This window comes from Emys orbicularis, chromosome 15 (assembly GCF_028017835.1).
Source record: "Emys orbicularis isolate rEmyOrb1 chromosome 15, rEmyOrb1.hap1, whole genome shotgun sequence".
NCBI lineage: Eukaryota > Metazoa > Chordata > Testudines > Emydidae > Emys > Emys orbicularis.
In genome coordinates, this window is record NC_088697.1 from 28,764,687 (window position 1) to 28,908,865 (window position 144,179).

The following is a 144,179-nucleotide window of genomic DNA, read 5'->3' on the forward strand; positions in this document are numbered from 1 at the left end:
ATCAAAATTTGTAAAAATTAAAAGTTTATCTGAAACGTGTAAAAAAATATTGGCTGTCATGAGTCAAGTATTGTACCTGAAAGCACAAGTGTAAGGTAAGTATATAATTTTAGGAACAGGAAATCTAATTCAATATGCCTGCCTTTTTTTGTTTGTTTTTTATCTCAGTTACTTTTTATGTCTTGCCTAGCTAGGATATAAGTTCATAAGAACAGGGGCTGGCTCTTGCTATGTGTTCATATACCACCTAGCTGGTTGAGGCCTTCAGTTGCTATAATAAATAAATAAATAATATTAACTGTCCCAATTTTCATTATATTCCCCCCAAGTCCACTCAATCTACAGAAGAAAATTTACCGTACTGTAGACATCTGAATTCTTGTTTACTCTTCCTTTCAATCTCCTTCCTTCATAATGTCCTTCCTAAACTCCTGAACAATTCTGGTCCTGCCTAAATCTCTGATGTCACTTTCTCCTACTCTCCACCTCATTGCCAATGGTCTTCTCAAACTAATCTCCTAAATGCCCAATTTGTATCCTTGACCCAGGCCTCCTGAATGCTTGGAATTTTCTCCCTTTCCTTGAGCACATGGTACACAGCAGGTTAGACAGGCAGAAAACCATTCTAAGTTGTGGGACATTACTGAAATACCCTATGCCTTTGAGCAGGGAATTTTCTTTGCTAGCCCTGAGGTTCCCTTGGATAAGTGTTTGGCTAAATGGTTCTGACCCTGGCTGTGGAAACCAAATGGTGCCAACCGAAGTGGCTTGTGCAGTTCCTAGAAAGCTTTATACACAGCCTCTTTGTTCATTTTGCATGCTGGAAGTTGCTTTCACAACTGGTTGTACATTATAACACTCCCAGTAAATTTAAATTAAAGCTGTTACTGATATGGTGTTGGGTCCAACAGAGAATGTACATCTCACTCCCTACACTAAATATCTCTAACAATACTTCTTTGTGGGACCAAACTTACTGGTGATATTTGAGATTACAGCATTAGGCTGTTCATATAAAATATCATGTACCTGCTGGAGTGGGGAGAGGTGGAAGCCATAAGGGGCTAAATGCACAAAGTTACATAGGTGCCCACCAGCGTCTTTAGGTGCCTTAGTCCAACACTTAGGTGCCACTGACACTCTCAAAACCCACCGCTCAACTGCTGCCTAACCCTGTAGGTGTCTAAAGTCCCCATTGCACCTAAGTTTCCACAGGTAGGCATATGCAAAACCACCTGAGTTCTGATGCCGCCCCTCACTAATAAGCTATGCAGAACCCTCAGGTCACATTTACCGGAAAAGACAGCCTGGGGGAAGCAGGTCTGAAATTTTTCAGATTCAGGCAGGCATGTGTCTCCAGGATACCCAATCAGCCAGTGATTAGGCCCTTACTTGGGATATGGGAAATCCAAGTTCAAATCCTTCCTCTGCATATTTTTAGTGCAGGACTCAAAGCCAAGTCTCTTACATGCTATGTGAGTGTCCTAACCTCTTGGGTATTCTGGGTCAGTCTCTTTCTCTCTCTTTCCTCTTTTTATAAATACGGAATTCAATATTTATTGGAGCCGGGACTTCAACTGGACTCTCTCCTACATCAGTGCCCTACTCAACAGGCAATAGAACCACACACTCCCTTTCTCTCTCTCTCTCTCTCTCTCTGGCCAATTAATAGTTAATTATTTAATGCAAAGTGGAACAGCTCCAGTGGCAGAGACTGGGAGAGCCCCACCCTGGAACACCCAATGGACTGGTGGTTAAAACACTCATGGGGGATGCGTAAGACCCACATTCAAGTCCCTGCTCCAAATCAGGCAGAATAGGGATTTTAATTCAGATTGAGTCTGGCCATTACTATAGCCTCTCTTTATAAACACTGAATCTCTCCACCTTCAAAGTTCTTTACAAATATTATCAAATTAATTCTGAATATCCCATGAAGTTGGAATTATTATCCCTATTGTACAGAAATGGAGGTAGAGAGAAGTGAAGTGACTTCCCCTAGGCCACGGAGGAGTCAATGTCAGGACTGGAATTAAAATACAGGAGTTCCTGGTATATAATTCTGTGATCAATCAGTGGTGTTGGAACAATTTGTATAGTGGGGGTGCTGCAAGCCATTGAACAAAACTGTAAACCCTGTATATGATGGAAACCACTTCAAGCTGGGGGGGGGGGCTGCCGCACCTCCAGCACTCCTATGCTCAATCCACTAGACCATGTCTCTTTCTGTTCAGGTTTTACCTATTTGTAATCTACCTGCAATATAATTCTATTGATCAACCACCAGGCCATGGGTTAGGGCACCCATCTGGGAAGTGGAAGACCCCAGGTACAGTCCCCCTGTTCAAGTCTCTCTTTTGTTATTTATTCACAGTGGAACAACTTCAACAGGAGAGATGGGGGGAACCCCACATTAGAATATCTGAGAAGTCAGTGGTTAGTGCACTCTCCTGAGAGGAGAGAAACACGTGTTCAAATCCTTTCTCCCCTTCGGGTAGAGAGGGGCACCAAGCGCATGCCTGGGGCGGCAAGCCGCGAGGGGCGGCCTGCCGGTCGCTGTGGGGGCGGCAGTCGGGAGCCTTCGGCGGCATGCCTGCGGGAGGTCCGCTGGTCCCGCGGCTTTGGCGGCAATTCGGCGGCGGGTACACCGAAGCCGCGGGGCCGGCGGACCTCCCGCAGGCATGCCACCAAATCCGCGTTACTAGCTGGACCTCCCACAGGCGCGCCGCCGAAAGCCGCCTGACTGCCGTGCTTGGGGTGGCAAAATACATAGAGCCACTCCTGTCAACCACAATTATTTGGCTCCCCCTTCTCGCACAGAAATCTTTTTGTAAATATACTGGCACTGGGGAAATCTGAGAGTCAGCAATCACTTTGTTTTGTTAATCTTTCTTGAGTTACAAACTTGTGGAGCCATATTTCTATATAACATTGAGGTTACCTGGCAAACAGACAAGTAAGATAGACACTGGTCTGGCGTGTGGCTTTGAGCAAAACACTTTACCTGACTGTTCCTCAGTTTTCTCATCTGTAAAATGAGGATAATCATACATGCCTCTTTTGTAAAGAGCTTGGAGTTTAATGGATGAAAAGCAGTGTTGTATAAGAACTAGGTACTATTGTTATCAACACAAAAGGCTAGATCCTCAGATGCTGTAAATGCAGTTACTCAGATTTACATCATTTGGGAATCTGGCCCAAAGCCCGAGCTGAGGATTCCTCCAACAACATGAGGTGGAGAGGCAAGGCATTCCAGCAATCCTTGCCCAGCAGGACAGCTCCTGGGGATCCAGCCTCACTGGTGCAGATTAGAGGAGCTGTGAGGTTACTGTAATTTGTGCTAGGACCAAACTGGCACCCAGCTGGTTTAGGATTTCAGATAGCGAAAAGGAGATATAATGCCACTTCTGCGTCCCCATCCCTAAGGTGTTGTGAACTCAGCTAAGGCACACTTAAGGACTGAATCCCATCTGTGTGTGCTTGATACACAGGGTATCATTAAACAATTACAGGGTATCATTAAATAATTACTTTACAACCCATACGCAATGGGGACCTCATCCTGAAAGAAATCTTTCCTGAACCAGGAGCAAAGGAAGCCTTCTACAAGTGGGGGTTGGGGGAGCCCACAGGTACCTGAACCATGGTCCCGTCCCCACACCACCCCTTCCCACCAGCCCCTGCCCTCCTGCCACCCATTCCCTCTGAGGCCCCGCTCCCAGGCTGCCCCTTCTCACCGAGCCCCCATCCTCACACTGCCCCTTCCCCCAAAGCCCCACTCCCACGCCACCTCTTCCCCCAGGACCCCGCCCCCGCTCGCTCCTCTCCACCCCCTTCCTCTGTCGCTCACCCTTACAGCCAGTAAAAAGTGGGAGGGCATAGCCCCCTGGTTCCCCCATTCCAGCATCCCTGTCCTGAACCGCCTCTTCCGGCCTTCAAACAACCCCCCAAACCTCACCAACTTCATCATCAGAAGCAAGCTCCCCACAGACCAGGACACAACAACTCAAAGCAGCACCAGACACTACCAGAACAACAGATCCAAAACCTGTGGACATGTCTCTTCTGCTACAATGATCGATATTCCCCACAACACACCTTTCAAGATCAATGCATTCTACACATGCCTATCACGTGTGATGTACCTCATCCACTGCAGTAAATGCCCCAATAACAGCTATGTGGGTGGAACCAGGCACTTACTACACTCTCGAATGAACTCACACAGAAAAATGATAAAAGACAAAAATACCATATCATACGTGTGGGTGAATACTTTTCACTAAATGATCATTCAATATCTGACCTCCTAATGCATGTCCTCAAAGGAAACCTGCAGAACACTTTCAAAAGTCAAACCTCGGAGCTTAAATTCATAACTTTGCTAGAACTAAATATCATAAAAGACACTGGATTTATGGCTTATTTCAACAATCTGTAACCCACTAACTCCCCCCCCCCTTTTGTCCTATGACGGCCGAGGTGTTAGCGAGTCACTTCATCTTGAATGGTCCCTTACAATATATGTTAACCAGTTATGCTAAACAATCTGTTCCACCTTGTATATGGCTGTGACACTCTGTGTACCTTTCTGAGACCCGAAGGAAAGCTCTGTGTAGCTCAAAAGCTTGTCTCTTTCACCAGCAGAAGCTGGTCCAATAAAATATATTACGTCACCCACCTTGTCTCTCTACTTGACATAAAGATATGTTGTTCCCTCCCCCCTCCCGCAAATAATTGAGTTGTAGGGACTGATTTCTGATTGGCTAAAGCACAAGTAAACAATTTAGCGTCACAAGTTCAGTTTGGTCTTTCCTCACCTTTATCTGTGGACGCTCTTGCTAGAATGTTTAACAGCTACTGAGGCTTGATGGGCTTGTTCTACATTTCACCCCCTTGGTATGCACTTGCAGTACTGGAGATAGATACACAACTTCAAATATCTTCCCTGGAGAAATAAAGATGGATTTTAGTTCCCGCACTGGACAGTTCTGTCAAAAACTTGAGGAATGTTATTAGCCACATGTAACATTTTATTTTCATAGATCAACCATGACAGCATGCCACTGCTTATGAAAAAAAAAGTTTAAAAAGAATATCTATCTCAGGGTTTCATACCACCACCCATCGTCACAGTATCTGACTGCCTTCAATGTAAAATCAATAGCAATAGCAAAGTCCCTAGTGGACTTCATAGACCCTCTGGCACTTCTCTCTTTATGGAATCATAACTCTGAGTGGGTAGAGTTTCTTTGTGGTTCCCCCCCACCCCCACCAAGGGGTTTATGGGAGCAAGGGGGTGTCAGTGTTTGCTCCTTTTTTCAGGATTAAATGTCACACATGTAAGGCTGCTTTTTATGTAACTTTAGAAAAAAGTATAAATAAAAAGTGTTAATAAAACTATTTAAATTTAGGGCCAGATTTATTTGTTCTTTGCACAGTTTAAACCTTTGGGCAAACTAACTGAATTCCTGGGAAACCATTTTTCCCTCCCATATTCTTTTAAAATCAACAAATCATTGTTTAATTTTTCTTTTTTATGTTTGGAAAAAACGTATTTTTCAGTTTTGTATTTTCACCGCTTCCTGCTCAATCCCACTGAGCACTTCTTAGGAAAAGTCACTTCTTCTTCAGCTGCTGCAGTAGTTTGTTAGAAAGAGGGTGTGGTATTTTCATGCTGTGACGTCTTTCAAGCCATGCCTGACTATAAAGGAGGCAGGGAGGTAATAAGCCATGCAGCACTCAAAAGTAGTTTCCACAGACTGCAGGGATTTGAAGACTGATTTTATTCTATATCTTCCTTTTAAAGAGAATAAGGAAATTGGATTCAGCTAGCAGTGGCTAATTGCATTGGGGAATAACCGTGTTCAAATTCTCAATGTAAAACTTGGATTTACAGATTTCCTTAAAATCAAGTAAGCATTTTTTCACATGTATGGTGGAAATGATGCAAAAAATCAGAATGAGTCCTGAAATACCCACCAATCAAAACATCAGTGAAAGTGAAATCGGTGATTATAGCACGGGCCAAGGATCTCCTTTGCCTGGGGAAACTGCCAGCCCCAAAAGTTATTCTCAACAGAGCCCATCTTTGCCAGCTTCTGGATTAACAGAATTTAATGTTGTGAGTCCTAAGAGCTGTCATATTCCCCCAGTAAAAACCCAGGAGATGTCTGCTCTCACTGGTAAGATTAAAATTTTGTTCACATACTTTCAACTATTTTGTACAACAATACTGCATCTCTTTGCAAAGCAATACAGTAACTTGTTGTAAGAACTGTGCATTTTAGGTACACGCAGTAATAATGTCAAATGGAGAAAAATGATCAGTTTATGTAGTTAGCTTCTTTTTGGTTTTGATGTGGTTTATTCCTAAAGGCAAAAGTTCTTCAATGTCTTGCAGATTGCTGTAGTAATATTCCATGATTTGTTTACCTATAACATTTTACTGCTCATTTATTTATTTTTTTTAATTATGTTTGGTTCTGCATGTAATAGTAATGTATGACTTGGTGAATAATTATAGAATTGTATATGAATATGTATAATACATTATTGCCTTTACTGAATGCTTCAGTTGCAAGAATGCACCTGGGCAGGTAACTTGATGCATCATCCAGCATTTTTATTATTTAGTAGCTTGAAAGAGAACAATAAAATTAACATCAACTTTGAACTTCGATAGTACTTTCATCCAGGCTGTCAAAGTGCTTTACAAAAGTAATTAATTGAGCCTTAAAAGATCTGCCAGAAGCAGGTATTAATCCCTCTTCTAGAGCCGTTTGAATAGTAAACAACTGACTTGTGAGGTCATATTATTCATGGGTATTCTGTCACCTGCTAAGCATTCAGAAATTCCAAAGGATTCACAAGTTTTAGCAAAAATGACAAGTCATCCCAAAGCGCCTATCATAAGTGCAATTTTTGTTACATGTTTCCTGCTGAAAATATTTCAACCTCCTAAACAGGGAACAAAAACAGGACCACATGAACAGTAGCCAATTCCCAGGCCACTCCCCATCCCCTGTAGTCTCTGATGTGGTAGCATGTCAAGGGTAGAAAGGGGCGTAGTCAGAGCTTACTGAACTCTGGCTATTCTCAGCTGGAAGCAATAGCCAGCCAGAGTAGAACAGTGATTATTGGGTACAGCTGAAAATCTAGTCCATGGGATAAATTTAGCAGTGCAACATGCATCTGATGAAGTGGGTTCTAGCCCACGAAAGCTTATCCCCAAATAAATTTGTTAGTCTCTAAGGTGCCACAAGGACTTCTCGTTGTTTTTGCTGATACAGACTAACATGGCTACCACTCTGAAACCTCAGGTTTTATTTATCTGTGTATGACTGCTATCACCACAGGATCTGATCACCCGAGTCACATATATCCCTGTCATTCTAGGCCACCATGGTCTTGGTGTTTAATCATAATCGCGTCTCCTCTTTTGCTTTAGCTCCACATGCACCACAATGAGGTGCTCTAGGAGATGCAGTAGCTCACCACTGCCTCAGTGAGCATCACCTCTGTCAAAGTCTCAGCTTTCAGCAGCCCATGCAGTGAGTCTTGACACATGAGGGTCCTCCTGAACCTAGGCCTCCTGAACCTAGGCTTTCTTTGTGGCCCTGTGTTCTCTTTCGATTGGCCCACAACCCAAAAGGACAATGGACCCTGCACATCAGTAAATTTTTGTCATGATAAAAGACTTATAAAATTTGATACTTTTAAGGTTTTTCTAAATGCTGGAAAAATCAGTGTTGCTGAAGGGGGGAGGAGTCATGCAACGCCTCTGCCTCTGCTTGCGTCTATCTCTGCTGTTGCTGTCACGGTTGTCTCGGTTGCTGCCTCTGCCTCTAGTTACGATGCTGTGTTCTGAGGTTCTGCCACTTAGCCCAGGTCTTAGTGATTGCAGGTCTTAGTGATTTCACTGGGTAGTGGGGGCACGCGCTGCTGCTGCAATTCATTTTCCCTGTATTCACGATTAAAGTGAACTTTAATCTGAAGCAGCCAAAACTGATCACTTTGGCAAAGCAAGTCTGTCTGCTGATCACCTAGGCAAAGTAGATTTGTCTATGCCAGGGATCGGCAACTTTTGGGGGAAAGATCTCAGGAGCAGACTATATTGGCATAGACCAGGGATTGGCAACATTTGGCCCGCAGCCCGCCAGGGAAAGCCGCTGGCAGGCCGGGCCGGTTTGTTTACCTGCAGCGTCTGCAGGTTCGGCTAATCACAGCTCCCACCGGCCGTGGTTCGCCGCTCCAGGCCAATGGGGGCTGCGGGAAACGGCGGCCAGCACATCCCTCGGCCCGTGCCGCTTCCCGCAGCCCCCATTGGCCTGGGACGGGGAACCATGGCCAGTGGGAGCTGCGATCGGCCGAACCTGCAGACGCTGCAGGTAAACAAACCGGCCCGGCCCACCAGCGGCTTTCCCTGAACCAGAGAACATATAGCTCAGAGTGGGAATTTTCCCCAACTAACAAACCACCTGAAATTATGCACATCCCCTCAGGGCAAAACTACCTCCTACTCTCCCTATCACACATTGGCTTGTAGAATTTATCTTGTGGCAATTTCTTTTTCAAGTACCTTATTTTGATTTTTTCCAGACTCTACGCTTAGCACTTTCCCCCCTCAGAAGCAGTATGTTGGCGTGCGGGTGAAAATGCCAGTGCGGGAGCTGCTGAGAAAAGTCCGGCTTTCCAAAGGGATGGCCCCCAGTGACATAAAGGTAAGAATCTCCTTGAGTTTGAAGAAGTCACCACATATAAAAGTGTAACATGATGGCAAAGTAGGTTACATGTTCTCTCTCTGTGGCTACTGTGCATATGATACCAGCACGGTGCTGCTGCCATCCAATGGAATTACTCCTTTAAGTGAAGTGGTAGAGGTCTGCAATCTGGTGCTGTACATCCCAAATTCAGACATTACTGAGGGACTAGAGTGGAGATTTTTTCAAGAGCAGGGTAGCAAGGATCTTTCTCGTCCAAAAGAAATCACAGTTTCCATGCACTGCAAAAAAATGTATCAGCTAAAAGTTGTTTGTATCAGAATTATTTTGCTCAGGCCACATACTGTGCACTAGTTAAATTTTTCTAGTAAATGTTACCATCTCAAAATATATTAATTTTTGTTTGCTTGCTTGTTTCCTTAGGAAGCACAATCAATAAAGGCAACTACAACTAAAGGATCTTCTGGAACAACAGGTAAAGAACCCCCTTGGGGGAATGCAAACTCCTCTTCCTATAGATTGATGCCTCTCACAAGCACATGTACACAAAGAACTGGGTCACAAGACTCTCAGACACTTCCACTGGCTGCCTACTGTTTTAAGGATATAGGGCCAGATTCTCCGCTGGTATAAACTGGCATAACTATTTTGTTTTGACAGAGCTATGCTGAGATGATGCTGTTGAGGCTGTCCCCTTATATATTTCAAAGTTGTACCCTTTTAAAAAAACAAACAAACAAAAACCCTCTGTAGACTTAGACCCAGCCAGTTTTATGGAGCTTTTCTGTCCTTCTGCTCCCTCCACACATCTAGCAAAAGCTTCCTCAATGTCCCTTAAAGCACACACTGATCCACCCTCATAGTACGTCTATGCTAACACAAATACACATTAATACGTGCACCTTCATGTACTCCAAAGCCCTTGTCAGAACCAGCTTTGTTTCTTAAATTTTTCATGGTTGCACCAGCAACACTGCAGCTCTAGCAGGGCTGCAAAGCTGAGAAACATGCTGCTATAAGAGGGGTGGGCAAACTTTTTGGCCACATCTGCGTATGGAAATTGTATGGTGGGCCATGAATGCTCATGAAATTGAGGGGTTGAGGTTCGGGAGGGGTTGAGGGGCCTGGCTGGGGGGGCGGGCTCTGGGGTGGGGCCAGAAATTAGGAGTTCAGGGTGCGGGAGGGGGCTTCGGGCTGGACAGGGGGCTGGGATGCGGGAGGGGGATCAGGGCTAGGGCAGGGGGTTGGGGCGTGGAGCAGGGCTCTGGGGTGCAGGATCCAGGAGGCGCTTACCTCAAGCAGCTCCCGGAAGCCGCAGCATGTTCCCCTACGGCTCCTATGCGGAGGCGCGGCACCAGCCAGGCGACTCTGCACGCTGCCCCGTCTGCAGGCGCCGCCCCTGCAGATCCCATTGGCCACAGTTCCCGACCAATGGGAGCTGCAGAGCCAGCACTTTGGGCGGGGGGAGTGTGCAGAGCCCCCTGGCTGCCCCTATGCGTAGGAGCCAGAGGGGGGACATGCTGCTGCTTCCAGGAGCCACCACGCGCATGGAGTGGGGCAAGCCCCTGACCCTGCTCCCCAGCTGGAGCATCGGCGCGGGGCAAGCCCCCAACCCCGCTCCCTGGAGGGAGCTCAAGGGCCAGATTAAAAGGTCTGATGGGCCAGACACGGCCTGCGGGCTGTAGTTTGCCCACCTCTGTGCTATAAACAAGGCTTGAGGCATTTTCACCATATACTTCCTCTCACCCATGTATCCTCTGGGGAGAAATATTGGAGTGAATATTATTTGCATTTTTTTAAACTCAAATGTTTTTGTTTTTGTTTCCAATAGCAAGAAGAAAAGCTCGCCCTTATACAGAAAACCCGTTCAGACAGGTATGCATGACACCTTTTGCTTCAGGCAAATCACACCTTTCTGACTTTCCAGGCAAATCACATGTTACAGTTCTGAGGCAGAACAGAACACCTGATGACTGAATTTTGTTTTTCTTCTTGGTGTTTTAGAAAAAGCAAAGTTCTGAGAAAGCACTAAAAGGCTTGGAGGACCTTGATATCCTGGTTGAGGTACTGGAGGAAGACCTGAACAAGAGCCACGCTAAGCTAGAGTCTCTGAGCCCTCTGCCAGCTTGCTGCTGGCACAGCTTTTCCCCTGATATCCAGGCCTCTTGGTGGGAAGCTAACGGCAGCAAACAACCAGCTGGCAGCCTGCTGGAAAGGAGCCAGAACCTGACCAAATTACAGCTGTGTTGCCCATTTGCTGATTGCAACCCACTACTGTGTGGACAGGAGGAGAATTCTTATTTATCCGATTATAAAAAAATGCAACACCCGGACTCCCTGGAAATATCATTTCTGAGTAAAAGCGAGGAACGGAACAGCTGGCAGATGCAGGATGCTTTTATCAATCCCCAGAGGCATTTCCCAGGGCCTTCTGCACAGGACAAACCTTTCTGCTATAATCCACCAGGACAGCATCCAGAGGAGTTCTTGGAAGTTGATGCAACCTCCCGGGACTATGTGGGACATTTGAAGTCAACCTCTGTTTCTTTCGAACAGCAGGACCTTTCTGCCCTCTCTTTCTTCCAGTTCCAACTATACTGGGAGGAGAGTCTCTTGAGAAATATCCCAGTGGACAAGTTGCTTGCACCTGATGAAAACGGGAACAGGTCTGTGACTGTTATATAGATATATAATATATCACTTTCTCTTTTCTGAAACCTTATTGACAAAGGGGAGTTGATCCAATTCCAGCCACTGGTGTTGTGCAAACCTTTAGGTTTGGTCTACACCTAAAACGTAGATTGACCTAGCTTTGTTGGTCAGGATGTGAAAAATTCACTCCCTTAAGAGATATAGTTGAGCCAAACTAAGTCGCGGTATAGACACCACTCTTGCCTGTTGAGAGGGTAGATGTACCACAGCAGTGGAAAAACACCATCCGTTGCTGTAGCAAGCATCTACACTACAGCAATGTAGCTGCAGCTGACCCGCAGTGTCACTTGTAGCATAGACAAAGCCTGAGTGAAGGCAGTGCAAACTGTAATTTGGATCAGTGCAGTTGGACCTGGTTTTAGGTAGGGACAAGTTCTACCAGTGCGGATAGCAACTTTGCCTGTCCACACTAGAGGTTTGCACTGGTGTATTTAGCCCACTTTCTGGCCACTGACAACTGAAATCAGGACAGCATCCCAGTATAAATAAGGCCAAGGTCTGAAGTGCTAGAAGAAAATGTAATCAAAGGCATCTGTTCTGAAACAATTACTTTATGCTCCTGAGAAACTGATTTGCAATAATAAAACTCCTTAACATTGTTTATCAGTCTGCAAACAGTCTATGAATAATTGCTATTTTTAGTAGCTGGCAATAAAAATGGGTGAGGAGATTAGCAACGTATGTATGTTTTGATGTAGTGTGCAGGCAGCAGACTTCCAAAGAATTGGGAGTGCCTGCTTCACTGGAACTGACTTGAAGACAACAAGGTTATTGATCCCATTTCACTAGAATAAACTGTGTTTAAAGAGCAAATATTTGTTTACCCAGACAAACAATCCCTCCCCCACCCCACCCCACCCCAAAAAACCCCAACCACTTGATTTCCTTCACAGCTCAGCCAGTTTAAGGAAGCTGATATAAAACAGAAGTGGCCTTTCTTAAAACTGGCCTAGTCTCAGCAGGGATGAGACGTCTTGATTGTCTTTAAAATGCAATCAAAGGGATCCAAACACAATCTCATTTTACAGGATTGCAACATTATATGAAACGAAATGTAATAAGTGGACCAAGTGCTATGCCGAAGAGTGATCCTGAATACAGCAATAAATGATAGAAATAAATAAAATAAAATGATTGGGTATGCCAATAACCATATGCATGTACTAGGATCTATTTGTTCTACACAAAGGCTAAGTTTACACGGTGAGCTAGGGGTGTGATTCCCAGCTTGCTTCTGCAGGGGGGTGAATTTCACCTAAAAAGAGAAACATTGTTTTGCAGCTGGAGTTAGAAGTTATTTTTCGGTTTTGGTCAGGAGGGTTTCTACATTTCCCCACTTGTACCATACCAGAGAACTAGTGTTGCCAATTCTCCAGGATTGTCCTGGAGTCTCCAGGAATTAAAGATTAATCTTTCATTAAAGATTATGTTGTGTGATGAAACTTCCAGGAATACGTCCAACCACAACTGGCAACCCTACAGAGAACCCTGGTAAGGGAGGATGGGGAAATGGGGTGTATACACAATCCCTGGCAGGATGGATGTTGCGGGGGGGTCTCTGAAATACAGAGAGATGAGAGACAGGTGCACGGGGAGTTTGTGGGGTGAAATGGAGGGATGCAACTAGCCCGTGGTATGTGCAGTGATCTCAGCCTACAGACCTACAAAGTGTGTGTGCCCTCCCTCACCCCCTCAGCTAATAGAGAGTAAAGAATAAATGACTGAAATACCGAACTGTCCCCAAAGTTTTTGATGCCTTATTCTACACACTGAAAAAAATGGTTCCTTTTGCTTTAAGATACCACCCCTGTGGTTATTTTAGAAACCTTGCCCACATTTGCTGAATGTTCTAATGCATTACAAACCTTGTCCTATTCCAGGCTCCTGCACAAGGCTGTCACTCAAGGAAGGAGAGCACTGGCGTATGCACTTGCACAGAGATTTGCATCTCTAAACAAAATTGATGAGAAGGATGCAGCAAAACGGGTATGACACTAACTGGAAAAAAAATCGGGCACATCTCTAGTACATTAAAGGATCTCTAAGCATTTTCCAAACATTGATTTTAAACTCCTAACACCCCAGTCAGCCAGGTATTACTACTGTCATTTTACAGATGGGGAAACTGAGGTGCAGGGAGGTGAAATGATTTGCAGAAGATCACACAGCAAGTCAGTGGCTGAGCTAGGAATAGAACCCAGGAGTCCTGACACCACGCCCCTCCACCAGTAGACCACACTTCCTTCCCAGAACCAGGAATAGACCCTAGAAGTCCTGACTCCCAATGTTTTCCCCAGCTGCTAATCCATGCTGCTTAAAGACTTTTCATTTTTTCCACTGTAAATTCTCTCTCTCTCTCTCTCTCTCTCTTATCATTAGACAGCATTACATCTAGCTGCTGAAAAGAACCAGCACCTGATGGTCAATGATTTGATTTCTCTGGGAGCCAATGTCAATGAACAGGACAGTTTAGGGAAAACACCACTCCATCTGTGTGCAGAGAACGGGTACTTAAGAGTTTTGGATGTAAGTAGAGCTTTAGTTAGAGATACAGTGTAATTACAGAGACAAAGAGTCCTGTGGCACCTTATAGACTAACAGACGTATTGGAGCATGAGCTTTTGTGGGTGAATACCCACTTCGTCAGACGCATGTAATTACACTATCATATGCACTGGATTTTTCTGCCTGCATTTTGCAGGAGACGCATGCATATTATGCCATGCAAAATGTGAGACGACTCTCTATATATGAGAAACCATGCCACCGGACATGAACTGGGGTCACTATTGTTATTGTTTTATTGTACTGTAGCAGTGCCCAGAGGCCACCAACAATATTTACAATCTCTGCATCCTCCTCCTTTCAGGTTCTGAAAAAATGTAAAGAAGGCGGCATGCATGTGGAAGTGGATCTAACTGACCATTATGGTAAGAGATGCCATTTTAACTACAATGAAGCCTACTGTGGACTTCTCTAAGGTTCCAAATTCTGGCTTTACTCTAGGCTAAGTAATTTTAAACCCCAGAAATTAGGTCGGAAATATCAAGTTGGCAATATTTGCCAGCCACACCCTGCTGGGAAGGGCTGAATTCTTCCAGCTCACTGAGGCTGGTGCTTTGCTATGCCACCGGGATATAAAAAAGGTAGAAGTGGTTCTCTACAGGTAGAAGCCCCAGGGTGAGGGCTGAGCAGTCCTGAGGGAAGACCCCCCCTGGGAATAGCTAAGCCTGGGAAGAAAGCTTGAGTTGAACATTATCTAATTGTTGGTGTTTTTGTTGAAACCACAATACCCAATCATTTGGATTTAGTCCCCAGCAAGTGACTGATGTCATTGTGGTTCTTCCTATTCAGGTTTAACACCATTACACTGTGCAGTTCTTGCTCACACTGCATTAGTGAGGGAGTCTCAAAAAGTCATCAACCACAGTGACATGCGGAAGTTTCTGCAACTGCGCAAAGATAAAATTCTTGAGGGAATTAATTGTTTATTACAAATGGGAGCAAACCCTGGGCTGCAGGTGAGTGTCACTCTCCGGGTAAATGACTTGTTTACTTGTTTTTGTGGGTGGGTGGGTGGGCGAGTTTCATTTCCCTCCCTTAATTTTAGATTCCTTTTTTCATAGAAACCAAAATCGTGTCAAACTGCAACTCACTTTCTAAAAATCCAGGAAAATAAGGAGATGATGTGTTTCGTCCAATCTCATGGCCCCAAAAGGGAGGACTTTCTTCAGGAGGTAATTCGGTTAATTTGGTGAAAAGATAATTGCAGAGGATATATAGAGTTAATATCCAATAAAGAAAACACCATATATATATAAACACAATGGCTGAGGTTCTGGCTGTGCATGTAGGTGGCCCAACCAAAAAAGGTACAGTTCAGGGGTAGGGGCACTATGGTGGCTTTAATCTACTTTTGTACCCTCCGTATTCTGGGTTGTTGTAGGGGCTACTCTAATTTACAGCATTCCCCCTCCCCACCAGGACTCCAATGGGGTGCACCACTGGCTGCAGCAGAGTCTCCATCCCCACTCCTGGCCCACACTCTACACCTGGGCTTTTGAGGGGGCCAGCACAGGGAAGCTGCACCAGGATAATTCTATCCTGCTGACTTTCATGACCCCCTAAGCTGCCATAACGCACAGTTATCTATAAGAGCTTAATGCAGACAAGGTATTATTTTGTTAATATTTATTCTAACCCATGCCAATGAAATATCAGCACCCCCCAAAACCTACACGACAAAAATAGAAAATATTTGAAATGATCTTCTGAGTCTTAGTGCATCTTGTAAAAGTTTTGCCTGACTCTTCGGTTGTAAGTGCCTTGGGGCAGGAACCAAGTCTCCAACCCTGCAAATACTTACTCAGGTGCTTAACCGTCCGCAGAATTGCATCCAACGGTGAAATCCTACCCCACTGAAGCCAATAGGAGTTTTGCCATTAACTTCAGCAGGGCCAGAATTTCACCCTAAGTCTATCTGTATCTTGCCAAGGGCAGAGCAACAAACCATCAGTACTTAAGAAATAATAATAATCCTGTATCCCTCTCAGTCCCTTTCTGACCTTTTCATTGACTGAATATGCCTCATAAGAGCCTCTAGTCTGCAAAGGTTTCTGGAAAGCTAGCAAGGCAATTAAGATAATAGTGTGAAGCCAATACAAGTGATTATTCATTGTACGTGTATATATAACAGTAAATGTGCCTCCTTAATATTTGTGTTCTTTAGGAGATAGATGTGCGGGGGGGGGGGAGCAATAAAAATAATTTCAACCCAGATTTTAATGGAGTCCTTTATCACTAAATTAAGAGACTGAACTTGCCATCTTCTGTCCCCTGGGGTTAGAATAGAGTAAGGAATCTGGCCCCTGCATGTCAGGACCTGAATGTATCCATAGGGAGGAAATGAGGTCATGGTGATGAGTGAAAATGCTTGACTGTTTTGGATGCTTCATTTGTACAGGACTGTGGCTTACTGAACGTACTGAGTGGCGGGACCCTTCCATATTTACAAGAAATGTCTGAGCTTCTTTCCTCTTCATCTTCAAATGTCTTTGGCCATGTCCTTAAAGGTAAATTGTGATGAAGGCAACTGTGCTGCATAGTTAAGGGCATCCTAACTGAATAGCTATAGTGTAGAAGCTGCTTACATAGGGTTGCCAGGTGTCCGGTTTTCGACCAGAACACCTGGTCAAAAAGGGACCCTCGTGTCTCCGGTCAGCACCGCTGACTGGGCCATTAGAAGTCTGGTGGGTGGTGCACCAGGACTAAGGCAAGCGCCTTGCCTGCTCTGGCTCTGCGTGGCTCCTGGAAGCAGCTGGCATGTCCGGCTCCTAGGTGCAGGGGCAATCAGGGAAGTTCTGTGTGCTGCCCCCGCCCCCAGCGCCAGCACCATAGCTCCCATTGGCTGGGAACCGCGACCAATGGGAGCTATGGGGGCGGTGCCTGCGGGCGCGGCAGCCACGCACCGCACAGAGCTGCCTGGCCGCACCTACATCTAGGGGCTGCTTCTGGGAGCAGCGTGGAGCCAGGGCAGGCAGGGAGCCTGCCTTAGCCCCGCTGCGCCACCGACCGGGAGCCGCCTGAGGTAAGTGCCACCCGTCTGGAGCCCAAACCCCCTGCCCCAGATAGGAACCCCCTCCCGCACCCAAACTCCCTCCCAGAGCCCACACCCCCTCCCACACCATAACCCCCTACCCCAGACCTGAGCCCCCCTCCGGAGCCCGCACCCCACACCCACTCCCTCACCCCTACCGCTACCCCAGCCTTAAGCCCCCACACCCAAATTCCCTCTCTGAACTCACATCCCTCACCCCCTCCCACATGCCAAACCCCTTGGCCCCAGCCCAGACCCCCTCCTGCACCCCAAGCCCCTCATCCCTGGCCCCACCCCAGAGCCCATACCCCCAGCTGGAGCCCTCACCCCAACCCTCTGCCCCAACCCAGTGAAAGTGAGTGAGGGTGGGGGAGAGCGAGCGAGCAACGGAGGGAGGGGGGCTGGAGTGAGTGGGGCCGGGGCCTCAGAGACAGGGTGGGGCCTCAGGGAAGGGTGGGGCAGTGGCGAGGCATGGGTGTTTGGTTTTGTGCAATTAGAAAGTTGGCAACCCTATACTCACCTGTAGAATAGTATCTCCCCCCACCCGCCCCGGATCCCTACTTACGGCTCTGTAACCCTCATTCCTGTTCCTGTTTGATCATTTGTTGTCCGCTGAACGTAGTTGAACCCTGGGCTTAGTGGTTTCTCCCCTTAGGCTGGGGGAGGGGCCTTCAGTAGGGTTACCATTCGTCCGGATTCCCCCGGACATGTCCGGCTTTTTGAGCTAAAAATAGCGTCCGGGGGGAATTTGTAAATGTCCGGACTCCCCCCCCCCCCCCCCCCTCCATGCAGAGCGCGCTCGGCTAACAGGGCAGCCGGCCGGATGGTGCCACTTACATGGGGCTCCGACAGCCAGAGAGAGCCCCTCCTCCTCTCCCCTGCGGCAGAGATCACTCCCTCCCTGCATTTGCAGATCGCCTCCGGCAGTCTGGAGCTCCTCCCCCGCTCCTCCTCCCCTGCTGCCCAGCGTGCGGGGACGAACGGCTCAGGTCGTTCCTGAGCAAGTTCACAGAGACGTTAGGCGAAGGCCAACAACAAGGGGGCCAGAGGGTTGGAGAAGGGACAGGGAAGTTCTGGAGGGGGCAGTCAAGAGACGGGGGGGGGGGGTCGGGAGTTCGGGGGGGCTTTCTGAGGGGGGTGTGGATAAGGTTTTGGGCAGTCAGGGTACAGGTAGGGGGTAGGGTCCTGGGGGGCAGTTAGGGGGGGGTCTTAGGAGGGGGCAGTTAGGGGATAAGGAACAGGGAGGCTTAGGTAGGGGGTGGGGTTCTGGAGGGCAGTTAGGAGCAGGGGTCCCAGGAGGGGGCAGTCAGGGGACAAGGAGCGAGGGGGGGGTTGGGAGTTCTGGGGGGGGCTGTCAGGGGACAGGAGTGGGGAGAGGGATCGGAGCAGTCAATGGGACAGGGAGCAGAGGGGTTTAGATGGGTCGGGAGTTCGGGGGGGGCGCTGTCAGGGGGTGGGGAGTGGTTGGATGGGGCGTGGGAGTCCCAAGGGTCTGTCTGGGGGTGGGGGTCTGGATAAGGGTTGGGGCAGTCAGGGTACAGGTGGGGGTAGGGTCCTAGGGGGCCAGTTAGGATGGGGGGACGGTCTCAGGAGGGGGCAGTCAGGGGACAAGAGGCAGGGAGGCTTAGGTAGGGGGTGGAGTCCTGGGGGGCAGTTAGGGGCAGGGGTCCCAGGAGGGGGCAGTCAGGGGACAAGGAGCGGGGGGGAGGGTTGGGGGTTCTGAGGGGGGTGGGAGGGGCAGGGGCGGGGCTAGGGCAGGACGGGGGCGGGGCTCCTCCCGTCCTCTTTTTTGCTTGCTGAAATATGGTAACCCTAGCCTTCAGCTGTGGGTGGGCTTGCACTCACCCACCTTCCTGGAACTTGAGTAAGTTTAGGATAGTATCATATGGCTTGATCCAGAGCCAATGTAGTCAAGGAGAAAAATACCTGATTTCAAAAGACTTTGGATCAGGCCCAGAGTTCTGCACTGCACTGAAATCACCTTTGCCTGCAGAGACAAGCAGAAAAAAAATGTAGAATAACTAAAACAAGACAGCTACTATTGAACTGAATGCTTCGTTTGTTTGTTTGCCTTCTAGGAATGTGCCAGTAGGTTCATTATTCCCATCTCATCCTCCGCAGCTGTTGCTGAGGAACAGCCAGAAAACAGACAGTAAAAGTCTTCTGAATTTGTTAAAACTTGAGCTGCTGATGAAAACGCCCCCCGAGAGCCCAGAATTGGACTAATCGAAATTAGAGAGGAAAATACTCAAAAGAAGTTTTCAAACTCGGGCATCTAACGTTAGGAGCCTTAAATACGTGGCCTAGTTTTCAAAAGCGCTGAGCACTCACAGCTCCCTGTGAAGCTAGTTCAAGTTGTGGGAGCTCAGAATCCTGAAAATTGAGCCATTACAATATAGGTGTCTAATTTTGAAAATGTTGACCATAGATCTCTGGAGTCCAACCCCCTAAGTGCCAGTACAAGATTATTCCCTACCATATGAGTTGAATTTTCAGAGATGCTAAGCACCTGCAGTGGCATGTAAAGGCAATGGGAACTCCAAAGATGGGGTTATCACAGATTTTTAAGGCACGCACTGAAAAAAATTCTTACAACTGACTATGTGTTTTCAACTAAGGACAAGTTTTTTAAAGATACAATCAGAGTTTATAACTGTAGAAGATTGTATATGTAAGTAGTCTGGAATAGTAAAACTGAAATTTTAAAACCATTAATCAATTTTTGTACGATCAACAGAAGAAAAATTTCTTCCATATAACTTTAGATATTTACTCACAATATTCGATGTCATCTTTATACCAAGTAACTTTTCAATTTAAAAAAAATCAAAACTGTTATCACAGAATAATTGGGGATCTGTTAGGAAATTTTAGAGACTTAGTAACTACTTCCCGAAAACCTCAATACCTGTCTCCAGATTTAGTCTCACTTTATTGTAAACTCTGATTGTGAATTAGCTGGTTTCTATGAAACTTCCTTGTTTGCTACATATGGAGCAATATATAACACATAAAAGGATTGATCCTCTGCAATCAATTCATATATCCCTCTGTCTTTGAAATAAATGGGAGAGATTTTATTCATGTGTAAACATTGTAGAATCAGGGTTACAGGTAACAAGTACTTACGAATGTGATCTATTTTCCCCCTATGTGAATTATGTCTTTGCATTTTGCTTTTAATAAAGGGTCTCCTTCCTCTCATTGAATATTTTTGAGTATTAAGCTCTGAGAGCTACTGTTCAATGGATGATGGATCAGGCCCTAAACTTCTTACCTTTTAATCAGCTAAACAATGTTCTTATATCAAGATTTTTTATATTCAGGTTGTATTTTCCCCCAGAGTGAGGAACAGAGTCTGAATAAGAATTATAACTGCATATATTTAAAATAAATTATTCTATATTATATTGTATGTTGAATATTCACTTCCTGATTTCCATATATCTCCTCAGTGTGGGATATCGAATGAGGTCTTTCTTTCAGAGTTTTACCCAAAATAGAACTATTTTCCTTAATTTGGTTTCTTTTCTATTATATTTCATCCATCTTTACTACTGTTTGCACTTTAGCTTGGATGAAGGATGTCAGGAGTCATTCCTAGGCTTAGGGACAGAGAACCTGAACCTACCAGCAGAATTAGGCTTTTCTAGGGATTTGCAATATTTTGGAAATTTTAGTTTGTTTTTTAAAAGAAAAGATCATGGTGAATGTTTCAGAGACCACTATATACAATAAATCATCTTGATTTTCTTATACCACATGCATGATAGAACTCAGGAATATTGTATCACTTTATTAAACTGAGAAATAAGAATTAAGGACTAGATCTAGCCCCCACCGAAGTCAATGGAAAGACTTTCATTGATTTTAATGGCCTTTAAATCCTGGAATACAACTAAAAAAGTACAAATGAGGCAGCATAATAATAGAGATTTTAACTTGTATTAGTGATCCTTTGTACTGGAGTCAAATCAGTTGTGGACTTCACAGATAAAAGTGTAAAGAGTACAGAAGCAAGATATACAATAAGAACATAGTACTGTCCTTATTTCCATGGGATCTGTGTATGTGAGGGCAGAACTTGAACCTTGAACTTTTGATTTGTATCACTTATTAAATATTATGCTCAAAACTGAATTAACCATTGTAAAATATATAATTTACAGGCTGTATTTTAATGAAGACTCAGTGAGAACTTTGTCTAATATGCAATGAATTATATTCCACTATTTCTCACTGTCAATAAATGCTGATAATTTCACACTCATGTATTTACTGTGTTACCTATTGGTATCAGTGTTGTATTACATTATAAAGTAAAAGATAGTTAGAAACTTGGAAATAAGAGCATCTTATGCACTAACAATCTGCTTAAATTCATCATTATTAAAAGGGGGTAATACCACCATTACCAAAAGTGAAGAGAGAGATTCTTAAACCAGATTTTGGTCTGAATAGAGTCTTGGTTTTTAGACAGTCACTCTAGCAAGGAATCTGTTTGGAACCTTTAAACATTCCTATACCAACTCTGCAAATAGTGTAGTTCTTATTTACAATATGTGAAATTCAAGCTATAAAACTGATCTTAATGTGCTCCTTTTATTCATTCCTCACATTTACATGAGAACTTCCTAAAGAACTGGAACATAGAAATAGGAAAGATGTTCTTTTAAAAAAGATTTTTTTCCCCTCTCCCTTGTCTCACCCACTTAAATGTATTTTATAATCATGTCTAAAAATTTCTAGCTTCAGATCAGAAACTAATCTGTGATTCAGGGAACCAGAGACTTCACTAATGCAAGAGTTCATAGAGGGAGAGGCTGTTTTAACGATCAATCACATAAAATATTTCAGGCCAAAGGGGGCATTCCTGGGAAAGAAGGCGGCTTAAAATAGGAATTGTCTTTCATAAAAATATATTGCACTTCTATAACTTTTATCTAATTATCTCTACACTTCACAAACATTTATAAAGCCTCATACCAATCCTATTGGGTAAAATATGAGATATAAAGGGCTCACTTTTTCTACCACTGAAATGCAACCCTGTCTGTGTAGAACATGGTAGATCTTTAACACCAGCACAGAACACAGTAGTTTGATGGGAAGTGAAGAACACAGTATCTAACTCGGGAATTTGGGGAGGCAGTACATAACTACCAATATTGCAATTTGGCCAAGACACTTACGTTAACTCCCTGATTCATACAGAAGTTGAGTTTAGGATCTTTAATGACCACAGTTGTTCCGACTCAACATTTCTCTTTTACATCTCTTTGGAAAAAACTCCCTGACCCCATGCTTGGTACAGATTCATTACTGATTCAGAGGGAAGGCTGCTGCTTACTGAATCATCAACACTATTACCTGTTGCGCCCCCCGAGTGTTCCTTGTAGATCTTCTCTCCAAGAACTGTCCCAGCGCAGCCCTGCTTAGCTTAGGAAAGGTAACAGGATCACATCAAAAGGTGCTATAGTCTTTCCAAACTTAACTAAATAGCCTCTCCCATGACTTTGTAATGAAGAAATAAGATGGGTTTGCAATATAGGTTCAGGTCTTAAAGCGCAAAATCAACCAAACTATTAAATGCAAAAAACCGCCATCTTCAGGCAACATACAAGTCCAACCAGCACACGGTATTACTTTAAGACATAAAGTGCAGGGGCCTGGCATTTGAATGCAAAAGTCAATCTGCAGCACAGAAAGAGACAAAACAAGCACCTGGATCAGATGTAATGCTTTAAATGCCTTTTGGGGAATTTTTGCATCAGGAGAGAGGACGTTCATTATGAAACTGTTGCAGACATGCTATGACTTGAAGAAGAGTCGGGTGAACTGCTGCATTCAGTGCAGAGGATTTATCTACCTACAGAACAGCACTGTTACATACTGGACATATTTGGATTCAGAGGTTAGGACTGGGACAAAAAGACTGGCAGTGTAAACAAAAGACAGGTTGAATATGATCCCCTTTGACTTACAGAACCTTATAGTAATTTGAGTCAGTTCAAAGCTGTCTCCTTTCACAGAGATTTTGTATTTAATATTAGTTTGTCTCCTGTAAGAACAATGTCCTGAGGTTGTCTATCCTTCCACACTGTGGGAACTGTAGGCAAGAGGTCTGCTGGGTTTCCAGAGGAAGGAAACCTCCCCTTCCAACCTAGGGTGACCAGATAGCAAGTGTGGGGGGAAAAAGGACGGGGTGGGGGGCAATATGCGCCTATATAAGACTAAGCCCCAAATATTGGGACTGTCCCTATAAAATAAGGACATCTGGTCACCCTATTCTAAGGACACGGAGCAGCAGTGAAGCCACTTCACATAGTCACAGATGTAATAACCCTTGCAGATACAATACTTCCCTCCCTAGCAGTGCTAGAGTGCAGATATCTGCAAAGTAGCTTCCTTGGCACACACGGATGTCGTTCCAGTAATCTTCAGAAAATATTATTAACATATGCATATAGTGCCATCTGTTTTCATAACACCTTGCAAAAAGAGATAAGGCACATTCTTGGCTCCCCAAACAGCTTGCAGTCTACCTATGACTACTAGACAAATACTCACCAGTTATGGGGTAATGGTTCAGGAGAGGGTGGCTGAGGGGATTACGGAGGATGAGAAGAATGGAGGGATTTCATGGGGGAGTGAGAGGGTGCTTGGCAAACAAGAGAGACATTATTCCAGGCGTTAGGTTCAGCATGATGGAACATGCAATATGGCGAGTGGAACCAAGAAATGTCAGAGAAGAGATTCTGACCCACATTCTCAGCAGCATGCAGTTCTGTTCAGCAACAAAGAAGCCCCACCTGTGGTCCCCTGATTTTAGAATCAGTTTTACGCCAGTTGCAGCCCAGAGGAAAGCAGCCTGAGAGGTGCTTTCATCTACAGTGGCTGCTTCTGCCCCGCACCAAGGAACTGCCCACCAAGGAACTGTGCTCTGGCAGACCCCTTTCCCACATGCTATGCCAAGGGCTGCAGGCATGGTGGTGTAGAACCTGGCTATACCAGTACTATGCCTGCTGGGGAATCCCGCACTGGGGAGATCTGGCAGCTTTCTGGCCCCCTTGTAATACCAGCATGGTGAAAGGGGGACTGTTCTCAGCAGAGAATCCAGATCCCTTTCTCCTTTCATCCCAAGAAATATACTAAAAGGAATATGTCCTGGAGACCATGCATTGTAATGTATACAGAACAGTTGGTGTACAAGCACTATATGACAAGTGACCAGTGCCAAAACAAACAGCATCTCCCTGATGCAACCAACTTCAGTTTAAAAATACCATATCCTAAATAAACAACAGCAAAGCAAAAGCCAATGGTATGGTGTTTTTTAAAACAATTTCCTGACTAGCACAGAGGATTTACTTTTTCATATCACAGGCAAGTCAGGAAAGAGGAGAATTTACATTAAGTTAGAAAACCTTCTGCATCATGGGAAGTCATGTAAATGATAATAAAAACCTCTCCCTGCCACTTCTAGAATAACAGGTAGCAGCTGTCTTTCAGGAGGAAAAGTCTACCCATGGATTTCTGTGAGAAGACAGCCTTAGCATAAGCTCCCCGTTCCCTCCTTTTCCACCCCAGATCTAGCTGCACTAGATGAGGGCAGATGGGCTCATCTGCATGGAGAGTAAGAGAAGACAAGGTTCTGAGCCAGGGAAGAGGCTAATGTCTTGGCTAATACAGATTCTGTTGGAGCTGTCAGACAATATTTGTTTTCTGCTTTGTTTGTTATTCAGGAAACTTGGAAACAAAATGATTCAATTCAAGCAAAGTGTGTTTCTGTAGCTGCGTGGAAGGGGCGGGATGAAATGCACTGAGAATGGAACTGGCTGGCAGGCGGCATTTGGGCTGAAATTCTAATTTCCTGAGTAAAGCTGAGATCTTTGAGTGGGGGAACCATGCAAATGTTGGGAGGAAAGACTCTTCCACCCAGAACAGAGAGCAAGCCCCTTAGCTTGTAGGAGTGGCTATAATATGATGTGCCCTACCACAAACCCACACACACAGTGTTGTGATACAGTGCTTCCACACAGTTCATAGATCCACTGGCCATTCCCCCCCTTCCTCCTAAATCTCCCACAAGCTCTCCTCCAAGCACTCCTGAGGAGATAGACACTGCACAGCTTGGTTCCATGGCACTCAAGGGCCTGCAAGATTCAGTCCTAAATGCATCAGTTCAGGTCTGAGATCCTGGTCTTTGTGACTGGACAATAGGATTCAACACACAAATGTGAACTAGTTGTCTTTGTTACTAGCAGCTTATCAGTGCATTTCAGCAATTTATGTACCACAACCTCGGGCTGAGCATTTTCCCGCCTTTTTTATTTTTTTTTTAACCCACTTGCTGAGCTCTATCTCAAAGGGGGCAGTGGTAAGCAGTGGGTCTATCTGGAAGAGATCTGGGAGCAGTTGCTGAAGAAAAGTGAGGGTGTTTTTACCTTCTAAACTCTCTGTGATGCCTGAAATATGAAGATTATTTCTTCTTGCCCTGGCTTCCAAGTCATCCAATTTCTCCCCATTGTCATCTCTGGGGCAGACATTTCCCCCTTTCTCTCCTTTGTTTCAATGGCCGTTCTCTGGGGCTCATCTTCTGAGTCAGCCGTTTGGGATGTGATGTCTGAGATATCATCTCTCAGGGGAGGAGGGTCTGTGAAAATGTTGTCCAATTTCTCTACCAGGAAGGCCCTTTGGCATTGCTCTAGGCCTTGCTGCACTGTCACGTCGAGGAGTCTGTTTTGGGGGGTCAAATCCAGCCTCTCTTTATGCCTTTGTTTGTCATTCATATCCAACTGTGATGATCCCGTAAGTCTCCAAGGAGCTTTAATTTTTAATTTTTGAAAGCTGGAATGCAATGAGGTATACAAAATAACCACCACATTTGACGTGACGAGAGCGAAGAATGGGAACCAAAATGCCATTGTCTCCTGGTTACTATATGACCTCACCCAAACATTCACTAGTGACAGAGATCTAAGCACAGAAAAGTCTGCCTTATCAATTAATACAAAGTTTAGTGGCAGGTTTTGAATTTTAGGTGCCATTCATTATGAATATGTATATTTTATGGAACCAGCCAGCAAGGCCACCCAGAGGATTCAGGGGACCTGGGGGCAAAGAAAAAAGTTGCAATATTATAGAATACTATATTCTTGTGGGGGCCCCTCCAGGGCCACGGGCCTGGGGCAAATTGCCCCACTTGCCCCCACCCCTCTGGGCAGCCCTGCCAGCCAGTACCCATTGCTGCTCACTAATCGCCTGAGTGTGAGCCCTTCCACTCACTGGTGAACAGTTGCTCACATGAGTAACTGGACACCAGTGGGAGTAAGCAGTTTACAACCTGACCTTAACAAACCACACACATTTTGGGAGCATTAAAATAGTGAGACTAAACCACAGTTTTTACACTGCATTAAATAAAATTACATGGAAACTGAGAGTTAAATCTGCCACAGCTCCCTTAACCTAGCCTGTTTATTTCTACCTATTACATCACAAGGGCTGAGGTTATACCTCCTGTGCAGATCTCTCAGGCCTTTATGTAATACTTTACTAGAAGTGAGGGCATAAACGAATTTTTATACCTTTCTACAGTCTGTGGTAAAGTCCCATTTTAATCAAGCAAGAAATACCTGGCTATGAGTTGTTTTGCTCACATGCTAGTAAGACACTCGAAAACTCAGATCTTGAGATGAACAGTAATTAGACCCGTGCATGCTAAGGGCTTTGCGAGTACTTTGGCAACCGATGAGGAATCATTTTCTAATGCCTGCAGGTGTACGTGTTTGAGTCACAGGTAATGTGACCTTTCCATTTCGCTGGAATCATTACGCACCCATAAAGGCATTTCCGCCATGATCGAATGCCAGATAATCAGCTTCTCTGGAACCCTGCAATTCTTAGAATTCTCAGCCAGACATGTTGTCGCCTATAATAAAATACACACACACAGTTAAAGTCCATCTCAAGTATATTTACATAAACTATACAATATGTCTGATGTTGGACTTTAACTTCCCATGTATATGAACTGTTATACTGAGAAGAATTTCTCCCTAGTTTGCTAATATTATCAGATGCACTTTAGCACAGAAACTCAATGGCAAAACAATGTACTGCGTATTATAATGACAATCATGTATCCATAATGAATTAATCACAAAGTATATTGGGGTTTGTTCGGGCCAGATTTTGACTAGGACTACATACCCAGTAAGAACTCTCTTTACACCTCTACATGAGCTAACCAGACATTGGGTCCAACACACAGAAGTAAAGGGGGCTATGCACCTGCTTACTTCTTTTTCAGAGTAGGTGGGTAGTGAGTACATGGAATGTTGACTCCACCTCCCCCAATGCCATGGCCAGCACAGCTGAGCCAGAGAAGGGGAGGGAATAGTAATTTACTGCTGCCATAGGCCAATAACAGATAACTTCCATCCTGAGGAGGGGAGGAGGAAGGATTGTGATTCTCAGAGTCATTATGCCTTCCAGTGCTACTCTTTAGTGATGCAACTTATACGCCATCCTTGGCTCAGGGCTGTGCATTGTGTCACAATCAAGCCCTTAAACTGGTCAGCTTTTGAAATATGTAAGCTTCTCCTAAACATTCCCTCAGTGAACTTGTGCAATGCAAACAGAGCAGCATCTAGCATTAATTGGCCTCCTTTACAAGAGCCAGAGGCTCTTGTAAACATTATCTGGAAAATAACATTTACATGGGAAAGTAATAATGTATGTCAACATGGCTCAGAGATAGGTCTGCATATGTGCCTCTGGGAGAAGGTTTTACCCTACCTGGAGCTATGTGAACAAATTCTCTCCTTTCTTTAACAACCCTAATTAACCTTTTATACAGGAAACTAGACCAACCTGCTTGAACTGCCCTATTAACCATAACCCATTACAAACATGCTGACATCTCACTCAGTTTGTTATGCAGAAAATAATGTAATTAGAATTACAAATTATTTTTGAACAATAATTCCCAGAAATGCAATAAGAATATAGCAGAAATCATCTTTGTTTAGTTTTCACTCACATCACTACGTTACAGACACACTTCATCCTTCAGTAGCCTTAGGGCTTGTCTACACACACAAGTTCTACTGTTTTCATTGTACCACTATAGTTAAAGAGGTCCTACCCCCTCTAATATGGTCACAGAAATCAGTATAATGGTGTTTTATATTAGTAAAGTCATATCCATAAAGGGAGGGGAATAAGCTACACCAGTATACGGTATTTTTATATTAATACAATTGTGTCTATGTTAAAGGTTGTCCCTAATATAACTATTTTGGTTAACAAAAACCAACACACTCTAACTGAAATAGTTACACTAGAGCAACAACTGGATTAAGAACAGGTCTTAATTATCAGTTCCACAGTGGACTAGAGTGGGGTGGTCCCATAAGAGGTATTTGCTCTACCACTTAAGAGATACATTGAGCAGGCTTAAAAATGTAATTAGTTACTTGGTTCTCTCCTTTTTACAATAACATATTGCATTTAATTGTCTGTTCCCCTATGCCATCCACTTTCCTACATTCGTTTAAAAAGAAGAGGGAACACTGGAACTTGAGCTCCCTGGTTGCATTGGATGCTCTCTCTCATTTTATTTCTGTAAAGAGTAAAGTCAAGAAAAATAATGATTAGAAAGAAATCTACCTTTATCTCTGTCACTGGGAGAACTGCATGCAGTGTTGTTGTAGCTATGTTGGTCCCAGGATATTAGACAGACAAAGTGAGTGAGGTAGTATCTTTCATTGAACCAACGTCTGTTTGTGTGAGATACAAGCTTTTGAGCTTACACAACGCTCTTCTTCAGGTCTGGGAGAGCTCTCCCTTCAAGAGCAATTTAAGTTCTAGCTGTTTTCATTGGAGCTCAATAAGGGGAGGATACTGACAGGTTCTCAAAGGGGAAAGAGATGGGGTGAAAGTTTTGGACTGCTGATTTTTTTAAAATGTTGGTTACCCTAGAAGAGGTAGAAGAGAATAAAGGGGGTAAAAAACAAGGGTGATGTCATGGTAGGGGTCTACTACAGATCACCTAACCAGGAAGAAGAGGTGGATGAGGCTTTTTTTAAACAACTAACAAAATCATCCAAAGCACAGGACTTGGTGGCGATGGGGGACTTCAACTACTCAGACATTTGTTGGGAAAATAATTCATCAGGGCACAGATTATCCAACAAGTTCTTGGAATGTATTGGAGACAATTTTTTATTTCAGAAGGTAGAGAAAGCTACTAGGAGAGAGGCTGTTCTAGATTTGATTTTGACAAATAGGGAGGAACTGGTTGAGAATTTGAAAGTGGAAGGCAACTTAGGTGAAAGTGACCATGAAATGGTAGAGTTCATGATTCTAAGGAATGGTAGGAAGGAGAACAGCAAAATAAAGACAATGGATTTCAAGAAGGCAGACTTTAGCAAACTCAGGGAGTTGGTAAGTAAGATCCCATGGGAAGCAAGTCTAAGGGGAAAAACAATTGAAGACAGTTGGCAGTTTTTCAAAGAGACATTATTAAGGGCACAAGAGGAAACTATCCCACTGCATAGGAAAGATAGGAAGTGTGACTGGTTCAGTCACAGAGACCCCCTTGGGACTGTCACCTGATGTGCTGAGATTACCTCTGAGCCCATTTTCTCTGCCAGTTTGGGCCTCCTGAACCCTGTCTTGTTGAGCCAGATACGCTAATCTGCTGCAACACAGATCCAGGTTCTGACCCACATCCCCAAAGCTGCAGACTTAATTGAAAACGACTTAGCAAGTGCTCCTGTCTCTAGCACCCAGACACCCAGCTCCCAATGGGATCCAAACCCCAAATAAATCTGTTTTACTCTGTATAAAGCTTATACAGGGTAAACTTATAAATTGTCCGTCCACTATAACACTGATAGAGAGATATGCACAGCTGTTTGTTCCCTGAGGTATTAATTACTTACTCTGGGTTAATTAATAAGCAAAAAGTGATTTTATTAAGTATAAAAAGTAGGATTTAAGTGGTTCCAAGTAATAACAGACAAAATAAAGTAAGTTACCAAGCAAAATAAAACAAAACACGCAAGTCTAAGCCTAATACAATAGGAAACTGAATACAGTTAAATCTCACCCCCAGAGATGTCCCAATAAGCTTCTTTCACAGATTAGACTCCTTCCTAGTCTGGGCCCAATCCTTTTCAGACCAACGTTGTGGTTTATGATCTCGGTTCAGCAATCACTCACACCCCCGTAGTTACAATCCTTTGTTCCAGTTTCTTCAGGCATCTCTTTGGGGTGGAGAGGCCCTCTCTAGAGCCAGCTGAAGATAAAATGGAAAGGCTTCCAGGGCTTTTTATATTCTCTCTCTTGTGGGAAGAAACCGCTTTGTTCTTCTGTGCAAAATCACAGCAACAAGATGGATTTTTTAGCCACCTGGGCAAGTCACATGTCCATGAATGATTCAGCTTTTTGGAGGCCTACACCATTGTTTACATATAAGTTTGACCGTTCCCAGGAAAGCTCAGATTTGGATTGCATCTCCCAAAGTCCACTGTCAGTTAAGTGTTTCTTGACTGGGCACTTACTCAGAATAGTCTTTTCTCAAGACAAGTACATAGCCAATATTCATAACTTCAAATACAAAAATGATACACACATACAGACAGCATAATCATAACTAGCAAATTACACAGACACCTTACTTTACCTCCTTTGTACAAGATTTGGTGCAACTATAGGACCTTGGTTGCAATAATGATCTATACAGTCACAGTTCATGTCAATAACATCACAGGAAGTATTGCAAGAGACCACCCTGGCTTAACCAGGAGATCTTCAATGATCTAAAAATCAAAAAAGAGTCCTACAAAAAGTGGAAACTAGGTCAAATTACAAAGGATGAATATAAAAAAATAACACAAGTATGTAGGGACAAAATTAGAAAGGCCAAGGCACAAAATGAGATCAAAATAGCTAGAGACATAAAGGATAACAAGAAAACAGTCTACAAATACATTAGAAGCAAGAGGAAGACCAAGGACAGGGTAGGGTCTGTTACTCAATGGGGTGGGGGGGGAGAACAGTGACAGATAATGTGGAAATGATAGAGGTGCTTAACGACTTCTTTGTTTTGGTTTTCACCAAGAAGGTTGGTGGTGACTGAACGTCTAACATAGTGAAGGCCAGTGAAAATGAGGCAGGATCAGAGGCTAAAATAGGGAAAGAACAAGTTAAAAATTACTTAGACAAGTTAGATATCTTCAAGTCACCAGGGCCAGATGAAATGCATCCTAGAATACTCAAGGAGCTGACCGAGGAGCTATCTGAGCCATTGGCAATTATCTTTGAAAAGTCATGGAAGACGGTAGAGATTCTAGAAGACTGGAAAAGAGCAAATATAATGCCAATCTATAAAAAGGGAAATAAGGGCAACCCAGGGAATTACAAACCAGTCAGCTTAACTTCTGTAGCCGGAAAGATAATGGAGCAAATAATTAACCAATCAATTTGCAAAGATCTAGAAGATAATAAGCTGATGAATAACAGTCATCATGGATTTGTCAAGGACAAATCATGTCAAAACAACCTGATAGCTTTCTTTGACAGGGTAACAAGCCTTGTGGATGGGGGGAAGCAGTAGACATGGTATATCTTGACTTTAGTGAAGCGTTTAATACTGTCTCACATGACCTTCTCATAAACAAACTAGGGAAATGCAACCTAGATGCAGCTATTATGAAGTGGGTGCATAGCTGGTTGGAAAACCATTCCCAGAGAGTCATTATCAGTGGTTCACAGTCATGCTGGAAAGACATAACGAGTAGGGTCCTGCAGGGATCAGTTCTGGGTCCAGTTCTGTTCAATATCTTCATCAATGATTTAGATAATGGCATAGAGAGTACACTTATAAAGTTTGTGGGCCATACCACGCTGGGAGGGGTCACAAGTCCTTTGGAGGATAGGATAAAAATTCAAAATCTGGACAAACTGGAGAAATGGTTGTGATGTTATTGACATGAACTGTGACTGTATAGATCATTGTTGCAACCAAGGTCCTATAGTTGCACCAAATCTTGTACAAAGGAGGTCAGGTAAGGTGTTTATGGAAAGGTTGTAATTTGCTGGTTATGATTATTCTGTCTGTATGTGTGTATCATTTTTGTATTTGGCTATGACTTGTATCTCAATGTGTTTGATTCTAAATAGCATCAGTGAAGCATTTGGTCAGCTTCTTGAGAAAGGACTATTCTGAGTAAGTGCCCAATCAAGAAACACTTAACTGACAATGGACTTTGGGAGATGCCAATCCACATCTGAGCTTTCCTGGGAACACTCAAATCAACATGTAAACAACATGTGAACAATGGCGTTTGCTTATTAATTAACACAGAGTAAGTAATTAATACCTGAGGGAGCAAACAGCTGTGCATATCTCGCTATCAGTGTTATAGAGGGCGGACAATTTATGAGTTTACCCTGCCTGTATAAGCTCAGGGCCGGCTCCAGGCACCAGCCCACCAAGCTTGCGCTTGGGGCGGCACCTGGAGGGGGGTGGCGCGGCGCTCCGGCCGCCGGGGAGAGCGGGGCCACGGCCGGGTTCGTCGCCCTCCCCCCGGCGCTCTGGCTGCCCTCCCCCCCCGGCGCCCTCCCCCCGGCCGCCGGGGGGAGAGCGGCGAGTCCCAGCCGGGGCTCACCGCCCCCTCGCCGCCCTGCCCCCTGCGCTCTGGCCGCCGGGGGGAGAGGGGAGCCCCGGCCGGGGCTCGCCGCCCTCCTCCCAGGGCTCTGGCCGCCCTCCCCCCCCCCCCCCCCGCGGGGGGGGGGGGGGGGCGGCCGGAGGCTTTTTTGCCTGGGGCGGCAAAAAAGCCAGAGCCGGCCCTGTATAAGCTTTATACAGAGTAAAATGGATTCATTTGGGGTTTAGGCTCCCAGAAAGACTGAATACTGGGTGCTGGGAAAGAAGTGAGGTTCTTACCCACGAAAGCTTATGCTCCCAATACTTCTGTTAGTCTTAAAGGTGCCACAGGACCAGGGCCGGCTCCAGGCACCAGGCAACCAAGCTGGTGCTTGGGGCGGCACCTGGAGGGGGGAGGCGCGGCGCTCTGGCCGCCGGGGGGAGAGCCGAGCCCCAGCCGGGGCTCGCCGCCCTCTCGCCGCCCTGCCCCCGGCGCTCTGGCCGGCGGGGGGAGAGCCGAGCCCCAGCCGGGGCTCGCCGCCCTGCCCCCGCCGGGGCTTGCCGCCCTCCCCCCCCGGCGCCCTGCCCCCGGCCCCCGGGGGGAGAGCGGAGCCCCCGCCGGGGCTCGCCACCCTCGCCCCGGGGCTCCGGCCGCCGGGGGGGGGGGGGGGGGGGGGCGGCCGGAGGCTTTTTTGCCTGGGGCGGCAAAAAAGCCAGAGCCGGCCCTGCACAGGACCCTCTGTTGCTTTTTACAGATTCAGACTAACACGGCTTCCCCTCTGATTCCTGTTAACTGAGAAACTCCTGTGCACTGCAGGGAGGCATGGCCCAACCTCTTGGTCTGGGCTGTAGCTGACTGGAGTGTCTAATTCAGCAATATGGGAGTGGAGGGAAGCCTTCTCTGACAGGGGGGTTTGCTTTCAGTGGTATCCCAGCACATCTAGTGACAGTCTTGAGGGAGTTTCTGTGATCAAACCCGTCACAATGGTCTGAAGTAAATAGGATGAAATTCAATAAGGACAAATGCAAAGTACTCCACTTAGGAAGGAACAATCAATCAGTTGCACACATACAAAATGGGAAATGACTGCCTAGGAAGGAGTACTGCGGAAAGGGATCTGGGGATCATAGTGGATCACAAGCTAAATATGAATCAACACGGTAACACTGTTGCAAAAAAAGCGAACATCATTCTGGGATGTAGTAGCAGGAGTGTTACAAGCAAGACACAAGAAGTAATTTTTCCACTCTACTCCGCACTGATTAGGCCTCAACTAGAATATTGTGTCCAGTTCTGGGTGCCACATTTCAGGAACAATGTGGACAAATTGGAAAAAAATCCAGAGAAGAACAACAAACAATGATTAAAGGTCTAGAAAACATGAGTTAGGAGGGAAGATTGAAAAAAATTGGGTTTGTTTAGTCTGGAGAAGAGAAGACTGAAAGGGGACATGATAACAGTTTTCAAGTACATAAAAGGTTGTTACAAGGAGGAGGGAGAAGAATTGTTCTTAACCTCTGAGGATAGGACAAGAAGCAATGGGCTTAAATTGCAGCAAGGGAGGTTTAGGTTGGACATTAGGGAAAAAATCCCATCAGGGTGGTTAAGCACTGGAATAAATTTCCTAGGGAGGTTGTGGAATCTCCATTGTTGGAGATATTTCAGAGCAGGTTAGACAAACACCTGTCAGGGATGGTCTAGATAATACTTAGTCCTGCCATGAGTGCAGGGGACAGGATTAGATGACCTCTCGAGGTCCTTTCCAGTCCTATGATTCTTTGAATTTGTGGTTTAGCTGGAGTACTTTACCCAGTCAGCAAGTAGAAACTGAGGCAGTGGCTGCTCTCAATACTAGGCAAGTAAGCCACTGCAACAATCCCAAAGACCCATCACCCTGTTCTCTCTCTCCCTGAATATTGGGGTATCTCTAGTTGGTCTTTGGGTAGGAATCAGAAGGCCCACAGGGGAGTGGGAGGGGAAGGAAAGGAGCCAGGGACCTCCTGGGAGATCATGGGAGAGAAAAGGAGTCCCAAGAGTTTGGGATAAGAGTCTGAGCTTTTTGATGCTTCTGTGAACAAAACAAATGTAGTGTTGCTTGTTCTTATGACTTTTAATCACAAGTCTCACAATATGTGATGTTTTATTTCAATTTCCGGCTCCTGGAATTTTGTGATGATGTGAGACTCTCAGCTTGCATTTTAAAAAGTGAGTTTCTAGCACTCATGGTTTCAGAGGAAAGCTTGAAAATGTGACCCCAGGGCACTCTAAACACTCAAAAACCATAAAAAGAACCCCAATTTCAAAACCAAACCAAACAATACAAATAAAAAATGTGATTTCTAAGCCAATCTCATGATTCTGGGGAGCATGACTCCTGATTTTTGAACATTTGGGGTTGTCAACGCTGCAAATGTGTATCTTGAGGGTTTGGCGATTTGGTACGTGTGGTTTGTTTGTTTGTTTGTTTTGCAATCAAGATTAATATATCAGGTTTGATCTCCAGCACACTAGAAACAATAAGGGAAGAAAGCTAAATGACAGCTGCTGCTCTAAGACCAAAGCACTCCCTCCTGGTATAAAAATTCCTATTTAGTTTCTTTGTTCCCCTCCCCCTTAGTATTATCAAGAGAACTTGGACATAAAACAATTGACTAAAAACAACCAGAAGAGCTCCCTAAAACAGCATTAGCCTCCACCCTTAGAACATTATCCATCTCCACTGCGGTCTGAGCTTTCCCTCCTCCCATTAAAGTATTTTCTTTCCAGCATTCCCAACAGAAGCAAGGGAAGTGACCGATTGGCACACACCACAGCCCCTTGTGTCACTTCTGGAGAAATGAGACATTGTATGTTTTTTTAGTAACAGTGAGTAGTAACCTAGCACCAATTGTGGATAGCTTTTCCACAATTAAGTCTTATCTCATCAGTTCAGGCCCATAGCCACAGGTATTGATATTTGCTGCAGAGACCAAAAGGAGATATAATTATGAAAGAGTTACTGTATAAGCCACTATCCTGAATTATTCCATGTTCTTCATTATAAAACCAAATCTATCCCGGATTCTCAGGGTCTGTTCATCTGATGCTATATGCATTATGTTTGCAGATGCTGCTGCCATACCTATGATTTGGAGGCCCATCCAGCACTAGGAGAGAAAAAAATCTCTAATGCTATAACCAACTTCCACTCTTCTATTATTTAAAATCGTGCTAACGAGGACAGTCTTCCATTTAAGGCACCCAGCTAAGATGCAGAAAATCTGAGTTCAGTTATCTCTACCACAGACTTCTTGTGCGACCCTGGGCTAGTTATTTGTCCCCAATCCTACAAACATGTGCATAACTTTATACACTTGATTAGCCCCTTCACCAATAGGAGTATGTGTGTGTGTAAAGTTACATGCACACTCATATTTGTGGACTGGGACTTTGATCTCTTTGTACCTCAGATCCTCATGTATATAATGGGAATAATAATACTTCCCTTTTCTTTCTTCTCTGCTGAAGCCTTGTCTTGCTTTGCCAATATAGCTATACTGGTGTAAGTATACTAGAAGAGCCCCCAGAGTAGACACAGATTATGCAGAAAGAAGAAGTTTTCCTGTCAGCATAATACCACCACCTTCCTGAATGTTAAAAATGCATGCCTTATTATTTAATCCACATTAAATTCAGACCTTCAGTTAATTTGGATTAATTTTCCCAAGTGTTCCCATGTAGACAAGCCCTAAATTACTTTTGAAAATGGGACTTAGGCATTTTTGAAAATGTTACTGTAGGCCCAGGTGCTCAAATATATGTAGCACCTAACTCCCACTGAAAGTGCCTATATACCTTTGAGGATCTGGGCCTTAGTGCCTAAGTTATTTTGGTAATAGGACTTTAGAATAAAATTGACTTTGGCACATATGGGTATAAATCTTATTGAAAGTCAATGGCAGTTAGGTGCTCAGGTGCTTTTGAAAATCCCAATAGGTGCTTATCTGCATCTTTAGGAGCATAAATACCTTTGAAAATCTGGCCCATAGACCCTTTTGAAAATGTTACCCTTAGATTTGTCATGGCCTAGGTGAAGAGAATCCATAATCTAGTTCTGCTTGTTGCAATAAACAACAGAAATAAAACATAAGGATGAACCATCCAAATTATTTTTGTTTGCTTTTGTTTTGACAATGTTTAAAGCAATTAAATTATCACTAATTATAGTAAGTATGCAGCCACTTCAATCTTTAGTTGATTGTGGCACAGATGATCTTTTACCAGTCTATACAAGAAGCAATACTGCCACCTGTTGTGGAAACCTACTAACAGGATGAAAATCCAGTTTTTGCTGGGCAATTCGTCCTGCAAAACTTTCCATGTTGCTGTTTAAAAAGTGTAAAAGGATGCAAAAAGGCAAAGCATTGGGAGACAGGCCTCTGGTATTGTGTTCAAATCTATGCCAATGATTTTGGATGATTCACCTAGCCAAGGTGGAGGGGGAAGAGAGAGAAAGTAAGGTCATAATAATGAATTGTTGGTGTAAACTATGTAGCCTGCCTCAAAACCAAAACATAAAGTTCATCTCACACTTAAATTTATGGTAGCTTATTTTTAATTCAGACTTATTTAGAGTGGGGATTCATAGATTAAGAGGAAGAGGGACAGTTATGATCATCCCCAAAAAGCTCAGGTTCTAGTCACAAAGTTCAGCAACTAGGAATGAGATCCTTGGATCAGAATGGTGAGGAATTGCAGATAAAAACAGCTAAGCGTTTCTCCCCAGCCCAGTATTCATATCTCACTTGCTAGCTGTTTGCATTGGACAGGATCCTGCTTCTGTTATATGACCCTGAGGGAAACACAATAAGATCAGGTATCTTTCATGGATGTTTTATATTAATACGTTCATGTGTCTTAAGTTTCGCTCCCTATAAAATATTCAATGGCTGAAGTGAAAGCCTTCCAGAGTGTATGCATGTTAGTAACCAAGGTTTAAAGAACTGATCATTTCTCTGCTCTGTGCCACAGAAAGATGGCCTGTCTCATCTTTATTTTATCCATGTTCCTGAGCTTGTCTTGCTGTGCTGGGGATTTGCAACTTCTTCAAAACAATGAGAATTGTGGAAATGGAATCTACTGTACAAGAAGAGAACAGAATCAGTCAGTCTGTCCAGCAGGTATTTTGAAATAGGCTAATATCCATTTGCTAGAAACTATTTAAATGTTCTCACAATCTTGTTTCTTAAATTTTTAAAAAATATCCTTCAAAAGAGTGAAATTCTTCTGACATAGCGTCTGATCTTTATCACTATGATTAGATAACAGACAGAATCCGTGATTGGCTGGAAGGCTTAGCACGACTACTGCAAGAATAAGTAAAGCTTTCTACATTGTATTGAGTATTTCTGATCTCATTGGAGGGGGGGATCAAGCAACTTTCTGTTGTGTGGGGGAATCACAGATCTTCGACTTATCCATATGTTTGTGAGAGTGAAGCTTTTAAGATATTACAAGAGCATATATTGTTCCCTGGCCTTTTATAGGACCACATGGTAGTTGTAAATTTATGTAGCCAATGGATTCAATGGAGCTGACAATTTATACCAGCTGAGGATCTGCCCCATTGTGTAGGTTGTTTCTAGTCCTGCAAGTAAATACTTTTAAATGAAATAAATATTTTTAGATTTTCTTGGCTTCTTCAAAATGCTCTTTCACATCTAACTTGTGCATTGGGAGTGCAGGACAATGGGGTTTTTATTTTGCTGAATGCTATGGGAATTTTTGGGTAATAACTAGTTTCGAGGAGTGGTAGTGTGAGCTGTGACCTGAGGGATAACTAGGCGTAAATGATAAATGTGTAGCATCCTGTCTTTTCTGTAATAACAGCATTTGCCAATGAGAAGATTTTCATACTGCATTGCAATATAAAGTTGTTAACACTCTAAAATGCAATGGGCAAGCATTTTTAATTGAAGAATTGGGATATGCTTAATTGCATCAAAAATTAGAACAATAGTGTAATTACAATACATTTATACTGTAGCTACACTGTAATTCATGTACCTATATTATGAAATTTTACTCTCTGCTTTTTTCCAAAGGTTTTTTCTGTCCTGAAGGAAGCATTCTACCAGTCCCATGCCCAGCTGGCACCTTCCGTTCTGCAGAAGGAACTCGGACTTCACACCGTTGCCTGAACTGCCCCGTGAATTTCTTTAATCCCACACCAGGCCAAGTGGCATGTCTTCCATGTGGCTCAGAAGCTGTACAACCCAAGGAGGGTCAAGAAACATGTGTCTGCCATGGGGAAGGCCGTGTGTTTCAGGTATAGGACCAGCTCCTTCCGATTGTAAAAGAACAATTTAAAGTGGAAGTATTGAAATTTAGTTTTATTTCTAATAAAAGATTCCACTATTTTCTTAAATAACTAAATTATTATTATTTATTATTACTTATTATTTGAATGGGTCTTGCAAGTGATGCAGCAAGTCAGAGACTGAAGCCCCCATGTACCCTCAAATAATGAAAAGACAGACCCGGCCCACAAAAAGCCTATACTTAATAAAAACAGTTTGGGTTTCAATTTTATTTCCAAATAACCTATTGTGACCAAATCACACTGAGAATTTTGACCACACCATAAATAATCACACTAACACTTTAAGAAATGCGTTATTTTAAAACAAGATAAAGGGTTTTTGTTTTGTTTTTGTTACTTTGAGCTCTAGAACTTTAGTACTCATGAAAGTGAGAAAATGGCAGAACTGGCTAGATCCAAACATTGGTCAGACACTGTACAAACTTCTAGACAAAGGTCTGCCAAAGCATTTCAGGACCGCTGTGGTTTTAGTCCTGAGTGCTCACACAGACCTATCAATGTAATTCAATCCTGCCCATAGTACCATCTATTATTTCAGCCTTGGGCTCTCACATTACCCTGCCAATATACCTAGTATGTACTATTGAACAAAATAATTCTCCTTCTTTACTGGGCTGTACTCTTCAATCCTAAATCTGACTGTTCATATACAGGCCTCTTGTCTCCCTGTTCACATTCTGGAACTCTGCATTGTTTTGAGTTTCTCTTGGTTGCATCGTTCTGTCTCCTCTGATGGACGGTAAAGAGCATGTATTTGAAAGCCGAAGGTTCCGTTTACATCTGTCCAATAAAGTGAGATCCTGATGTCAGTAGTTTGTGGAAGCAGTTTTGCCTGGAAGACCACAGATGCTGAATAAATCTCTTTCTGCTTACAGCTCAGTGATGCTCACTGTCCGTGTGCTCCAGGTTATAAGACTTTAGTAGATGGGAGGAGACACTGTGTTAGACAAGTGTATGACATTTGTAGAGATGCAACGTCCCGAAACCAGGAGGGACAGTGCTTGACTAAGAAAGAATGGATGCATTACTGTACAAATAAGGTACTGTGTTTTTGATATTAGCTATATTCTGGAACCAGGCATAACTTTCTGACTACTCCTGCATTGCATAGACTGTATATGAACAAAGAGTGTCACTGGAGTTTTCACAACATGCTCTGAATTCCTGCATGGTGCTCCTGTCCTACCTGAAATAAGAAGTTCAGGTTTTTTCAGCATGACAAAACAACTGCCCAATTTCCTTCTGCATTTTTCTGTTTTTCCCAAGAGGTCCTGATTAGAGTCCCAACATTCAGATTGTTTTCACTCTTTTATGGCAGAATTTCTTCTTTGTTCACTTCTCTGCAGGTTTGTGCCCGTCCTGAAGACTATCAAGGCTATGACAAGGTTCTTGGCCTCTGCGTTTGTCGAGCAGACAATCTGAACAGCGTGTGTAACTCTCAGTGTAGAAGACAACAAAGAGACATTCTGCAGTTTGTCTGTAAAGGGAAAAATGCTCAACTTTCTCTCACTTACAGAAATGGGAGCCTGGTAAATGTGCTGCTCTTGTCACTTTTCCAGTGCATCTATTTATATTAACTTTTTAATATACAGTCAGCCTTATAATTGAAGATCATCCTCCTTTTTTTTTTTTTTAAGGAGTGATGTCTTAAAGTGTAGGAACAAAACAAAAATAAATTCTGCTTTAGATGTCTGATGTGTTTTTGCATCTGGTCTTGTATTGCAGCTGTAGCTTGTAGGTGAAATTCATGTCACCCAAACATATAAACTTTTCAGTATTTGGATATTTTGAACAGTATGATGGGAGGGCCTGTAGGTCTCCATTTCCAATCTATGCAGACGGCCAATTTGGCAAGGAGGTATGCTGGCACTGAGAGACATAATTGTCTTTGTCCATATGGGTCTGGCCAGGTTGAAGACTTAGCATGCTTGTAACCTGTACTGTCACTTGAGAAACAAATGGTTCTCTCTCTTCCTGGGCCTGGTGCCTTTTACCACATCACCTTCAGAAATTAGAATACTTGCTACATAGTGAAAATATTTCAATTGTATTGGCTGTCACCCTATTTGCCTGGTAGGCCATAAAAGTGAGAAAAAAGTATGTGAGAAGGAGGCTACCTTTGATTTAAATTAAATGAGGTAGTTCTAATTTTTCTAAATCTAATTTTCATATATCATTTTAGGGGTGGTGATTTTAAAGAGGTAACTGATTTTAGGGAAGGGTTAATTTTGTTTCTTTAATTTGTGTGTTTAAAATTTGTATCTGTTATTTGGATTTGTGTCAATTGCAGTTTGTAATTATTTATTGTATTATGAGGAATGGCCTATGGCTAAGAAATTATATTAGTAAACCTCAAACTTCAACTTTTATTTTCAGATTGCCATTTTCTTGGAACAATTAAAGGCAGTTCTACAAGTGTTGCATTTCCCTGCTAAGAACCCCTGCCCTATAGAGCACAGCACGTCTTCCTATCCTGTATACATGGTGAAAACAAGCGGTAAGGAAGGGGATGACAGATTTCACAATATTATATGGGTAATGAATAGCCTTTATAAATGTAATGTTGACATCCCTGGGTGGGTTGTTGGCAGCAGGGATTGAACCTGAGACCGCTGGATCTTGATGTACAAGTGTGTACTGCCTGAGCTAAAAGACCAATCTCTGTGAGCCAAGGCTGTAGCTGGCAGGTCACTCTCTAGGGGTATGTTTACACTGCACATTAATCCCAGGCTCTGACTCGGGATTGAGCCCAAGCCCTTCTTCCATCCACACAGAAATCTGTCCAACTTGGGTCAACAAGCACTCAAGACCTGGGTCTGAGGCCTCTGCTAGGGGGGTGGGTCAGAACCTAAATCCCACTGAGGCTCAGGTACAACCCCTGTCATTTTTCAGTGTGGATACAGGTCAAGCCAGTGACCCGAGTCAGAAGGTCAGCATAGTGCAGTATGGACACATTAGCATGGCTGTGAGACCTGAGTCCAGCAATTATAAACCCAGTTTTACAATGCAGTGTGGATGCTCAAGGATGGGGTTAGACGCACCAAGTCTACAAGCCCAGGTCCCACAGCCGTTAGGGTGTACTGTAGACATACCCCCAGTGGCCTGACCACTACTAGAGTTGGACAGAGCACCACACCGAGTGGACATGGCAAACAACAAGGTACTCATCAAAATACCTTTTAAAGAGCCTTAATGGATTATTTCCTAGAATGGAGATCTCAGAATCAAAAGTTTAATTCAAAGTGTCAGCACTCTAGATGAAACTCACCCCTGTGCAGAGATCCCACCTATGCACTTGTTAAATGCCATGTAAGACCAGACATTTTTTAAGCCTTCTGCTTCCCTAAAGTGTGATACGCACAGTATGAAGAACACTAGGTTTACATGTCAGAGGATCCCTTTCACAGACCCTTTGTAGAGATTCTGCTTGGGGATGATTATGCCTCATGTTTTAATGTGCATTTAGCAAGTAGATTTAAATGTACATATACATGTATATTTTCCCATTACTCTGGAATAATAACTGTGCGCCAAATGCATTATTTGTGTAACCAAATGAAGCTCCATTAGCATGAATAGAATTGTGCCCATTTACACAGGTGGTGCATTTGACCATCTGGGCCAGATCCTCAATTGGTGTAAATTAGCATAGCTCCATTGACTTCAGTTGAGTTGCATCAATTACCACCTGAAGATCTGGCCCTGTAGTGCCAAAGAGAACCTGAAGCACATGGATATTGCACATGCGTTTTAGAGCACAGGCCCCGAATGAAATTACAGAGCCAAAAAGGGCCCAGTGCATGCTGGATACAGTTCTATTTCAGTTTTTCTAAGCTTGATTTTTGAGGTGAGATTAATTGATCCTCTCCAGAGCGGGAGGAAATGGGGGTTCTGGTATGATAAAAATGGGGGTGACTGATGCTTTTGTATCATTGCAGGAAAAGGGTTTTTGGGTGTGTACAATCCTGACCCTGAACTGCTGCACAATCTCATTGTGCCAAACAACATTTCATCTCCTGACAAAAGTGTACCAGTGTCAGCAGCAGCTCCAGGTGAGGCTATGCAGCAAGGCTGCAAAAAGTAGTTTCTGTAAGATTTGCCTTTGGTTACCAACATTAATTCCCTGCTATCCTGAACTGTGTCTGCAGTGAACAATTAATAGTTATATTGAAAGCGTACAGACCTTTTCCTCCTCCACCTCATCATATCCCCTGAGAGATTCCCTCATTCTAAGCCTGATCGAAAGCTTATTAAAGTCAACAGAAAGAATTCAATTGACTTAAGTGGGCTCTGAATCAGACCCTGTCTCCACTAGGGTATTGCCAAGCAGTTGTCCAGGGTCAAATATCACCACATGCAGAATGTCCACAGCTTTGTTCCCTACAGTAAATCTGTGCCTTCCTTCTCTCTCACTTTAACTGTTACTATGTCAAGTAACTTCTTTACTGGTTCCACAGGCCCCTTGCAAAATTGATATAGGAGTCTCTGGCTCATACATCCTAAGGTCCTAGTGATCCTGTTGGCAAAATGATTCTCTATATGAGTTGGAACTATTATTATTTTCAACATCCTTGCAAGAGGGGTGCCCACAGTCAGTTTTACTCATGCTTACCCATCCTCAAATCTATGGATGAGCCAATTGCAGTAAAATGCAAGAGTGTAGTTTCGTTACACAGTGAAATGCTATAAGAGCTGGAAATCATGCAGCTAATGCCCCACCTTTAGAAGAGCAATTTAAAAAAGGATGAAAGGACAGTGCACAGTTTCACAAAGTCAGTTAAGAGCCAGAGTGGGAATCAACATTTATCTGCCACCCTGACTGTAAATTTTGTTTATTCTGGAAACAAGATTTAGCTCTATAAAGTTTAATTGTAAAATAAGCAGGAAATACCATATCCTGAGGCCATTATGTATACAGACAGCCATGAAGAGTAAGATCCTAGCCCACTGAGATCTCTGTTTTCACAGGAAAGACTGGCAAGGAAGATCCTCAATTTTATTGGGCTCAAAGCCAGAGGCCTTCAAACTCTACATTGCAAATCACGTTTACAGGCATCTTAAATCCCACTACATGCATCAATGGTAACGTTACCATCATCTTCATTGTTTCCAAAGAACATTATCCAGTGTATGATGTGTAAGTAAACATTCTAAACCCAATAGAAGTTTGCTAATCCACATTTATCTAATCCATAGAAAACATGGTTGGCATTTCCACATCTCTCAACACAGATTTAAGAGCAGAAAACTAAGCAGACGGGAGTGGAATCAATTATTATTAAATCTGCATTATTTTTTACAAAACTGGCTGCAGAATATATACTGGTACTTAAGGAAAGAGCTTCACAAATAATTAAAACTGAAGTGCAATTATCATAATAAGTGACCAAAGTGCATTTTGTGATGCCATCTCTTTGCTTTTTAATTGTTGTGTTTGTTCACTTCACTCCTGTGCAACAGGTCAACACAAGTTTTATGCACCACTTAAGTCCCATTTCAGCCCTGCTTTGGCTTTGTGCTGGCCCTCTGCACAGGGGTGAATTTCATCCTTATTCACTGTCACAGTGTTACATGACTCACCATCTCAGAGTGTCCCCTCACAGCCAGACTTGGGATTGCAGCCGTCTGCCCCTCAGTTTTACCACAACAATCTTGCTGCAGTTACTCGGCCCTCTGGCTAAGCCATAAAGAGAATTCCACCCCATCCAAGTTATGCAAGTCCAAAACAAACAAAACACAAAGTCTTTACCCCACTCTCCAACAGGCCCCAGCTCATCCTTCCAAAGGGGTGTCTATCTTCTCTCTGATTCACACACTCTTCTGCCCTCCCTCTGGGTTCAGCTTTCACCCTTCCCAGGCTCCTGACTTTCTCTCCACTCAATCCTTCCTGGGCTCCTGTTGGAGCCACTCTCAGGCCTTCCTACCTGGAGTCTTCCACAGGCCTATGTCTGCTTTGTGCTCTCCACTTCAGCCAGCACAGGTGTAGCAGGGCAGGGCTAATGGACCAGAGCCGACCAGCCCAAAGCCTTCTGGCCTTAAAGAGGCAGGCTGGCCTGTTCCACATGGGTACAAGGCAAACTGCACTGTAGACTCCTTTTAGTTCCTCTCAACTGCACCCCTAAGATGACAGGCCTGGTGCCCTGCACCTCACTCTGGGAGGGACCACATGGTCCAGCCACTCTTAGATTGGATCTCTGCGCTGCAGCCCCCTGGTTCCCAATCATGTTAACGGTATAGGACAAACCCAGCTTAGGCACCTCTACAAGCTTTCCTTTGGGAGCCTGTGACAGTACAAGTTCACAGTGACACAGACAGTATCTTCAAAACAAAACATTCCCTAAAGGTACAAAGCATATAGAGCAAAGGATAAAACAAAAAAAGGCTGATATGCCTGGGTCTGACTTAAACCTTAAATTTTCCTTGACAGCTTTTGGAAGTACCACTCAATCCCACTAACTCCATCTCTGGCAGGGAGAAGCAGACGGCACTCTTGCCAGCTTTTCACTGTCACAACCTGGACAGCCTCTACTAACTCACCCCAAAATCCCTTCTCTTTGAGATTTAGGATCCTCTTTGATCCCAGGCGTTAGCCTTATGAAGAGTAAACCATTCTAGCCTGCATGGAGACAGACAGATAGTTTCTTTCCACTGATGGTCCAAACCTTATCTTTGTCATTGTTTCATTTCCTGTGGGTTTCCCCCTTTCCTCCTTTGATTCAATTCTTTCTGGCATTCAGGCAGATCATTTGAGGAGCATATGATATTTGTTAAAAGTATGATATATAACTCCCTCATTCTTTACACATACCTATTCATGGGATTGAGCCATTTGCAAGGGGTTTCCCAGTCATTATTGTGCATTAGCAAGTTTCTGCTGTAATTATGCACATTATTTGCAGAGTATTTTACAAACAGATGATGTAAAGAGCCAACTTTTGTTTCTGCTCCTAGAAACAACTTGTACAACACAAATAATGAATTTGACTGGGGAGGATTCCGTAGCCTGGCAGAGGAAATCAAACTGGCCTCCACCAACATCCTCCTCTTCCTGTACCAATTCGAGCTTCCTGGCACCTATGTCCTTGGGCTCAGTAGTAACCAGCACAAAAAAATGGTTTGTTTCGAGGAATTCTATTTTTGCTTTTATGATGCTATTTTCAGTGGAGTGTCTCAAGTTCCAGACAATGGTTTGGTATCAGGAAACTTCAGAATGATAATGAGTGTCTGTATTTTATGTACATTTTGTTGAGTTGGTACCATGTGTGTTGGGGTGTGTGGACATGTCTGAGTACAGTGGCTTGTGAATGAGTATGTTCATGTAGTACATTTGAGTGTAAAGAGGTGGGGGGGGGGGAAAGGGGTCAGTGAAGATCTGGCCCTCTGTTTAAAATACAAACCTACTATTTGTGTTCAGATGGATAGACCCAAAGTTGCATATGTCTGACCTGCTCTTTTTACACGTATGCTCATTCCATGAAGTATATTAGAGTCATGCCGTATGGTGGACAGTGTTATGAAGATGGGCCATTCTTCCCAACAACTCCCAGGCATGTCATACAAGTGGGCATTGCAAGAATCCCAAACCTTCTTCTGAAACCTGACTGGCCAGCTATTATTGGATTAATAACAGGGCTTCTCATTTTCCTTATTACCTGCCTGTTGCTGATTGTAAGTAAAAATGATATAATACCTCTTTTCACTGCACCACTTCCAGATTTTGGAATTAGGATTAAACTACATGTTGTACACACATTTTGAAATTCATCCCTGCGCAAAGGTCCCGCACAGCCCTATGCACCGCTGATGCCCTAATGGAAGGGCTTAAGTAGTATTTAAGAGCTACATAGAAAGGTGAATTTCACCTATGCTTCTTAGTTCAATAAACCAAGACCTAGATGCTACGATGACTGGCACTATCAATATAGCAGAGAGATAGATAAAAAGTGTATAATATTGAGAGTTCCAGGGGTTATAAATCATGCCCATGGTCCCAGAAGATATATGTGATTCAGCCACTACTCTAATGCTCATTCTCTGTTACAAGGATTGTGTTAAATTGGGAACAATCATGTGATCCAGCCACAGCAGGGGGAGAAACAGGAAGAATTTTTTTACCAGTGGCTCCCTTTTCTCCAGTTCATCATCCAGAGGATGGCAGGAGTCAGTGGGTTTTTAGATATTTCTTTGTGAATGACATGATTGTTTCACAAATGAGAGACCCACACCTTAATCTTAGCATATTAGGCAGTGGAGGGATAGCTCAGTGGTTTGAGCATTGGCCTGCTAAACCCAGGGTTATGAGTTCAATCCTGAAGGGGGCCATTTAGGGATCTGGGGCAACAAAATCAGTACTTGGTCTTGCTAGTGAAGGCAAGGAGCTGGACTTAATGGTTTTTCAGGGTCCCTTCCAGCTCTCTGAGATAAGTGTATCTCCATATATAACTACTGTCTTTAATGTCTAAAGGTTTGTCTTTAATGAATCAGCCTTTCAATTGCCAGTGAACATGGACCCAAATTCTGGGCTCCTTAGGGCAAAACTCCCAGTGACAGCAACAAATACAGGATCAGGACCACAATAAAAAAACCAAACAGTGATACAGTCTTTTAGATTGTAAGTTCTTCAGAGCAGGGATATTCTATATGCTCATAGTTCCTAACACAGTAGTGTCCTCATCCTGATTGGGGCCTGTTGCTGCTACTAATAAATAAATAAATAATTGATAATGATGGAAAAGCAGAGATGATTTATTAATTCATATGTCAGCAAACTCGAACGGCTGATGACTGCAATTCCTGCCTCTTGACTCATGTGGTATCTATTAAGACTAATCATTTGTTGGGTTTAGAACAGATCATGTGAATGCTTTAGATTAGAATGTGGGGCCAGATATTCAGCTGGTGTAAGTCAGCATAACTTCTTTGACTTCAGTGGACCTATGCTGATTTACACCATCTAAGGATCTGGTCCTGCATGTGATGATGCATCCTGTTGTTTGAATGAACAACAGTATAAAAATAGTAATATGTAATAGTCAGAGTAACCTGTTCACTCAGTTTCACTGTGTTTTGTAGCTTCTTTGTCAAGACTTGGGTTGGTCCAAAGAAGGAACTACCTGCCCTCTGTTTCGAAGGCTGCAGCTGAAATATAATCTTGACAAATATTCCTCCAAAGGATCCACAGTGATTTCAGTTAAAAAATGTCATCCCAGGTTGAAGAATAAAGACAGCTTGGATAAAAACTATGGAAACTCTGATGAGACAGAAGGTCAGATAATTAAAAAAAAAGTACATAATAAACAGTTATTCAGGCAAAGAGCTGAATCTAATTTATTTGACATATTCATGACAGAATCCTATTTCTAATTATGTACATTGGCTCATATATTCCGACTTGCCTCCTCTCCTCCTCTGAATTACTATAGATCACTGGAGATAGATTTTGTGGTCATTCAATTTTCTATTTCAGATCCTCTTTAAAAAGTAATAATACTTTCATTTCAGCTTTCTTCCTAGAAACAGGTGAAATCTGGGAGTCTGAAGAACAGATAAACCTGGATTCATTCAATACTAATGTCTTCTTTGAAATTCTGCTCACGCAGTCACTGTCAGTCACAGCCAAACTGAGCCAATTTAAAGAAGAGGTAACTGGTTTATTTGTTTTTTATCATACTCACATGTGTGTACAGATGATCCTAGCAACCATGTACAGTATTATCTGTAGTATTACTGCTATGTAAGGCATGTACTTCATTCCAAATTCTTCTATACCATGAAGCCATTAATATGTATACACATCATTCATACAAGCTGTATTTAAAAAGCATAGGCCAGCGTTTAGGAGATTTGCCTAGGAGTCAGGTAATCTCAGTTCTATTCCCAGTTGTGCTACTGAGGTGACATGTGATCTTGGACAAGTCACTTCACTTCTCTGCCTCAATTTCCATTGGAAAAAGAGGGGTAGTGATGTCTTATCTTTCTTTGTAACAAGGGTTAAGAGCCATAGATAAAATTTAGGAGAATTAAAACGATACATTGGTGTGGACGGACAGCTAATGCAGTTAGTGCAGCTAATGTGGCCTTAACATCAAAATGAACCATATGTGTTATGTTACTCCAGTTTTATACCAATGTAACACAGCTGAAATCAGTGGAGTTAATGAGATGATGATTCAGGCCACTGATCTGCAGCGTATGACAGCATGCAACTGTATGGATTAAGGACAGCAGGGGGAGCTAGTATTACAGTCTGTGTTATAGTGTAGCATGAGAGAATTGTATAAGACAAATGTTTGCATGCTACTGTATCTGTAGATATATTTTAATGCACATGGTTCATTTTGATTTTAAGGCCACATTAGCTGCACTAAAGAGTGGGGAATACTAAAATGTTTACTAAATAGTATGATATTTAGTAAAATGATCTTGTGAGAAGAAAGGCACATAAAGAGGGTACACACTGAAAAACACTTCTTGCCCCAAATTACCTACATGCCTAAGACAGCCCTGAGAACTCCTTTGCTCTGACATCATTTCCTGAAGGTGGTCCTGCCAGGAATGGCATCATAGTGTCAGCCACTCAGCATTTCTAATACTGCAACATCCGTCTAAGGACGACTATTTCATGAAGATTACTTTCAGGAATTTTATCCAAAGTATGGTGAGGCCCTGACTATTATTATTTATTTGTACTGAAGTAGCACGTAGGAGTCCCACTCATGCACCAGGACACCATTGTGCTAGACACTTTACAAACACAGAACAAAAAGACAGTTCCTGCCCCAAACAGCTTACAATCTCCCCAAACCAGGTAGCAAAATTATTGCCTTACTGTACAATTATTGTGGAGAGGGTTTTGTATAGGAAGCAAGGATTTCCAATCAAGGTGAAGTCATCTAGTATTGGTATTTTTAAAGAAAAATCAGATGCCTGTATGGAATATAATCATTCAAAGATGTATTTGTTTTGTGCTAGAAATTCAGTGGCCTTTGGGCATTAAGAAGGGTCCAGAACAACAGCTACACCCTCATTTGTTTATTTTTCATCTTGTTTTCTTCTCAGCTGAAAATCTTGTATCACAAACTTATGACCGAAATAGCTTCACTCAGAGAGCTTTGGATAATGAGGCTGTGTATCCCAGAGAAGGCAGAATCTTATGACAGCATAATGATGGGGAACTATATGAAAGCAAAATATCAGGTAGAACTCAGTTTTTCTTCGATTTGTTTATACATAGACATAGAAACTGAAAACGTCAACTTGGCTACATGTATTTTCATAATATTAGACACGGTCATGTGGATTATTTCATTTCTGTTGTTGTGTAATGGCATCATATTTTCATAAGCTACCGTGCAAATAATATTTCTGCAAAGTATGTGACTGATATACTAGAACATTTGAAAACTCTAAAATTGTTGGAACAATTCAATGTTAATACAGAGACATATTTCTGAAGGTTACTCACTTTTCTGGTGTGTTTCCTTTTTTTTTTTTGTTACTTAGTGTCTGATGCTACTCTCTCCCCACTTGTGGAAGACCATATCTTCTCCCTTGCAGTGACCAAGGGTTCAGTTTTGGAAATGTCATCCATGTGTGTATATATATATATATATATGTATGTATATTTTGTTGCAGCTTCCTCTTCCATCTTGTTCACAGATAGTGTGTTTGGCTGTATTCTTCTGAAAAACCTGTGAAGGAAATGTAACGATTTTGCAGTTTATAAATAGAAACACCCACACTCATACACACACAGAGAAACACATATATGTACAAACATATAGTTCAAAGGTAGAGAAGCAAAATGAACTTGATCCCTTAAGTTCTAGCTGGCAGGTATGGACCAATATTTTGAATCACTAGACCATTCAAGTGAGGACACATGAAAGGCACTTACCCTCCAGGTAATTATTACCCAACCTACTGGAGCTATTGGCCTTTGAGCGCCCAAGTGGGGGCAGATACCTTAAAATTGACTCTTTTTCCTCCAGTTGTTACCTTTTTAGTAAAGTACAGAGCCGCTGCAGTCTCAGTTCATGTCTTGAGAAACAGGTGTCTGCATTTTATGTTACAATTAGTCAGAAGAGGAGATGCTGCACAGAAAGCAGCTGGCTGCTGAATATGATGACATTGTGAATAAACAACTTCACTTATTACACCATGATTTGAAATGCCAAGAGGAGCATTGTGTCCTGTTCAAGTCTGCCCTGAGAGAGGCAGTGAGATTGGCGGAAGTACTGACAGAGAAGATGGCTTGTGGAGGGAACAGAGCCATGTGGTCTAAACCAGACTACCAACGGTAAGTAATTTGCTTTAGAACTCTGCATTAAAGTGTTGTTGTTTTTAGACAGACAACGCAGTTGTATAGTACTGAGTCAGTGGGTTGGTTTGTAACCAGCACCAGCATGGGTTTGAAAGTATTGAAACCACAAGGTTATTGAAATCATGTTCATGGAAAGCAGAGCTAGGAAAACTCAAGGAAAAGGAGAGCTGGAGATATTCAGAAGAGCCCAGTTAGACCTTAAGGTCCAAAATTATTCTGGTTCCTTTTCATGCTTCCTAATGAATTGTTCCCATCTGCCACGTCACCTCAGCTTCCAAAGAACTGTCCTGTCAGGCCAGCCTTCCCAGAACACCAGGTAACAATGGTCTGAGTAGCCTGGTCCCAGTGTCAGAATCAGCATGGGAGTATTAATGAAATGATTTTAAAAGCAGGGAAGATAAAAAGCATATGTTTCCTCAGTCCTTAAAATCCTTTTTGTGATGGTGTTGATGTTCAGAGATGGATTATGTGCCTGCTGCGGGATTTTCCTGAAATGGATGCCATTCTGCCTTTTAACAGTTTTACCTTATATTCAGATTACTGACATCCATCTTTATCTTGTGAGTTTCAGGTTATTAGCCCAGATAGATGCTGCAAGCAACAGAATGTCAAGTGCAGTAATAAAGGAGAGTCACAGACTCAAGGCATGGGGTGTGCTGGGAGATGGAACAGGAGCTCACCTCATTATCAAAGATAAAACCAGGCTCCTCACCAAGGAGGAGCTACTGGGTAACTACAAACTCTGGCAACTAGTTAGTGTATGTTCAAAGAGAGCTATTATCACTTTAACTGTTCAAATATGCAGATGTAACCCACTGGTTCAGTGCCCTCTTCTAGTGGCTGGTCCATATAATAGGACAACAGCCTACCACTGCTGCTGGCTAATGCAGTTGCTCAGGTAGCAAAAAAGAGGATTTGTTGTGTTGTTATGCAAGTGTGACCATCTATGGAATTTCTTCAGATAAACATTTCTGATAACTGCCACATTTTCATTGTTCTTCCTTAGGCTTTTGATAAACACACTGAGAGGTGTCTGTGTATAACCGTATGTCCTTTGTTAGTGATTCTATATCAGTGGAGAGGGAAAGGAACTATTTTGTAGCTGAGATGAGTTAATTTGTTCCTGTTGGAATGTTTGTTTGTTTTTAATGTTGCTGGGTGTGTTTTGTTTTTGAAAAATAAATTAAATATTATGATGCCTAGAGATCTAGTATAGGCATTTTTTTGCTATTATTTAAATCTTCTGAAATAAAATTAAAACATAAAATCTACCTTGGACATTTCCATGTATACTGCAGATTAGGGCAACATGAATCTGTGTGCTGAAATCTGAGATTGTTAGCCACGCTCATATGGTTGCATAAGTCCTGTTAGCCTCATGGGAGTCATGCATAGATATTGAGGAGAGAAAAGAATAAGGATTGGGAACACTGTAACTCTCTTCCCATACAGAAGAAGTTGATAGGAAGATCTGTCTGTAAGCCTTTACTCTCCTTCCTGACTCTCTCTGACCTACATGTGATCTCTGATCACAGACAAACTATCACAAAGAAATAGCCATAGATTTCTGATTGAGCCTAAAATTGGAATCCAACTGTAGACATACAGATTTGGAATTTCAGAAACCTAGGGTTTAATGGAGGATCTGATGGTGTTTTTCATTTGCTTTTCTCATCTGTCACTTATTGCTCTCAGACTCGGATGGCTGTGTGAGGGCACCTGACACCCTCTACATGGATCCTATAACTGGACTCTTAACTCCCAACCCAGACTGTGTCATGCTGTTAGTCAATCACTGCCCCAAGCCTGTGTCTAGGGATCAGTTCCTGCACCCCGAGACTGGAAAAGTGCTCCCTGTGGCTGGTAATGTTGGATATGATCCAGTCAGCTCTAAACTGATCTCTGCTGTTGACTCTGCTTCAGGTATGGGACACATGGGGATAATTAATATATCCACTTGCCTACGTGGGGAATGCATCTGTGGGAGCGATTTTAGTAAAGCCTAATATACTTATCTATATTTTTCTTATAACAAAAACCTTACATGCAGATTGGCCTATGACCACCTCATTGCCTGCTTGGCACTAGGAGATTTTGTTCATCTTGAATTGGGCCTTGCCATGGACTGGATTTAGTGAGCACGCCAGGCTTATATAAAGCAAATGTTTAAATATTTCCTGTTTCTGATTATTATTTTTTCTCTCCTTTCTGTTCATTAAATTGTACAAAATATTATATGCTAAAGAACTTCTCATGTTAAGTAAGTGGCAAAAGCAGGAATTAAGTTGGAAAAGTATGTCAACCAAAGAAAGGGAATTCACTCTCTTCATTTAATTCTTCATATGAAGAAAGAGAAAGTTTATAAAAATGATCATCCTTTGAAATCCCCAATATGCCTCTGTTCCCAGCTCTAATGCAGAGAATTGTATTAGCGTGGGGATTAATTCCCTTATCCATTGAAGAATAAAATAGTTTGTAACTGTCAAATCTCTTCTGTTTCAATATTTAGGTGAGCTTTGTAAGTCTGAACTACCCATATTCCCCTATGTTCCGTATCCTATCTCTCCAAGGACTGGCTTACCACTGAAGACTAAACTTCCTAGCTTACAACCTGACAGAGTGTTTAAACTGGGAGGACTCATGCTAGATCCAGCTACAGAAATAGAAGTCCCAGTGCTAGGAGTTACAATCCATCCCCAAACAGGACAAAAACTGTCCTTGGGTGGAACGTACATGAATCCCCTTACAGGAACAGTGACGCCTCTTGAAATTGGAGGGCCTATGATTGAACCAGAGGGAGGAAAGATTGTCCCAATACTTGGAGTCAGTTTGGATAATAACACAGGTAAATGAACTTCATGTTTCTTGGGATGGAAATCCAAAGTGAGGTTGTTTCTTCCTTCCCTTCATCCCCTCACACACCTCTCCCATAGCTAGTCAGTGGGTAGATGTTTGCTATAACCTTATTGAGGAGGAAGATGTCTCATCTAAAAGGTCTATAGAACTTGTAGTTCCCACTGGAATGATCGATGAATAGTCAAACAGTTAAAAGAGGGCAGAGAAACTCAATAGCCCACCATGGTGGCTCAATTAAGACCCCAAATATTGTTTAAAACACCCCAACATCAGCTAGAGCCACTGACAGTTCTGCTGCATGTGTGTGTATAGCACAAAGTGACACATTGTGCAAATGCAACCTATCATCGATTCACTAATCCTAAAAATGGCAGCAGCATTAGATTCAAACCTTTAACCTCACCTCCCCACATTTGATTTCTCCTGATGAATGAGATACTACCATAAGCAGCTGAATAGCGGCATAGGTTGGACTCAAAGTATCACAGACAGAAAGCTTTCATTTTCCCAGAATATTATTTCAGAAATTATTGTCCTAAAAATCAATAACCTGCCCCACTTTCCATAAAGATGACTAAAAAAAGAAAGAGAAGCAGTGACTGACGACTAAGAGGTGCTGTAGTCATTAATTATATGACAAAAACTAGTAAAGTTGATCTGACTCTTGGAGATAGTTCAATTGCTCTATTAATATAATAAAAACAGCATGAAATCCATTCTTTAGGGTCTTTGGGGCCAAAAGCTCTAGATTTATAGAAAGCATTTTCCATACACTTATGTTCTTCATAGCTAATTTTAGAAAACATATACTCAAAAACAGAGCAAACAAGTCGCACCCACACTGAAGGCATGAGGCAGCCAAAGTGGAATTGTTTTTGTGTTTAGTAAGGAGAGGTACAATATACATAATTTAGAGCCAGAGCCTTAGCTGTTGTAAATTGGTATAGCTACCCTGGCTTTAATGAAGCTATGCTGATTAACCCCAGCTGAGGATCTGGCCCTTTAGATAAGAAGGCAAAAAGGTATAGTCCGAGTCTGTCTGAATTTCCTTACCAAAGAAGCAGGAAGAGTTCCTGAGATTCAGAGATATGTGTGAAAATATTTGTAATTTCAACAGGACTAGAGAGCTCCAATCACTCTCTGCAGGGGACACAGGATTTCCCTGCAGGATCTTGCAAGATGTGCAAATTTTGTGTTTCATACCTGCTATTACAGTGGAGTTAAGGGTACGTGCTCTGGTCCATGATTAGAGACCATCTACAGAGGTTTTTAGTGAGTGGGAGGTTATTCTCTTGATTGACTGTTCACTTAGAAAGTCAGTTCTTAAAAGTTCAACACTAATGCACCTTAATGGTTACCTAAAATACTACATATTCCACAGGCTGTGCTGGGAATATCACTCTACAGCAGTTATTACTGAACAAGATGCATAAAAATGCCAGAAAGATCAAACAGCAAAGCCACAATTACATGTTTTCCTTATTCTCTGTCTCCGGGGTGGCAGGCTATGCAGAGCACAGGCCTTGTTGGCTCATATATTGCAGTACTATATTATCGGACATATTGCCGAATGAAATGTGTCCTGGAATGTGCAATACCTTTCCGGCACTGCCAATGGCCTGCTGGGTGACCTTTGACAAGTCACGACACATCTGTGCCTCAGTTTCCTCATCTATAAAGTGGGTAGAGTAATCAGAACTGGTCAGAAATTTTTTGAAAATTGTTTTTTCATCAAAAAATGCCCGTGTATTGAAACCAAAACTGTTTGTAAAACACTAGAAAAAAATATTGAAGAAAGTTTCAACATTGTTGAAATGTTTCATTTTGACATTTTTAAATTAAAAATTCCATTTTTCTGGTTCCAAACAACTTTTTGTTTTGAAATCTAATTTCGTTAAACTGAAAAAGGGTTGTTTAAAAAAAGAGAGAAAAGATAAAAATAAGAAATAAACATTTCAAAATTATCAAAACAAAACATTTTGATTGACCTGAACCAAAATAGTTGTTGGTTTTTCAATTCACAAACATTTTCAGGATTTCAACTTTTCTTCCTAATTCAGGACAGTAAAAATTTTCAAACTTTCAAAAATATTCATAGGACAGAAAAACAGTTTCCTGCCCACCTCTAATAATGATACTTATCTCCTATGTGAAAAACTTTGAGAATTACAGATGAAAAGCACTATATTAGAACTATGTATTATTATCCAACTTTATTGTTAACATTCTAATTTTGCAAATGCAGCACAATTTTCTAGTCAAAGTAACAGATACATTTAAAGTATTTTAAAGTTGTAAATCACTGTAAACAATGGACATCAGCATTTTAGTCTATTTTACATGCGCATTTAGGACCTGATCCTCTTCCCGTTGCAATAAATGAATTTTTTGCCATTGATTTTAATGGAACAGGATCAGGTCCATAAAGTCTGGGTGATGTTCTGATTTCTTTTCACTGTTCCTTGACTACAGGAGATTTGGTCCCAGTTGGGGGGCTGATGGGACCCTCGGGAAGCCTATTGCTTCTTGGAGATTCCTTCTCTGAACCTCTGAGTAGGAAGACTGCTCGGATACATGGAGCTTGCCTTAAACAAGATAAAGTGCTGCCCCATGCAGGAGGTTACCAGGCACTGTTGGAAGCTAACACTCTTGTCGCCCAGATCCATGTGGTTAAAGCCCTGAGGCAGTATAAAGATTCAATTTGTGAAGATATGTCCTTAGCAGCAGACAAGCAGGAAGTCCTGAAGGCTGCAGTAAAAGACATGAAAAAGTCATTGTCAATTAGGCTCCATCATGCAATTCACCGGCTGCGAAGTTTGGAGAAACAACATGAAATAGCTTCAAGCCTCAAAAGTAATGGTGGCAAATTGGGTACGTACGTTGCATAAAACCTACTGAAAAAAAATGCTTAGAACAAAAGTAATCTGAGCCTATTCTAATGATTTAGAGACAGATTCTCACTGATGTAAATGGATGAAATTCCTTTGAAATCAATGGAGCTATATCTAATCACATCATCAGAGAAGTTGGCCCAAAATAGCATAAGCATTCTGTGCCATATTAGGACTACAGTGGGATGAGAAACACATGCCAAGTACCTGTTGTCTTTAGCAAATCTTTACACTATGAGCTCAGCCAGGTCTCATTTGGATAACTAAGAGATTCATTGTGCATTCATCAGCCTCTAAAAGTTAAATGGCTATTTCCATCAAGAAACAATTTCCATTCAGTTTAGCAGCACGTATTGATATCTTCCTCTCTTCTTTTTCAAATGAATTAGGGATTATCAAATATCCTGGTACAGAGATGTGGATTCCTGCAGTGTTTGGAATGAAAATCCCAGATCCCGATGGGTCAGATTTGATGGTGCCCATCCTAGGAGTAGAATGTGATTGGAACACTGGGCAACCAACCCCACTAGCAGGAACCATGGAAGATGCAGATGGAAAAGGTGGAGTAAGAAACCGGATCACACAACATAAAGCCATAGTGAGGCAGTGGCAGGACTGTCACCAATATCTGTGTTACTTTCAGAATCAGTAATGTGCCGTGACAAAGAAAAAGTTAATGCATTCATACAAATTTGAATGTGAAATTCTGATTGGTGTAGTGTGGACCTGTACACAACAGTCAGCTTCAACTTAATGGTGAAAGAGAGTTAGGCCACTGACTGCAGTGGCCTTTCACCTCTGGAAACGTATTCTGCCTGCATATCCTTGTACTTCTTTAGTCCCAGTGGGTGATCTAAAAGACCCCACTTTAGTCTCTGACTCAGGAGGGCTAGATATGACTCCTTGAATGGACCAGAGGGGATAACTAGAGATACAGCCCCAAGGGTTGGGGGCACTGCCCCCACAGTGCTCCCAATTCATGCCAGTTCAGGAACAAGAGACATTTGCTTCGGACCTGAACTCAGCCGTGTACATGGCAGCTCAGTGCTGCAGGGCTAGCTCAGAGGTTTGTTTTAAGATCATAGTCATTTCCTTTTATGGTTTAATAAATGTCAATCACTGAACTGGATGCACAAAAATTAAATGGCTCACTCTCCTCATCCTCTGAATTCTAAAAAAAAATATTTATTTATTTTGCCTTTCTGCAGGTCTTGTCCCTATCACAGTTGGTTCCAGAACCATAGATCCTATTACAGGTGAGACTGGCCCAGTTATAGGTGCTCAAACTGATCCTTGGACAAACATTGTAATTCCTATTGTTCAGTCCCTAGGAGCTTTACCAAGAGGAGCAGCAGACCCAGATCTGGTAATTAGAGCCTCAATAAATCAGAATTTGTTCCAGATTTGACAATGCTTAGAAATTCCCTGCTTATGCTTTCAAACTATGGGGAGACAATTCTCCTTCCTTCAGTATCCTAACTAAACAGGCCACCCCTTTTTCTATTAGTGGATGTGTGAGTTTGTCACTACCAGAGTATATACAAATTTTTTTATTGTACTGTACAGTATGTACATGAGTGAGCTCCCAGAATAGGGTGTTGTTGGAATTGGAATTAGTATAGAAGGAAATCCAGCCATAACTGGAATTTAGGGTTTTTTTAGAAGTTTGTCACCTATTTACAAGGGATTTGGTTACCAGACATTTCTGAGAGTGGGTTTGGGGTGGTTTTATGTGATTTGGGGGCATTGAGTGGCATTTGGGGACGAGGGTAGATAGTTCTCTAAAGAGGGTATTGGAGGCCTCCTAGTTTTAGTATCTTCATTTTTGAATAGGCATTATCAGGGTAGACAGACTTCTGTGACATCTTAAGGATCCATTCTGTGGCAGGTAGTATTGAGTTCTGGATCAGGAAACTGTAAAGTCTGCTTCCCAGTTTATATTTTTCCACAGTTCAATAAAAGTTAATTTAAATGTTTTATAACACTTGATACTTGAAAATGATCAGAAATAAATTAATTGTTGCTCCCACCTATTCTCCCAATATCCCACTGTTTTCCCTTCCTCTGCACTTTATTTTTCTCATTTCTTTGTCACCCCTTTTTCTCCATCTACATTGTCACGTTCCCCACTGAAATTCATGCTACCATCATTACAGCTTTGAAGCATAAACTTCTAAAGTGAAAGTTGTAAACGTGCACAAACTTCCCATTGCAAAGTATTCATCTCTCTAATGCAAAGTAAGTGCCTATACTGTCAGGCTGGAGAATTTATAGAAATTGTGGAACAAGGGTTTCCTCACTGGCATAGAGAATCACACATGATACATAGGTTTCTGACTTCCTTCAGAACCCTGAAAACCTGAGCTGCTGCTTTTGGTGTTGTTTTTCAGCTGAGCATTCTGGAAAAGGAGATAAATTCAAGACAAATGTACTGGCACCGCCAAAGAGAAAGGGAAGAAAAGCTTCTTAAAGAGCTAAACTTGGTATTTCTTGATGTCCTTGATGCTGTAAAGGAAGGAAAGGCACAGAAGGTGCAGTGGATCCTCTTTGTAACTGGCTTCAACTAATTCTTCACTGGACTTTTTTTCTCAAGTGCTTAAGGGAAGCCACTTTGCGCCAAATTTTCAAGCTGATGTTTAGAAATATAGTTGCTTCTCTTTTTGACACAACATGTGTGCTTTGTGTGGGCTCATCTACAGTTGAATTTTTCCACCAATGTACCCTGGTGCTGTGCTAGTGCAAATTGCCAGTCCAAGTCTTTTTTTACGCCAATACATTATCTACACTTGGTATTTTCACTGGTGCAGCTACATTATTGTGTTAGACCAGTGCAAAAATCCCCAGTGTAGACAAGCCCACTCCTGTCGCTATTATTTTAGTAGCTGTTGCCTCACAGTAGCAGAGTAATCTCCAGTAAAAACTCAGAATGGATCTGTTTTAAGGATCACTGAAATCAATGGAAGACTCCCAATAACTTCAGTGAGTTTTGGATCAATCTATCTGCAATCAGAGAAAGAGAAAGGGACTGGGGAAAGGAAGACAAGACAGAGGGGAAATGAGATGACAGATGTTAGGACAGCGTGTGTATCCTCTGTTAGCTAAGGGAGGAGGCTAGGAGGAAAAGAAAGTATAAATAAAAGCCTTATTCTTTCTAACCATGGCCATCACAGTTATTCCTGTTATCTGTAGCACTATAAGAACTTTTTGGAACAGCTGGGTTTTTTAGGCTTCCCTGTCACAGGAGATAATATCAGTGATAATTTCTGTCCTGATTCTTACAGATAAGGTACAAGGATAAATTAAAAGACATTGAGGAAACCTGTCACTTCCTTGAGGAACCCTCTCTTCAGGAAGCTCAAAGAAGAACTGCCAGGGATCTGAGCAGCCTATTGGGCTCTGAACTATCTTTGTTATCTAAAGGTAGGAAGCAGCGGCTTTAATGGGAAGAAAGTGAGGCCCTTTTGTACATACTGTGTGAAAATCACCCCTGTGCAGAGGGCCAGAGCAAGGCTGGTACAATACTTACGTCCCACTTAACCACTCAAAATAGGGCTGAAATGGGACTGAAGTGATGCATATAGGGTAACCAGATAGCAAGTGTGAAAAATCGGGACAGGGGGTGGGGCGTAATAAGTGCCTATATAAGATAAAGCCATGACTATAGGGACTGTCCCTATAAAATTGGGACATCTGGTCACCCTAGATGCATATGTTGGGCCCTTACTGATACTGAGTGGGGTTTTTTTTGTTGGTCCTCTCTCAATACCAAAAGAAAGGGGAAGGGCCAATGAGAAATCAAGATCCTGAGACTGACAGTCCCCAGGGCCAATGGGGAGAGGCCAGAGCTCCAGGTCAGCCCGATTGACAAGTCCGGCAGGCCAGTGAGGGAGTGTGAAGCCTGGGGTCCTGTCCTCCGTGTGAGGGATGCTGAGAGCAGAGCTAAGGGGAGAGGGAGCCGGAGAAGGCCGAGTGGAGCTGGGGAACTGACGGTGAGCCGGGGCTGGGCTCCAGCGGGGAGCTGCGGGGCCAGCGCTGGGGGGTGGACGCCGGCCGTGCCCCCAGTAACACCAGAGCCGGGTGTGGTGAGCAGCTGGGGAGCGCGAGGGGGATCCTGGGCAGCCCGCCCAGCCAGGGAGATGGCACCAGGCAAGGGGTCCTGCGGGCCGGACTCGGAGGGGAGAAAGTCCCTGTCACCTAGAGCCTGAGGGCATGTGGCCACCACCAGAGAAGGCGTCTGACCCGTGGTATCACCGCAGCACAGCCAGGGCCTGGTGGGGAGGCCTGGGATGTGTGAGGAACAGACTGTGAACGGCCCAGAGACGGCTGTTGGCACTTGCCCCCTGCCTTGTTTCCTTGACCCTTTCCCATTTCCCCTCTTACTTTTCATACTGTTCTTTGCTATTTAATACATTGTATTTGGTTTGAACTTAATGTAGTGCTCACTGGGCTGGGGTGTGGAGAGAGCACCACGGAGTGGAGACACCCTCCTCCCCCCCCCACCCGTCCTAAGTGACCACGACGAGACTGGGGGTTTAGTCTCCCAGAATCCTGGGCCCAGCCTTATCGGGATATGAGGACTCTGACACATGGGAGAGTGAAAAGGGAGTCCTCAAGGTCAGGCAGGCATCTGGGTAAAGGGCGTTGGAGCGAGGACTCAGATCCTTTCACTATCCGATTCCACCGGGGTAGTGCAGAAGCCAGGAAAGTTCCCTACAATAGCAGGACCATTCTCTGACGGTCTGCACAGGGGTGATTTTCACTCATCTTGAGAAATCTCACTGCAGACCTGAACAGTGTCTCTTCAGTTCTGCTGGAATCTCAAAATCCCATGCAAAATCGTGCCAATTGCCCCAGAAATCCCACACTGTTCTGCAATGGCTCTGTATGTCAGCCTCATCGAGGTTTTTTTTAACTGCACTATGATTGGTAGAATTCACACTCTGAATAAATCTTTAGCAAGTTCTCGTGGGTGTCCTAAAAGTTGAAAGAGGAAATAGCGGGTGAACAGACTTGACAGATAAATTATTTTTGTGCAGCATGCCACAGAATCATCAGAATCAGAAATTGAAAATTCCTGTTAGGGCATTTAATCCATGCCTTTAATCTGTCTCAGAAATTCGGTAGCTTCCCCTATATAACCACTCATTAGGACTCAGTTTCCAAGCTGAGAGTAATTGCTAACATTCTGTACCTACAGCTGAGAGAGATGAAAAAGAGCAAGAAGTACGAGTTATACTGGTGATCAGGAAAGCACTGGAAAAAATGGTTCAATTTATTGAAAAGATGCAGCTGGAGGAAGGCCGATTACAAAGGCAGATGAAGGAGAAAGCATGGCAAAGGAGCAAAAACTTTAACACAGAGACAGCACCCAGATTCAAGCCCAGAAAGGTGAGGTCACTGTTAGATTGAGTTAAATATCACTAACCTTATTCTGCAGGAAACTATGGTCTCCCTTTGAAGCACATTTTAAGCCAGTTTTAACTCCCCAAGAACCTCCCATCTCATACAGGGCCGTCTCTTCCCTTATCCACAGACCAGGCTGAAGAAGAAAGTGAGCAGAATGATATTAAACAAAAGTCAGTCATCCTAGACAGCTGCCACTCAGATAATCAATTTTAAACTTGTACAGAAAAATATAGCACGATGCTGTTACCAATGGTAAAGCCATATTTCCTTTGAGATAGAAAATCCAGTTTGATTGTGAAACAGTGCTGCTTAGGAGTCAAACTGGCCAGACTGAAATTAGGAGTTAGAAAGAAGTATTGTCAAATATGATGTTTAGTGTTATGTTTCTGACTGGTACAGAACCTCTTCATGTTGGCAGTTTAAAAAAACATTAAATCTGTTACATGGCATCATAGACATTAGAGCTAGAAAAGACCAATTAGATCATGAAAGATCATCCCCTGGGGACCGATTCTCAAAAGCTTTCCCATTCATATGTTACATGTATGTAGAGATGAAGCTTCAACTGCTATCCATAGCCCAGTCAAGTGACTAGTTAAATAAATAGGACTCTTTTTCTCTTTTTATTGACTTGTGACTTAGCCAGGATAGGCAGGGATGGTGTCCCTAGCCTCTGTTTGCGAGAAGTTGGGAATGAGCGACAGGGAATGGATTACTTGATGATTACCTGTTCATTCCCTCTGGGGCACCTGGCATTGGCCACTGTTGGAAGACAGGATACTGGGCTAGATGCAGGGCCGGCTCCAGGGTTTTGGCCGCCCAAAAAAAAAAAAAAAAAGCCGCGATCGCGATCTGCGGCGGCAATTCAGTGGGAGGTCCTTCGCTCCCAGCCGGAGTGAGGGACCGTCCGCCGAATTACCGCCGAATAGCTGGACGTGCCGCCCCTCTCCGGAGTGGCCGCCCCAAGCACCTGCTTGCCAGGCTGGTGCCTGGAGCCGGCCCTGGCTAGATGGACCTTTGATCTGACCCAGTATGGCCGTTCTTATGTGTTTGTGTTGGTCAGGCCTTCATCTAGCACCTATCAGATTTCAGTATCTGGAAGCTTTTCCTTTTATTTTTACCCTGTTACTCTGAATTATTCTGTCCAAAACAAACCTCCTTGATGTTTACACCTTTCAAATTCTTGCAGGCTTTTATCACGTCCCGCGTCACTGCTTGATCCAGCTGCCATATTTATTTATTTCAGTCTTTCTCTTAAACTAGTCCCTTGAGGCCCCTTAATCATTTTTGTTACTATTCCCTGAACTCTCTGCACTTGTCTGGATCGCTTTGGTGATGAGATGACCAGAACTGAGTGCACTATTCTCGATACAGTCACACAAGCTTTATAGATAAAGTTCTATTTTAATCATAAGAAAAATGCAATCCTTAATTTAGGCAACTTGCTTGCTCATTTGCTGATATTTCATACCATTTTTTCTAGGTCATACTACATCATGTTGCTGAATTTCAGGAACATATAATGAAACAACAGGTCAGTGTGGAGTCTGCATACAGCAGACTGGAATATCTCAGGGACTTGTTGGACATCCAGGCTCTGCAGGCAAAGGTACTGACTTCACCTGAAGGTTTGAGATAATGTTATGTATTACCCAATTTTCCAGCAACGACAGGCTGTTGGTATGTTCTTAGAATAAAATCTTAGCATGGAATCAGACACCCAGAAAAACAAATCACCCTATTTGAGAATTGCAAGAATTAGTTTAATTTAAGAATTTATTTTATCATGGACTTTGAAACTTGTACGCTAAATAAAAATTCAATTAAGAAATGTAATATTTTGGCAGCAGTGTTAGAATGATGTGCAAGATGTCAGTTTGGATCTGCATTTTTAACAGGTGAACATCCTCCTCCTAAAGGTACTCCCATAAAGCGTGACACTGCCTGCCAGGAACCCGGGAGGTGGGATGGTCCCAGAGCCTGGGCTCCATACTGAGCCCAGATGTTTACACTGCAATTTTATTGCCCTGCAGCCCAAGCCTCACAAGCCTGAGTCAGTTGACATGGGCCAGCTGCAGATGTTTTATTGCCGTCTAGACATACCCTGCATGACTTAGAAACACAAATCCCAATGACTTTTAATGGGTCTTGTGCTCCTAAATCACAGAGGTGCTTTTGAAAATCCCACCCTTGGTATCTATACTGGTTTAATTAAGGGCTGTGTCCAGAAAAAATTAGATCCAGATCCAAACCCTGTTGACATCAGCTGAAGTCTTTCAATTGGTTTCATGGGGGTTTGGATCAGGCTCTCTGTCCTTTTGAGTGGCCAGTTTACATAGTCTATCTATTTTAGGCTACTTTGGTAAAAAAAAAAAAGATCACTGGAGTTATCAGGGTGGTCATGTCTGAACACCTCCCCTCTTCTCTTTCTCTTACTTCAAAATGCCTTATGATGTTTGGTCTCCTGAAGTTCCCCTTCCCCTTACATCTCAGCTTCTTTTCACTCCCCATGAGTCTGTCACCAACATCTATAGCTGAACTCCAGCTTATTACTCTAAATGAAATAAGGTTATTATACTGCAGGGTTGGAGAGGGAGAGTTTGACCATGTATATGGCACTTGCAAATGCATCCCACATAAACTGGGGACATTAAACACATGAAATAAAATTAATTTATTTTTTGTCTTAAAACCCTTTACACAAGCCTCAGGAATGTGGACAGTTTAAAGAGATGGGAGCTGTGGGCCCGTTACCACCCAGCCATACACTCATTAGGAACCCCCAAACTATTTGTGATTAGGCAAGCTTGTAGCACAGTGCACACCTCCTAGTCCTGTTATAAACTGATTTGCATGTACAAGGTTTGCATGGAAATATTAAGCTGGCTAGATCGTCGGGCTCAACGGGTAGTGATCAATGGCTCCATGTCTAGTTGGCAGCCAGTTTCAAGCGGAGTGCCCCAAGGGTCGGTCCTGGGGCCGGTTTTGTTTAATATCTTTATTAATGATCTGGAGGATGGTGTGGACTGCACTCTCAGCAAGTTTGCCAATGACACTAAACTAGGAGGCGTGGTAGATACACTAGAGGGTAGGGATCGGATACTGAGGGACCTAGACAAATTAGAGGATTGGGCCAAAAGAAACCTGATGAGGTTCAACAAAGACAAGTGCAGAGTCCTGCACTTAGGACGGAAGAATCCCATGCACAACTACAGACTAGGGACCGAATGGCTAGGTAGCAGTTCTGCAGAAAAGGACCTAGGGGTCACAGTGGACGAGAAGCTGGATATGAGTCAACCGTGTGCTCTTGTTGCCAAGAAGGCTAATGGCATTTTGGGCTGTATAAGTAGGGGCATTGCCAGCAGATCGAGGGACGTGATCGTTCCCCTTTATTCGACATTGGTAAGGCCTCATCTGGAGTACTGTGTCCAGTTTTGGGCCCCACAATACAAGAAGGATGTGGAAAAATTGAAAAGAGTCCAGCGGAGGGCAACAAAAATGAATAGGGGTCTGGAGCGCATGACTTATGAGGAGAGGCTGAGGGAACTGGGATTGTTTAGTCTCCAGAAGAGAAGAATGAGGGGGGATTTGATAGCAGCCTTTAACTACCTGAAGGGGGGTTCCAAAGAGGATGGAACTCGGCTGTTCTCAATGGTGGCAGATGACAGAACAAGGAGCAATGGTCTCAAGTTGCAGTGGGGGAGGTCTAGGTTGGATATTAGGAAACACTATTTCACTAGGAGGGTGGTGAAGCACTGGAATGCGTTACCTAGGGAGGTGGTGGAGTCTCCTTCCTTGGAGGTTTTTAAGGCCCGGCTTGACAAAGCCCTGGCTGAAATGATTTAGTTGGGAATTGGTCCTGCTTTGAGCAGGGGGTTGGACTAGATGACCTCCTGAGGTCCCTTCCAACCCTGATATTCTATGATTCTATGATTCTATGATAGGCTGCATTTCCAGTGGTATTAATGACTCACATGTGAACAGCAAGTCTTTGTCTGATCTGTGCTATTTCAGGCTCTTCTCTCTGGGACATCACAATGCTTTGAAAACTACCAAGGGACCAGATTTTATGGTATTGCTGGTGTCCCCCACGGCACATGGGCAGTCATCCATCGAAAACTGATTCCATTGTTGAAGTCTCTGGTTCAGACACTGGAGGAAAACAAAAGGAGTGATAGGTCACTTGAGACTCTAATTCTTCAATCAGGTAAAGGTACAGTCAATAATTTCATTTTATTCCAACTCAAAAACTGTTGCCGGAGTGAAAAAGTTCTGATGTGCTAAAAACTGAAGCTCCAATCCTGCAGCAGAAAGTTAAGCATGTGCTTAATTTTATACATTTGAGAAGTCCCCTGAGTCAAAGGTTCTACTCAGATGTGTAAAATGAAGCATGTGTGTAAACTGTTTCCAGGATCAGATGTGTAAAATGAAGCATGTGTGTAAACTGTTTCCAGGATCAGAGCCTATCTTTGCAACCATAAAAATAATTTATAGAAGTTTACAAAATTCAGATAATCTTTTATTAGACTATTCAAAAATTGAAGTGCATTGTGTGTACACTCTCTTTTGCAATCCCCCATCCTTCTGGAAATTTCCAGAAGCAAAAAGTCAGTTTTCATCAGAATGATGTTCTTGCTATAGGACAGATAGTCAGAATCAAAACGCCGTCAGTTAAGATTCAAAGGAAAAAATAAGGTCTAAATCTTAGAGATTTTCAGTCTCTACTGATAAAGGAAGGTGAAACTGCAGATTTCTGAGAAGAAGAAGAAGTGAGGTTTTTTACCCACGAAAGCTTATGCCCAAATAAATCTGTTAGTCTTTAAGGTGCCACCGGACTCCTTGTTGTTTTTGAGGAGAATAATGTATATGCTGAGAATTCATCATAATGTACAGTAGATTGTGTTAACTTCCAGGGGGATGGCAGTTTCCTCTTCTACATTTTTGCAAGAGAACAAGATTAGGAGCATGGTGACAGAGTACTTGAGTTCTTGCATCCATGGGGCAAGTTATATACCCACGTGGTGCTCGGGCACCAGCAATATTCAGAGCCCAGGGGCCCAGCTCCAGCAATATTTGGGGCAAGGTCTCCCCCCGGCCCCACCTGCCGCCCCCCATGCCTCCCCCGAGTGTCCCCCGGCCCCTTCTTGCTGCCCCCGTGCACCTCCCGGGGCCCCCCAGGGAGCAGAGCATCCCTGCCTCTTCCGTCTTCCCTTGCCTCCCTGCAGCAACTGCTGCCGCAGGGTCCTAGCGCCCCCCCATCTCGACTGCCAGGGCAGACTGACTGTGAGCCTGCCCTTCCCCCTCAGACCCTTCCCTTTTCCGGCAGGACCCTGCAGCAGCACAGGGGACCCCCCGCCCACAGTCACCTCTCTTGCCCCATGCTGGGCAAGGGGCAGCCCCATCCCTCACCCCCAGTGAAGCTACTGTCAGGGGCAACAGCAGGGGAGGAGGCGCATGCAGCACCCCCCCGGCACCCACCACTGGGGAGGCGAGGGAGATTCCTGGACCTGAGAGGGGCCCTAGGAGCACATGCAGTGACAGTGGTGGGGGTGAGTGTGCTGCTGGGGGGGCAGGAACGGGGGGCTTGTCCCCCAGAGCTTGCTGCTGCCGGCAGGGAAAGGGCTGGGGGGAGTCCCGGAGCAGCCTGCCTGCACCCCAAACTCATCCCCAACTCTGCCCCACCCCAGAGCCCACACCCCCAGTCAGAGCTTTCACCCCCAGCGCACCCTCAACTCTCTGCCCGAGCCCCTCCAGCACCCCAAACACCTTATCCCCAGTCCCAGCCAGAGCCCTCATCCCCCTACACCCCAGCCCTCTGCCCCAGCCCTGAGCCCCCTCCAACACCACAAACCCCTCATCTCCAGCCCCAGACAGAGCCCCCACACCTAACCCTCTGCCCCAGCCCTGAGCCTCTCCAACACCCCAAACCCCTCATCCCCATCCCCAGCCAGAGCCCTCACCCCCACACTCCTACTCTCGCCCTGAGCCCCTCCCACACCTCAAACCCCTCATTCCCAGCCCCAGCCAGAGCCCTCATCCCCCCGCACCCTAACAGTCTGCCCCAACCCTGAGCCCCCTCCTGCATCATGAACCCCTCATCCCCAGCCCCACCCCACAGCCCTCACCCTACCCCTCTGCCATAGCCCTGAGCCCCCTCCCACACCCCAAACCTCTCATCCCCAGCCCCACCCCAAATCCAGCCACACCCCTGCACCCCCTCCCTCCCCCAAACTCCCCTCCCCCAAACTCCCTCCTAGAACCTGCACCCCTCCATCCACACCCCTTCCCATCCCCAAACTCCCTCCCAGAGCCTGCACCCTGCACCCCAGACCTCCTCCCCCACCCAAACTCCCTCCCAGAGCCTTGGGCAGGTGGGGGCGGAGTTTTGGGAGGGCGGAGTTTGGGCGGGGGCGGGTTCTGGGCACCACCAAAATTTCTACAAACCTGCCACCCATGCTTGCATCTTTACTCAGGCCTGAGGATGGATTTGGTTACTTGGACTATACAAGATCTTTGGAATCAATGGGTGTTAGATGCTTAAATACCTTTGAGGATCTGGTCTTTTTTCCCTAACTAGAAGGTTTCAATCCTGGGAAATCTTGAAATATGTAATCTTTGTGCATCTGTCTCCATTCCATTCCATTCTGCTGCAGAATGGAGTCCCTACCTTCAGCTTGGCAGTAAGAAGCCTTGTGCAAACACAGAAATCAATGGCAAAGCTTTTACTTTCCCTCATGTGAGCATTCAAACTGTAAATTGTGATGTAACCAGACTTGTAGTTACATAAAAGTTCTAACTGCTGTTTATTGACAAACAGAGCTGAAATATACAAGCTATCAAAATGTTGGATACATTTCAGGATGCAAACATTTAGTCAATATGGAATATGTCTGTCTGCAAACCTAGAGAGAAAAACATAGTGGAATTTCCAAAGCAATTTAATAACTCTTTCTTTCCTCTATTTTATTATTCCCCTTTCTCATAATCCAACTTCCTTTCCAGTCTCCCAATATGAATGATCAAATTAAAATGTAAAGATTTTTTCCTCTTTTTTTAGATCTGTAACAAATATATTTTCTTCTTAATGTCTATCAGCCACAATCTCTGCTAAAATCATTAACTGTAAGGTTGGGATTTGAATGATTAGTTTTTCAAAGGTCTTCTCTTCCATGTAATATCTTCAATATAATCAAATCCAGTGCTGTGTCATTCATGTACTGGGAAGGTATAGCTGTTTTATGAATCCTGAAGTAACTAGTAATGAATCACTGATCAAGGACCTGATATATGCTTAAGTCCTGTTGAAGTCAATAGGAGAGAAGTATGTGCATAGGAATGCGGTTGTTCACAGGCTTAAATTTAAGCATGTACTTAAGTAATTTGGTGAATCAGGGCCTACATGATGGCAGCTACAGCATCTAGTTCATTTCACTCTCTATCATTCATCAGTCTCTTTGGAACACACGGAAGATTTCAGTTAAAATGTGGAAGCAGCCCAAAAAGCCTTAAGATTTGTCAGCACTTTAGAAAGAATTGGTGATTATAAAAATACCAAGACTGCATTAAAATAATTAATACAAGAAGAATCAAATGGCCATTCCTCTTCTTTCTTGAACCAGCATTGATTCCCATTTCTGTAGCGATATTTCAGCTAACATTGCTTGACTATTTCCAGTATGGATGAGAAAGCTGTCACATAATGTTTGCAAGGTAAGAAGAGGAGGGATCAGCTTGCATAGAGTGCTAAGAATTGCCAAGAAAGAGTCAGAATAGATAAGTATGAGCTCACAAATTCCATTCCCTTATAATAATCTAATGTGTTATCTTGCAACATCTATCTCACAATTGTCATCATCATTAAGGCAAATTCCAAAGAGATGTAGCATCTTTGCAGATCAAGCACGATGGACATATAGTGAACAGCCAGCCAGACCATCCTAAAGGACCTAGCTAGAGATCGATCCAGATGGTACTCGATCTGCATCTATCACATCAGCTACCTCTTTATTTATCTGTCTGCAGCTCAACATCAGTTGACTGGTGCCCTTCCAGTTCTTCTTCATATGCAATTAATCATTCATGGTTGTATCACCTTCACTACAATGGAAATTAGATTGAATGAGCCTTGTATCAAATGTTGGGACTAGTGCTCGCTAGTGCATGCTGTTGAAGCTTATTTATATGCAGTTAGATCAAGGCAAGTGTTCCAAACAAGATTTGCTTTCCTGATCGACAAAGCAATAAAGACTTCAGGAACTTTTACATCCAGGTTTGTGATCCTTGCAGGATTTAGTGACAGGTATATAGTACATTTCATCTTGCTACAAAGTAACATGTATTCTGTATAATGACTTGTTTACAAATGTTTCTTCTGAGTGGTAAAACTAGAATGAGCAGATAACCTATCTAGATTTGTTCGCATATCTGGTTATCTTCTGTCCCAGACTGTTACTAGATATACTAGAGAGTACTGCAGAGTGACAGATATTAATATATTCAAAATATTTCATTGAAAGAATTGTGAAAGGGAGCTTGAATGCGCTGAAAAAAGCCAGGAATTCAGAAATAAATTTAAAGGTCCTTTACTTCTTTTTGGTTTCTCCTGAAGGATACTCCTCAAGAAGCACCTTAAAGGCATCTACAGCTCAGTCTGAGGCATTCAGGACTGCAGCAATCCAGGAAATTGCTCCAGCTGCCACTCTATCACCTGTGCTGCCCTCTTTTTTCTTACCAGGGGGATCCCATATACAGCAAGAAATCCTGACAAGGTGGGAAATACTAATTCTTCTTTTTTAAATCCTCCTTGCGGTTTTAATTGGGAAAAGGTATTCTTTGCGTTTTGTCCTGAAGTATTATGTAGTGATGCTGTTTGAGCTTGAACAGTCGCTGCAATCCATCCTATTGGTAGATGACACTTGTCCCCCATATAGAATGTGTATCAGCTTCCAAAGTGCTTTAGGATTCTTCATGATAAAGGCTGCATATAAATGTAAGATCATTTCTTGTCATGCTTAATTTATTTCTGATGTTTTGGCAGGTTTTTTTTAGAAAAGCACGCCAGTGAAGTGGTGCATTTAGAACTGTCCTTAATGACGGAAGAAATAAACATGATCTGCTACTTTTATGAATCAGCCAAAGATAAGGAAAAGGAAGAATGTAAAGAAAATTGGGTGAGACTGGTGCTGAGTAAGCCTGAAGTTTTCATTCAGAGTATGGGAAATGAGAGTTTTCTTATTTCCTTTCTGAGTGGCTTTCATTTTTTTCACATCACATGACAGAGATAGAATATCTCCCAAAGCACATAGGAAGCTGAAGCACTGACCATTTCAATGCAAAACATAGAGGCCAATGTTTTTTAAAATGGGGATCTAAAATTAGGCTTCTATATCTATAGATAGATATCTACTTAAGTGACCTGATTTTCAATATGAGCCCCTGCGTGCTGAACTTCAGGCCACTTTTTTATATGAGTTAATTTTTGGCTCATATGTTTAAAAATCTGGGCCACAGTTTAATTGATTATTTTCATTTATGTGGTCTTAAACATTAAACAGCTGAAGCAGAAATGTCTCTGTAGTTTCAGGGGATGAAATGCCGTAAAGAAATGGATGTAGCCAGCGACTGGGACACATTTCTGAAGGAGTTAGCTGAATGCCACCAGCGTGCTGAACAAGCTCTCTATCAGAAGCATTGGGAAGAAATCAAGCAGTCAGGGCTCAGCCGGGATCTAGTAACACCCAAAGACCACTTACGTTCTCTAGATGAAATTCTACATCATTTATCACTGCTTGGTGCTGATTTGCAAATCACAGATTCCGACATCAGATATGATGTCACTAAAAAACAAGATGTGAGTTCAAGGTCTTATTTATATAACTGTAAGTAAGCTGTCACTTTACTAGTTTGTTCTTTTCTCTGTAACAAAAACCGGTTCTGGTCTTGACTGCATGTGTCAGAAAAACATGATTTGAATTTTCAGCCTTTAGTTTTGCCAAACAGGAATTTTATTTCTGATCCAAAAATTAACCCTGTCACAGACAACAATTTGTGGAAAATATTTTATGTATTGGTGGTACAGTGAGGTAAATCCATCCACAAGATAAGCTGGTTGTAGAATGAACTTCTATGTTTTTTACATTGAAAACTTTCAGCATCTTAGTCTCTTTTACTCAACAGGAAACACAGTCTTTGGAAGCAGAACTAGCTCCAGACTCAGCAACTCAAATATTACAAGCTTCAGCAGTCAAAATAGTAAAGTTAGAAGTTATGAAACAAGTGTGTCTCTATAGAATATTGGATCTCTATAATGAACTCCAGGTATATCCCGTTCATTATTCCTCCATTTCACTACCCTCACATGAGAAGTTAATGCCAGTTTGCTAAGGTCTGCATGATACCTTGAGAATATAAAGTACTACATGAACATGCTAAGGATCATTCAAATTCAGACCTTTTCCAGTCAGAGTTCGAAAATATAAAGGAGACTTGAATCGGCTAGAATTCAGCTACAACAGGATAAAGCTCACTGCATCTCACAGCCGCATCAGTGGCACAAGCTAAGCACAACCGGTGGCATTTTCAAAGTATAGGACTTAAGCACCCAGCTCTCTGACGTTCACTAGGAGCTTAGTGCCTAATTGCCATTTGTGCCTTTAAAAGCTTCCCCCAACTTCCCAGATCTGTCAACACAGATATTCCTCAGGATGCTTCCTGTCTCTGGTTCATATCTCCATCCGAGACAATCACGTCTTGTTGCCAGTTAGACTTGATGAGGCAGCAGGAGTTTCTTGGTAGAATTCTGAGACTGCTACTTGCTGACAAAAGTGATAGTATTTTTATTCATTATAATGTAATTGTATTACAGTAGTACCTTGTGTCCCCCATAGTGCTACCCACCATGTATACACAAAGTAAAAAATAGTCCTTGTCTTGGAGAGTTTATCTTAAATAAACAAGACAGAAAAGAGTGAGAGACAGGAAGTATTATCTATCCCCATTTTACAGATGGAAAACGGTGGCTCTGAGAAATTAAGTGACCCACACACAGTCTTTAGCAGAACTCAGATCTAACCCAGATAATCCTGATTCCCATGCCTTAACCACAAAACCATCTTTCCTCCTTCTAAAGCCATGCATGTTTGGGGCGTGGTTTGCCAGGCGTGTGCAAAGTTGGAGCTACTTCCCGCCTCCTTTTGTAGTGCCATTTACATCTATGCTTATTCTATATTTAGGAGTCCATCTATCAACTGTGCATGCTTACTGTGCACACACAAACTCACAAAACATATTCTGCACCCTGATCCTCTTCAGTCAGAAAGCATGGGATAGAACGTGCATGTCAATAGAGTGGGGTTACAGTATAATGTACTCTGCCTCATGAGTTACACAAGAGCTAGCTATAGACTCAGCAACTCAAATACTCAATGCTAGAAACAAAATCTCGAATGTAGCAGCCAAGGAACATTTATTTTTCCATATCACTATGTTTTCTCTCTTAAGAGACAGACCTGTCCAGAACGTGTGTTAAGGATTCTGAACACTTTACACTACAGAGCTACAGGAGAAACTGTGGCCCAAGAGGTGGCCCAGATTACTGAGAAGCAGCAAGTGGAGAGAGCTGTGGCTTTTCTCCAGAAACACCACAAAGAAGGAGACTTACTTATTGGTTTAAAGGAAGAGTCAGAGACTGAACTGAGGAATATGCAGACACAGTTCAGACTGGAGCTTCAAACCCAAACAGAAGAAAAGGTACAATTGCTATTGTGTTAATCTCTCTCTGTTTATGCTGCTTTAAAGTAATGGGCAAGCACATGTATCTGACCATTGTATCAAATGTAACATTGTTGTCTGTGGTTTGCAAACATTTGATTCATGTATTATCCACACAAAAAATGGTAACACGGATTATCCAGCTTCATCAGGTTTCTGTATTAATAAGTGTGAATTCTGTGGGGCTTTTAATTGTATAGATTCCCTTGTCCTTCAGTACAGTTAATTTATTTTTTTCTGTGACTGCTATGGTCAAACTTTTGCAGGCAGAATTTGAATACTTCAGAGCACTTAGTAATCTACAGGGAACCTAGTCTTAAAGAGTTTGCAATGTTTTCTTCCTAGGTGCAAGCCAAGGAAATGCAAGTGATTCAGGAGGCTGAAAGACAGGAGTTACCAAATCATATTGAGCATGTGGCATATTTTATCCTATCTCAGAGACACTTGCGGCAAACAGTAATAGTGCTACAAGACAGCTGCAGATTCCAAAAGGCAGACTTGTGGACACAGACTGAAGAAAGAAACCTGTGCGAACTTGTCATAGATGTAAAGCCCTTTTTTGTTGTTATATTGCATGTGTTTATGTTTTAGGATTTTTCAAGGATTGTTTCCTTTCATAGAAATGGGCAGCTCCAGATTACAGTATATCATATAGTCATTTCTGTAACAATTTACACATGCCAAACTGTACCTGAAATCTTCTGAAAAGTAGTATGGTTTACTATATATGGTGTTGATTTGGGACTCAAGATATCTCCGGTCTGTTCTCAACTCTACCATGCTTTGTGCCCATGAGCAAGTCACTTTGGGCGAGAGTTTCAAGTGTGGCTTCTAATTCTGGGTGCCCAATCTGAGATGCCTAAGAGGTAACATTTTCAAAAGTGATTTGAGAGCCTAAATCCCATAGAAATGAAATGTGATGTAGGCTCCAAAGTGCCTACATCACTTTTGAAAGTGGGACTTAGGCTCCTAAATCATGTAGGCACCTTTGAAAATTTTACCCCTAGTTGTTGTTATTTATATCTGGAAACCCCAACAAAATGTGCAAGTGTTTCCAAACATAAAGGAATACATAATCCCTATCCCACTGAGCTCACAGCCTAAACAAACAAACAGAGGATGAGGGAAGGGGCACAACATATATACGGTTATGTTAACAAATATATATATGATGTGTAAACTAGTCTCAGATTACTCATTAAACTCGTCATTGGTATCAACAAACTTCCCAAGGTGTATTGGAAACTGTGTGAAAAATAACAAGCTATCACTTTAAGAGTGAGGGATTTTTTTATCCTAACTGCAGGATAGGGAGTTCTGAGGGAAGCTATGTGATCTGGATTGTCTGAATCAGCTTGTAGACAAACAGCCTAGAATAAGATGGGGTGAGCTGTGCCTCTCTGTTTTAGGGAGTAGCCTGTTTTGTCTCTCTCTCTGGTTTTGGGTCTTGTATGTTATCGTTCTGAATTTTAAGTAATAAAGTAGAGTTACGTTGCAACCTTCCAGCATGAGGGTTTGTTCGTATCTAATTTTTCTGTGTGTAAGCTATGAACATCACACTTCTCATAGGCATTTTGGCAGCAGAGGGGTCATCAGGAGAGACCGGAATGTGGAGAAGGGAGTGGCCTTTCAGATAAACTTAGGAAAGTTCCAATTTTGAGAAGTGCTGAGCGCTCACAGCTGTTGACTTTATCTGGAGTTGTGCATGCTAAGCACTTCTGAAAACTAGCCCCTAAGGCTGGGACTGTCAAATGAGCCTCAATGGAAGTTAAGCACCTACCTCCTTTATTTTTATTTAATAATTTATTTATGTGTAGATTTATGTTGGGCTCCTTTGAAAATCCCAGCCTGGGTTTCTAAGGTTGATACCCAAAAATGGAGGTATCCACAATTAGAAACCACTTATGCAAATGCAGGCCTCCGCCTCAGTTTGCCTATCTATAAAATGGAGACAATAATGCTTTCTCACCTTTGTTAAACATTTAGAGATCTATGGATAGAAGGTGCCATATAAGTGGTAAGTATTATTATTCCTATTGTGCTTGATAGAATTTTGGAAGATCCTGTAGTTCCTATACCTTTCTTTAAGTTCTCAGTGAGCTGGCTTCTAGAAAGTAAAATGACCTTCTAGAAAAATAAAAGGAGCAGTGTTTTATACTTACGTTCCATGTTATAGGTGTTTTGGAATATTTCAGGTAATGCTAGATGGCTGTAACACATGGGCTTTTTGTGTTTCAGGGGTCATTGGTTGATGATGGTATGAAGGGCGTCTTACATCTATTGAAAGATAACATGGAGTACAAGTTTTCAGGGCTGGAGCTGAAACAAGCTGCCAGATTATTACAACTGAGAGAGAAGCAGATTTTGGAAATAACCAAATGCCTGAAAAACCACTCTTTGGACACGGTAAAATTGAAAAGAAATTATCTAATGATAATGACCAAAATATCCACTCTCAAGCTCTGTAGATAGCCTGTTTGCTTCCAACGTTTTTCTTAACAGCCCATGCAAAATTCTTAGTAACATCTTGGCACTTAACTATAGAGTGCATGCGATAATTTGAAATGAGCACAATTGTTTGTGCAGATCTGTTTTTGTACAGCTTTATATTGAGCCATGGCTTTGTTTAAAACTTTCAACTTGTGAGAACAACAATTTAAATGGATCAGTATCAGTTTTGTTGCACTGGGCTTCAAATAACCAAAACTGATGAGAGGCTCATGTTCAGTTTTAGAGTTAGGGACGGGTGGTCAGAGCTCCTAGGTTCTAGATCCAGTGTTGCCACTGAGTTCCTGCGTGGCCTCTTGCAAGTCACTTAATCTCTCTGTGCCTCTTAGTGCATGCGCGACATGCCTCCAGTGGCACGTGACCAGGATTCATCACCGAATTTGGTCCGGTGGTTGATCATTAGCTTCCCCAGCCTGGGCCACGTACTAACAGGGAGCACAACATGAACACTGATCCATATCCCCCCCTCTCTGTGCCTCCTTTAATGTATCTGTAGAATGGCATTATAATACTTACCTGTCTTGCAGAAGTATTATAGAGACAAGGTGGATGAGGTGAATCTTTCATTGGACCAACTTATATAAAATATTACCTCAGCCATCTTGTCTCTCTAATATCCTGGGACCAACAAGGCTACAACAGCACTGCAGACAACTTACAGGGATATTGTGAGTCTGCATTAATTTATTTTAACAGAGCACATTGAGATCCTTAGATAAAAGAAGCTAAGCAATTATCTTTGTTACTATTATATAATAACGACATTCTCTCTGTGAATAAAATTCCTGTTTTTCTCTTCTTTTTTTTTTTGCCTTTCTGTGTGTATACTCTGCAGTCTGTGGATGAAGCTGGCTTCACAGCCAATGATCTACAGGAATTCAGAAAGCAGAAAATAAGGGGACTGAAAGAACAGCTCAAAATCTTCATGGGCGATAAAAGAACTAAGGAGAATACTTCAAGCAATCCTGATCCACTACAGGTAGAAAAACAGCAAATTCTGTATCTTTTCAAACTGAATTGATTGCACCACATGCATGTCCAAGAGTGTAACGATACCTAAGCAACAACTGCAGCCTATATAATATAGATTATACTGTATACTATGTTGTTGTTTTTATATGTCCCCTTTGGGCTTAATTCAGTCTGATCATTTGGTAACAGAGACTTCAAGGTTGTGATGCTGGAGTTCAGATACTTGTGGCAAGCCCTTAACTGCTCAGGCTACAGTGGGTCATGATGATGCTTACTGCCTCCTTTCTTCCATGTCCCCACTCACAGCTCTGGGAAGTGAGCCATGCTTATATAATAACTAGCTGCACATCTACCCTCAAAATAGGACTTCAGTGGTGCATGTGCCTTGTCCTGGCCATATACACAGTGCTGACTTCTACCACTAGAGAACAAAGACATTGCCATGTGGGAAGAAAAGTTCGGGCCTTTCTACTCCATGGCATCCCATTCTCCCTTAAAGGGAAACACACAGGTTTTCTGTCATTGGGTTGTCCCATCTCTAGTGACAACCATTCTCACTCTAGCTAGTGCTGCTTCACACTTGCTCACTCCTTGCCTTTTATTGGCCCTGATTGTATGCAGTGCTTCTAAGTTCTGCCCCATAGCCTAAAATATTAGGGAAAGTGAGGGCCTCCTACACAATCAACATGTGTAGAGGCCACATTTTTTTGAAACTGGCTCAGAAATAAAGGGCCAAGCCAGATGTGTTTGAATAGAGCTGTATCAACCATTCTTATGACATAATGGTAATGAATTAGCTCAGAATCCACAGTATCTGTCCCAGACAACATGATACAGATTTGGATGTCACAGTGGCTCCATTACATCATCATACAGTCAGTTAATGTTTGCATTATAAACTCCAGTTTAAGAGTGGGAGCAGGTATTTCATAGTTTAAGAAATCTAGAGGAAAACTATCTTAACTGCCAATAATCAGAAGTATTGTGGACATCAGTGGTAAATTTTTTACAGGAAGAAATGTAGGTGTTTGACAAAAAACATTCTGCCCTGCAGATCAAAAAATCTACATTGGAAAGAGAAGATAAAATAAGTAAAGGGAATGATATCTGGGAGATTTTCCAAGCAAAGCAGCTGCAGCTGGAAGAATCTCACCAATGCCAAATATCAGATGAAAGAGTGAATCTGCAGTATCAGCTGGATCATGGAGAGCTGAGGAGCTGGTTGAAGAATGTACGCTGTAGTCCCAAAATTTGCATTTTGCAGCATGACGACATATGCAGTGTGGAATTCCCTCATAGGGAGTTTTTAGATACTTATATTTTTTTTAAGTTCTATATCCCTTAGAAATGATTATGCATACTCCAGAAATGCCATAGATAGATAGTTTTATGATTACCATGTTGCATGGATGAATGAAATTTGTAGAAAATAAGTGGGTTACAGTAGTTGGTAATTGTCCATAAGTAAATATGCACTGGTTGTGAAATTCATTCATATGCAGAGTGATAGTATGATGGTTTTGAGGCGCAGATATAATATGTCTTATAGCAACTGATGCATGCTATTCAGAGGAAGTTTCTAAAATACTTTGAGATATCCTGAAGCCTTATACCAGGGTAGTGTCCTATGGGAGAGTCTTACGGAGTGTGAGATTGTATTTCTCAGAGATCTCACCCATTATGTGTTTTACAAACATTTACATTTTTCTCACAATTCTTGTTAGAAAATGATGAAAGAACACAATGAAACTGTGGCCTTCCTGCAAAAGGCTTTTCACCAAGACCTGGAGAAACTGAGAAGGAGGCTAGAGCCGGCAGAGAAGAAAAAAGAGAAACAGCAAGAAAACAGCCCTGCGTCATCTGCAGCTGCATCCTCATCAGCCAAAGAGAAACCCAGCCAGGCAGAAGACCAGGTTCTATCTCTCTTGGCAGAGAGTAGGTCTGATTTTTCAATAGGAAATGTAGCTGATCCATAACTCCTTGTTGCAAGTAATATGCATTATGGGTGTTATTGATGTTTTAGTAATGAAATAAACATTCAGATCACAAGTACAGTACAGGATGAATGAGATGTTATGTGATCATCTGAAGAGATGCCAGTCTCTCAGCTAGGCAGTAACTGGAAAACACATGCAGAAAGTAAGGGCAGAAAATTGATCACCCCCTGCATTACTAAGATTTAGGTGTGAGAATAGACCGTTGCTTGGATGCCAGCAGTATCTAGGATACAAATAAATTAAATATTTAACCAGGATGAGTTTCATTCACCTCCAAAGAGTTGAACTGAATCACCAAATTTTAGAAAAGTTGCCTTTGCACCTGCCATAGGAGAAGTTAACAGGGACTTGAGGGGTACCGGGTTTCACCTTCCTTGGAGCAATGAGCAGAGTTCATTCATTAGGATCGGGGGAATGAATCATTCAAGACCAACTACCTGTGGTTCCAGGGACCACTAGGTCTTTCCTGTCTTCTCTTTGTTCCCTCTTTAGGGAAGATCCAGTCATTTGTTTATTCATTCGTCAATTGCAGGCAATAGGCGTTAGCATAATCTCATAAATACAAATAAATGGTCCAGATGATATAAAATCCTTTTCTCTGTGTCACCTACAGTCTGGAATATAAGTAAATCGGGTAAGAGATTGGAAACAATTGCAGGGCACAAAGGCCCCTGAGTGCAGCAGCATATGCAGATTCAGCTAACAAATAAGAATTTGGAGTGTACCATTCACCCAAACTGGCCCCAGTGCACTTGTGTCAGTCCAGTCAGGAACCTTTATGCACTTTCCAGGAGTGGATCAAGATCCATCAATCATCAGAGCTCCACACAAGGATATCCCACCCCATCCTCTTGATAGACTCTAACCCATTCCTGTTTCTTTAATCTTCCCAAGTGAGAGAACCCAGCCAACAAATCAAACTTTGGTCATCTTAAAACTAGTTACTAATAAAATAACCCTAGATTATAAATAGAAAAATCATAGCTAGATTATGGAATAAGAGAAAAAAGAATTATGTAAAGCAAGTATGAGCATCTCTACAATTCTTTGTTGAGAATTTCACTAACACATCATGTATGTTGGCCTCATAGATGTCAAGATACTGAAGCAAACTGAACAGTTGTTGGCATCAAGGATTATTCTCCTGAATCCCCAGTTCAGGTCACCTCTTCTGTGTGGTAAGCCCTTTACACAGTTAAGTCAGTACATTTGAATAATATAGCCCCCTGAGAGTCACTTCCTTCGGTATGATTCCATCCATGCTACATCATTTTGTATCAAACTAGTATCCTGTGACCTTTGTATGATGCTTCCCTATCTCCATACAGTAGCCGCGGTGTAGACAACGGTTACATAAATACATGAAGCTAAATTTTGCATTCCTTAATTAATCAAAACTCCCATTAATATGATAGGAAACAGAATTTGGTCCTCTTTTAGAAAATCATTTTTAATATATTTAAGATGTTTTAAATCAAATTTCTTTTCTCTTTTCATCAATCAAAATGTATCATTGACAAACAGAATGCCTTTAATAAAAAGCTTCATAAAATTACCAGGAGTATTTTCTATGCACTCCAAGCAGGAGTTGTGGAAAATAAGAGATATTTATTTTACCCATTTTATTCATAACAAACACTGCGGAGAAGAGAACTCTCTTTTCAAGTTATTTTAAAATCTCTTTAGTAACCAGCACTTAGATTTGGGCAAACAATTAAACGGGTTGCTCAAAATATTACCTTCATTGCACCAGTAAATTGTTTTATTCCAGGATATGAGATTCTTATTTGCCTCATGCACACACTGTAAGAGACAGTTATTTTTCACAGTTATATTTTTATATTTATTTGTGTAGATGATGATAAAGCCAAATATATGAAATCTTCTCCACTTCTCACTCTTCTGAAAGATGTGAATGACCAGCTCCAAGCTCATGCGATGGCAGTTGGGCTTCTGGAAAGCCATCTGCAGGAAAAAGGTAAATTTCCTTCCCTTCTGTTTTTAATGTACATTTTTAGCACAATTCAGTATAACATTGGGAGATCTCTTTCTGTGTAAGCTTAGAGTTGCCTACTACTCATATGTATTGGGATTAACTCATCTCCAGCAGGGTAGATGTCCTAATGTCATTTATGTTTATTCTGTGATGGAAGTATGGACTAATGGTAAATATAGGGGGATCTGAGAGTTTGGGGTCAATTCCTGCCTTCGCCAATGATTTACTCTGTGACCTTAGGCAAGTCATTTAACCTTTCTGTGCCTTGGTTGTATAACAACACTTACCAGTTTTACTGGATGTGATGAAATTTGGTTAGTTGTAAAGCTTTTTGCACTTTGAGATCCTTGGATGGAAGGCATGATACATCAGAGTCGCTTTATTTCCTATTAAACAGTGATGCTATAAACATTAGGAGAAGTATAGTAGATTATTCACTGACCAATTGTGTGCTTAACAAACCTTGGGCTTTAGTCTAATACAGGGGTAAGTCTGGTCATGTTTTAACTAAATCTGAGGGCATTGCTGCAGATCTAGCCACCTTCTCTTTGTGACACAGGTTTCATGCATAAAGTGCTCTTATTATATACCTTTTAACAATGACTCTCATGCTTTCAAGTAAACAACTTGCTTCATTTCTCTCTAACAGGAACAGAAAGATTCCACTGACTAGGGTTAAACAATCACAATGTGTAATGCAGAGTCTGAGTGTGCAAATATAACAGCCTCAGAATTAAATAAAATGACAGTAATAAATAGATAATAGACAATTGGGTATTCTGTTCTATATAAGTTCTTACACCATGCTCAACACCATAGCATCTGAGTGCCTTCCAGTAATGCATTGAAGGATGTGACTAATATCTGTCACATACTGTTTTCTTTCATCCTCTCACCAGGAGAGAAGAGTATGCAGTGGAATTGTCTTGTTTGGTAGGGTGTTTTGTTGTTGTCTTTGTCATTTCTATTACTAAATGTTGTATAAATAGTCCAGAAAATGGGTTGTGTGTCATTTAAAAGTGTTTGCAATGAAATCAGTCTTTCCCAGAAAGCTCCACCTGCGCATTCTTCTTGTCCCTTAATATTTCATGATAAAAGAAAATGTACATTGGTGCTAAATTCAAACGTAAAATGAAAATAAGTGAGTCTGTTGAAATGCTGTTGTTCTCTGCAGACACAGGAAGTTCTTTTCATGATATATTGGATGCGCTGATGACTCATAAAGGTGAACTAATACCAGTTCATCCCCCAACACTTTCTGCAAGAGAGTTTGTAATATACCAATATGGCATCTTCATTCTCCAGTTTCTCAGGCCTCATATCAATGTAAGTTTAACATACTACAAGAAAATATTTCCATTCTCAGAAGGAAGCATGCATTTGTAGAAAAGCACCAATAAAACCCAGCAACATGCTGCAGGAAACCCATCCATTGTAGGTGAAGGATGGATAGAGAATGCTCCGTGAGAGATTCAAAGGAGTCAAAGCCATGTTTCAGCTACAGTAACTTGGAAGAATGGTCATATGGCTACAGTACTGGGCTGGGTCTCAGGGGATTGCGTTCAATTCCTGGCTGTGCCACAGACTCTTTGTGGGACCTTGGTCAAATCACTTGATCTCTTTGTGCTTCAGTTCCACTATAAAATGGGCATAATACTTCCTTTGTCTATTTGGCTTTTAAAATTTGATACAGGGAATCTCCTAGGCCTGCTCTACACCTAAAACTTAGGTTGACTTAGCTCAGGGCTGTGAAAAATTTCATTGTGCAGCATAGTTAGATCAGCCCTACTGTAGATGCAGCTACAACAGCTTAAGGGGGTGGATTTACTACAGTGATGGAAAAAACCCTTCCATCACTGTACTAAGCATCTACATGACAGCACAACAGTAGTGTAGCTGCAGCTGTGATGCTGTAGTATTTGTAGTGTAGACATACCTTTATATCTGTGCTTGTACAGCACTAGCACAGTGGGGCCCTGATCTTGGTTAAGGCTTCTAAAAGCTACTGTAATACAATAAATAAATAATAATGGAGCACTAACCACCAGAGCCGCTAAGCTCGAGTACACTTTGATTTATTTAATTAGAAAATTGGCAAGATGAACTCCAGTGATATGCTGGGGACATTTTAAACACTCTCCATTTTCATGCAATATTTGTTGGCTCTGCTTCTATTGAAAATCAAAGCTGACATTTAAATTAATTTATATCCCACTAATCCATCTGACTTTGAAGATATGAAGTACATACAAATTTTTACAGAAACAATTATTTTTCCCTTTAGGCTCCAGAAATTAACCTGTGTGTTGCCTCCAGCATACCTCTCAGTAACACCACAGGCAATGCCTTCCAAAACTCTTTCTTTTATCAGGTATGTCAGCTTAGATCCTTGTCAGCATCCTCAATATTGTCAGATATATTAAATTTTTGGATTAAGGAGTGAAATGCAAATACGCTTCCTATTTATCAAGTCATGGCACATTTGATTCCTTCTAGGAAAAGATTGCTTAACAAAGAAACAAAAAATGTCGCTGTGAAAGAACCACCTCTCATCTGCCAGTGATATGTCCCAGTTAGCTAATCGAGCTCTCTAAGATAGTGGTTATGGGGCTGTGTGCCATAGATGGGTCATACTCATAGCTTGAGAGGGCTGGTAAAATTACTATATATCTAGCGACAATCAGTTTCAGTTTTCGAAAAATCTTTTCAATCCAGATTCTGCCACCCTTACTCACACTGAGTAACACCTTACTCTGCAAATAGCCCTAATTGAACTCAGTGGAGTAAGAGTGCTATGAGTAAGGGGGGCAAAATCTGACCCGTAACTATTACTTATTTCTATAAGTATATTTCTATAAGGGATTCTGAGGGAAGAGGTAAGGTTTCGTATCATGGTAAAGTTGGGGAAGAGGAAATTCCCTAGAAGTCTTCACACCCACTAAAATAATCTAAAAGTGTGTTTTCTCATGAGAGAAAAATGTAAGGGTACACACCAGCCTGTCCTGAATAAAACCCTTAAATGGTTGCACTTTCTGCATATGTTTATCCCCAATGGACTCTAAATAGTCTGTCCAATGTCCATGAAAGTAGCAACCCAGCCACTGTAAACGTCACCTCACGTCTCTAATGCTGTCTTGTTGTCTCTGCTCTGGATATTATTTTTTCTTCTCAGATTTCAGAGAACAAATTATTCATTTTAAGAGAGTATCTGGGTTGTGTGGGCAGCTTCATTCTGCTGCTGGTGCACTGTCTGGCTCACATCACTGCTGCTGACCTCAGCCATGACTCCAGCCCCGCCTTTCAGAGACTGTTTTATCAGGTATAACGATACACTATATATCCAGTTACATTAAGGCACTAACTCTTTGCAAAGATTTACCTTATTAAAACCAGAGCTCTCTTTGGCACCTTATGGCATTGCTTGGAATAATAAGCAGTAAGGAGGGAGGTGGGATAAGATGCTTACCTGTTGACTGCAATGCAAACAAGTTTCCTGGAGCACATTAATGGCATGGTATCAATAACATATGATGATCATGCTGGAGACGCTGTCAACAGAATGCTGGAAAAGTATCCAAAGAACACGGCTTCAAACTACATGGCACCATATTGTAAAGCAACAGAAAGCTCCAAAGCAATGTATACTCATCCCTTCAGTACAAATGATACTGATTCAGAAATATCTGCAACATGCTTCTGTCACTGGGTGGTAGCGTTGGGGACAACTATATTTCTAGCAACCTACTGCCACCGCGGTGCATGGAAGTCTCAAGTGGTTGGGGAAATGTATTCAGAGTTCTGAGCTGGGATATCATTGCAAAATAAGACCTGCATATTGCCACTCCTGGCCCAGAAAATTTAGCCACTATCTAGATCTCTTTGTGTGGGATTCAGCTTGGGCCACTGGAGATTCATAGAATCCAAGGCCAAAAGAGTCCACTGTAATAATACAGGCCATAGTACTTCCCCAAAATAATTCTTGTTTGAGCTAGAACATATCTTTTTTTTAAATGATCCAATCTTGATTTAAAAATTGGCAGTGACGGAGAATCCATCACAATCCTTGGTAATAGTTCCAATGGTTAATTACTCTCACTGTTAAAAATTTAGCCTTATTTCCAGTCTGAATTTGTCTAGCTTTAATTTCCAGACATTGGATCTTGGAGATACCAGTTATCCACCAATATATCTCCTCGGGCACACAAACGGAGATGTGATTCCCCAAAGGATTGCCTGCAGAAGGCTATCCTTGGTGCTCACGCAAAGGTTGGACTAGCAGCATTGCCCAGATCCCAGCACCGTGCAAATACCTCACATGGAACTCTGCTGGTTCTGCTCATGCCTGACCTGATATTCTAATCATGAGTGTCTCCTGAAGAGAGACTGTTAAGAATGCCACATTAACCCACATTGTGTGGTGCATTTGTGATCTGCACATACATTCTCAAAGGACTAACTTAAAGCAAATAAACTAATTTCTTTTGTGATGTGAATCTAGGCTTCCAGAGCTGAAAAGTTATTGTTCTAACCCGTTGTCCATCTACTCTCCTTTTCCTCTCCCTTCTCCTTGTTAATTATTACTTTTATGAATGTTAGCTTTAAATATTTCTTGGACAAATACATTCAGGCTTTTAAAAATAATTTATCTCCATGTCTAGGCACTAAAGGCCTGTCTCAGTGAAATGTTCTCCCTTAGACTCCGGATGTCAGCAGTTCTCCAGGACAATAAATCCTCTGTGAAGATAAGTGAGATTCTGTTGAAGGGAGAACCATTTTCTGAGGAGAAACTAAATCTCATCTCTCAGCTTTTTGATGCAAAAGTAAAATCCGCCAGAGAGATGGAGGTGTCTGAGGAGGTAAGTAGAAAGGTTATGAACCCTGGTATGTTTCAGTGTCCCCAACCTTCTTACCGCTTCAGACTGGAATTCTAAATCAGATCTTAAACTCACATTTCCCACATCATTGCTCAGTAAAATCAGCCTTGTGCAGAGGGCCAGCACTAGCTCTAGGCACAATTTAAGCTCTCAGGTGGGACTTAAATGTAGGGTGACCAGATGTCCCGATTTTATAGGGACAGTCCCAATTTTTCGGTCTTTTTCTTATATAGGCTCCTATTACCCCCCCCGTCCCAATTTTTCATACTTGCTGTCTGGTCACCCTACTTAAATGGTGCACAATTCTGGCTCTGCACAGAGGTGAATTTCACCCTAACTGGTGTACATATTCAATATAGTTAGAAGCCTGCTCAGTGCTGGGCCTGCTAAGACATCCGTAGGGTTAGGGTTAACAGCAGTAGAACTAAACCAATTGTCCAATCTGCACGATGGGTTTATTTAAAGCTATTGCCACATACATTTCAGAACTAAAGCAAGCAACAGTGTCCCAAAGGCAGACAAATCCCTGCTGCATTCAGTGTTTAAAGAATAAACGTGACATCTTAGCATCCAGGTCATGCAGTTCAACATTAAACGCACTGTAAATCATATGAAGCTTCTAACCCCAACAGCTTCCTTTTGTTTTCCATATCAAATGACCTTTGCTGGCTGACTTTCATTAAAGATACTTGCTCAAAGAAAAGACAATATAAAGGTCTCTTTCTATCCAGTTTTCTACCAGACTAAATAAGGCCTGTCACAAAGTCTTTGTTGTAGGGTTTTTTTAAACAAGCAGTAGATGAAATCCTCAGCTGGTCAATTGCAGTCACTGGAGCTATGCTGACTTACACCAGCTAAGGATCTGGCCCAGTATTTTTTTAAAGGAATGGTAATTCTGTTCATCTGCTTGCTTAGCATCTTAACATCACATGTTACATTCTGAACGGACAAACGTACAGAGATTGACTAAAATGACTCATGTTTCATTAGACTTAGAGGTATAGCAGGGTTATGGAAGAGAGAATCATTGAATAAGACTTGCTACAGAAACAAACTGCCTCAAAAGCTGACATTTCATCTGAAACTGTTTTGGGTGAGGAGGAATTCAGAATATCCCAGGGCAGCGTAAAAAGCAACATCTTTAAAGATAAATTGCAGACAGAGAGTCCATAAAGGGCTTTTAAAACCAATACTGACGTGTCCTCCCTTTCTATCTCTATTGTCTGGTGCATGAAGAGGAACAGGAACCTCTTACTCCATACAAATCTTGAGGACCTGCTGAAGAATCAACTATCTATAAAGAAGAAAGAGTTTCTCACCCACACCTCAGCTGGCAGGAAAGAGAACAACTTTGGTCTGAGGACAAGGTGGGAATGATTTTTAGATGTTTTAATAAGTGGCATGCAAATAATTTCAGTGTTCTGGCACAAAGCAAGTGTATTCCATGACCCCTCATTTGGTCCTGACCTCACCATATGATACGGAGCTGATCTTCCTAGGCAGGGAGTCTCAGGCACAATGGGATGAATAAAGAACAGCAGGTCAAGTTCTCTGCTGGTGTAACTCCATTGACTTCACAGTTCAACAGCAGTTTTGGGCCCTGAATTTCAAGCCTGTGTCACAAACAATGACTTATCAAGCTTTTCCTTTGCTTCTCTCTATCCTACCACCACTATCTGTCTTATCTAGATTAAGCTTCTGCCAAATAGTCCTCATCCTAGTCCCACTCTCCGTGGCAGAAGCAGGGATATTGATTTAGCTGTGGCATTTCTACTGTCTGTCTTATTTTAAATCATAAGCGTTTGCTTCTATTTCTTCAGCTCAGAAGAGGAAAGCTGCTCTTACTTCAGCCTTTCAGAAGAGGAAGATCAGTTGGATACATTAACGGAGGAGCTGGTGAAAATCATGGAGGAAGAACATCATTTTTTAAAATATGCAGCCAATGAAGATTGGCTCTTGGATCATCTTAAGATAGTTGGTTTGAAGAAAGACTGTTTGGTAAAGCAAATAGAAATATTAGAAGGGAAAATAGCAAAAGGCAGAGAGATGTTTAAGTAATATTAATAACAGCAAAGAAAAAAAATTGGTGACTTGCTTCGAGCTTGGGTGTCTGCACTCACCTTCACACACACACAAAGTTTATTCCAAGACAGGTGTATTGTTTTTCATACTCACTCATTATTAAATCTGATTTAAAAGCATCTATGGTAGCTTAAAAACTGACAGGGCCTAAGGCTAGTCGACTCCCTGATTTCTTCTGAAATATCCCTTAGCAGTAATAAACAGTCAAGATATCTTGGTTATTGTCATTACACAAGCATGTGAAATCTCAGCTAACTGTCAACTTAGCAAAGGAATGCAGGTGGGGTTTTAGAACTGAACTCCCATCTGTTCTGGTTATGGTGCTTAATAAATGTGTTTTGATAACACTATATAGCACTAACCACTACAAACACTGGAGAGGACAGTCACACTTATCCCTAGCCTTTAAGTTTACAGGAAGACAGTTTCCTGTCCCATAGACATTCTAATTCTGAAAGGTGCTGAGTACCTCTCACTTAGATGGACTTCAGTGTGAGCTGAAGGCTAGATCCTCAAAAAGGTATCTAAGCTCTTAACTTCTGGGCTCAAGTGCCCTCAACTCCTTGCAGGATCAGGCCCTATTTTACACTGGTGTGATACAAACAAGAATCTGAAGGAAAAGGAGCAGATGGCCTCACACAGGAGATCAGCAACACAGAAAAGCATTTTGTATATGGATTTGAATGAGATTATTTATTTCTGTTGCAATGGTTGTGAATCATTGAATGTCTCTGCTCTAATACTGTCAAACATCTGACACAACTGTATCCAATTCCTTCTATATTCTTTATTGGGTGATTTGATTGTAGTGGCCTATTAAAATAGGTACCGGTTATACCTTTTTTAGAGTTCCTAGATCAAACTAAACTGTAATTTATAAAGTTGCATTCATTTGTGAAAATGCAAACAAAAGGTTTTGAAAACAAAAAACCTAAACACAGGTCAGAACTGAGGTGGCAGGTGTCCAGGCTCTGAGGTGTACTGCAAAAGTGATTGGGAAGCATTGCTCCTGCATTCCCAGCACTACTTTACGTAAGTCACCTACCAGACGGAGAATGTTAATTTATTGGATAGTTTCCTGAAGCACTCTGTTAAATTGCTATTAATATAGCAACACTGCAGGCTCTTTATGAAGCCTTCTAAATAGAAATACTGCCCACTTTACAACAAAAGATGGAGTCTTCCTACCTTTTGTGGAGGGATCACGTGGAGCCTATTAATCAACAGCAACTACATATATTCTTTGAAAGAATATCTATGCATAGATGAGAGTCAAGGCCCATGTCGATCCCTGCTGCACACACCGAATAAGAAACACATGTAATTAAGCAGGACTTGTTTTGGTTACATTAGAGCCCAAGAAGATCCACCCAGACATCTGGAACTGCAGGAGAATTCCAGGATCAAATACAGGATTTTTTTTGGCTGTAGCTGTGATGGAGAGAGGTAGGCTTCTGCATGCTCTCCCTTGGACCATGCCCAATCCCCACCACAACAAAGCATGTTTAGGTCACTTATGCTTGTCTAGTGGTCATTGAATCTCTAAACTACACATTTCTGTTGAATTCTATCCTAAGAAAATATCAGTTTAGGATGCTCTTATAAAGAGCTTTCAGTAGAGGAGGGAAGACTTTCTTTTGGCATTCACCCTTCACACACCTGGTTATAATATCACAAATGCAATATTTTTTAAAACCACAACTAAATTTATTAATCTCCATGTTTCCTTTTTAAGTTACAAATAGAATTACTAGTTTTCAGTATCTCTCAGAGCAATATAAAAATACATTAAAAGTTTAATAAAATCTTTACATTTCAGGTACATAAAATTAGGGAGAGAGAAATAAAACAGACAGGAGAAGGCAGAATTAAGTGCTTTTCTGTTTGGATAGGTTTTGTGGAAGCATCAAACTTCCTACCACGGAGTCCAGTATTTTAGTGACCCATAAGAGCCAGGGTTAGAGTGGTGCAGCCACTGCTCTATCGGTTGGTGTTCACCCAATGATACCGATCCATACGAGGTCCAGAAAAAGCAGCCATCGGCCAGTAGCATTTGAAGCCCTTGTGCTGGGGATAGTAAACACTTGCCTGATGAAGTCCATTGGTTGTGTAGGTCTTCTTGCGAGGATACCGAGACCATGGCTGAACGGGCAGCTTGCAGTAGTCACTGAACTAAAAACAGAAACAACGAGAAGTCCTTGTGGCACCTTAGAGACTAACACATTTATTTGGGCATAAGCTTTTGTGGGCTAAAACCCACTTCATCAGATGCATGGAGTGGGGAGGAAAAAAAACAAAAACAAAAACAAAAAAACCAAGCAGAATATATATTATAGCACATGAAAAGATGGGAGTTGCCTTACCAAGTGGGGGGGGGGTCAGTGCTAACGAGCCAATTCAATTAAGGTGGAAATGACCTATTCAACAGTTGACAAGAAGCGGTGAATAGGAATAGATTAAAGATTTGTATTGAGCTTGGCCTCAAGTTCCTTCTCAGGTATTACAGTTAGTGTAGAGATAAAGTCACTGCTTATTCATGCACATTTGTTGATTTGGGGTGACAGGAGGATCAAGAGCAGTACAGGCAGCCTACAGCGGTACTGACAGAAGAATTTGAGTAGGATAGTTTGGTCTGTCTTCCCCAGTAGATCATATTATAGGCCAGACTCCAGCTGTTTCCTCCTTTATAGCAGGAAAGAAGGTTAGGTACACCACCAGCATCTTACCTGATAGACACTGTTTGGGTTGTGGACAGTAGGGATAGCTTTAGCTTCCTTGGTATAGCCCTCCTCATCTGAGGAGGTGCCAGAATGATAATCTGAGGTTGCTTTGTCAACAGCGTGGCTGATGCGTTGAGAGAGCTCTCGGTCCTCCTCAGCACCTTCAAAGTGAACGACTGTGAAAGGCAGATTCTTCTCACCATACCTACAGCGAGGGGGGAGTGTTTGCTCAGTTTCTTGCATAATACAGCTTTGCACTAATACTGTACAGGTCCACTGCTATTTACTCGCAGACCCACAGGTATGACATTACTCTCGACTGTCTTTATGGTAGAGTCCCAGGCTTTTAGTACCCTGTTATTACTTCTTTCCCATTAATGGGAAGATGCCACTGTTGCATGTTTGTGGATTAGCAAGATACTAATTCAGGAGGTTCTGCTGTATTCCAGACTGAAGGGACTCCTCCTACAGGGAGAGTTGGTGAAGAGTTAAGAGAAGTTTTAGGGCTAGTCTACACCAGCAATGTTAAAGTGCTGCCATACATGGCTTGTGTAGTTGCAACACACACACACACACTCTCCCAGCAATGGTGCACTGTCTACACTGGCACGTTACAGCGCTGAAACTTGTAGTGCTCAGGGGGGTGTTTTTTCACACCCCGAGCGAGAAAGTTGTACCGCTGAAAACTGCCAGTGTAGACAAGCCCTTAGTTTGAGAGCTTGGAGCCAGCACCAGTCCCTCGACAGTTTAGAATAGAACAAAGTGCACCCTTCTAATCAAGTCTGACTAGTTACAGCAGGGGTTGGCAACCTTTCAGAAGTGGTGTGCTGAGCTTGATTTATTCACTCTAATTTAAGGTTTCACGTGCCAGTAATACATTTCAACATTTTTAGAAGATCTCTTTCTAAAGTCTATAATATATAACTAAACTATTGTTGTATGTAAAGTAAATAAGGTTTTTAAAATGTTTAAGCTTCATTTAAAATGCAGAGCCCCCTGGACTGGTGGCCAGGACCCGGGCAGTGTGAGTGCCACTGAAAATCAGCCCGTGTTCTGCCTTTGGCATGCATGCCATAGATTGCCTACCCCTGAATTATAGGATTGTAAGAAAATCCACAACTCCTAATCATCATATGCTCCTTTGCAAATACACTTTTAGAACCATGTCCACATCTGGCCTCTGGAATGCATTGTATGCAGTGTAGCTGTGGACAACGAGGAGAGTAAGGATGTAACAGTCACCTGAGTTCAGGCCTCACCTGCAGCACACATCAAATGGATCAACCCATATGGTAATCTCTCTTGGCAAGCCAAGGTTATCAAAATCCACATTACTCTCATAACAAGCTTGTTCCAGTACAGGATCTCTTGTCTGATGTTTGTTTATCCGTATACACCTAAAGAGAGTAAATAAGGGAGAGTATTATACCACAGGGCTTGTGTTTACTGCAAGTAACTCAAATCCTATTCGCACATCAAAACCTTTAGCTCAAGTGTGGTGGTATTTTAAATTCAGATTATCTGGGCCTTAAGTGCTATTCAGGATATAGCCTGTGTTAGCACAAATCAGTTGCCAACACAACCATTGTTGCTCATTTGTTATTTTGCAGTGTAGCCACTTTCACTCAAGTGGAGATTAACTTGAGTTAACTCTGCAGTGAGAGCAAGCCCTGAGTTATGCATGCATTCTTATCAAGAAATCATTAGCTTCCCTAAGTGTGCAGCCAGCCTGCATTACCACATCTGCTCTATTCCTTGGCCCTTCACTCCTCCTATCAAGCTTGACAGGAAGAAAAAAGTTCTTAGTAAACCCTCTTCAGTTCATTGCTTTTTCAGCATTTGCCTCATTTGCTTTACTGCATCCTGTATTATTATTCCTGGAGTAGTTCCTACATCTTTACATGGATGTTCCCAGAGTCTTACATTCGGTCTATTCCAGCTTGCTAGATGCTGGTCCCCCTTTTACCATAGGACCAAAGCATGGGGCCAAGTCTGTTACCTGAAGGCTTGTCCCCTAGATGGGTTGTCTAGGTACCAGTGGTTCTTATACTTTTCAAACAGTATTGTTGTCAGCTTAGCTGCAAATTTCTCAGTTTTGTGCTTGCTCAGTTTGTCTTGCTTCTTCACCAGCCTTGTGATGAAAAAGACTGTGGCAGCAATTTCATCTTTCATTTTCTTTTTTAATCTGGAGTGCAGGAGGATGTACTAGCTGTTAGACCATCACTGCAGAGAGAGAAAGAACTATGCTGAAGAAACTCTAACTAGCATTAAGGTACTAATTAAGTTTCACTAAGGGCAAATGGTGAGAGGCCTAGACCAGCAAAACCAAAAAGACCTTAGACATCCTAGAGATACCAGGAAGTCACACTGAAGTGTTTTGTCACACAAGACTCAAATATTAAGCAACAGCATGACTGTCCTCTTCATCCTTATTAGTCTAAGGAAGACTTTTGTCAGTTACACTATTGCCAGCCCCCCCACGTTCAAACTTCATGAATCAGATCCTCCTCCCAAGCCACCATTTTGCTTTAAAGATTGAGATTTTAAGAAGATGGGTTTGATTTTTGAAGCCTTTAGGGTGCACTCAGGTGACTTTTCAAGCTTCTCTGCAGTCATGCCAGCCAAATGCATTTTTTTTTTTTTTTTTTTTTTTTTTAAATATAAAAGCAAAAAATCTCAGTTATAATTCCAGGAACTGGATTTAAAAAAAAAAAAAAAAAAAAAGCCACTAAATATCAAAACTCATAAGAGTCACAAGTTGTCACCACTATAACTAGTTGTATGAATGAATAATGAAGGATTTTAGCTAGGCTAGTGTTCTCAGTTTATTTAGAGCATCCCAATAGAAAGACTATCGCTCCAAGAATGAGCATTACTTTAACAAGTACCAGTTGTAGGCATAACAAGCTTATAAACAAGTGTAGAGTACAAGAAATTTATTAAGATAATCTAGTCTTGCCTAATAGGTTGCTCCTGTTTACAGAGAAGTTACCTAGTTACAGATGCTATTCACATTACTCATCACTGAAGTATTAAGCACCACAGAAGAACATATAGAGATTAGAGAAATAAAAGGCAAGGCAGTGCTCCCACCCAACAATTATTTTTGGTGTGCTAGAGTCAAGGGTGAGCAACATCTATTAGGGAGTTATATCACTTAATTAACCCTCAGTCCACTGTGTAGTGGATATAGTGTCATAATATAGTCCTTTTCCATGTCATAAAGGGGTAAATATTTCCTTTAAAATGGTCCCTGTCAGATAAAAACTGATAAAATTCCAGCTACTTTAAAACTCTCAGATATACTTTAACTACAATAAACAATTCAAAATATGTTCAACAAAAACATGTGTTTGTTGCCTTAGTAAACCATATACTCAAAAGCCACTCACATACATACCAACTGTCACCACCTACTCTTACAAGCTACAATCCCTTCTACTCTACACTCTTCTGCTTCAGGTGTATATAGAACTAGAACTCAACTGGCTGTTAAGAGCTTAACAACTGAACAGATGTGTTCCATTATGCTGAATACAATTTGCTTTCTTCCAAGGCTGTGACACTCTGGTTACTTTTTCCAGGCCTGAGAAGAGCTCAGTGCAGCTCCTTAACTTGTCTCTTTCATCAACAGAAGTTAATACATTAAAAGATATTATCTCATCTACCTTGTCTCTCTCATATCCTGGGACCAAAGTAGCTACAACAACACTGCAAACATTCAAGACTACTGTCAATTTATCTGTTTTCAACACCCAGGAGGCTTCCTTTCTGAAGTATGTTTGATTAATTCCGTACTTTCTTCAGTCATGTTTATCTCTGTAATACCCATTAATTTTAGTATCTGTGGGGAATATACATAATCAAGAGAAGCAATACCAGATTAAATAATTAATCATTAGTGTTATTCTCTATAACTGCTAATGCAGAATTGAAACAGACTAGCTATTTTCCCTGTGTAACCCTCAACTTAGCCATTATATATCTTTGAAAATTGTATTACTCTGCATTTATAATTAAAAATAATATATTATTTACTTCTATCAATATGTATATTTTTATATTACTTACAATAATTGATATTTTTCTGAAACACTTTTATAAAGAAGAGCTCTAGAGATTATTTTTAAAGGGTTTAGAAGAAGGCACTTTCTCAAAGGTGAGCCCTTTGTTGTTTAAGAGTTTGGATAATAATTAGCTAATGGCACATGAAGAAAGAAGTTGATTCTCTTCATCTGTTTGGGACCTATTGCCATCTCTAAGACGTGCATTGCCATTGTCAGACAGCAAGAAAGGAAAGACTAAGGTAAAAACAGGTTAGCATCCAAATTGCATTTCTGTTGCTAGAAACAATTTAAAATAATGCATAGATATGAAGAAATCTATGGTCCCAATAGTGCAAAGATCTATTCACTTGCTAAACCTCACACACGAGTGGTCTCATTGACATCAATGGGCTTTGTCAGGTATGTGAAGTGAAGCGTGTTCCCAAGCCTTTGCAGGACAGGAGCCTAAACCTGCATTTTATGCATGGCTTTGTATTTGTGGATTTCTTTTGCCACTCACCAATAACACCTTGTTTTATACTAGTGTCCTCTTGTGCCACTTAAAAGGTCAGTGTTTTCAATTTAAACTCCTGTTTTAAAGAGACAGCAATAGATAAGGAGAAGATAAGCCTCCACGGATTTATCATTTTTCCATTTCCTATTCCTCTCCTGCCTACATACTTATATGACTTCTATTACCATATAACCTAAGCACATCACAATAGCTGTGTGGTATGGTCTAGTAGCTAGTGCACTAGAGTGGGACTCAGATTACCTATGTTCAATTCATGGCTGTGCCACTGGCCCGTGGGTGACCTTGGGCAGGTCATTTCACCTCTCTGTGCCTCAGTTTTCCCATCTTTAAAATGGGAATAATTATACTGACCTCCTTTGTGGAGCTCTTTGACATCTACTCATGAAAAGTATTATGTAAAAGCTAGGTATTATTATCCCTGCTTTATAGATGGAGAAACCTAAAGCACAGGGAAGGGAAATGACTCTTCAGAAAGTCAGTTTTCAAGCCAGGAATTGAACCCCCATCTTCTCTAGCCTATGTGAGTGTTTTATCCACAGCCTTCATTCCCAGGAAATGCCCTGCAATGCACAGTGCAACGTATGATGATAAATATTGGTTTTGTTTGTTATATGGGTAAAGCTTGAGGCATTCTTTCTCTTTCACATACAATATAAAGTGGCAATAGCTGTCAGTGCACGGCTTTCTGGAGGATGTTGCTTGACTGCAGGAAACAATTAAAATGTATTACCATGTAGATTTTCCCTAATTCCCTACAAGGCTTAACAGGAGTCTTAGTTCCCTGCTGTGGAGCCCATATTGATCCCATGGCACATTACACACCAAAATTTGCACTGGGCAAGGAGTAAGACACTCACAAACAGATACCTTTAGGCACAACGGTCTGTGGCACACTGGACTTTCATGCCAGAGGCCTGAATTGCATTCTAAAGATTAAAAATAGCTTTAAAGAGGCGAGATTTTGGTGGGTAGCTTTCTGGGCTGAATGCCTCAGACAAAAGTTGCAACCACATCGGTTTCTCTTTGTTTCTAAATATCTGTTGTGTGAAGGTTCCAAATGGAGGGCATCTTTTAATTGCACTGATTTTGCTAACAGGATCAAAAATGGAACAGAGGGAGGCCCTTTGTGGAGGGGTGGGGTGGGCAAAAGTGGAGGGAGAGAGCAGGGAAGAGTTGTAGCAGAGAAAAACAGCTAGGGGCAGGTGAGGAAGCAAGTCTGATATTATCACATTCAGTACTTAACCCAGGCTATCATCTCACAGCCCTGGGTTTGGTCTGTAGTGCCCATTGCTACCTTTTACTCTAAATACTTCAGGGCAGGAATCTGCCGCTTGCTGATAACATTTTACCACTGTACAGTGAGTGACAATTAACAAGGATTAGCGTCTATCCATTAAAAAAATATTTGCCCCTCCCGTGGAGACCTTTAACTTATTTTAGGCATAGACAAAGAAAAATGGAGTAACATCAGGACAGTTTAGGGATTAGGTTAGGTCATCCCTGTAAAATTTCAACCTATTTTAATTTAGGGTAAGTATTAAAGAGAAACTGATATTTACTGTCTAAAATTACAGAGTATGCACAATGTGCCATTGACATCAATAGGAGTTTTGTCATTGGCTTCAACACAGGATCTGATCCTAAACCAGTAACGTTTCAACAATCATTCAGGTACTCTCTTTGAGCTTCCCCATTGAAATACAGTTTCGTTTTGGGTTGGTGAAGCACATCAGCTGATGGAACTTTGAACCGTCTCCTGGCTATTACTTTCTCTGACTTGTCCAGGCAGGCCCTGAGAGTTATGAAATAGTGAAGCAGAATAATCAAATGCCTGGATTCCACAAAAGGACAATCAAACAGAAGCCTAAGTTCCCTCAACACCTCCTTTTGTTCAGCTATTTGTGCAGATATTTAATGTGCAAACTGTAAATCAACTGTAAACAATCTCTGCACCTGAGAAACCAAACCAACAAAGCACATAGCAATGGGACTATTCACAGAGTAAGCTACTACTCATTGGGAGTCAAGGCTGAAGCGTCTGGCCCTAGATTCAGCTAAACTCAGCCACTTTAGAAGTCACGTGTCAAACAGAAAAGACAACTAAGTACGGTCCTTGGCAACTTTATATTCATCCTGATGGCTCAAGATATTGAGGTTATCATTGATTTAGATAAAAGGTACTAAATGTTTTTGACTGAACACTTCTAACATCATCCACCAACATGGTAATATAGAAGCACTTTTTGTTAATTATATCACTGAATAGGAGCCAGAAAAGTACAGAATTTTTCAACTTGCTGGCTTCCCATTCCAGCGAGAGAGAAAACTGCCATTTCCAAGTTAGTCAGATTTATTGATTTCAAATCATTTATACTGTCGCCACTTGTCACTGATTTACTTACAGGAGAGGCAGCCCTGGTTTTCTATATTTGGATAATAAACAGCTAAGAAACCCACTTCAAAGAGAAAGTTTGAAAAGAATATTCCAATGAAAGATCCAACCAACAAAAGCTACATATTAACAGAAACGGTTAGAATCCTGACAGCTTTTGCAAAGAAGTAAAGAATGACGACTAGCCAGATATTTTGATTAATAAGTCATAGGAGATAAATGGGGGGACATTTGGTCCCTTTACAAAAGAATGATTTATTGAAATCACTGTCAGAAAAATACTGCATTCCTCTTTCTGGGCACATAAAGCATGATCCAGACCCGATTAAAATCAATGCAAATCTTTCCATTTACTTCAGTGGGCTTTGGATCAGACCCCTAACTCAGCACAAACATTCTTAGTTAGATTAAATTACGGATCTCCCTGATCACCAGGCAAGCCTAGGCATGAACTACAAAGGGAAAAGAGTCAGTCACAGTTTCTCTAGTAACTGCAGGCCAAACCAAGTGCTAGCACTATTTTCCTAAACACATTGATGGTTAGGGCCACCCCAGTAGAATTTTTGCAGTTACATTATTTTACAGAGACCATTGCTAACGAATATAGAACTGATACATCTGTGTGCAACTTACTTTTAAGAACCTTCCTTCTGCCTGTTCTGAATTACTTTTTCAAAAGAAAACATCTTTTTTATTTGGAAGTAAACTTCTTATGTCTGTTTATCGAGGCATCTGCCCATACAGGTGTGATTGATAAAGCCCGAGAGATCCCTACTCCAGGTAAGGCATCTGACCTATAACTAATGATCTTGGTATAAAATCAGTTGGCAAGAGCCATTCTGGAGTAAAAAAATCCTTGTTGGTTAAGAGATTAATTTATCCCTGTGGGAGGAGGGCACTGTGCATTTGTTTGTTCTGGCTGCGTTTCAGCCTGTTGTTCTGACAGTACTTGACCTGCCTCTAGATACAATAATGTGTGAGTAATAGTGTTGCCTTCACAAGGTGCCATTTCAACTGTGAGCAGCAGGATGCTGCAGGGCAGGGTAACTTTGGCATTGTTGGGCAATGTGATGCTAACAAAAGACACATTCATTTAAATCTTCTCAACAATCTCAATGCAAAAAATTCCTGGCTGAAGCAACATAGAAATTATTTTTAATTGCAGCCAAAAACCAAACATTTTAAGATGCTTTAGATAGATAGATAGATTAGATTAACATAAATAGTAGACTTTATTATGCAATATGCATATAGCGATTTGGCCAAGCTAATTACATTAATCCATATGGGCCTGATTCAAAGCCCTTTGAAGTCAAGGGAAAGACTCCCACTGATTTCAGTGGGCTTTGGCTCCTGCTCTGTAAGAGCGCTCAGGTTGTGTAAGAAAACATGCGGTACAAGAAATAAGGGTAGATTTCAGACAGGATATAGTGGAGCTGATTCCACTAACTTAGGATGGGTTCAACAAACACAGAACAGGTTCTTCCTCAGGAACCTGAATGTACCATGGCCCTAGCTGTAAATCTTTGGGTTTGAGGCCTGTTTGTATTCCCATATCTGCGAGTTACATTGTGTTTCCTGTGGTTAGAAGGGATCATATGAGGTTTGTATGCAGGCATGTAGCAATGTTGAATGGCCTCTAATATTATTAATTCAACTCACACTATAAAGTAGGGGTCAGGGAAGAATTGTGGTTTGCTCAGGGTTATGGTGACCAGATAGCAAGTGTGAACAATTGGGACGGGGGTGGGGGGTAATAGGAGCCTATCTAAGAAAAAGCCCCAAATATCGGGACTGTCTCTATAAAATCGGGACATCTGGTCACCCTACTCAGGGGAGTGGTCTTAACCCATTATGCACCATGTATTGCTAGGTCTTTAAACGTGAACTTCAGTCTCTGGAAACTGAAAATGCAAAGAAACTTTTAAACCAATAAGACAAAGAGTTTGATGCTGGTTTGACATAGCCTATATTAACCAGGAAAGGAGAGAACACAGAGTTAACAGTTGGCTTTCTTTAAACAGGGTCTTCATGCCATGCTCTAGCATTAGCAATTTTTCTGCTACTGTGATAATTTGGTGATTATGCCTATTCATTCCCCCACCACACACACACACACACTCACACCATTTTCTCATTTCAGGCCATGATTTTCAAAAGTGACTAGTGATTTTGGCCACCCAGTTTGAGACACCTTAAAGGGGGTTGATTTTCAGAGGATAGGTGCTCAGCACTTTCTGAAAATCAGGGCCCGTTAAGGCATCTCAAGTTGGGCACTCACTATCACCAGTCACTTTTGAAAATGTTATCTTTAATGTCTCCAGTGTCTGCCTATCCAGTGGACACATACCTGCCAAGCATCTCTCCTCCCAGCTCCACTTACAAACACACTTTCTGTCCTGCAGTTTCACCTCCCATATACTATAGGGCACTGCAGAGCTAGAAATCCTTCCCCGCTGCTCCTCCTTCTGGCTTCCTGGCCCCCAGTGGGGTAGGCCATGGGGAAAGAAGAGGGAGAAGAGGGTGCAGCCCGCACCATGCTGGCTTTAACCACCTGCCTCCTGCCCTTGAGTGCCTTAGCAGCAGGTTGGGTGCACATGGGGGCAGGAAAGACAGGGTCAGATGGGAGAACAGGACTGGGGAGGAGGGTGGGATGCAGGACCTGGGAGAGAGACAAGGCCAGAGGGATAACAAAGAAATGCAGGGGAAGGATAGCAGTGCAGTGAGGAGACTGGAGCAATGGGCGGGAGAGACTCCGGGGAAATGTGGAGTACACAGGACCAGGTGATGGGCAAGGATAGAGACAGCAGTGGTGAAGGAAAAGAAAGAAAGAAAGAAAGAAAGAAAGAAAGAAAGAAAGAAAGAAAGAAAGAAAGAGACAGGAGGTTGGGACCAAGAGGGAAGAGGAGGAGAGAAAACACTTCAAGTAAAGACAGGGGAAGGTGAGTCTTGGAGTCTAATGCATTTGTCTGAGCTCCCAGTGCTGGCTGCTTTCTGTTTCTGCAGCGAGCTAGGCCATGCCATAGTGATCTGAGAGGCTGAGTGTGCACCCTGAGGGGTTCTGGCTTATCCCTCGGAGCCCAGGCCTAAGGGAGGTCTCTGTGGGGAGGACAGGATGCATGAAGAGGGAAGGGGCCTACCAGGTGATGGGGGCAGGGAGATTCTGTGGGTGCAGGGGCTACTACCATCCTGGGTGCTTTTGCTTTGTAGATGGGTGAGGGCAATAAAACCAGGTCCCCATGGGCGACTCACTCTGTGCATCCATATATTTGTCAATCTCTTTCTAATGTGCCTCTCACCACAGTATATAAGCACCTTGTACAAGCCTAACAAAATCAGGTTGATCCCAGTGGCCCCCTTAGGTCCATCCCATCCTCATTTACACAGGACTCACTCTGGTCCTAAACAAGATTCACTCCTCTCCATTTACCACTCTGGGGTCACACTGGATTTTCATCTGGGTAACTGAGATGCCAAATCTAATTCCTGGGTTCTTCCACTCTGTTTGCAGCCACTGTTATCTCTTGTTATGCACTAGGAGACTTTTTTTCATATTCCACTTGGAGATCAGAGCTGTTTAAAAACCTAACATGAGGACAAAAAACTAGACTAGGGAAAGCGAAAGGGCGAGCACAGCCATGGCTGGCACACAAGGGGTTAGGAAGACAAGCACTGGGGAAGCACTAGTCTTAGACAGAAGTAATCTATGAACTAGACTCAGCAATGACGGTGAGTTAAGAATTATGTTGAATACCATAACCCAGACTGTCCCAATTGTAACTCCCGAGCTGCAGCCACTCCATTAAAGGAGAGTGGTGATATCTCTTTCTGTTCAGTCTATGTTCCGTATTTGTTTTAACCATGGAAACTTCTTGCACAATAAAGCCTCCCATCATAAAGTCAAGCCGTCCATTTCAGAGCAGTGACCCATCCTCCATTCACAAGCCCCACCTGAGTGTCCATGACGACAGAGTGTATACAAAGGTTCCAGGCCTAGGGCTGCCCCACAACCAACGCTGGGGACAGTCTAGCTGAGGATTCTCATGGATAGACATGGGACGGTCTGCTACTGCCTTGGGATCACTCCCAGAATTTCCAGCTTGCATGTTTGTCCTTTAAAACAGTGCTCAGAATCAATGCATGGAGTGAATAGGTGGCTGGGCTACTGGCTGAAAAAAAGGAGGGAAATGTTTAAAATGAAGAAAGCAGATGCTACCAGCACTTTTTTTCCTGCTTCGAATGCTTCCAGGAAGTATTTTGTTATAAATGCAAAACTCACTATCAGGATTATTACAAGGTAAGCTCCTTCTAGGCAAATCCTGAAGTTTGTTTTACACACTTTGAGCCTGAGGCATTTATGAGGGAAAGCTTGTAAAATATTACTCCTTTTGTGGGCCAAATTCATTCATGGTGTAACTCCATAGTGTCTCTCATTGCAAAACAAGGAAGAGTCAGGTAAACCTGCATAAAATATTTTATTGTATTATTAATTGTATACATCTTGTCTGAGACATAAGGTATAGCCTATTATCATTTCAAATATGGTGTTTAATTGGGCAGAACAATTATTAGTAAAATAGAATTTGCATTAAAGATTAGGAGACACATTGTAAATTACATAATCATACAAATTAGCAAGCAAATGAAATGAATAAGCATGAAGGAATACAAGTGAAAAGAATAAAGGTAGTACCCCACATGCACTTTGCACAGAGTTTAATTTATTTGATGAATATAGTTTAGTTGTAATTATTTAGGATGATACTTTGGGCTCTACTAGGAAAGATGCTGTAGTGTAGTTTGTAATAGTAACAAAGTCATAGCAGTCTGAGGCCCCAGTGCCACTTCAAGCACCATCTCTGCTTCTTCAGCATTCTGGAGAAATGGGGGGAGACCTATATGGGGCTTATCAGGTTTAGGGGTCAGCAAACTGAGAACTGGTAAGGTTCTACCATTATTACTGCTGTTGTCATTAGTACTGTCATTACAATTATGATCTGCTAACAACCTTTTAACAGGAAGTGGCACAATTCTAATACATTTGGCCAAATTCATCCCTGGTGTAACACCATTGACTCCAGTAGAATTACAACAGGGATGAATTTGACTCAGTAAGTCTCAGAAATTCAGTATTCATTTGCCATAAACCACATAGGATGTTACTTACATTCAAACACTTCACTCTGGCCCAAATTTTGCAGCCTTCTCCCTCTGTGGGTTCATTTGCTCACATGAGGAAAATCTCTATCTCATGTTCCCCAGCATGACTAAGTGTTGTACAATCAGGTTGTTATGGTCTCCAATTTCCATTTTATATATTCTCCTCACTTAATTTATGATATTTCACTGATTCAGTATGTCTTTGCACTAACTCCTTTGTGGTGAGTCAATTTCATGTTGGAATTACTGGCACAAATTTATTTCTAGAGTAACTCCTTTGGAGTCTGTGGAATTACACCAAGGATGAATATGGCCTAGTGTTTTAGTTGTCATTGTTAACTGTTTGTATTACAGGAGCATCTAACAAAATTCAGGTTTCAGAGTAGCAGCCGTGTTAGCATCTAACAAAATTCAGTGAGTGATCAAATAATTATTGGAAACTTTTTGTCTTTTTCTAGGTTTAGTTGCAGTGCTCTCCTCGCAGAAGTAGTGTTTGGTTTGTAGGCAGTGTAGTTAGCTGATTGTATCCATCTCTTTGCAATCACTAACTTTACTGCCATCAAAACAAGACACAGAATTCCCTGCTACAGCCTCGGCACAGAGAACAGCATGTCTTACAAGCTGCTGATGTCTAACTTACAGAATAAATCATCACATCTTTCATTTACAACTTCATTTTCAGAAATGTCAGCTGTTCAACAAACAATGCATTGCTGAAGAAGTTAGGTGAAATCTTAGCCCCATTGAAGTCAGTGGCAAAACTCCCATTGACTCCAGTGGACTCAGGATTTCACCTGTTGTGTTTCATTTGGCTTTTTGAAAACACCTCAAACATTCAGTTCTTTATGTAAAAGATTTGACCAACAAGCATTTTAGGGGCAAAGAAAACAGGCCAAAGAATTCAAGTCCAGTTCATTTGACTTTAAAAATTCTCTTAAAGATATGAACATGTATGTATCAATTCTTATTTAACAAACTAAAAACATGTAGATACTTCTAAAAATGCTTAGAGATCATATGCCGTATTATGCTGTAAATACATCTTCACCATGTTAGCATATGTCACCCTCTCCACTTTGGTGAACTTCTAAGAATTAATTATAAAGAAATATCAATTCAACTTAATAGTACAAGAGTCTGCCATATTTCAGTGGCAAGACCTGCTCTTAGTAAAATCAGATGTTGGAAATGAACTGTCTTGTACATTAGCCTAGTTACCAGGCAGTGTAGTTAGCTGATTGCTAAAGGTAACAATCACTAACCACACAGCCAGGTAAAAAGGTATGTAATGCATCTTGTTGGAAGTCTGGAATACTGAAGTGTTTCCACAACACAAAAGGCATTTAGCCTGGCTCCTTTGTAGAGGTGCCCAGTGCAGAGACAAAGCAGAGCAAATGAAACATAATGGATTCCCCATTCACATGCAAGTGACATCAATCTAATTGTCAGCTCAATATTGTATAGCTGTGAAGCTGGAATAAAGCTGCATATTAAAATGTTTCATACCCTTGGATGCATCAAGAAAATGCAAAACAGAATCTGAAGAGATCTTTTTATTTTGTAATTTGCAAACATAGGGTCTGATTCTGATTCATAGATTCCAAGGCCAGGAGGGACCACTGTGATCTTCTAGTCTTACCTCCTGTATACCACAGGCCATAGAACTGCCCTAAAATAATTCCTAGAGCAGATCTTTTCAAATCTTACTGACACCAACCTTACACCTGTCTAACCCCACTGACTTAAGTGGAGTTACTCACCATCTACACCCATTTAAGTGAAATCAGAATCAAGCTTGTAATTGTTTCAGGAGAATCACCTTCAGGAGAATCACCACCTTTGCTATGGAGGAAGTTCCTCCATAGCAAAACCTGAAGCCTTACCATGGGCCTGATCCTATGAAGTGGTGAGCTTCTCTGGAAGGTGATAAAACACCCTCAACTTCTATAATCTTCATTAGAAGTTCTGCTCAGCACCTTGCAGAATGGGGTCCCATGGGAACAGGGCATGGGATTTGCCTGTGTCCATAGAACCTATGTACCTACAACTCAGTGTGGAGTTGCGAGCTTGAGTCTCATTGTTCATAGAGACAAGGTAGGTGAGGTAATATTTTTCATGTGAACCATCTTTGTCTTGTTCGTATATTTTTCCCTTGGTCTTTTGTGAAGTAGTGTATTAGATGTCCCTTTATTTTTGTTCCTCTGTTTATCTTGTCTACAGTTAATATATGCAACAAGTTGTAACAAACTGTAACTATCATATACAGAACAATATAATGAAGTTGTTAATTTATTTGAATGAGGGTCATATAAATCAAATTTTAAAAGGCAAGAAATAGCACTGTCACAAGGGGGCTGGCCCCTTTAAGTAAAGTGGATCCAGCATACCTGGGCCAGCACAGGTAGGTCCCATAGTGTCTCAGTTAAGAGAGTGGTGTGGCACTTGAGGCTAATAAATGAATGGAAGACTGCAGTGAGAAAGGGGACCATCCCTGGAAGAAGATGGGAGGTTGGTTGGGGAAGGACAGCTACAGGAGGGGTATGAGTCCTAGAACAAGGGCCACGCTCTAGAGAAGCAGCCCCAGGGCCTGTGTTCGTGCAGAACGGAAAAGAAGAGCCAGAGCAGGGAGGCTGACAAGGGGTAGGGGTATGTCAGCACTGCAATACAAAACCCATAGCTGGCCTAGGTCGCTGACTCAGGTTTGGGCTCCAGGATTATAAAATTGCAGTGTAGAGTTTAGACTCAGGGCTGGAGCCCAGTCTCTGAGATCGCAAAAGTGGGGAGAATCCCAAAACTGAGGCTGCAGCCTGAGCGTCTACACTGCAATTTTATAACCCCACAGCTTGAGCCTGACTCAGCTGACCTGGGCCAGACGGGGTCTTTTATTGCAGGGTAACTATACCCTAGGAGACCAGCAGAGGGACTATCCTGATGGCCTTTCCGGGCAAAGGCTTGAAAGCCAGGAAGAAGCTGCAGAAAGACTGACTAGGGTGTATTTTCTGATAAAGACCAGGTGGGGACCAAAAGAAAGCCTGGGTGTGGCAGAACATGCCAGAGCTGGGATATGAGGTGTGCTGTTGGACTGTGGTTTGGCACTCTCATGGACTACATGCATTCTGTGTGGGATAAACTGACTGTGTTTGGGGCTTCCAAGGACTATGTGTGTTATGCGGAATAATAAACAAGCTATGGGAAGGGGTAATACTGGACACAAGAGACCATCTGGTGGAATCTTTAACGAGCCTGAGAGGGGAAGCTGAGGCAGTTACCCTGACATTGTTGTGCCCTCCTGCAAGGAGGCACTGGGAGGGGAGGGAGAATTGTGGCAAGCAGAACAAACGTATCATGCTAAACATTTCAATCGCAACAAAACCTGTCCTCCACTATACAGCAATGGTGCTATTCCTGCATAGAACACTCTGGGCTACATCCTCCGGTCCTTACTGCAGCAAAACTCCTGTTGACTCCAAAGAGACTGTGCTTGGCTCTATTGCCACTTCAGAAAAACATCACACTTCATCTGAAAACTAGAATTCTGTGTAACCACAAAACACAATACAATTCTACTGTGCAGTAAGAGTGAGTGCTAGATTGGTGGGGAACTAGTTGTCTCATCATCTCATGGTATAGATCACCTCAGGGGAGTTTGCTGGTTAAATCTGGCTCCTGGGTTGGTAGTAACTGAAAGCTACCAGCTGATGGTGCTATGGTGCCCTACTTATGAGGTCTCAAGTTTTAATTCCAGCAGCAATATTCTAATTGGGCCACATCACATGTGACAAACACCTGCACTCCCATAATGTGTCCAGATCAGCAGTGCCCTCTGATGGATACTGTCCGTGCCAGATATGCTATGGGGTGCAATAATATCACCAACTGGCTACAAAACCCAGGGCAGCACTCCCTAGAAGAATAAACAGGGTTCTGGGTCAAGTACTGCACTGGGGGAGGTGGGCAAATCTGCGCTGCTTTTTGCTGGTGCTGGATTAATGCACAGATGCACTAGGCCTAGCCCTTAAAATTCAATTATTTAAAAACTAGATGAAAACCAGGCCCCAATTCACCATTGGCCTGCCTATAGGGTACCCATGTGCAACACGGACAGGTGGGTGCGAAATGCTGCCTGGCTACCTTGGAAGCCTTTTGCTCTCATGGTGCGTCGGTGCAAATGAGAACACGAGGTGCAGGGTAACACGGGCCCCATGTTTTTAGACTAGAAATTTCTCTTACATCACCACTTGAATGTAAACTAATATAGGAAACTGCACTGCCCGAATTCCTGCCCCTCAGCAGCCTCGACCATAGCATTCAGCGCTGCGGAGGGAGGCAGTGATCCAGCCTGTCTCTGCTTTATCCCTACAGCACACAGAGGACTGGGCAGGGCCGGCCTGGCTGCAAAGTGGGTTCCCCGGGGAGCTGGGCTGAGCGCGCAAACACCGACCTGCCCGGGGGGGCAGTGGTTCTTGGGCTCTATGGAGACAGCACAGGGAAGCCCCTGGGGCTATGCAGCCTCCCTTGCACGGGCCGGACTGTTGGTCTTTGCTGGCTCTGCCGAGCGTGACATGGCCTTTGCCAAAGCCTTCTGGAACTCAGTGACCCTGCAGCCACCACTGGAGTTCCGCCTAAGCCCCAGGGGACTGCAGCTTCGAGACCCCTGAGAGACCCTCTGCATCCCTACTTATCCCCTTAGTACTGTGGGGAGACTCCCGACATCCTCTTTTACAGGGGAGACCCCCCACATTCCTTCCCTCTGCCCCGCAGCACTGGAGAGAGACCCCCCCACCCCATCATTGACAAAGACCCCTATGTGCCCTCTCCTGTGTGAGCACTGGGGGTGAAAGTGCCCTTCATTTCCTTCACGCTTTCCCCCCATCTTGTAGGGGTGACCCCCATTCCTCCCCAGTAGTGGGGGTGACTGAAGATTATTACTGTTTATGTCCTATCTCCCTCATGTTAGAGAAAGCTTAGAGAACCCCAGCCTCTGCTCCTCAGAGAATCTGTATTTTAGATATGATCTTGGTGGGAGAGCCCAGATGTGGCTCATGCTGACAGGGCAGTGGGCGCTGGGTGGGAAAAACCAGAGATGGCTTGAACTGACTGGACAGGAGGCGCTGGGTGGGAAAGCCCAGAGGTGGCTCACGCTGACTGGGCAGGAGGCGCTGGGTGGGAAAGCCCGCAGGAGCCCTGCATTGGCTGGGCAGGAGGCACTGGACAGGAGAAGCCTGGAGGCAGTTCACACAGACTGGGCAGAGGTGCTGAACAGGAAAGCCCACAGGTGGCTCATGCTGACTGGGCAGAAGCAACAGGCCAGGGTAACCACTGAGGTGTCTTGTACTGACTGGGCAGAGGCACGGGGCGGGAAAGCTGTCAGGAGCCCTGCACTGACTGGGCAGGAGGCGCTGGGAGGGAAAGCCCTGAGGTGGCTCACGCTGACTGGGGAGGAGGGGCTGGGCGGGAAAACCACTGAGGGGCTCATGCTGACTGGGGAGCAGGGGCTGGGCGGGAAAACCACTGAGAGGCTCATGCTGACTGGGCAGCAGGCAAGCCTGGAGGCAGCTCATGCTGACTGGACAGGAGATGCTGGGCAGGAAAACCAGAGGTGGCTTGTGCTGACTGGGCTGAAGCAACAGGCCGGGGTAACCACTGAGGTGGCTTGTACTGACTGGACAGTAGGTGCTGGGCAGGAAAGCTCAGATGTGGGTCAAGCTGACTGGACAGAGGTGCTGGGTGGGAAAGCCCTCAGGCGCCCTGCATTGGCTGGGCAGGAGGCACTGGGCAGGAGAACCCTGGACGCAGATCACACAGACTGGGCAGAGGTGCTGAACAGGAAAGCCCCCAGGTGGCTCATGCTGACTGGGGAGGAGGCGCTGGGCGGGAAAACCACTGAGGTGGCTCACGCTGACTGGGGAGGAGGGGCTGGGCGGGAAAACCACTGAGAGGCTCACGCTGACTGGGGAGGAGGGGCTGGGCGGGAAAACCACTGAGAGGCTCATGCTGACTGGGGAGGAGGGGCTGGGCGGGAAAACAACTGAGAGGCTCATGCTGACTGGCAGCAGGCACTGGGTGGGAGAAGCCTGGAGGCAGCTCATGCTGACTGGGCAGGAGATGCTGGGCAGGAAAACCAGAGGTGGCTCGTGCTGACTGGGCTGAAGCAACAGGCCGGGGTAACCACTGAGGTGGCTTGTACTGACTGGGCAGTAGGTTCTGGGCGGGAAAGCCCTGAGGTGGCTCATGCTGACTGGGCAGGAGGCGCTGGGTGGGAAAGCCCTCAGGCGCCCTGCATTGGCTGGGCAGGAGGCACTGGGCAGGAGAACCCTGGAGGCAGTTCACACAGACTGGGCAGAGGTGCTGAACAGGAAAGCCCACAGGTGGCTCATGCTGACTGGGGAGGAGGCGCTCGGCGGGAAAACCACTGAGGTGGCTCATGCTGACTGGGGAGGAGGCGCTGGGCGGGAAAACCACTGAGGTGGCTTACGCTGACTGGGGAGGTGGGGCTGGGCAGGAAAACCACTGAGAGGCTCATGCTGACTGGGCAGCAGGCACTGGGCGGGAGAAGCCTGGAGGCAGTTCATGCTGACTGGGCAGGAGATGCTGGGCAGGAAAGCCAGAGGTGGCTCGTGCTGACTGGGCAGAAGCAACAGGCCGGGGTAACCACTGTGGTGGCTTGTACTGACTGGGCAGTAGGTGCTGGGCGGGAAAGCCCTGAGGTGGCTCACGCTGACTGGACATGAGGCGCTGGGAGGGAAAGCCCAGAGGTGGCTCACGCTGACTGGACATGAGGCGCTGGGAGGGAAAGCCCAGAGGTGGCTCACGCTGACTGGGCAGGAGGCGCTGGGTGAGAAAGCTGTCAGGAGCCCTGCATTGGCTGGGCAGGAGGGGCTGGGCGGGAAAGCCCTGAGGTGGCTCACGCTGACTGGGGAGGAGGAGCTGGGCGGGAAAACCACTGAGAGGCTCATGCTGACTGGGCAGCAGGCAAGCCTGGAGGCAGCTCATGCTGACTGGGCAGGAGATGCTGGGCAGGAAAACCAGAGGTGGCTCGTGCTGACTGGGCTGAAGCAACAGGCCGGGGTAACCACTGAGGTGGCTTGTACTGACTGGACAGTAGGTGCTGGGCAGGAAAGCTCAGATGTGGGTCAAGATGACTGGACAGAGGTGCTGGGCGGGAAAGCTGACAGGAGCCCTGCACTGACTGGGCAGGAGGCGCTGGGAGGGAAAGCCCTGAGGTGGCTCACGCTGACTGGGCAGGAGGCGCTGGGTGGGAAAGCCCTCAGGCGCCCTGCATTGACTGGGCAGGAGAACCCTGGAGGCAGTTCACACAGACTGGGCAGAGGTGCTGAACAGGAAAGCCCACAGGTGGCTCATGCTGACTGGGGAGGAGGCGCTCGGCGGGAAAACCACTGAGGTGGCTCACACTGACTGGGGAGGAGGGGCTGGGCGGGAATCTCACTGAGGTGGCTCACGCTGACTGGGGAGGAGGGGCTGGGCGGGAAAACCACTGAGGGGCTCATGCTGACTGGGGAGGAGGGGCTGGGCGGGAAAACCACTGAGAGGCTCATGCTGACTGGCAGCAGGCACTGGGTGGGAGAAGCCTGGAGGCAGCTCATGCTGACTGGGCAGGAGATGCTGGGCAGGAAAACCAGAGGTGGCTTGTGCTGACTGGGCTGAAGCAACAGGCCGGGGTAACCACTGAGGTGGCTTGTACTGACTGGACAGAGGCGCTGGGCGGGAAAGCCCTCAGGCGCCCTGCATTGGCTGGGCAGGAGGCACTGGGCAGGAGAAGCCTGAAGGCAGTTCACACTGACTGGGCAGAGGTGCTGAACAGGAAAGCCCACAGGTGGCTAATGCTTAATGAGCAGGAGGTGCTGGGCGGGAAAATCACTGAGGCGCTGGGCGGGAAAACCACTGAGATGGCTCATGCTGACAGGGGAGGAGGCGCTCGGCAGGAAAACCACTGAGATGGCTAACGCTGACTGGGGAGGAGGGGCTGGGCGGGAATCTCACTGAGGTGGCTCATGCTGACTGGGGAGGAGGCGCTCGGCAGGAAAACCACTGAGGTGGCTCACGCTGACTGGGGAGGTGGGGCTGGGCGGGAATCTCACTGAGAGGCTCATGCTGACTGGGCGGGAGACACCTGGAGGCAGTTCATGCTGACTGGGCAGGAGATGCTGGGCAGGAAAGCCAGAGGTGGCTTGTGCTGACTGGGCAGAAGCAACAGGCCGGGGTAACCACTGAGGTGGCTTGTACTGATTGGGCAGAGGCGCTGGGCGGGAAAGCCCTCAGGCGCCCTGCACTGACTGGGCAGGAAGCGCTGGGAGGGAAAGCCCTGAGGTGGCTCACGCTGACTGGGCAGGAGGTGCTGGGTGGGAAAGCCCTCAGGCGCCCTGCATTGGCTGGGCAGGAGGCACTGGGCAGGAGAAGCCTGGCGGCAGTTCACACTAACTGGGCAGAGGTGCTGAACAGGAAAGCCCCCAGGTGGCTCATGCTGACTGGGCAGGAGGCGCTGGGCGGGAAAACCACTAAGGTGGCTCATGCTGACTGGGCAGGAGGCGCTGGGCGGGAAAACCACTGAGGTGGCTCATGCTGACTGGGGAGGAGGCGCTGGGCGGGAAAACCACTGAGAGGCTCATGGTGACTTGGCAGGAGGTGCTGGACGGGAGAAGCCTGGAAGCATCTCGTGCTGACTGGGCAGGAGGCTCTGGATGGGAAAACCACTGAAGCAGCTCAGGCTGACTGGGCTGTAGGCACTGAGGGAAAAACTCGTAGGTGGTTCACGCTGACAAGGCAGGAGGCGCTGGGCGGGAAAACACCAGACCTGGCTCGCACTAGATGTGCAGTAGGGGCTGGGCAGGAAACCCCAGCAGTAGCTCATGCTGACAAGGCAGGAGACGTTGGGCGGGAAAGCCAGAGGCAGTTCACGCTGACTGTACAGAAGCAACTGGGCAGGAAAACCACTGAGGCAGCTCGGGCTGACTGGGCTGTAGGTGCTGGGGGAAAAACTCGATGGTGGGTCGAGCTGACTGGGCAAGAGGTACTGGGTGGGAAAACCACTGAGCTGGCTCATGCTGACAAGGTAGGAGGCACTGGGCGGGAAAGCCCAGAGGTGGCTCGTGCTGACTGGGCAGCAACAACTGGGCGGGAAAACCTCTGAGGCAGATCATACTGACTGGGCTTTAGGTGCTGGGGGGAAAACCCGAAGGTGGGTCGAGCTGACTGGGCAGGAGGGGCTGGGTGGGAGAAGCCCATGGGTGCTTTGCGCAGACGGGGCAGAAGGTACTGGGCAGAAAAGCCCACAGGGAATTCATGCTGATTAGGCAGCCGGTGCTGGGCGGGAAAGCCCAGAGGCAGCTCGCACTGACTGGGTAGGAGGCGCTGGGTGGGGAAAACCACTGAGAGCTCAGGCTGACTGGACTGTAGGCACTGGGGGCAGAGTCTGAAAGTAGGTTGCTGGGCAAAAGGCGCTGGGTGGGAAAACACCAGAGCTGGCTTGCACTAGATGTGCAGTAGGGGTTGGGTGGGAAACCCCAGCAGTGGCTCGTGCTGACAAGGCAGGCAGCGCTGGGCGGGAAAGCTCAGAGGCAGATCACGCTGACAGGGCAGGAAGCACTGGGCAGAAAAATCCAGAAATGACATACGCTGATTGGACAGAAGCAGCTAGGCAGGAAAACCACTGAGGCAGCGTGGGCTCCATGGGCAGGATGCACTGGGTGGGAAAAGGGGGAAACGCTTCCACTAATTTGACAAGAAGAATTCGGTGGGAAACATCAAAGGCATGTTGAACTGACTGCCCATGAGGCTATAGATGTGAAATAACTGTGGAGCCCTGAGCTGACTGGGAAACAGGAACAGAGTAGGTAACCTCTAAGGTTGTTCATGCTAACAGGGCAGAAGGAGCTAAGTTTTACTACAAGCTCTCCTGCCTTCTGCTACAGATTGGTGCTGAAACCTAGGAATTAGAGTAATTTCAAGGAGGGACGAGGACCTTGTCCATTTAATCAGAATTGACATTGCAATTGCGGTGTCCACTAAACCCACACCTATCCCGCGTGACCCCTCTCTCCTTCTCTCTCTTTCTAGCAACTCAAAGGACAAAATGAAGACGACAGAAGCACCAAAGAAACGGCGGGAAAAGAGAAGAAAAGGCCAGTCAAAAACCACGCACACATTGCACACATTGCCCTCCCTGTGGCATTTACACTTGTCCACGTAGGCTTAATCCCCTTGAGGGACCAGGGAAAAGGACCTCTCTGTAAACAGGGATCAAGGTCCGCTCCTTGCCAAGAAAAACGCTTTATGGACCCATTCCGCACCTGCGGCTGAGAGACCACCCTTTAAGAAGGGTTGAGGTCTCTGTGGATTTCAGCTCTTTAGGACTTAGCCTTTAACATGCCCTGTGCCACTGACCTCTCCCTGTCAGAAGGGTGCGGGTCTCCCCTTTCTAGCTTGTCTTGGGCCGCTGGCACTTGCTGGGCAAAGAGACCACCCTCTACTGAGGGAATGGAGGCCTCTCCTTTTCAGCGCGCTTGGCTCTGGCCCATTGAAATGCCCCTGGCTTAAGGACCACCCTGTAAGGAGGGTTTGGGTCTCCTTCGCCAGGCTTATTTAGCCACAGGTCACCTTAACACGCCAGGCAAAAGGACTGCCCTGTAACCAGGGTTTAAGGTCTTATCCCTCTCGTTGGTAAACTAGGAGAGCCTTTTTGTGCTGTGGCCGAGCGACTCCCCTTTAAGAAGGGTTGAGGTCTCTCTGACTTTCTACTATTTAGGACCTAGCCTTTAAAATGCCCTGTGCCATTGACTTCTCCCTGTAAGAAGGGTGCAGGTCTCCCCTTTCTAGCTTGTCTTGGGCCGCTGGCACTTGCTGGGCAAAGAGACCACCCTCTACTGAGGGGATGGAGGTCTCTCCTTTTCAGTGCTCTTGGCTCTGGCCCATTGAAATGCCCCTGGCTTAAGGACCACCCTGTAAGGAGGGTTTGGGTCTCCTTCGCCAGGCTTATTTAGCCACAGGTCACTTTGACACGCCAGGCAAAAGGACTGCCCTGTAACCAGGGTGTAAGGTCTTATCCCTCTCGTTCTTAAACTAGGAGAGCCTCTTTATGCCTGTGGCCGAGTGACCCCCCTGTAAGAAGGGTTGAGGTTCTACTTCTGTTAGTCGCAGGAAATTCCCCTAGAGTGATTTCTATTTGGCTTTTTTGGGCTTTGACGTGAAATCTTATTTGTGACCCGTGTAGTTCCTCTCCGGGTCATATGTAACCTGGTGTGGCGAAGGGGCGGCTGTAAGGGGATGGTGGAGGCCGTGAAAAATTCGACCCTTCTTTCCCAGAGAGCCAAGAAATCGTCCCAAATTCCGTATGTCACAAAGTCTGGAACTGAACAGGTGAGGAAGGGGGCTCCTTTCAGAGCCTCACTTCCATGCAATCCTTCCGCATTTCCTCTTGCCCTGCCCAATTTACACTGCCCAATCAACCTCAGCTTTGAGCCCTTCTTTGACTCGGCACAAGAAAGACATTGCTGCACGTATCATTGTTAGTGGTATAGATTCGGAGAGCTGTGTACGTTGTGTCCGATTTCCAGGCCTTTTGTTTCTTGGGTGATAGACCCAGGCTATTCCTAGGGCTGTGTTTGAAGTGATTGATGTGGCTGTCCTTTCGGAAATGTGCTGATGCTCAGCTGGGGTAGGTACGTGGCATGGTATTCAGAGCTTGCACGTGGGTGCACCTAACCCTACTAACAGGACTGTGTCACAAGTAAGGGGTGTCTTTTTTGGGCACGGTCAGGGGGCACAAAGTTGAAATTTTCTTGGTGGGGTAGGAAGGTAAGTCGGGAAGGGTGTTGCCGAGGGATGGAGGATTTAATGGTAATGGGAGACTCACCGGGATTCCCCCTTACCTGTTCATTTCCAGATCTTTTCCCATTGGGGACTTTCCCCCCCTTCTTTAAAGGAGGACTGTTTTTCTAAAGAAAGGGTGACCGCCCTATACTCAGGGATCAGGTCTGTTTCCCTTTTCTCCTCTCGGCATTGGCCCTCTTAATGCCAAAGTTACTGGCTGGGCAAAGAGAGCCCCCTCTACCGAGGGAATGGAGGTCTCTCCTTTTCCGCCCTCTTGGCTACGGCCCTCTGTGATGCCCCTGGCTTAAGGACCACCCTGTAAGGAGGGTTTGGGTCTCCTTCGCCATGCTTATGGCGCCACAGGTCACTTTGACACGCCAGGCAAAAGGACTGCCCTGTAACCAGGGTGTAAGGTCTTATCCCTCTCATTCTTGAATGAGGAGAGCCTTTTTGTGCCTGTGGCTGAGTGACCCCCCTGTAGGAAGGGTCGAGGTCACTCTGGCTTTCTATTATTTAGGACCCAGCCTTTGCAATGCCCTGTGCCATTGACCTCTCCCTGTAAGAAGGGTGCAGGTCTCCCCTTTCTAGCTTGTCTTGGGCCGCTGGCACTTGCCGGGCAAAGAGACCACCCTCTACTGAGGGAATGGAGGTCTCTCCTTTTCCACGCTCTTGGCAATGGCCCATTGAAATGTCCCTGGCTTAAGGACCACCCTGTAAGGAGGGTTTGGGTCTCCTTCGCCATGCTTATGGCGCCACAGGTCACTTTGACACGCCAGGCAAAAGGACTGCCCTGTAACCAGGGTGTAAGGTCTTATCCCTCTCGTTCTTAAACTAGGAGCACCTCTTTGTGCCTGTGGCTGACTGACCCCCCCTTTAAGAAGGGTTGAGGTTCTACTTCCGTTAGTCACTGTAAATTGCACTAGAATGATTTCTACTTGGCTTTTCTGGGTTCTGAAGTGAAATTTCATTTGTGTCCCATGGGTTTCCTGTCCGGGTCACATGTAACCTGGTGTGGCGAAGGGGCGGCTGTAAGGGGATGGTGGAGGCCGTGAAAAATTCAACCCTTTCTTCAAAAAAGCCAAGAAATCACCAAAGTCCAAAGTGAGCTCCCTCTAACTAGGGTGTAGGTCTTTCCCAAGATTACACTCCCCTTTGAAAGCTAATTATAGAAACCAGCCTCTTGAGAGAGTTAAGGGCTTGCCCTTGTAGCTGCCCTGTGCCCGTGGCCTCCTCACGCTCTCAGCCAAGTCAAAGCCCGGCGTACTCTGCATCCAGCTGGCCCTGAGTTCTGCTGCAAGCTCTCCTGCCTTCGGCTACGGATTGGTGCCGAAACCTAGGAATTGGGGTAATTTCAAGGAAGGGCGAGGACCGTGTCCATTTAATCTGAATTGACCTTGGAATCGTGGTGTCCACTGAGCCCGCGTCACCTCTCTCTCTTTCTCCCTCTTTCTAGCAACTCAAAGGACAAAATGAAGACGACAACAGAAGCACCAAAGAAACGGCAGGAAAAGAGAAGAAAAGGCCAGTCAAAAACCACGCACACATTGCACACATTGCCCTCCCTGTGGCATTTACACTTGTCCACGTAGGCTTAATCCCCTTGAGGGACCAGGGAAAAGGACCTCTCTGTAAACAGGGATCAAGGTCCGCTCCTTGCCAAGAAAAACGCTTTATGGACCCATTCCGCACCTGCGGCTGAGAGACCACCCTTTAAGAAGGGTTGAGGTCTCTGTGGATTTCAGCTCTTTAGGACTTAGCCTTTAACATGCCCTGTGCCACTGACCTCTCCCTGTCAGAAGGGTGCGGGTCTCCCCTTTCTAGCTTGTCTTGGGCCGCTGGCACTTGCTGGGCAAAGAGACCACCCTCTACTGAGGGAATGGAGGCCTCTCCTTTTCAGCGCGCTTGGCTCTGGCCCATTGAAATGCCCCTGGCTTAAGGACCACCCTGTAAGGAGGGTTTGGGTCTCCTTCGCCAGGCTTATTTAGCCACAGGTCACCTTAACACGCCAGGCAAAAGGACTGCCCTGTAACCAGGGTTTAAGGTCTTATCCCTCTCGTTGGTAAACTAGGAGAGCCTTTTTGTGCTGTGGCCGAGCGACTCCCCTTTAAGAAGGGTTGAGGTCTCTCTGACTTTCTACTATTTAGGACCTAGCCTTTAAAATGCCCTGTGCCATTGACTTCTCCCTGTAAGAAGGGTGCAGGTCTCCCCTTTCTAGCTTGTCTTGGGCCGCTGGCACTTGCTGGGCAAAGAGACCACCCTCTACTGAGGGGATGGAGGTCTCTCCTTTTCAGTGCTCTTGGCTCTGGCCCATTGAAATGCCCCTGGCTTAAGGACCACCCTGTAAGGAGGGTTTGGGTCTCCTTCGCCAGGCTTATTTAGCCACAGGTCACTTTGACACGCCAGGCAAAAGGACTGCCCTGTAACCAGGGTGTAAGGTCTTATCCCTCTCGTTCTTAAACTAGGAGAGCCTCTTTATGCCTGTGGCCGAGTGACCCCCCTGTAAGAAGGGTTGAGGTTCTACTTCTGTTAGTCGCAGGAAATTCCCCTAGAGTGATTTCTATTTGGCTTTTTTGGGCTTTGACGTGAAATCTTATTTGTGACCCGTGTAGTTCCTCTCCGGGTCATATGTAACCTGGTGTGGCGAAGGGGCGGCTGTAAGGGGATGGTGGAGGCCGTGAAAAATTCGACCCTTCTTTCCCAGAGAGCCAAGAAATCGTCCCAAATTCCGTATGTCACAAAGTCTGGAACTGAACAGGTGAGGAAGGGGGCTCCTTTCAGAGCCTCACTTCCATGCAATCCTTCCGCATTTCCTCTTGCCCTGCCCAATTTACACTGCCCAATCAACCTCAGCTTTGAGCCCTTCTTTGACTCGGCACAAGAAAGACATTGCTGCACGTATCATTGTTAGTGGTATAGATTCGGAGAGCTGTGTACGTTGTGTCCGATTTCCAGGCCTTTTGTTTCTTGGGTGATAGACCCAGGCTATTCCTAGGGCTGTGTTTGAAGTGATTGATGTGGCTGTCCTTTCGGAAATGTGCTGATGCTCAGCTGGGGTAGGTACGTGGCATGGTATTCAGAGCTTGCACGTGGGTGCACCTAACCCTACTAACAGGACTGTGTCACAAGTAAGGGGTGTCTTTTTTGGGCACGGTCAGGGGGCACAAAGTTGAAATTTTCTTGGTGGGGTAGGAAGGTAAGTCGGGAAGGGTGTTGCCGAGGGATGGAGGATTTAATGGTAATGGGAGACTCACCGGGATTCCCCCTTACCTGTTCATTTCCAGATCTTTTCCCATTGGGGACTTTCCCCCCCTTCTTTAAAGGAGGACTGTTTTTCTAAAGAAAGGGTGACCGCCCTATACTCAGGGATCAGGTCTGTTTCCCTTTTCTCCTCTCGGCATTGGCCCTCTTAATGCCAAAGTTACTGGCTGGGCAAAGAGAGCCCCCTCTACCGAGGGAATGGAGGTCTCTCCTTTTCCGCCCTCTTGGCTACGGCCCTCTGTGATGCCCCTGGCTTAAGGACCACCCTGTAAGGAGGGTTTGGGTCTCCTTCGCCATGCTTATGGCGCCACAGGTCACTTTGACACGCCAGGCAAAAGGACTGCCCTGTAACCAGGGTGTAAGGTCTTATCCCTCTCATTCTTGAATGAGGAGAGCCTTTTTGTGCCTGTGGCTGAGTGACCCCCCTGTAGGAAGGGTCGAGGTCACTCTGGCTTTCTATTATTTAGGACCCAGCCTTTGCAATGCCCTGTGCCATTGACCTCTCCCTGTAAGAAGGGTGCAGGTCTCCCCTTTCTAGCTTGTCTTGGGCCGCTGGCACTTGCTGGGCAAAGAGACCACCCTCTACTGAGGGAATGGAGGTCTCTCCTTTTCCACGCTCTTGGCAATGGCCCATTGAAATGTCCCTGGCTTAAGGACCACCCTGTAAGGAGGGTTTGGGTCTCCTTCGCCATGCTTATGGCGCCACAGGTCACTTTGACACGCCAGGCAAAAGGACTGCCCTGTAACCAGGGTGTAAGGTCTTATCCCTCTCGTTCTTAAACTAGGAGCACCTCTTTGTGCCTGTGGCTGACTGACCCCCCCTTTAAGAAGGGTTGAGGTTCTACTTCCGTTAGTCACTGTAAATTGCACTAGAATGATTTCTACTTGGCTTTTCTGGGTTCTGAAGTGAAATTTCATTTGTGTCCCATGGGTTTCCTGTCCGGGTCACATGTAACCTGGTGTGGCGAAGGGGCGGCTGTAAGGGGATGGTGGAGGCCGTGAAAAATTCAACCCTTTCTTCAAAAAAGCCAAGAAATCACCAAAGTCCAAAGTGAGCTCCCTCTAACTAGGGTGTAGGTCTTTCCCAAGATTACACTCCCCTTTGAAAGCTAATTATAGAAACCAGCCTCTTGAGAGAGTTAAGGGCTTGCCCTTGTAGCTGCCCTGTGCCCGTGGCCTCCTCACGCTCTCAGCCAAGTCAAAGCCCGGCGTACTCTGCATCCAGCTGGCCCTGAGTTCTGCTGCAAGCTCTCCTGCCTTCGGCTACGGATTGGTGCCGAAACCTAGGAATTGGGGTAATTTCAAGGAAGGGCGAGGACCGTGTCCATTTAATCTGAATTGACCTTGGAATCGTGGTGTCCACTGAGCCCGCGTCACCTCTCTCTCTTTCTCCCTCTTTCTAGCAACTCAAAGGACAAAATGAAGACGACGACAGAAGCACCAAAGAAACGGCAGGAAAAGAGAAGAAAAGGCCAGTCAAAAACCACGCACACATTGCACACATTGCCCTCCCTGTGGCATTTACACTTGTCCACGTAGGCTTAATCCCCTTGAGGGACCAGGGAAAAGGACCTCTCTGTAAACAGGGATCAAGGTCCGCTCCTTGCCAAGAAAAACGCTTTATGGACCCATTCCGCACCTGCGGCTGAGAGACCACCCTTTAAGAAGGGTTGAGGTCTCTGTGGATTTCAGCTCTTTAGGACTTAGCCTTTAACATGCCCTGTGCCACTGACCTCTCCCTGTCAGAAGGGTGCGGGTCTCCCCTTTCTAGCTTGTCTTGGGCCGCTGGCACTTGCTGGGCAAAGAGACCACCCTCTACTGAGGGAATGGAGGCCTCTCCTTTTCAGCGCGCTTGGCTCTGGCCCATTGAAATGCCCCTGGCTTAAGGACCACCCTGTAAGGAGGGTTTGGGTCTCCTTCGCCAGGCTTATTTAGCCACAGGTCACCTTAACACGCCAGGCAAAAGGACTGCCCTGTAACCAGGGTTTAAGGTCTTATCCCTCTCGTTGGTAAACTAGGAGAGCCTTTTTGTGCTGTGGCCGAGCGACTCCCCTTTAAGAAGGGTTGAGGTCTCTCTGACTTTCTACTATTTAGGACCTAGCCTTTAAAATGCCCTGTGCCATTGACTTCTCCCTGTAAGAAGGGTGCAGGTCTCCCCTTTCTAGCTTGTCTTGGGCCGCTGGCACTTGCTGGGCAAAGAGACCACCCTCTACTGAGGGGATGGAGGTCTCTCCTTTTCAGTGCTCTTGGCTCTGGCCCATTGAAATGCCCCTGGCTTAAGGACCACCCTGTAAGGAGGGTTTGGGTCTCCTTCGCCAGGCTTATTTAGCCACAGGTCACTTTGACACGCCAGGCAAAAGGACTGCCCTGTAACCAGGGTGTAAGGTCTTATCCCTCTCGTTCTTAAACTAGGAGAGCCTCTTTATGCCTGTGGCCGAGTGACCCCCCTGTAAGAAGGGTTGAGGTTCTACTTCTGTTAGTCGCAGGAAATTCCCCTAGAGTGATTTCTATTTGGCTTTTTTGGGCTTTGACGTGAAATCTTATTTGTGACCCGTGTAGTTCCTCTCCGGGTCATATGTAACCTGGTGTGGCGAAGGGGCGGCTGTAAGGGGATGGTGGAGGCCGTGAAAAATTCGACCCTTCTTTCCCAGAGAGCCAAGAAATCGTCCCAAATTCCGTATGTCACAAAGTCTGGAACTGAACAGGTGAGGAAGGGGGCTCCTTTCAGAGCCTCACTTCCATGCAATCCTTCCGCATTTCCTCTTGCCCTGCCCAATTTACACTGCCCAATCAACCTCAGCTTTGAGCCCTTCTTTGACTCGGCACAAGAAAGACATTGCTGCACGTATCATTGTTAGTGGTATAGATTCGGAGAGCTGTGTACGTTGTGTCCGATTTCCAGGCCTTTTGTTTCTTGGGTGATAGACCCAGGCTATTCCTAGGGCTGTGTTTGAAGTGATTGATGTGGCTGTCCTTTCGGAAATGTGCTGATGCTCAGCTGGGGTAGGTACGTGGCATGGTATTCAGAGCTTGCACGTGGGTGCACCTAACCCTACTAACAGGACTGTGTCACAAGTAAGGGGTGTCTTTTTTGGGCACGGTCAGGGGGCACAAAGTTGAAATTTTCTTGGTGGGGTAGGAAGGTAAGTCGGGAAGGGTGTTGCCGAGGGATGGAGGATTTAATGGTAATGGGAGACTCACCGGGATTCCCCCTTACCTGTTCATTTCCAGATCTTTTCCCATTGGGGACTTTCCCCCCCTTCTTTAAAGGAGGACTGTTTTTCTAAAGAAAGGGTGACCGCCCTATACTCAGGGATCAGGTCTGTTTCCCTTTTCTCCTCTCGGCATTGGCCCTCTTAATGCCAAAGTTACTGGCTGGGCAAAGAGAGCCCCCTCTACCGAGGGAATGGAGGTCTCTCCTTTTCCGCCCTCTTGGCTACGGCCCTCTGTGATGCCCCTGGCTTAAGGACCACCCTGTAAGGAGGGTTTGGGTCTCCTTCGCCATGCTTATGGCGCCACAGGTCACTTTGACACGCCAGGCAAAAGGACTGCCCTGTAACCAGGGTGTAAGGTCTTATCCCTCTCATTCTTGAATGAGGAGAGCCTTTTTGTGCCTGTGGCTGAGTGACCCCCCTGTAGGAAGGGTCGAGGTCACTCTGGCTTTCTATTATTTAGGACCCAGCCTTTGCAATGCCCTGTGCCATTGACCTCTCCCTGTAAGAAGGGTGCAGGTCTCCCCTTTCTAGCTTGTCTTGGGCCGCTGGCACTTGCCGGGCAAAGAGACCACCCTCTACTGAGGGAATGGAGGTCTCTCCTTTTCCACGCTCTTGGCAATGGCCCATTGAAATGTCCCTGGCTTAAGGACCACCCTGTAAGGAGGGTTTGGGTCTCCTTCGCCATGCTTATGGCGCCACAGGTCACTTTGACACGCCAGGCAAAAGGACTGCCCTGTAACCAGGGTGTAAGGTCTTATCCCTCTCGTTCTTAAACTAGGAGCACCTCTTTGTGCCTGTGGCTGACTGACCCCCCCTTTAAGAAGGGTTGAGGTTCTACTTCCGTTAGTCACTGTAAATTGCACTAGAATGATTTCTACTTGGCTTTTCTGGGTTCTGAAGTGAAATTTCATTTGTGTCCCATGGGTTTCCTGTCCGGGTCACATGTAACCTGGTGTGGCGAAGGGGCGGCTGTAAGGGGATGGTGGAGGCCGTGAAAAATTCAACCCTTTCTTCAAAAAAGCCAAGAAATCACCAAAGTCCAAAGTGAGCTCCCTCTAACTAGGGTGTAGGTCTTTCCCAAGATTACACTCCCCTTTGAAAGCTAATTATAGAAACCAGCCTTTTGAGAGAGTTAAGGGCTTGCCCTTGTAGCTGCCCTGTGCCCGTGGCCTCCTCACGCTCTCAGCCAAGTCAAAGCCCGGCGTACTCTGCATCCAGCTGGCCCTGAGTTCTGCTGCAAGCTCTCCTGCCTTCGGCTACGGATTGGTGCCGAAACCTAGGAATTGGGGTAATTTCAAGGAGGGGCGAGGACCGTGTCCATTTAATCTGAATTGACCTTGGAATCGTGGTGTCCACTGAGCCCGCGTCACCTCTCTCTCTTTCTCCCTCTTTCTAGCAACTCAAAGGACAAAATGAAGACGACGACAGAAGCACCAAAGAAACTGCAGGAAAAGAGAAGAAAAGGCCAGTCAAAAACCACGCACACATTGCACACATTGCCCTCCCTGTGGCATTTACACTTGTCCACGTAGGCTTAATCCCCTTGAGGGACCAGGGAAAAGGACCTCTCTGTAAACAGGGATCAAGGTCCGCTCCTTGCCAAGAAAAACGCTTTATGGACCCATTCCGCACCTGCGGCTGAGAGACCACCCTTTAAGAAGGGTTGAGGTCTCTGTGGATTTCAGCTCTTTAGGACTTAGCCTTTAACATGCCCTGTGCCACTGACCTCTCCCTGTCAGAAGGGTGCGGGTCTCCCCTTTCTAGCTTGTCTTGGGCCGCTGGCACTTGCTGGGCAAAGAGACCACCCTCTACTGAGGGAATGGAGGCCTCTCCTTTTCAGCGCGCTTGGCTCTGGCCCATTGAAATGCCCCTGGCTTAAGGACCACCCTGTAAGGAGGGTTTGGGTCTCCTTCGCCAGGCTTATTTAGCCACAGGTCACCTTAACACGCCAGGCAAAAGGACTGCCCTGTAACCAGGGTTTAAGGTCTTATCCCTCTCGTTGGTAAACTAGGAGAGCCTTTTTGTGCTGTGGCCGAGCGACTCCCCTTTAAGAAGGGTTGAGGTCTCTCTGACTTTCTACTATTTAGGACCTAGCCTTTAAAATGCCCTGTGCCATTGACTTCTCCCTGTAAGAAGGGTGCAGGTCTCCCCTTTCTAGCTTGTCTTGGGCCGCTGGCACTTGCTGGGCAAAGAGACCACCCTCTACTGAGGGGATGGAGGTCTCTCCTTTTCAGTGCTCTTGGCTCTGGCCCATTGAAATGCCCCTGGCTTAAGGACCACCCTGTAAGGAGGGTTTGGGTCTCCTTCGCCAGGCTTATTTAGCCACAGGTCACTTTGACACGCCAGGCAAAAGGACTGCCCTGTAACCAGGGTGTAAGGTCTTATCCCTCTCGTTCTTAAACTAGGAGAGCCTCTTTATGCCTGTGGCCGAGTGACCCCCCTGTAAGAAGGGTTGAGGTTCTACTTCTGTTAGTCGCAGGAAATTCCCCTAGAGTGATTTCTATTTGGCTTTTTTGGGCTTTGACGTGAAATCTTATTTGTGACCCGTGTAGTTCCTCTCCGGGTCATATGTAACCTGGTGTGGCGAAGGGGCGGCTGTAAGGGGATGGTGGAGGCCGTGAAAAATTCGACCCTTCTTTCCCAGAGAGCCAAGAAATCGTCCCAAATTCCGTATGTCACAAAGTCTGGAACTGAACAGGTGAGGAAGGGGGCTCCTTTCAGAGCCTCACTTCCATGCAATCCTTCCGCATTTCCTCTTGCCCTGCCCAATTTACACTGCCCAATCAACCTCAGCTTTGAGCCCTTCTTTGACTCGGCACAAGAAAGACATTGCTGCACGTATCATTGTTAGTGGTATAGATTCGGAGAGCTGTGTACGTTGTGTCCGATTTCCAGGCCTTTTGTTTCTTGGGTGATAGACCCAGGCTATTCCTAGGGCTGTGTTTGAAGTGATTGATGTGGCTGTCCTTTCGGAAATGTGCTGATGCTCAGCTGGGGTAGGTACGTGGCATGGTATTCAGAGCTTGCACGTGGGTGCACCTAACCCTACTAACAGGACTGTGTCACAAGTAAGGGGTGTCTTTTTTGGGCACGGTCAGGGGGCACAAAGTTGAAATTTTCTTGGTGGGGTAGGAAGGTAAGTCGGGAAGGGTGTTGCCGAGGGATGGAGGATTTAATGGTAATGGGAGACTCACCGGGATTCCCCCTTACCTGTTCATTTCCAGATCTTTTCCCATTGGGGACTTTCCCCCCCTTCTTTAAAGGAGGACTGTTTTTCTAAAGAAAGGGTGACCGCCCTATACTCAGGGATCAGGTCTGTTTCCCTTTTCTCCTCTCGGCATTGGCCCTCTTAATGCCAAAGTTACTGGCTGGGCAAAGAGAGCCCCCTCTACCGAGGGAATGGAGGTCTCTCCTTTTCCGCCCTCTTGGCTACGGCCCTCTGTGATGCCCCTGGCTTAAGGACCACCCTGTAAGGAGGGTTTGGGTCTCCTTCGCCATGCTTATGGCGCCACAGGTCACTTTGACACGCCAGGCAAAAGGACTGCCCTGTAACCAGGGTGTAAGGTCTTATCCCTCTCATTCTTGAATGAGGAGAGCCTTTTTGTGCCTGTGGCTGAGTGACCCCCCTGTAGGAAGGGTCGAGGTCACTCTGGCTTTCTATTATTTAGGACCCAGCCTTTGCAATGCCCTGTGCCATTGACCTCTCCCTGTAAGAAGGGTGCAGGTCTCCCCTTTCTAGCTTGTCTTGGGCCGCTGGCACTTGCTGGGCAAAGAGACCACCCTCTACTGAGGGAATGGAGGTCTCTCCTTTTCCACGCTCTTGGCAATGGCCCATTGAAATGTCCCTGGCTTAAGGACCACCCTGTAAGGAGGGTTTGGGTCTCCTTCGCCATGCTTATGGCGCCACAGGTCACTTTGACACGCCAGGCAAAAGGACTGCCCTGTAACCAGGGTGTAAGGTCTTATCCCTCTCGTTCTTAAACTAGGAGCACCTCTTTGTGCCTGTGGCTGACTGACCCCCCCTTTAAGAAGGGTTGAGGTTCTACTTCCGTTAGTCACTGTAAATTGCACTAGAATGATTTCTACTTGGCTTTTCTGGGTTCTGAAGTGAAATTTCATTTGTGTCCCATGGGTTTCCTGTCCGGGTCACATGTAACCTGGTGTGGCGAAGGGGCGGCTGTAAGGGGATGGTGGAGGCCGTGAAAAATTCAACCCTTTCTTCAAAAAAGCCAAGAAATCACCAAAGTCCAAAGTGAGCTCCCTCTAACTAGGGTGTAGGTCTTTCCCAAGATTACACTCCCCTTTGAAAGCTAATTATAGAAACCAGCCTTTTGAGAGAGTTAAGGGCTTGCCCTTGTAGCTGCCCTGTGCCCGTGGCCTCCTCACGCTCTCAGCCAAGTCAAAGCCCGGCGTACTCTGCATCCAGCTGGCCCTGAGTTCTGCTGCAAGCTCTCCTGCCTTCGGCTACGGATTGGTGCCGAAACCTAGGAATTGGGGTAATTTCAAGGAGGGGCGAGGACCGTGTCCATTTAATCTGAATTGACCTTGGAATCGTGGTGTCCACTGAGCCCGCGTCACCTCTCTCTCTTTCTCCCTCTTTCTAGCAACTCAAAGGACAAAATGAAGACGACGACAGAAGCACCAAAGAAACTGCAGGAAAAGAGAAGAAAAGGCCAGTCAAAAACCACGCACACATTGCACACATTGCCCTCCCTGTGGCATTTACACTTGTCCACGTAGGCTTAATCCCCTTGAGGGACCAGGGAAAAGGACCTCTCTGTAAACAGGGATCAAGGTCCGCTCCTTGCCAAGAAAAACGCTTTATGGACCCATTCCGCACCTGCGGCTGAGAGACCACCCTTTAAGAAGGGTTGAGGTCTCTGTGGATTTCAGCTCTTTAGGACTTAGCCTTTAACATGCCCTGTGCCACTGACCTCTCCCTGTCAGAAGGGTGCGGGTCTCCCCTTTCTAGCTTGTCTTGGGCCGCTGGCACTTGCTGGGCAAAGAGACCACCCTCTACTGAGGGAATGGAGGCCTCTCCTTTTCAGCGCGCTTGGCTCTGGCCCATTGAAATGCCCCTGGCTTAAGGACCACCCTGTAAGGAGGGTTTGGGTCTCCTTCGCCAGGCTTATTTAGCCACAGGTCACCTTAACACGCCAGGCAAAAGGACTGCCCTGTAACCAGGGTTTAAGGTCTTATCCCTCTCGTTGGTAAACTAGGAGAGCCTTTTTGTGCTGTGGCCGAGCGACTCCCCTTTAAGAAGGGTTGAGGTCTCTCTGACTTTCTACTATTTAGGACCTAGCCTTTAAAATGCCCTGTGCCATTGACTTCTCCCTGTAAGAAGGGTGCAGGTCTCCCCTTTCTAGCTTGTCTTGGGCCGCTGGCACTTGCTGGGCAAAGAGACCACCCTCTACTGAGGGGATGGAGGTCTCTCCTTTTCAGTGCTCTTGGCTCTGGCCCATTGAAATGCCCCTGGCTTAAGGACCACCCTGTAAGGAGGGTTTGGGTCTCCTTCGCCAGGCTTATTTAGCCACAGGTCACTTTGACACGCCAGGCAAAAGGACTGCCCTGTAACCAGGGTGTAAGGTCTTATCCCTCTCGTTCTTAAACTAGGAGAGCCTCTTTATGCCTGTGGCCGAGTGACCCCCCTGTAAGAAGGGTTGAGGTTCTACTTCTGTTAGTCGCAGGAAATTCCCCTAGAGTGATTTCTATTTGGCTTTTTTGGGCTTTGACGTGAAATCTTATTTGTGACCCGTGTAGTTCCTCTCCGGGTCATATGTAACCTGGTGTGGCGAAGGGGCGGCTGTAAGGGGATGGTGGAGGCCGTGAAAAATTCGACCCTTCTTTCCCAGAGAGCCAAGAAATCGTCCCAAATTCCGTATGTCACAAAGTCTGGAACTGAACAGGTGAGGAAGGGGGCTCCTTTCAGAGCCTCACTTCCATGCAATCCTTCCGCATTTCCTCTTGCCCTGCCCAATTTACACTGCCCAATCAACCTCAGCTTTGAGCCCTTCTTTGACTCGGCACAAGAAAGACATTGCTGCACGTATCATTGTTAGTGGTATAGATTCGGAGAGCTGTGTACGTTGTGTCCGATTTCCAGGCCTTTTGTTTCTTGGGTGATAGACCCAGGCTATTCCTAGGGCTGTGTTTGAAGTGATTGATGTGGCTGTCCTTTCGGAAATGTGCTGATGCTCAGCTGGGGTAGGTACGTGGCATGGTATTCAGAGCTTGCACGTGGGTGCACCTAACCCTACTAACAGGACTGTGTCACAAGTAAGGGGTGTCTTTTTTGGGCACGGTCAGGGGGCACAAAGTTGAAATTTTCTTGGTGGGGTAGGAAGGTAAGTCGGGAAGGGTGTTGCCGAGGGATGGAGGATTTAATGGTAATGGGAGACTCACCGGGATTCCCCCTTACCTGTTCATTTCCAGATCTTTTCCCATTGGGGACTTTCCCCCCCTTCTTTAAAGGAGGACTGTTTTTCTAAAGAAAGGGTGACCGCCCTATACTCAGGGATCAGGTCTGTTTCCCTTTTCTCCTCTCGGCATTGGCCCTCTTAATGCCAAAGTTACTGGCTGGGCAAAGAGAGCCCCCTCTACCGAGGGAATGGAGGTCTCTCCTTTTCCGCCCTCTTGGCTACGGCCCTCTGTGATGCCCCTGGCTTAAGGACCACCCTGTAAGGAGGGTTTGGGTCTCCTTCGCCATGCTTATGGCGCCACAGGTCACTTTGACACGCCAGGCAAAAGGACTGCCCTGTAACCAGGGTGTAAGGTCTTATCCCTCTCATTCTTGAATGAGGAGAGCCTTTTTGTGCCTGTGGCTGAGTGACCCCCCTGTAGGAAGGGTCGAGGTCACTCTGGCTTTCTATTATTTAGGACCCAGCCTTTGCAATGCCCTGTGCCATTGACCTCTCCCTGTAAGAAGGGTGCAGGTCTCCCCTTTCTAGCTTGTCTTGGGCCGCTGGCACTTGCTGGGCAAAGAGACCACCCTCTACTGAGGGAATGGAGGTCTCTCCTTTTCCACGCTCTTGGCAATGGCCCATTGAAATGTCCCTGGCTTAAGGACCACCCTGTAAGGAGGGTTTGGGTCTCCTTCGCCATGCTTATGGCGCCACAGGTCACTTTGACACGCCAGGCAAAAGGACTGCCCTGTAACCAGGGTGTAAGGTCTTATCCCTCTCGTTCTTAAACTAGGAGCACCTCTTTGTGCCTGTGGCTGACTGACCCCCCCTTTAAGAAGGGTTGAGGTTCTACTTCCGTTAGTCACTGTAAATTGCACTAGAATGATTTCTACTTGGCTTTTCTGGGTTCTGAAGTGAAATTTCATTTGTGTCCCATGGGTTTCCTGTCCGGGTCACATGTAACCTGGTGTGGCGAAGGGGCGGCTGTAAGGGGATGGTGGAGGCCGTGAAAAATTCAACCCTTTCTTCAAAAAAGCCAAGAAATCACCAAAGTCCAAAGTGAGCTCCCTCTAACTAGGGTGTAGGTCTTTCCCAAGATTACACTCCCCTTTGAAAGCTAATTATAGAAACCAGCCTCTTGAGAGAGTTAAGGGCTTGCCCTTGTAGCTGCCCTGTGCCCGTGGCCTCCTCACGCTCTCAGCCAAGTCAAAGCCCGGCGTACTCTGCATCCAGCTGGCCCTGAGTTCTGCTGCAAGCTCTCCTGCCTTCGGCTACGGATTGGTGCCGAAACCTAGGAATTGGGGTAATTTCAAGGAAGGGCGAGGACCGTGTCCATTTAATCTGAATTGACCTTGGAATCGTGGTGTCCACTGAGCCCGCGTCACCTCTCTCTCTTTCTCCCTCTTTCTAGCAACTCAAAGGACAAAATGAAGACGACGACAGAAGCACCAAAGAAACGGCAGGAAAAGAGAAGAAAAGGCCAGTCAAAAACCACGCACACATTGCACACATTGCCCTCCCTGTGGCATTTACACTTGTCCACGTAGGCTTAATCCCCTTGAGGGACCAGGGAAAAGGACCTCTCTGTAAACAGGGATCAAGGTCCGCTCCTTGCCAAGAAAAACGCTTTATGGACCCATTCCGCACCTGCGGCTGAGAGACCACCCTTTAAGAAGGGTTGAGGTCTCTGTGGATTTCAGCTCTTTAGGACTTAGCCTTTAACATGCCCTGTGCCACTGACCTCTCCCTGTCAGAAGGGTGCGGGTCTCCCCTTTCTAGCTTGTCTTGGGCCGCTGGCACTTGCTGGGCAAAGAGACCACCCTCTACTGAGGGAATGGAGGCCTCTCCTTTTCAGCGCGCTTGGCTCTGGCCCATTGAAATGCCCCTGGCTTAAGGACCACCCTGTAAGGAGGGTTTGGGTCTCCTTCGCCAGGCTTATTTAGCCACAGGTCACCTTAACACGCCAGGCAAAAGGACTGCCCTGTAACCAGGGTTTAAGGTCTTATCCCTCTCGTTGGTAAACTAGGAGAGCCTTTTTGTGCTGTGGCCGAGCGACTCCCCTTTAAGAAGGGTTGAGGTCTCTCTGACTTTCTACTATTTAGGACCTAGCCTTTAAAATGCCCTGTGCCATTGACTTCTCCCTGTAAGAAGGGTGCAGGTCTCCCCTTTCTAGCTTGTCTTGGGCCGCTGGCACTTGCTGGGCAAAGAGACCACCCTCTACTGAGGGGATGGAGGTCTCTCCTTTTCAGTGCTCTTGGCTCTGGCCCATTGAAATGCCCCTGGCTTAAGGACCACCCTGTAAGGAGGGTTTGGGTCTCCTTCGCCAGGCTTATTTAGCCACAGGTCACTTTGACACGCCAGGCAAAAGGACTGCCCTGTAACCAGGGTGTAAGGTCTTATCCCTCTCGTTCTTAAACTAGGAGAGCCTCTTTATGCCTGTGGCCGAGTGACCCCCCTGTAAGAAGGGTTGAGGTTCTACTTCTGTTAGTCGCAGGAAATTCCCCTAGAGTGATTTCTATTTGGCTTTTTTGGGCTTTGACGTGAAATCTTATTTGTGACCCGTGTAGTTCCTCTCCGGGTCATATGTAACCTGGTGTGGCGAAGGGGCGGCTGTAAGGGGATGGTGGAGGCCGTGAAAAATTCGACCCTTCTTTCCCAGAGAGCCAAGAAATCGTCCCAAATTCCGTATGTCACAAAGTCTGGAACTGAACAGGTGAGGAAGGGGGCTCCTTTCAGAGCCTCACTTCCATGCAATCCTTCCGCATTTCCTCTTGCCCTGCCCAATTTACACTGCCCAATCAACCTCAGCTTTGAGCCCTTCTTTGACTCGGCACAAGAAAGACATTGCTGCACGTATCATTGTTAGTGGTATAGATTCGGAGAGCTGTGTACGTTGTGTCCGATTTCCAGGCCTTTTGTTTCTTGGGTGATAGACCCAGGCTATTCCTAGGGCTGTGTTTGAAGTGATTGATGTGGCTGTCCTTTCGGAAATGTGCTGATGCTCAGCTGGGGTAGGTACGTGGCATGGTATTCAGAGCTTGCACGTGGGTGCACCTAACCCTACTAACAGGACTGTGTCACAAGTAAGGGGTGTCTTTTTTGGGCACGGTCAGGGGGCACAAAGTTGAAATTTTCTTGGTGGGGTAGGAAGGTAAGTCGGGAAGGGTGTTGCCGAGGGATGGAGGATTTAATGGTAATGGGAGACTCACCGGGATTCCCCCTTACCTGTTCATTTCCAGATCTTTTCCCATTGGGGACTTTCCCCCCCTTCTTTAAAGGAGGACTGTTTTTCTAAAGAAAGGGTGACCGCCCTATACTCAGGGATCAGGTCTGTTTCCCTTTTCTCCTCTCGGCATTGGCCCTCTTAATGCCAAAGTTACTGGCTGGGCAAAGAGAGCCCCCTCTACCGAGGGAATGGAGGTCTCTCCTTTTCCGCCCTCTTGGCTACGGCCCTCTGTGATGCCCCTGGCTTAAGGACCACCCTGTAAGGAGGGTTTGGGTCTCCTTCGCCATGCTTATGGCGCCACAGGTCACTTTGACACGCCAGGCAAAAGGACTGCCCTGTAACCAGGGTGTAAGGTCTTATCCCTCTCATTCTTGAATGAGGAGAGCCTTTTTGTGCCTGTGGCTGAGTGACCCCCCTGTAGGAAGGGTCGAGGTCACTCTGGCTTTCTATTATTTAGGACCCAGCCTTTGCAATGCCCTGTGCCATTGACCTCTCCCTGTAAGAAGGGTGCAGGTCTCCCCTTTCTAGCTTGTCTTGGGCCGCTGGCACTTGCCGGGCAAAGAGACCACCCTCTACTGAGGGAATGGAGGTCTCTCCTTTTCCACGCTCTTGGCAATGGCCCATTGAAATGTCCCTGGCTTAAGGACCACCCTGTAAGGAGGGTTTGGGTCTCCTTCGCCATGCTTATGGCGCCACAGGTCACTTTGACACGCCAGGCAAAAGGACTGCCCTGTAACCAGGGTGTAAGGTCTTATCCCTCTCGTTCTTAAACTAGGAGCACCTCTTTGTGCCTGTGGCTGACTGACCCCCCCTTTAAGAAGGGTTGAGGTTCTACTTCCGTTAGTCACTGTAAATTGCACTAGAATGATTTCTACTTGGCTTTTCTGGGTTCTGAAGTGAAATTTCATTTGTGTCCCATGGGTTTCCTGTCCGGGTCACATGTAACCTGGTGTGGCGAAGGGGCGGCTGTAAGGGGATGGTGGAGGCCGTGAAAAATTCAACCCTTTCTTCAAAAAAGCCAAGAAATCACCAAAGTCCAAAGTGAGCTCCCTCTAACTAGGGTGTAGGTCTTTCCCAAGATTACACTCCCCTTTGAAAGCTAATTATAGAAACCAGCCTTTTGAGAGAGTTAAGGGCTTGCCCTTGTAGCTGCCCTGTGCCCGTGGCCTCCTCACGCTCTCAGCCAAGTCAAAGCCCGGCGTACTCTGCATCCAGCTGGCCCTGAGTTCTGCTGCAAGCTCTCCTGCCTTCGGCTACGGATTGGTGCCGAAACCTAGGAATTGGGGTAATTTCAAGGAGGGGCGAGGACCGTGTCCATTTAATCTGAATTGACCTTGGAATCGTGGTGTCCACTGAGCCCGCGTCACCTCTCTCTCTTTCTCCCTCTTTCTAGCAACTCAAAGGACAAAATGAAGACGACGACAGAAGCACCAAAGAAACTGCAGGAAAAGAGAAGAAAAGGCCAGTCAAAAACCACGCACACATTGCACACATTGCCCTCCCTGTGGCATTTACACTTGTCCACGTAGGCTTAATCCCCTTGAGGGACCAGGGAAAAGGACCTCTCTGTAAACAGGGATCAAGGTCCGCTCCTTGCCAAGAAAAACGCTTTATGGACCCATTCCGCACCTGCGGCTGAGAGACCACCCTTTAAGAAGGGTTGAGGTCTCTGTGGATTTCAGCTCTTTAGGACTTAGCCTTTAACATGCCCTGTGCCACTGACCTCTCCCTGTCAGAAGGGTGCGGGTCTCCCCTTTCTAGCTTGTCTTGGGCCGCTGGCACTTGCTGGGCAAAGAGACCACCCTCTACTGAGGGAATGGAGGCCTCTCCTTTTCAGCGCGCTTGGCTCTGGCCCATTGAAATGCCCCTGGCTTAAGGACCACCCTGTAAGGAGGGTTTGGGTCTCCTTCGCCAGGCTTATTTAGCCACAGGTCACCTTAACACGCCAGGCAAAAGGACTGCCCTGTAACCAGGGTTTAAGGTCTTATCCCTCTCGTTGGTAAACTAGGAGAGCCTTTTTGTGCTGTGGCCGAGCGACTCCCCTTTAAGAAGGGTTGAGGTCTCTCTGACTTTCTACTATTTAGGACCTAGCCTTTAAAATGCCCTGTGCCATTGACTTCTCCCTGTAAGAAGGGTGCAGGTCTCCCCTTTCTAGCTTGTCTTGGGCCGCTGGCACTTGCTGGGCAAAGAGACCACCCTCTACTGAGGGGATGGAGGTCTCTCCTTTTCAGTGCTCTTGGCTCTGGCCCATTGAAATGCCCCTGGCTTAAGGACCACCCTGTAAGGAGGGTTTGGGTCTCCTTCGCCAGGCTTATTTAGCCACAGGTCACTTTGACACGCCAGGCAAAAGGACTGCCCTGTAACCAGGGTGTAAGGTCTTATCCCTCTCGTTCTTAAACTAGGAGAGCCTCTTTATGCCTGTGGCCGAGTGACCCCCCTGTAAGAAGGGTTGAGGTTCTACTTCTGTTAGTCGCAGGAAATTCCCCTAGAGTGATTTCTATTTGGCTTTTTTGGGCTTTGACGTGAAATCTTATTTGTGACCCGTGTAGTTCCTCTCCGGGTCATATGTAACCTGGTGTGGCGAAGGGGCGGCTGTAAGGGGATGGTGGAGGCCGTGAAAAATTCGACCCTTCTTTCCCAGAGAGCCAAGAAATCGTCCCAAATTCCGTATGTCACAAAGTCTGGAACTGAACAGGTGAGGAAGGGGGCTCCTTTCAGAGCCTCACTTCCATGCAATCCTTCCGCATTTCCTCTTGCCCTGCCCAATTTACACTGCCCAATCAACCTCAGCTTTGAGCCCTTCTTTGACTCGGCACAAGAAAGACATTGCTGCACGTATCATTGTTAGTGGTATAGATTCGGAGAGCTGTGTACGTTGTGTCCGATTTCCAGGCCTTTTGTTTCTTGGGTGATAGACCCAGGCTATTCCTAGGGCTGTGTTTGAAGTGATTGATGTGGCTGTCCTTTCGGAAATGTGCTGATGCTCAGCTGGGGTAGGTACGTGGCATGGTATTCAGAGCTTGCACGTGGGTGCACCTAACCCTACTAACAGGACTGTGTCACAAGTAAGGGGTGTCTTTTTTGGGCACGGTCAGGGGGCACAAAGTTGAAATTTTCTTGGTGGGGTAGGAAGGTAAGTCGGGAAGGGTGTTGCCGAGGGATGGAGGATTTAATGGTAATGGGAGACTCACCGGGATTCCCCCTTACCTGTTCATTTCCAGATCTTTTCCCATTGGGGACTTTCCCCCCCTTCTTTAAAGGAGGACTGTTTTTCTAAAGAAAGGGTGACCGCCCTATACTCAGGGATCAGGTCTGTTTCCCTTTTCTCCTCTCGGCATTGGCCCTCTTAATGCCAAAGTTACTGGCTGGGCAAAGAGAGCCCCCTCTACCGAGGGAATGGAGGTCTCTCCTTTTCCGCCCTCTTGGCTACGGCCCTCTGTGATGCCCCTGGCTTAAGGACCACCCTGTAAGGAGGGTTTGGGTCTCCTTCGCCATGCTTATGGCGCCACAGGTCACTTTGACACGCCAGGCAAAAGGACTGCCCTGTAACCAGGGTGTAAGGTCTTATCCCTCTCATTCTTGAATGAGGAGAGCCTTTTTGTGCCTGTGGCTGAGTGACCCCCCTGTAGGAAGGGTCGAGGTCACTCTGGCTTTCTATTATTTAGGACCCAGCCTTTGCAATGCCCTGTGCCATTGACCTCTCCCTGTAAGAAGGGTGCAGGTCTCCCCTTTCTAGCTTGTCTTGGGCCGCTGGCACTTGCTGGGCAAAGAGACCACCCTCTACTGAGGGAATGGAGGTCTCTCCTTTTCCACGCTCTTGGCAATGGCCCATTGAAATGTCCCTGGCTTAAGGACCACCCTGTAAGGAGGGTTTGGGTCTCCTTCGCCATGCTTATGGCGCCACAGGTCACTTTGACACGCCAGGCAAAAGGACTGCCCTGTAACCAGGGTGTAAGGTCTTATCCCTCTCGTTCTTAAACTAGGAGCACCTCTTTGTGCCTGTGGCTGACTGACCCCCCTTTAAGAAGGGTTGAGGTTCTACTTCCGTTAGTCACTGTAAATTGCACTAGAATGATTTCTACTTGGCTTTTCTGGGTTCTGAAGTGAAATTTCATTTGTGTCCCATGGGTTTCCTGTCCGGGTCACATGTAACCTGGTGTGGCGAAGGGGCGGCTCTAAGGGGATGGTGGAGGCCGTGAAAAATTCAACCCTTTCTTCAAAAAAGCCAAGAAATCACCAAAGTCCAAAGTGAGCTCCCTCTAACTAGGGTGTAGGTCTTTCCCAAGATTACACTCCCCTTTGAAAGCTAATTATAGAAACCAGCCTCTTGAGAGAGTTAAGGGCTTGCCCTTGTAGCTGCCCTGTGCCCGTGGCCTCCTCACGCTCTCAGCCAAGTCAAAGCCCGGCGTACTCTGCATCCAGCTGGCCCTGAGTTCTGCTGCAAGCTCTCCTGCCTTCGGCTACGGATTGGTGCCGAAACCTAGGAATTGGGGTAATTTCAAGGAAGGGCGAGGACCGTGTCCATTTAATCTGAATTGACCTTGGAATCGTGGTGTCCACTGAGCCCGCGTCACCTCTCTCTCTTTCTCCCTCTTTCTAGCAACTCAAAGGACAAAATGAAGACGACAACAGAAGCACCAAAGAAACGGCAGGAAAAGAGAAGAAAAGGCCAGTCAAAAACCACGCACACATTGCACACATTGCCCTCCCTGTGGCATTTACACTTGTCCACGTAGGCTTAATCCCCTTGAGGGACCAGGGAAAAGGACCTCTCTGTAAACAGGGATCAAGGTCCGCTCCTTGCCAAGAAAAACGCTTTATGGACCCATTCCGCACCTGCGGCTGAGAGACCACCCTTTAAGAAGGGTTGAGGTCTCTGTGGATTTCAGCTCTTTAGGACTTAGCCTTTAACATGCCCTGTGCCACTGACCTCTCCCTGTCAGAAGGGTGCGGGTCTCCCCTTTCTAGCTTGTCTTGGGCCGCTGGCACTTGCTGGGCAAAGAGACCACCCTCTACTGAGGGAATGGAGGCCTCTCCTTTTCAGCGCGCTTGGCTCTGGCCCATTGAAATGCCCCTGGCTTAAGGACCACCCTGTAAGGAGGGTTTGGGTCTCCTTCGCCAGGCTTATTTAGCCACAGGTCACCTTAACACGCCAGGCAAAAGGACTGCCCTGTAACCAGGGTTTAAGGTCTTATCCCTCTCGTTGGTAAACTAGGAGAGCCTTTTTGTGCTGTGGCCGAGCGACTCCCCTTTAAGAAGGGTTGAGGTCTCTCTGACTTTCTACTATTTAGGACCTAGCCTTTAAAATGCCCTGTGCCATTGACTTCTCCCTGTAAGAAGGGTGCAGGTCTCCCCTTTCTAGCTTGTCTTGGGCCGCTGGCACTTGCTGGGCAAAGAGACCACCCTCTACTGAGGGGATGGAGGTCTCTCCTTTTCAGTGCTCTTGGCTCTGGCCCATTGAAATGCCCCTGGCTTAAGGACCACCCTGTAAGGAGGGTTTGGGTCTCCTTCGCCAGGCTTATTTAGCCACAGGTCACTTTGACACGCCAGGCAAAAGGACTGCCCTGTAACCAGGGTGTAAGGTCTTATCCCTCTCGTTCTTAAACTAGGAGAGCCTCTTTATGCCTGTGGCCGAGTGACCCCCCTGTAAGAAGGGTTGAGGTTCTACTTCTGTTAGTCGCAGGAAATTCCCCTAGAGTGATTTCTATTTGGCTTTTTTGGGCTTTGACGTGAAATCTTATTTGTGACCCGTGTAGTTCCTCTCCGGGTCATATGTAACCTGGTGTGGCGAAGGGGCGGCTGTAAGGGGATGGTGGAGGCCGTGAAAAATTCGACCCTTCTTTCCCAGAGAGCCAAGAAATCGTCCCAAATTCCGTATGTCACAAAGTCTGGAACTGAACAGGTGAGGAAGGGGGCTCCTTTCAGAGCCTCACTTCCATGCAATCCTTCCGCATTTCCTCTTGCCCTGCCCAATTTACACTGCCCAATCAACCTCAGCTTTGAGCCCTTCTTTGACTCGGCACAAGAAAGACATTGCTGCACGTATCATTGTTAGTGGTATAGATTCGGAGAGCTGTGTACGTTGTGTCCGATTTCCAGGCCTTTTGTTTCTTGGGTGATAGACCCAGGCTATTCCTAGGGCTGTGTTTGAAGTGATTGATGTGGCTGTCCTTTCGGAAATGTGCTGATGCTCAGCTGGGGTAGGTACGTGGCATGGTATTCAGAGCTTGCACGTGGGTGCACCTAACCCTACTAACAGGACTGTGTCACAAGTAAGGGGTGTCTTTTTTGGGCACGGTCAGGGGGCACAAAGTTGAAATTTTCTTGGTGGGGTAGGAAGGTAAGTCGGGAAGGGTGTTGCCGAGGGATGGAGGATTTAATGGTAATGGGAGACTCACCGGGATTCCCCCTTACCTGTTCATTTCCAGATCTTTTCCCATTGGGGACTTTCCCCCCCTTCTTTAAAGGAGGACTGTTTTTCTAAAGAAAGGGTGACCGCCCTATACTCAGGGATCAGGTCTGTTTCCCTTTTCTCCTCTCGGCATTGGCCCTCTTAATGCCAAAGTTACTGGCTGGGCAAAGAGAGCCCCCTCTACCGAGGGAATGGAGGTCTCTCCTTTTCCGCCCTCTTGGCTACGGCCCTCTGTGATGCCCCTGGCTTAAGGACCACCCTGTAAGGAGGGTTTGGGTCTCCTTCGCCATGCTTATGGCGCCACAGGTCACTTTGACACGCCAGGCAAAAGGACTGCCCTGTAACCAGGGTGTAAGGTCTTATCCCTCTCATTCTTGAATGAGGAGAGCCTTTTTGTGCCTGTGGCTGAGTGACCCCCCTGTAGGAAGGGTCGAGGTCACTCTGGCTTTCTATTATTTAGGACCCAGCCTTTGCAATGCCCTGTGCCATTGACCTCTCCCTGTAAGAAGGGTGCAGGTCTCCCCTTTCTAGCTTGTCTTGGGCCGCTGGCACTTGCTGGGCAAAGAGACCACCCTCTACTGAGGGAATGGAGGTCTCTCCTTTTCCACGCTCTTGGCAATGGCCCATTGAAATGTCCCTGGCTTAAGGACCACCCTGTAAGGAGGGTTTGGGTCTCCTTCGCCATGCTTATGGCGCCACAGGTCACTTTGACACGCCAGGCAAAAGGACTGCCCTGTAACCAGGGTGTAAGGTCTTATCCCTCTCGTTCTTAAACTAGGAGCACCTCTTTGTGCCTGTGGCTGACTGACCCCCCCTTTAAGAAGGGTTGAGGTTCTACTTCCGTTAGTCACTGTAAATTGCACTAGAATGATTTCTACTTGGCTTTTCTGGGTTCTGAAGTGAAATTTCATTTGTGTCCCATGGGTTTCCTGTCCGGGTCACATGTAACCTGGTGTGGCGAAGGGGCGGCTGTAAGGGGATGGTGGAGGCCGTGAAAAATTCAACCCTTTCTTCAAAAAAGCCAAGAAATCACCAAAGTCCAAAGTGAGCTCCCTCTAACTAGGGTGTAGGTCTTTCCCAAGATTACACTCCCCTTTGAAAGCTAATTATAGAAACCAGCCTTTTGAGAGAGTTAAGGGCTTGCCCTTGTAGCTGCCCTGTGCCCGTGGCCTCCTCACGCTCTCAGCCAAGTCAAAGCCCGGCGTACTCTGCATCCAGCTGGCCCTGAGTTCTGCTGCAAGCTCTCCTGCCTTCGGCTACGGATTGGTGCCGAAACCTAGGAATTGGGGTAATTTCAAGGAGGGGCGAGGACCGTGTCCATTTAATCTGAATTGACCTTGGAATCGTGGTGTCCACTGAGCCCGCGTCACCTCTCTCTCTTTCTCCCTCTTTCTAGCAACTCAAAGGACAAAATGAAGACGACGACAGAAGCACCAAAGAAACTGCAGGAAAAGAGAAGAAAAGGCCAGTCAAAAACCACGCACACATTGCACACATTGCCCTCCCTGTGGCATTTACACTTGTCCACGTAGGCTTAATCCCCTTGAGGGACCAGGGAAAAGGACCTCTCTGTAAACAGGGATCAAGGTCCGCTCCTTGCCAAGAAAAACGCTTTATGGACCCATTCCGCACCTGCGGCTGAGAGACCACCCTTTAAGAAGGGTTGAGGTCTCTGTGGATTTCAGCTCTTTAGGACTTAGCCTTTAACATGCCCTGTGCCACTGACCTCTCCCTGTCAGAAGGGTGCGGGTCTCCCCTTTCTAGCTTGTCTTGGGCCGCTGGCACTTGCTGGGCAAAGAGACCACCCTCTACTGAGGGAATGAAGGCCTATCCTTTTCAGCGCGCTTGGCTCTGGCCCATTGAAATGCCCCTGGCTTAAGGACCACCCTGTAAGGAGGGTTTGGGTCTCCTTCGCCAGGCTTATTTAGCCACAGGTCACCTTAACACGCCAGGCAAAAGGACTGCCCTGTAACCAGGGTTTAAGGTCTTATCCCTCTCGTTGGTAAACTAGGAGAGCCTTTTTGTGCTGTGGCCGAGCGACTCCCCTTTAAGAAGGGTTGAGGTCTCTCTGACTTTCTACTATTTAGGACCTAGCCTTTAAAATGCCCTGTGCCATTGACTTCTCCCTGTAAGAAGGGTGCAGGTCTCCCCTTTCTAGCTTGTCTTGGGCCGCTGGCACTTGCTGGGCAAAGAGACCACCCTCTACTGAGGGGATGGAGGTCTCTCCTTTTCAGTGCTCTTGGCTCTGGCCCATTGAAATGCCCCTGGCTTAAGGACCACCCTGTAAGGAGGGTTTGGGTCTCCTTCGCCAGGCTTATGGCGCCACAGGTCACTTTGACACGCCAGGCAAAAGGACTGCCCTGTAACCAGGGTGTAAGGTCTTATCCCTCTCATTCTTGAATGAGGAGAGCCTTTTTGTGCCTGTGGCTGAGTGACCCCCCTGTAGGAAGGGTCGAGGTCACTCTGGCTTTCTATTATTTAGGACCCAGCCTTTGCAATGCCCTGTGCCATTGACCTCTCCCTGTAAGAAGGGTGCAGGTCTCCCCTTTCTAGCTTGTCTTGGGCCGCTGGCACTTGCTGGGCAAAGAGACCACCCTCTACTGAGGGAATGGAGGTCTCTCCTTTTCCACGCTCTTGGCAATGGCCCATTGAAATGTCCCTGGCTTAAGGACCACCCTGTAAGGAGGGTTTGGGTCTCCTTCGCCATGCTTATGGCGCCACAGGTCACTTTGACACGCCAGGCAAAAGGACTGCCCTGTAACCAGGGTGTAAGGTCTTATCCCTCTCGTTCTTAAACTAGGAGCACCTCTTTGTGCCTGTGGCTGACTGACCCCCCTTTAAGAAGGGTTGAGGTTCTACTTCCGTTAGTCACTGTAAATTGCACTAGAATGATTTCTACTTGGCTTTTCTGGGTTCTGAAGTGAAATTTCATTTGTGTCCCATGGGTTTCCTGTCCGGGTCACATGTAACCTGGTGTGGCGAAGGGGCGGCTCTAAGGGGATGGTGGAGGCCGTGAAAAATTCAACCCTTTCTTCAAAAAAGCCAAGAAATCACCAAAGTCCAAAGTGAGCTCCCTCTAACTAGGGTGTAGGTCTTTCCCAAGATTACACTCCCCTTTGAAAGCTAATTATAGAAACCAGCCTCTTGAGAGAGTTAAGGGCTTGCCCTTGTAGCTGCCCTGTGCCCGTGGCCTCCTCACGCTCTCAGCCAAGTCAAAGCCCGGCGTACTCTGCATCCAGCTGGCCCTGAGTTCTGCTGCAAGCTCTCCTGCCTTCGGCTACGGATTGGTGCCGAAACCTAGGAATTGGGGTAATTTCAAGGAAGGGCGAGGACCGTGTCCATTTAATCTGAATTGACCTTGGAATCGTGGTGTCCACTGAGCCCGCGTCACCTCTCTCTCTTTCTCCCTCTTTCTAGCAACTCAAAGGACAAAATGAAGACGACAACAGAAGCACCAAAGAAACGGCAGGAAAAGAGAAGAAAAGGCCAGTCAAAAACCACGCACACATTGCACACATTGCCCTCCCTGTGGCATTTACACTTGTCCACGTAGGCTTAATCCCCTTGAGGGACCAGGGAAAAGGACCTCTCTGTAAACAGGGATCAAGGTCCGCTCCTTGCCAAGAAAAACGCTTTATGGACCCATTCCGCACCTGCGGCTGAGAGACCACCCTTTAAGAAGGGTTGAGGTCTCTGTGGATTTCAGCTCTTTAGGACTTAGCCTTTAACATGCCCTGTGCCACTGACCTCTCCCTGTCAGAAGGGTGCGGGTCTCCCCTTTCTAGCTTGTCTTGGGCCGCTGGCACTTGCTGGGCAAAGAGACCACCCTCTACTGAGGGAATGGAGGCCTCTCCTTTTCAGCGCGCTTGGCTCTGGCCCATTGAAATGCCCCTGGCTTAAGGACCACCCTGTAAGGAGGGTTTGGGTCTCCTTCGCCAGGCTTATTTAGCCACAGGTCACCTTAACACGCCAGGCAAAAGGACTGCCCTGTAACCAGGGTTTAAGGTCTTATCCCTCTCGTTGGTAAACTAGGAGAGCCTTTTTGTGCTGTGGCCGAGCGACTCCCCTTTAAGAAGGGTTGAGGTCTCTCTGACTTTCTACTATTTAGGACCTAGCCTTTAAAATGCCCTGTGCCATTGACTTCTCCCTGTAAGAAGGGTGCAGGTCTCCCCTTTCTAGCTTGTCTTGGGCCGCTGGCACTTGCTGGGCAAAGAGACCACCCTCTACTGAGGGGATGGAGGTCTCTCCTTTTCAGTGCTCTTGGCTCTGGCCCATTGAAATGCCCCTGGCTTAAGGACCACCCTGTAAGGAGGGTTTGGGTCTCCTTCGCCAGGCTTATTTAGCCACAGGTCACTTTGACACGCCAGGCAAAAGGACTGCCCTGTAACCAGGGTGTAAGGTCTTATCCCTCTCGTTCTTAAACTAGGAGAGCCTCTTTATGCCTGTGGCCGAGTGACCCCCCTGTAAGAAGGGTTGAGGTTCTACTTCTGTTAGTCGCAGGAAATTCCCCTAGAGTGATTTCTATTTGGCTTTTTTGGGCTTTGACGTGAAATCTTATTTGTGACCCGTGTAGTTCCTCTCCGGGTCATATGTAACCTGGTGTGGCGAAGGGGCGGCTGTAAGGGGATGGTGGAGGCCGTGAAAAATTCGACCCTTCTTTCCCAGAGAGCCAAGAAATCGTCCCAAATTCCGTATGTCACAAAGTCTGGAACTGAACAGGTGAGGAAGGGGGCTCCTTTCAGAGCCTCACTTCCATGCAATCCTTCCGCATTTCCTCTTGCCCTGCCCAATTTACACTGCCCAATCAACCTCAGCTTTGAGCCCTTCTTTGACTCGGCACAAGAAAGACATTGCTGCACGTATCATTGTTAGTGGTATAGATTCGGAGAGCTGTGTACGTTGTGTCCGATTTCCAGGCCTTTTGTTTCTTGGGTGATAGACCCAGGCTATTCCTAGGGCTGTGTTTGAAGTGATTGATGTGGCTGTCCTTTCGGAAATGTGCTGATGCTCAGCTGGGGTAGGTACGTGGCATGGTATTCAGAGCTTGCACGTGGGTGCACCTAACCCTACTAACAGGACTGTGTCACAAGTAAGGGGTGTCTTTTTTGGGCACGGTCAGGGGGCACAAAGTTGAAATTTTCTTGGTGGGGTAGGAAGGTAAGTCGGGAAGGGTGTTGCCGAGGGATGGAGGATTTAATGGTAATGGGAGACTCACCGGGATTCCCCCTTACCTGTTCATTTCCAGATCTTTTCCCATTGGGGACTTTCCCCCCCTTCTTTAAAGGAGGACTGTTTTTCTAAAGAAAGGGTGACCGCCCTATACTCAGGGATCAGGTCTGTTTCCCTTTTCTCCTCTCGGCATTGGCCCTCTTAATGCCAAAGTTACTGGCTGGGCAAAGAGAGCCCCCTCTACCGAGGGAATGGAGGTCTCTCCTTTTCCGCCCTCTTGGCTACGGCCCTCTGTGATGCCCCTGGCTTAAGGACCACCCTGTAAGGAGGGTTTGGGTCTCCTTCGCCATGCTTATGGCGCCACAGGTCACTTTGACACGCCAGGCAAAAGGACTGCCCTGTAACCAGGGTGTAAGGTCTTATCCCTCTCATTCTTGAATGAGGAGAGCCTTTTTGTGCCTGTGGCTGAGTGACCCCCCTGTAGGAAGGGTCGAGGTCACTCTGGCTTTCTATTATTTAGGACCCAGCCTTTGCAATGCCCTGTGCCATTGACCTCTCCCTGTAAGAAGGGTGCAGGTCTCCCCTTTCTAGCTTGTCTTGGGCCGCTGGCACTTGCTGGGCAAAGAGACCACCCTCTACTGAGGGAATGGAGGTCTCTCCTTTTCCACGCTCTTGGCAATGGCCCATTGAAATGTCCCTGGCTTAAGGACCACCCTGTAAGGAGGGTTTGGGTCTCCTTCGCCATGCTTATGGCGCCACAGGTCACTTTGACACGCCAGGCAAAAGGACTGCCCTGTAACCAGGGTGTAAGGTCTTATCCCTCTCGTTCTTAAACTAGGAGCACCTCTTTGTGCCTGTGGCTGACTGACCCCCCTTTAAGAAGGGTTGAGGTTCTACTTCCGTTAGTCACTGTAAATTGCACTAGAATGATTTCTACTTGGCTTTTCTGGGTTCTGAAGTGAAATTTCATTTGTGTCCCATGGGTTTCCTGTCCGGGTCACATGTAACCTGGTGTGGCGAAGGGGCGGCTGTAAGGGGATGGTGGAGGCCGTGAAAAATTCAACCCTTTCTTCAAAAAAGCCAAGAAATCAC

The 144,179-nt window shown here is 45.1% G+C and overlaps 2 protein-coding genes across 2 annotated transcripts; one reads left to right on the forward strand and one right to left on the reverse strand.

Annotated features, from left to right (window-relative positions):
• Positions 1-5,962: 5,962 nt before the first annotated feature.
• On the forward strand, positions 5,963-80,314 carry LOC135889226 (NF-kappa-B inhibitor zeta-like). The gene is made up of 17 exons (XM_065417055.1): positions 5,963-6,185; positions 8,602-8,723; positions 9,147-9,198; positions 10,555-10,598; positions 10,728-11,389; positions 13,316-13,421; positions 13,815-13,961; positions 14,305-14,365; positions 14,790-14,956; positions 15,062-15,172; positions 16,399-16,507; positions 71,578-71,699; positions 76,537-76,704; positions 77,642-77,785; positions 78,833-79,009; positions 79,503-79,713; positions 80,268-80,314. The coding sequence occupies exons 1-17, from the start codon at positions 5,963-5,965 to the stop codon at positions 80,312-80,314; spliced, it is 2,673 nt and encodes an 890-aa protein (XP_065273127.1).
• A 10,393-nt stretch (positions 80,315-90,707) lies between these two features.
• BTG4 (BTG anti-proliferation factor 4) lies at positions 90,708-93,619 on the reverse strand. The gene is made up of 4 exons (XM_065417316.1): positions 93,447-93,619; positions 92,707-92,844; positions 91,454-91,652; positions 90,708-90,899 (listed from the first exon to the last, which is right to left on the reverse strand). The coding sequence occupies exons 1-4, from the start codon at positions 93,617-93,619 to the stop codon at positions 90,708-90,710; spliced, it is 702 nt and encodes a 233-aa protein (XP_065273388.1).
• Positions 93,620-144,179: the final 50,560 nt, after the last annotated feature.

What these genes read in the sequence shown, in the direction of transcription:
- LOC135889226 (XM_065417055.1), top strand. Translation starts at nt 5,963, where the DNA reads ATGAGTCCTGAAATACCCACCAATCAAAACATCAGTGAAAGTGAAATC. An exon ending in CAGAAAACCCGTTCAGACAG is followed by an intron (nt 10,599 to 10,727) that starts GTATGCATGACA and finishes TTGGTGTTTTAG; the next exon opens with AAAAAGCAAAGTTCTGAGAA. An exon ending in AGAAGGATGCAGCAAAACGG is followed by an intron (nt 13,422 to 13,814) that starts GTATGACACTAA and finishes TCTTATCATTAG; the next exon opens with ACAGCATTACATCTAGCTGC.
- BTG4 (XM_065417316.1), bottom strand. Translation starts at nt 93,619, where the DNA reads ATGAAAGATGAAATTGCTGCCACAGTCTTTTTCATCACAAGGCTGGTG. An exon ending in TCTAGGGGACAAGCCTTCAG is followed by an intron (nt 92,845 to 93,446) that starts GTAACAGACTTG and finishes TACTCTCTTTAG; the next exon opens with GTGTATACGGATAAACAAAC. An exon ending in CCATTTGATGTGTGCTGCAG is followed by an intron (nt 91,653 to 92,706) that starts GTGAGGCCTGAA and finishes CCCTCGCTGTAG; the next exon opens with GTATGGTGAGAAGAATCTGC.